Here is a 121896-nt window from a genome sequence, read left to right on the forward strand (position 1 = left end):
ATTATAGCAGATTAAGACACAATAAGCTAAAGAAAATATTTTTCTTGCCTCTTCGAAATATAAAGTCCATTTTAAATCTGCATTGTTCTGATTTAGAGTTTGACTCCATGTTATTTAAATGAAATTGAAAAAAAAACAGAAACCCTAGGCTATTTCTTTTCAATGTTTCCCCCTCGTCTTAAAAAAATATCCCATTTCATGTTCCTTTTCCATAGTGTTAAATACGCCATCTCATTTTTATCTCAAGTGAAAGTAAATCTTTGAACGCCATAGCCTTCGAAACGTATTACAATCGTCTTGATGCTGTGAGCCGCTAACATTCTCAAGATACAGCATTTAGTTTTGTTACAATGTTACCATGTTATAATGGAATTTTATTGAAGAAATATTGCTTAAAAGTGAAACATGAAATGGGATTTTATGTTCATTTTAGTATATTCTTTGAACAATTTATTACGAAAATGTTAAGAAGTGCATATATATATATATATTAGTTTATAAATTATATAGCCCCAATAGATATTTACTTGATAATTCAATAGCGATGAAATTTATAAATATATATTTTAATAAGACTATCTCTCTTCCACTTATATTCACCAAGCATACTAAAAAAAACAAAAAAACTTACTCTTTCCATAGAATGACTATAGTCCAAATTTCTTTTCTCATAAATAATTTCAGTATTGTCAAACTAATGATACTATTATTATTGATTTTACACCTTTTACTTACATTTCTGAAGGTAATGGGTTTCCCCCCCAAAGTCCCGATTTCATATCAAGAAAAAATTAACGAATCACAATACCTATTGCCCAAGTGAACTGGATTCTCCCAAAACCAGCAAACAAGTTAAGTAATTGGGTTTTCCCCATGTTACATAATACTTCAGTGGTGACCCCATACTGAAGGCATATTTTCCCCCAAGGTCTTCCCTTGTTGCGAAACTAATCAGGCTTTCCCAAAACTGTTCAAAAACATGTTATATAACTAGGGTATTTCCCAAGGTCTTTGTTGACAAAATTATTTCTGGGTTTTCTCACATGACCTGGAGATTGGGACTCAGGGACTACGTACTCCCAATCAATGGCATATAGCACCACGTATTATGGTGCCTAATATACTACTGGTGGTCATTTTATCTTTTTGGTCACTTAAAACGAGACTAGAACTTTTAATTTCCGTTCAAATGAGTCCTCTCCCGATGTTCTAGGACCATTGGTTTGGTAGAATCAACCATAGGGAAAAAACAAAACAAAGAAAAACAGATAAATACGCATTCTTCTGACAAAAATACAAAATTCTACATTTTTGAAGAGAGGAGCTTGAAACCTCTACAGTAGGGTTCCCTCATACGCCAAATCTGATATGGCGATTTTTATTAAGATTATTTGGATTTTAGGGGGCGTTCCCCCTTTTTTCCTAAAATCAGGCAAATTTTCTAAGGCTCATAACTTATTATAGATAACACTAAACTTAATGAATCTTATATATTTGGAATCAGCATAATAAGTCGATTCTTTTTTTACGTTTATTGATATAAAAAAAGTTCTGTTTTTCAGATTTTCGGTTACTATGGAGCCGTTCACTCCTTACTTACAGTTCGTTACTATGAATTGTTTGATATATAAAATCGAATGCGTGTGTAAAGGAACTTTAAGAAGTTGTTGAATACACCCTTGCGAAGGTTTTACGTATAAATCACTCCTTGCAAGGCCCTTTTAATAGCTTTCGTGCTGACCGAAATTAAAGACCGTTCGACACAAATAATTGACCGTCCTTTGCGGTCAAATCATTCACATTTTCTGAATATTCAATTAACTGGTTAGTTAATTATGACTTCTGTCTTCTACCACACTTCCAGAATTGTAAAATTTCTTTTTCAATACATTCTCTGAAATTTGGTGTTCAAGAGTTTCATTAATTAGGGCATTTATCCTAATAATTTTCAAATTTAGAAAGAATATTGTTATTTTACATGTGGGCAAATTTTTCTAGGGGAAAATCGTCGGGCAAGATTTTTCGAACGGCTTATTCCGTGGGAGAGGAGATTTTCCATATTAAAATTAATTTGATTTTCATATTTTTTCAAACTCTTTGCACATGTAATCAAAATGAATTAATTAGGTAGTTTATATAAATGTAGGGTAAAAGACAACATTATTCAGTATGGGATTAACTCTATTGTCAAAAGCCTGAGTTAAAAAAAGTCGACGTTCATCTTTCCAGTGCATTATAACTTTTTTGAATTTATGAACTGGATTTTCTAATAAAAAAGAATTTTACGTGGGGGGGGGGTAGAGATTTGCCGTAAATATTTTCCTTGAATTTCTTTTGTTTTGTGATCACAGCAACGCGGGGAACTTCTCAAGTACTTTTAAGTCTAAAAACACAGTCGTTAGTAGAAAGGGGGGTGCTACTCCCAGCGGGAGTCCATATAAGGGTATAGAGTCCCTAGGGAGAACACCTGTGCTGTCAGTCCCACGCCCACACCAATTATGGGCATGGAATCCCCAGGGAGAATGATTGCATAATCGAAGTGTGTCAATGACCTCAATTCCTCTTTCGTGAATCAATAATTCCCCTTACAAACAACAAATTAATTCCCCTTTCTTGACAAATCAATCAACCATGACATCATCTGTCAGACATTAAAAAACTTCGCCCAGAAACAATTCTCCTGGATGAAAACCAAAGACATTAATAAACTTCACCCCGGAAACAATTCTCCTGGTCGAACTCCAAAGATACTAATAAACTTCACCCCGGAAATAAATCTCCAAGAAACTCGGACTAATGTTTTGATCTTAGAGATGAAGAGATTAACGCGGGAAAATGTTTCCCAGTAATTTCAAATGTGACAGCGTAGGGATGCCAAAAACAAAAGGAACACGCAGAAATTACTTTTAGGGGTTATTTGGGTGAAAGAGTTTTAGACATTTTAGGGAATTATTTCGGCGAAACAGTTAGAGACATTTTAAAAGATGATTTTAGAAGATGTTTTAGAAGAGGATTTGAGGGTGAAACTCTGTGGTCGTTATAATACAGAAGCTCCATTTGAACAGTGTCGTAAGGTCCCCTACCCAAACCCCAAAGGGCTCCGATCCCCCTACCCCAACCCTGAAGGAAACCCACGGTCCCCAAAGGTCCCCCGGGCTCCCAAAGGACCACCCGGCCCCAGAGGGCTCCCCAAACCCCCAAAGGCCCCCCCCGGGCCCCCAAAGAGTCCCCTCCCCATTTTTAATACTTTTTTAAGGCTTTATTAAATCTTTTCAGAACAAGTTCCTTTCTTAATGTCCCTCCTAAACCCATTTTCCAACTTGAAGTACCCATCCTTTTCACCCACAACATTACTATACTGCTTTTTTGAATGCTCCAACACCAAGAAATACTTTTCAAAAGACATTTCAGAACAAGTTCCTTTCTTAATGTCCATCCTAAACCCATTTTACAAGTTGAAGTTCCCATCCTTTCACCACAACTTTACTATAAGGCTTTTCGAATACCCCAACATCAAGCAATAGTTTTCAAAAGACATTTCAGAGCAACTTCTTTTCTTAATGTTCCCTTTTAAACCCATTTTCCAACTTGAAGTACCTGTCCTTTTCACCCACAACTTTACTTTAGAGCTTTTTAGATACATCAACACCAAGAAATACTCTTCAAAGAGCATTTCAGAGCAATTTACTTTGTTAATGTCCCTTGTAAGCCAATTTTACAAGTTGAAGTATCCATTCTTTTCACCCACAACTATACTTTACAGCTTTTTTGGATGCCTCAACATCAAGAAATACTTTTCAAAAGACATTTCAGAGCAAGTTCCTTTCTTAATGTCCCTTCTAAACCCATTTTCCAACTTGAAGTACCCATCCTTTTCACCAACAACTTTACTTTACAGCTTTTTGGATACCTCAACACCAAGAAATACTTTTCAAAAGACATTTCAGAGCAAGTTCCTTTCTTAATGGCTCTTCTAAACCCATTTTCCAACTTGAAGTACCCATCCTTTTCACCCACAACTTTACTTTACAGCTTTTTGGATACCTCAACACCAAGAAATACCTTTCAAAAGGCATTTCAGAGCAACTTCTTTTCTTAATGTCCCTTCTAAGCCCATTTAACAACTTGAAGTACCCATCCTTTTCACCCACAACTTTACTATAACGCTTTTTGGATACCTCAACACCATGAAATACTTTTCAAAAGACATTTCAGAGCAAGTTCCTTTCATAATGTCCCTTCTAAACCTATTTTCAAACTTGAAGTACCCATCCTTTTCACCCACAACTTTACTATAAGGCTTTTTGGATACCTCAACACCATGAAATACTTTTCAAAAGACATTTCAGAGCAAGTTCCTTTCTTAATGTCCCTTCTAAACCCATTTTCCAACTTGAAGTACCCATCCGTATCACCCACAACATTACTTTACAGTTTTTGGATACCTCAACACCAAGCAATACTTTTCAAAGGCATTTCAGAACAAGTTCTTTTCTTAATGTCCTTCCTAAGCCCATTTTACAACTTGAAGTACTCATCTTTTCCCCCACAACTTAACTATACTGCCTTTTTGGATACCTCAACACCAAGCAATACTTTTCAAAAGGCATTTCAGAGCAAGTTCTTTTCATAATGTCCATCCTAAACCCATTTTACAAGTTGAAGCATCCATCCTTTTCACCCACAACTTTACAGCTTTTTGAATGCCTCAACACCATGAAATACCTTTCAAAAGGCATTTCAGAGCAACTTTTTTTGCTTAATGTCCCTTCTAAACCCATTTTCCAACTTGAAGTACCCATCCATTTCACCCACAACTTTACTATACTGCCTTTTTAGATACCTCAAAACCAAGAAATACTTTTCAAAAGACATTTCAGAGCAAGTTCCTTTCTTAATGTCCATCCTAAACCCATTTTACAAGTTGAAGCATCCATCCTTTTCACCCTTAACTTTACTTTTCAGCTTTTTGGATACCTCAACACCAAGAAATACTTTTCAAAAGACATTTCAGAGCAAGTTCCTTTCTTAATGTCGCTTCTAAACCCATTTTCCAAGTTGAAGTACCCATCCTTTTCACCCACAACTTTACTTTACAGCTTTTTGGATACCTCAACACCAAGAAATACTTTTCAAAAGGAATTTCAGAGCAAGTTCCTTTCTTAATGTCCCTTCTAAACCCATTTTACAAGTTGAAGTATCCATCCTTTTCACCCACAACTTTACTTTACAGCTTTTCGGATGCCTCAACACCAAGAAATACTTTTCAAAGACCATTTCAGAACAAGTTCTTGTCATAATGTCCGTTCTAAACCCATTCTAGAACTTGAAGCATCCATCCTTTTCACCCACAACTTTACTTTACAGCTTTTCAGATACCTCAACACCAAGAAATACTTTTCAAAAGGCGTTTCAGAGCAATTTTTTCTTAATGTCCCTTCTAAACCCATTTTCCAACTTGAAGCATTCATCCTTTTCACCCACAACTTTACATTACAGCTTTTTGGATACCTCAACACCAAGCAATACTTTTCAAAAGACATTTCAGAGCAAGTTCCTTTCTTAATGTCCCTTCTAAAACCATTTTACAGGTTGAAGCATCCATCCTTTTCAACCACAACTATACTTTTCAGCTTTTTGGATACCTCAACACCAAGAAATACTTTTCAAAAGGCATTTCAGAGCAAGTTCCTTTCTTAATGTCCATCCCAAACCCATTTTCAAACTTGAAGTTCACGTCCTTTTCACCCACAACTTTACTTTATAGTTTTTTGGATACCTCAACACAAAGAAATACCTTTCAAAAGACATTTCAGAGCAATTTCCTTTCTAAATGTCCCTTCTAAACCCATTTTACAAGTTGAAGCATCCATCCTTTTCAGATACCTCAACACCAAGAAATACTTTTCAAAAGACATTTCAGAGCCACTTTTTTTCTTAATGTCCCTACTAAACCCATTTTACAACTTGAAGTACCCATCCTTTTCACCCCCAACTTTACTTTACAGCTTTTCGGATACCTCAACACCAAGAAATACTTTTCAAAGACCATTTCAGAACAAGTTCTTTTCATAATGTCCATCCTAAACCCATTTTACAAGTTGAAGAATCCATCCTTTTCACCCACAACTTTACAGCTTTTCGGATGCCTCAACACCATGAAATACCTTTCAAAAGGCATTTCAGAGCAAATTCTTTTCTTAATGTCCATTTTAAACCCATTTTACAAGTTAAAGCATCCATCCTTTTCACCCACAACTTTACTTTACAGCTTTTGGATACCTCAACACCATGAAATACTTTTCATAAGACATTTCAGAGCAATTTCCTTTCTTAATTTCCCTCATAAATCCATTTTCCAAGTTGAAGTACCCATTCTTTTCACCCACAACTTTACTTTACAGCTTTTTGGATACCTCAACACCAAGAAATACCTTTCAAAAGGCATTTCAGAGCAATTTCCTTTCTTAATGTCCCTTGTAAACCCATTTTACAAGTTGAAGCATCCATCCTTTTCATATACCTCAACACCAAGAAATACTTTTCAAAAGACATTTCAGAGCAACTTTTTTTCATAATGTCACTTCTAAAACCCATTTTACAACTTGAAGCATCCATCCTTTTCACCCACAACTTTACAGCTTTTCGGATACCTCAACACCAAGAAATACTTTTCAAAGACCATTTCAGAACAAGTTCTTTTCATAATGTCCGTTCTAAACCCATTTTACAACTTGAAGAATCCATCCTTTTCACCCACAACTTTACAGCTTTTCGGATGCCTCAACACCATGAAATACCTTTCAAAAGACATTTCAGAGCAACTTTTTTTCTTAATGTCCCTTCTAAACCCATTTTCCAACTTGAAGCATCCATCTTTTTCACCCACAACTTTACATTACAGCTTTTTGGATACCTCAACACCAAGAAATACTTTTCAAAAGACATTTCAGAGCAAGTTCCTTTCTTAATGTCCCTTCTAAACCCATTTTACAAGTTGAAGCATCCATCCTTTTCACCCACAACTATACTTTACAGCTTTTTGGTTACCTCAACACCAAGAAATACTTTTCAAAAGGCATTTCAGAGCAAGTTCTTTTCTTAATGTCCTTCATAAACCCATTTTCCAACTTGAAGTACCCGTTCTTTTCACCCACAACTTTACTTTATAGCTTTTTGGATACCTCAACACCAAGAAATACCTTTCAAAAGGCATTTCAGAGCAATTTCCTTTGTTAATGTCCCTTATAAACCCATTTTACAAGTTGAAGCATCCATCCTTTTCAGATACCTCAACACCAAGAAATACTTTTCAAAAGACATTTCAGAGCAACTTTTTTTCTTAATGTCCCTTCTAAACCCATTTTCCAACTTGAAGTACCCATCCGTTTCACCCACAACTTTACTTTACAGCTTTTTGGATACCTCAACACCAAGCAATACTTTTCAAAGGCATTTCAGAACAAGTTCTTTTCTTAATGCCCTTCCTAAACCAATTTTACAAGTTGAAGTACTTATCTTTTTCACCACAACTTTACTTTACAGCTTTTTGGATACCTCAACACCAAGAAATACCTTTCAAAAGGCATTTCAGAGCAAGTTCCTTTCTTAATGTCCCTCATAAACCCATTTTCCAACTTGAAGTACCCATCCGTTTCACCCACAACTTTACTTTACAGCTTTTTGGATACCTCAACTCCAAGCAATACTTTTCAAAGACATTTCAGAACAAGTTCTTTTCTTAATGTCATTCCTAAACCAATTTTACAAGTTGTAGTACTTATCTTTTTCACCACAAATTTACTTTACGACTTTTTGCATACCCCAACATCAAGCAATACTTTTCAAAAGGCTTTATTATGCCTTTTCAGAGCAAGTTCTTTACGTAATGTCCTTCCTAAACCAATTTTACAAGTTGAAGTACTCATCTTTTCCCCCACAACTTTACTATATGGCTTTTCGAATACCCCAACATCAAGCAATACTTTTCAAAAGGCTTTATTATATCTTTTCAGAACAAGTTCTTCACGTAGTTATCTTCCTAAACCCATTTTACAAGTTGAAGTACTTATCTTTTTCCCCACAACTTTACTTTACGACTTTTTTGCACACCCAATTTTATTTAATCTATTAAAGGCCCTAACAATTTAGGTTCTTGTAAATCCTTTTACAGAAGTTATTTAGTGAAATCACAAGACATGATGCAAGAAAAAAGTACACAAGAAATTGTCAGGTGTGGGGTTCGAACCCACGACCCCGTATGGGGACCAGATCCTAAGTCTAGCGCCTTAACCACTCGGCCAACCTGACTTGTAAACAATTCTCCCAAAAATAAAAGTTAACCCTAAAAGATTAAAGAATTTCTCTGAAATTACACTTTCAGATCCAGCATGTCAGGGAACAGAATTTCAGGTTCATCATGTAGGAGAACCCTAAATGCTCATCCCAAGTTAGCCCTAAATGGTTAAAGAATTTCTCTGAAATCACACTTTCAGATTTGGCCTGTCAGGGATCACACTTTCGGGTTCGACATGTAGGACTTTCAGGTTCTGCATGTTTGAATTTAGGTTCTGCATAAATCCTTTTACAGAAGTTATTTAGTGAAATCACAAGACATGATGCAAGAAAAAAAGTACATAAAAAATTGTCAGGTGTGGGGTTCGAACCCACGACCCCGTATGAGGACCAGATATTGAGTCTAGCGCCTTAACCACTCGGCCAACCTGACTTGTATACACACAAAAACTTATACACACACAAAAACTTACACACACACAAAAAAACTTACACACACAAAAAAAAATTACACACAAACAAAAACTTACACACACACAAAATCTTACACACACACACACACAAACTAACAGAAAAACAAAAAACTTACACACACACAAAAACTTACACACACACAAAAACTTATACACACACACACATAAACTTACGCACACAAAAAAAAACTCACACACACACACACAAAAACTTACAAACACACACAAAAACTTACACACACATAAAAACTTACACACACACACACACACAAACTTACACACACAGACACAAAATCTTACACACACACAAAAACTTACACACACACACAGAAACTTACACACACATAAAAACTTACACACACACACAAAAACTTACACACACACACAAAAACTTACACACACACACAAAAAAACTCACACACACAAATAAAAACTGAAACAAAAAAAAACACTAACACACACAAAAAAACTTACACACACACACACAAAAACTTAAACATACACACAAAAACTAACACACACACAAAAACTTACACACACACAAAAACTTACAAACACACAAAAACTTACACAAAAAAAAACTAACACACACACACAAAAACTTACACACACAAAAAAAACTTACATACACACAAAAAAACTAACACACACACACAAAAAATTACACACACACACAAAAAAACTTACACACACACAAAAAAAATTACACACACACAAAAACTAACACACACAAAAAAATTACACACACACACATAAACAAAAATAAACACACACAAACAAAATTACACACAAAAAAAAATACCTACACACACAAAAACTAACACACACACAAAAACTCACACACACACACAAAAAATTACAAACACAAAAAACAACTTACACACAAACACAAAAACTTACACACACACAAAAACTTACACACACACACACAAAAAATTACACACACAAACAAAAACTTACACAAACACAAAAACTAACACACACAAAAAAACTAACACAGATACAAACACAAAAAATAAAACATACACACAAAAATCTGACACACACACAAAAACTTACACACACATAAACTTACACACACGCACAAAAGCTTACACACAAAAACTTACACACACACACAAAAACTTACACACACAAAAAAAAACTTACACACAAACACAAAAACTTAAACACACGCAAAAAAACTTACACACACACACACAAAAACTTACACAAACACACAAAAACTTACACACACACAAAAACTTACGCACACAAAAAAATTACACACACACACAAACTAAAACAAACACAAAAACTAACACACACACACACACACACAAAATAACACACACACAAAAACTTACACACACAAAAAAACTTACACACACACACACACACAAAAACTTACACACACAAAAAAACTCACACACACACAAAAACTTACACACACACAAAAACTTACACACACAAAAAAACTTACACACACACAAACAAATTTACACACACAAAAACTTACACACACACAAAAATACTTACACACACAAAAAAAAACTTACACACACACACAAAAACTTACACACACGCACAAAAACTTACACACACACACACAAAAACTTACAAACACACACAAAAACTTACACACACACAAAAACTTACACACACACAAAAACTTACACACACACACACACAAAAACTTACACATACACACAAAAACTTACACACACACAAAAACTTACACACACACAAAAACTTACACACACAAAAACTTACACACACACACAAAAACTTACACACAAATAAACTAACACACACACAAAAAAACATACACACACACACAAAAACATACACACACAAAAAAAAACTTACACACACACACAAAAACTTACATACACACACAAACACTTACACACAAACACACACAAAAACTTACACACACACACAAAAACTTACACACACAAAAAAACTCACACACACAAAAAAACTTACACACACACACACACAAAATCTTACACATACACACAAAAAAACTTACACACACACAAAAACTTACACACACAAAAACTTACACACACACACACACAAACTTAAACAGACACACACCAAAACTTACACACACACACAAAAACTTACACACACAAAAAAAAACTTACACACACACACAAAAACTTACACACACACACAAAAACTTACACACACACACACAAAAACTTACACACACAAAAAAAACAAAAAAAAAACTTACACACACACAAAAACTTACACACAAACAAAATTACACACACACACAAAAACTTACACACACAAAAACATACACACACACACAAAAACACACACACACACACACACACACAAAAACTTACACAGACACAAAAACTTACACACACAAAAAAATTACACACACACACACACACACACTTACACACACACAAAAACTTACACACACACACACACACAAACACTTACACACACACACACAAAAAATTACACACACATAAAAGCTACACACACACACAAAAACTTACACACACACACACACACAAAAACTTATAAAAACAAACAAAATATAACACACAAACAAAAACTCACACAAACAAAAAAAATTACACACACACACACACAAAAACTTACACATAAACACAAAAACATAAAAGCACAAAAACACTTAAACACGCAAAAACATACACACACACAAAAACTTAAACACACACAAACATACACACAAAAAAAAAAACATACGCACACAAAAAAAAAGTTACACACACACACAAAAACTTACACACACGCACAAAAACTTACACACACAAAAACAAAAACTTAAACACACAAAAAAACAAAAAAAAAACTTACACACACAAAAAAAATTAAACACACACAAACTTACACACACACACAAAAACTTACACACACAAAAACTTACACACACACACAAAAACACACACACACACACACAAACACAAAAAATTACACACAAACAAAAACTTACACAGACAAAAAAATATTACACACACACACACACAAAAAATTACACACACACAAAAACTAACACACACACACACACACAAAAACTTACACACACACACACAAAAAAATAACACACACATAAAAACTAACACACACACACACAAAACTTACACACACACACACACACAAAAACTTACACACACACACAAAAATACTTACACACACAAAAAAAACTTACACACACAAAAAAACTTACCCACACACACAAAAACTTACACACACACAAAAACTCACACACAAACAAAACTTACACACACACACACACACAAAAACTTACACACACACACAAAAAATTACACACAGACAAAAACTTACGCACACACAAAAACCTACACACACACAAAAACTTACACACACACGCAAAAACTTACACACACACAAAAACTTACACACACACACAAAAATTTAAACACGCACAAAAACTTACACACACACAACTTTACATCCAATTCACTTTAATTCTAAATTTTCGTAAATTCAGTTCCGACTTTTCTCAAAGAGATGAAAAAATTTAAAGTTCTGTTCCAAATATTTTCCCGGAAGAAGAAAAGTTCAACTTGGATTCTGAATTTTCTCAGTGAAAATGAAATAAGTTATTGATCAATTCTATTTTACCAAAATAATATAAAACTTTTCCGCTTCAGTTCAGATTTTTCTCAAAGATATGAAGAAATTTAAAATACTATTCCAAATTTTTCATAGAAGATAGAAAATTTCAAGTTCTCTTCTGCATTTTACCAAAGAACACAATTCAATTCTAATTTCTCCAGAGAAAATAAAAAGCCTCAACTTCAATTTTAAGTTCACCAAGACATAAAAAATTTAAAGTTCAGTTCTAAATTTTTCGTAGAAGATAGGAAAAGTTTTACTATGATTGTGATTATTTTCCATTAAGATAAAAAGTTTCACTTTACTTCTAAATTTTCTTAAATTCAGTTCCGACTTTTCACATAGAGATGAAAAAAATTTAAATTTCTGTTCCAAATTTTTTATAGAAGATTGGAAAAGTTATACTTTGATCGTGAATATTCAAGTTCTCTTCTGAATTTTACCAAAGAACACAATTCAATTCTAATTTCTCCGGAGAAAATAAAAAGTTTCCACTTCAGTTTTAAGTTCACCAAGACATAAGCAATTTAAAGTTCAGTTCTAAATTTTTCAATAGAAGATAGGAAAAGGTATACTATGATTGTGATTATTTTCCATGAAGATAAAAAGTTTCACTTTCATTCTAAATTTTCTTAAATTCAGTTCCGACTTTTCTCAAAGAGATGAAAAAATTTTAAGTTCTGTTCCAAATTGTTCATAGAAGATAGGGAAAGTTATACTTTGATTGTGAATATTCTTCATGAAGATATGGAGCTCCACTTTAATTCTGAGTTTTTTCGAAGAAGTGCAAAATTTAAAAGTTCTCTTCTGAATTTTCTTAGAGAAGAGCAAAAAAGTTAGCTCAATTCTGAAATTTACCAATGAAAAGGAAAAAGCTTCCATCTCAGTTCCTAATTTCTCAAAGACATAAAAAATTTAAAGTTCAAATCTAAATTTTTCCATAGAAGATAGGAATGGTTATACTATGATTGTGATTATTTTCCATGAAGATAAATTTTCAGTTTATTTCGAATTTTTCTTAAATTCAGTTCATTCATCTAACCACCAAAAACAATAGGTTAGGTTAGGTATAAATAAATATTAATAAATAATTAGAAACATTTCGACATGTTTAAGTTAGGTTAGGCTAGTTTAACTTATCATGAGCGCTCATGATAAGCTAACCTAACTTAAACATGGTAAAAAGTTAGGTTAGGTTAGGCTAGATTAAGTTAGGTTAGGTTAAGTTAGGTTAGGTTAGGTTAGCCTACGTACGTGCGCGTATGTAGGCTAACCTAACCTAACCTAACTTAATCTAACCTAATCTAGCCTAACATAACCTAATCTTTTACCATGTTTAAGTTAGGTTAGCTTATCATGAGTGCTCATGATAAGTTAAACTAGCCTAACCTAACTTAAACATGTAGAAATGTTTCTAATTATTTATTAATATTTATTTATACCTAACCTAACCTATTGTTTTTGGTGGTTAGATGAAAGAACTGAATTTAAGAAAAATTCGAAATAAAGTGAAACTTTTTATCTTCATGGAAAATAATCACAATCATAGTATAACCATTCCTATCTTCTATGGAAAAATTTAGATTTGAACTTTAAATTTTTTATGTCTTTGAGAAACTAGGAACTGAAATGGAAGCTTTAGCCTTTTCATTGGTAAATTTCAGAATTGAGCTAACTTTTTTTCTCTTCTCTAAGAAAATTCAGAAGAGAACTTGTACATTTTGCACTTCTTCGAGATAACTCAGAATTAAAGTGGAGCTCCATATCTTCATGAAGAATATTCACAATCAAAGTATAACTTTTCCTATCTTCTATGAAAAATTTGGAACAGAACTTTAAATTTTTTCATCTCTTTGAGAAAAGTCGGAACTGAATTTAAGAAAATTTAGAATGAAAGTGAAACTTTTTGTCTTCATGGAAAATAATCATAATCATACTATACCTTTTTCTATCTTCTATTGAAAAATTTAGAACTGAACTTTAAATTGCTTATGTCTTGGTGAACTTAAAACTCAAGTGGAAACTTTTTATTTTCTCTGGAGAAATTAGAATTGAATTGTGTTCTTTGGTAAAATTCAGAAGAGAACTTGACTATTCACGATCAAAGTATAGCTTTTCCAATCTTCTATAAAAAATTTGGAACAGAAATTTAAATTTTTTTCATCTCTTTGAGAAAAGTCGGAACTGAATTTAAGAAAATTTAGAATGAAAGTGAAACTTTTTATCTTCATGGAAAATAATCACAATCATAGTATACCTTTTTCTATCTTCTATTGAAAAATTTAGAACTGAACTTTAAATTGCTTATGTCTTGGTGAACTTAAAACTAAAGTGGAAACTTTTTATTTTCTCTGTAGAAATTAGAATTGAATTATGTTCTTTGGTAAAATTCAGAAGAGAACTTGAATATTCACGATCAAAGTATAACTTTTCCAATCTTCTATAAGAAATTTGGAACAGAAATTTAAATTTTTTTCATCTTGATGTGAAAAGTCGGAACTGAATTTAAGGAAATTTAGAAGTAAAGTGAAACTTTTTATCTTAATGGAAAATAATCACAATCATAGTAAAACTTTTCCTATCTTCTACGGAAAAATTTAGAACTGAACTTTAAATTTTCAATGTCTTGGTGAACTTAAAACTGAAGTGGAAGCTTTTTATTTTCTCTGGAGAAATTAGAATTGAATTGTGTTCTTTGGTAAAATTCAGAAGAGAACTTGAACTTTTCTATCTTCTATGAAAAATTTGGAATAGTATTTTAAATTTCTTCCTATCTTTGAGAAAAATCCTAACTTAAGCGGAAAATTTTTATATTATTTTGGGAAAATAGAATTGATCAATAGCTTATTTCATTTTCACTGAGAAAATTCAGAATCGAAGTTGAACTTTTCTTCTTCCGGGAAAATATTTGGAACAGAACTCTAAATTTTTTCATCTCTTTGAGAAAAGTCGGAACTAAATTTAAGAAAATTTAGAATTAAAGTGAATTGGATGTAAAGTTGTGTGTGTGTAAGTTTTTGTGCGTGTGTAAATTTTTGTGTGTGTGTGTAAGTTTTTGTGTGTGTGTTAGTTTTTGTGTGTGTGTGTAAGTTTTTGTGTGTGTGTGTAAGTTTTTGTGTGTGTGTAAGTTTGTTTGTGTGTGTAAGTTTTTGTGTGTGTGTGTAAGTATTTGTGTGAGTGTAAGTTTTTGTGTCTGAGTAAGTTTTTTTTTGTGTGTAATTTTTTGTGGGTGTGCGTAAGTTTTTTTTTATTTGTAAGTTTTTGCGTGTTTGTGTTTGTTTTTTTTTGTGTGTTTTAGTTTTTGTGTTTGTGTCCGTTTGTGTGTGTGTTCAATTTTTTGTGTGTGTGTGTGTAAGTCTTTGTGTGAGTGTTAGTTTTTGTGTGTGTGTAAGTTTTTGTGTGGGTATGTTTTTGTGTGTGCGTTAGATTTTGTGTGTTTCTAAGTTTTTGTGTGTGTGTGTAAGTTTTTGTGTGTGTGTAAGTTTTTGTGTGTGTGTAAGTTTTTGTGTGTGTGTGTAAGTTTTTGTGTGTGTGTGTGTGTGTGTAATTTTTTGTGTGTGTGTCTAAGTTTTTGTGTGTGTGTAAGTTCTTTTGTGTGTGTGTTAGTTTTTGTGTGTGTGTGTGTGTTAGTTTTTGTGTGTGTGTGTGTGTGTAAGTTTTTGTGTTCGGGTGTAAGTATTTGTGTGTGTGTGTGTGTGTAAGTTTTTGTTTGTGTTTAAGTTTTTGTGTGTGTTTAATTTTTTGTGTGTGTGTGTAAGTTTTTGTGTGTGTGTAAGTTTTTTGTGTGTGTGTGGAAGTTTTTGTGTGTGTGTGTGTGTGTGTGTAAGTTTTGTGTGTGTGTGTAATTGTGTTTTTGTTTGTGTTAGTTTGTGTGTGTGTTTATTTTTTTGTGTGTGTGTAAGTTTTTGTGTGTGTGTAAGTTTTTATGTGTGTGAGAGTTTTAGAGTGCGTGTATGTGTTTGTGTGTGTGTGTAAGTTTTTATGTGTGTGTGTGTGTGTGTAAGTTTTTGTGCGTGTGTGTAAGTTTTTGTGTGTGTGTAAGTTTTTTTGTGTGTGTGTGAGTTTTTGTGTGTGTGACAGTAAGTTTTTGTGTGTGTAAGTTTTTGTGTGTGTGTATGTTTTTGTTTGTATGTGTTAGTTTGTGTGTGTGTGTGTGTGTGTGTGTAAGTTTGTGTGTGTGTGTGTGTGTAAGTTTTTGTGTGTGCGTGAGTTTTTGTGCGTGTGTAAGTTTTTATGTGTGTTCGTGAGTTTTTGTGTGTGTGTGTAGTTTTGTGTGTGTGTGTGTAAGTTTTTGTGTGTGTGTGTAAGTTTTTATGTGTGTGTAAGTTTTTGTGTGTGTGTGTGTGTAATTTTTTGTGTGTGTGTAAGATTTTGTATGTGTGTGTAAGTTTTTGTGTGTGTGTAAGTTATTGTGTGTGTGTGTAAGTTTTTTTGTGTGTTTAAGTTTTTGTGTGTGTGTAAGTTTATTTGTGTGTGTTTAAGTTTTTTTTTGTGTGTGTAAGTTTTTTTGTGTGTGTAAGTTTTTATGTTTTTGTAAGTTTTTGTTTGTGTGTAATTTTTTGTGTGTGTGTGTAAGTTTTTTTTTGTGTGTAAGTTTATTTGTGCGTTTGTTTTAGTTTTTTTTGTGTGTAATTTTATATTTGTGTTTAGTTTTTTTCTGCGTTTTAGTTTTTTTTGTGTGTGTAAGATTTTTTTTATGTGTTTAAAATTTTTTTTTTGTGTAAGTTTTTGTGTGTATACAAGTCAGGTTGGCCGAGTGGTTAAGGCGCTTCTGAAAAGTATTTCTTGGTGTTGAGGTATCCAAAATGCTATAATGTAAAATTGTGGGTGAAAAAGATAAATGCTTCAAGTTGGAAAATGGGTTTAGAAGGGACATTAAGAAAAAAAGTTGCTCTGAAATGCCTTTTGAAAGGTATTTCATGGTGTTGAGGCATCCGAAAAGCTGTAAAGTAAAGTTGTGGGTGAAAAGGATGGGTTCTTCAAGTTCAAGAATGGGTTTAGAACGGACATTATGAAAAGAACTTGTTCTGAAATGGTCTTTGAAAAGTATTTCTTGGTGTTGAGGTATCCGAAAAGCTGTAAAGTAAAGTTGTGGGTGAAAAGGATGGGTACTTCAAGTTGTAAAATGGGTTTAGAAGGGACATTAAGAAAGGAACTTGCTCTGAAATGCCTTTTGAAAGGTATTTTTTGGTGTTGAGGTATCCAAAAAGCTGTAAAGTATAGTTGTGGGTGAAAAGGATGGGTACTCCAAGTCGGAAAATGGGCTTAGAAGCGACATTAAGAAAGGAACTTGCTCTGAAATACCTTTTGAAAAGTATTTCCTGGTGTTGAGGTATCCAAAAAGCTGTAAAGTAAAGTTGTGGGTGAAAAGGATGGATGCTTCAACTTGTAAAATGGGTTTAGGATGGACATTAAGAAAGGAACTTGCTCTGGAATGCCTTTTGAAAAGTATTTCCTGGGTTTGAGGTATCTAAAAAGGCAGTATAGTAAAGTTGTGGGTGAAATGGATGGGTACTTCAAGTTGGAAAATGGGTTTAGAAGGGACATTAACAAAAAAAGTTGCTCTGAAATGCCTTTTGAAAGGTATTTCATGGTGTTGAGGTATTCAAAAAGCTGTAAAGTAAAGTTGTGGGTGAAAAGGATGAATGCTTCAACTTGTAAAATGGGTTTAGGATGGACATTATGCAAAGAACTTGCTCTGAAATGCCTTTTGAAAAGTATTGCTTGGTGTTGAGGTATCCAAAAAGGCAGTAAAGTAAAGTTGTGGGGGAAAGGATGAGTACTTCAAGTTGTAAAATGGGCTTAGGAAGGACATTAAGAAAGGAACTTGTTCTGAAATGCCTTTGAAAAGTATTGCTTGGTGTTGAGGTATCCAAAAAGCTGTAAAGTAATGTTGTGGGTGAAACGGATGTGTACTTCAAGTTGGAAAATGGGTTTAGAAGGGACATTTAGAAAGGAACTTGCTCTGAAATGTCTTTTGAAAAGTATTTCATGGTGTTGAGGTATCCAAAAAGTCTTATAGTAAAGTTGTGGGTGAAAAGGATGGGTACTTCAAGTTGGAAAATGGGTTTAGAAGGGACATTATGAAAGGAACTTGCTCTGAAATGCCTTTTGAAAAGTATTTCTTGGTGTTGAGGTATCCAATCAGCTGTAAAGTAAAGTTGTGGGTGAAATGGATGGGTACTTCAAGTTGTCAAATGGGCTTAGAAGGGACATTAAGAAAAGAAGTTGCTCTGAAATGCCTTTTGAAAGGTATTTCTTGGTGTTGAGGTATCCAAAAAGCTGTAAAGTAAAGTTGTGGGTGAAAAGGATGGGTACTTCAAGTTGGAAAATGGGTTTAGAAGAGCCATTAAGAAAGGAACTTGCTCTGAAATTTCTTTTGAAAAGTATTTCTTTGTGTTTAGGTACCCAAAAAGCTGTAAAGTAAAGTTGTGGGTGAGAAGGATGGGTACTTCAAGTTGTAAAATGGGTTTAGAAGGGACATTAACAAAGGAACTTGCTCTGAAATGTCTTTTGAAAAGTATTTCTTGATGTTGAGGTATCCAAAAAAGCTGTGAGGTAAAGTTGTGGGTGAAAAGGAAGGATGCTTCAAGTTGTAAAATGAGCTTAGGAGGGACATTGAGAAAGTAACTTGCTCTGAAATGCCTTTTGAAAGGTATTTCTTGGTGTTGAGGTATTCAAAAAGCTGTAAAGTATAGTTGTGGGTGAAAACGATGGTTACTTCAACTTGTAAAATAGGTTTAGGAGGGACATTAAGAAAGTAACTTCCTCTGAAATGCTCTTTGAAAAGTATTTCTTTGTGTTGATGTATCTAAAAATCTGTAATGTAAAGTTGTGGGAGAAAAGGACAGGAACTTCAAGTTGGAAAATGGGTTTAGAAGGGACATTAAGAAAAGAAGTTGCTCTGAAATGTGTTTTGAAAACTATTGCTGGGTGTTGGGGTATTCGAAAAGCCTTATAGTAAAGTTGTGGTGAAAGGATGGGAACTTCAACTTGTAAAATGGGTTTAGGATGGACGTTAAGAAAGGAACTTGTTCTGAAATGTCTTTTGAAAAGTATTTCTTGGTGTTGGAGCATTCAAAAAAGCAGTATAGTAATGTTGTGGGTGAAAAGGATGGGTACTTCAAGTTGGAAAATGGGTTTAGGAGGGACATTAAGAAATGAACTTGTTCTGAAAAGATTTAATAAAGCCTTAAAAAAGTATTTAAAAATGGGGAGGGGACTCTTTGGGTGCCCGGGGAGGGCCTTTGGGTGTCTGGGGGGCCCTTGGGGGCCGGGTGGTCCTTTGGGCGCCCGGGGGACCTTGGGGGGCCGGGGGCTTCCTTCGGGGTTGGGGTAAGGGGATCGGAGCCCTTTGGGTTTGGGGTAGGGGACCTCACGACACTGTTCAAATGGAACTTGTGTATTATAACGACCACAGAGTTTCACCCTTAAATCCTCTTCTAAAATATCTTCTAAAATCATCTTTTAAAATTTCTCTAACTGTTTCGCCGAAATAATTCCCTAAAATGTCTAAAACTCTTTCACTCAAATAACCCCTAAACGTAATTTCTGCGTGTTCCTTTTGTTTTTGGCATCCCTACGCTGTCACATTTGAAATTATGGGAAACCCTTTCCCGCGTTAATCTCTTCATCTCTAAGATCAAAACATTCGCCGGAGTTTCTTGGAGATTTGTTTCTGGGGTAAAGTTTATTAATATCTTTGGAGTTCGACCAGGAGAATTGTTTCCGTGGCAAAGTTTATTAATGTCTTTGGTTTTCATCCAGGAGAATTGTTTCTGGGCGAAGTTTTTTAATGTCTGACAGATGATGTCATGGTTGATTGATTTGTCAAGAAAGGGAATTAATTTGTTGTTTTTAAGGGGGATTATTGATTCACGAAAGGGGAATTGAGGTCATTGACCCACTTCGATTATGCAATCATTCTCCCTGGGGATTCCATGCCCATAATTGGTGTGGGCGTGGGACTGACATCACAGGTGTTCTCCCTAGGGACTCTATGCCCTTATATGGACTCCCGCTGGGAGTAGCATCCCCCCTTTCTACTGTCGTTATTAATGCGTGGGGAAACATTCCTTGAATCTCCTTTCTTTTGAGATCACAGCAACAAGGGAAACTTTCCAAGTACTTTTATATTTAAAAACACAATCGTTATTAATGCGTGGAGAAAATTTTCCATGAATTTTCTAAATTTTGAGATCACAGCAAGGCGGGGAACTTTTCAAGTGCCTTTAAATCTAAAAATACAATCGTTTTTAATATGTGGGGAAATTTTCCTTGAATTTCCTTTCTTTTGAGATCACAGCAACGCGGGAAAATTTTCAAGTGCTTTTAAAATCTAAAAACACAGTCGTTATTAATACGTGGGGAAAATTTTCCTTGAATGCCCATTCTTTTGAGATCACAGCAAGGCGGGGAACTTTTCAAGTACCTTTAAATCTAAAAATACAATCGTTATTAATACGTAGGGAAAATTTTCTTTGAATTTCCTTGCTTTTGAGATCAAAGCAACACGGGGAACTTTTCAAGTACTGATAAATTTAAATCACAATCGTATTAATACGCGGAGAAAATTTTCATTGAATTTCCTTTGTTTTGAGATCACAGCAACGCGGGGAACTTTTCAAGTACTTTTAAATCTAAAAATACAATCATTAGTGATTCACGGGGACAATTTTTCTTGAACTTTCTCTCTTTTGAGATCAGAACAACGGGTAACGGGGAAGCTAGTTGGAAATAAAATAATGATCTGAGATTTCTGGTTCCGAAAAAAGTTACCTTCTGGAATTTCACTGGAACTTTTGAAGTTTATTTTATGTTTGCACACTTTAAACTTAAACGTATCATATTTGGGTTTTTATATGCCAGCACCTCCCCTCCCCCGGCCTAAAAAACATATTAATTTGTTGCCAGATCTTGGGTTTGTTTTGTGGATTCCTTGTTTGGTTTGAAACGGCTGGGTGAGTTACCTGTTATTGGATTCACAGTGATAACTTTTAGTGAAACTTTTAGAGATCGTTCCCTGGGCCAAGGGGATCATGCAATTGTTGTTGGAAGGAGATGGTAGGAGGACAAACTTACAAGATTAGGTCTCTGGGTCAAGGAGGCTATAATATATAAAACAAACTAGTTTGGGAACAAGGGCTCTCAAAAATTGGTCCCTGTAGATTTTTCTGGCATTTGAAGAATTTCGAAAAATAACCTTTTTTCGGTTTTTCCACTAAAAAATACCTTTAGGGGCAGTTTATTGATAAAATTTGAAACAGCAACAAAATGTGCTCCTTCCAAATATTTGAAAAAATACGCTTTGCACCTCCCCCTCCATATTTTCGTGACATTGATATCCTTGAGCATAAGCAATAACAGTAATCCTTCCCTAGGGGGATGGGTAGGACAACAAACGGATTGTATAATATATAAAATATAAGATGCTTGATCTTGTAGTCTTCTAAAGAAATATCGCCCTTCCCAGGAAAAAACATCATTCGCTACTCGTCTGTTAAACGGAACGCACTCAACAATTACGCTGTGTAACATTGACAGAAACCGGTTTCCCTTCCTGGATCTGTTATGATCTGGATCTGGATCTGGTCCACCCGTGTCCTGGTGGTTACGGGTTAGGCATTTAATGCCATACGTTCTGCGCAGCCTGCTTTCTTCAATTCTTTATCGTAGTTTCCATAGTTTTGTTTCTAAAGTGTTATATTATCATCATGTTTTGGCATTTTTCATTAAGATTAACCTAACATGGGCGCCCATAATAATGGGAAAGGGGGGGAGGGCGCCAGCCCCCCCCCTTGGCTGAATGACGGTGTCATATATGTGTCTTAATTAAAAAAAAATCCACAGAATAAGTTTTCAAAGAAAAGTAGAGCTCTATTAAGTCAAAAATGGGTAGAAATAAAGTCAAATGATCTTCCAAGCCTAAAACTACCACAAATCACCATAAATAATTAAGTGAAACCCAAAACGAACAGAAATCATAATAAATAATCGAGTCAAACTCAAAACAAGTAAAAATTAACATTACTAGGGCCAGGGCAGACCCGGGATTTTTTTAGGGGGGGGGGGGCAAAATAGGTTGATCCGATTTGTTTTAGGGGGGGGGCAAAATAAGTTGATCCGATAAACTTATGTTAGGAGCAAGTTTAATTAACGCAAACTTGAGTTAATTAAGTAAATTACACTACTTTAGACTACGCTAGGGGGGACGCCCCCCTCTGGATCTGCCACTGACTAGGGATGACAACCCCCCTTACCTTCTCAAGACCAGAACATATCTTAGGCTTTAATGAAAAAAAAATGACTGTGGATTGTCAGTTTGATATACCTATAAACTCAAAACGAAGTGCCGATTAGACCAGGTACGCTCCCCCCCCCCACTCCTAAAATTCAGCCTATGGGCACCCATGTAACCTAACTTCACTTATTGAGTGCGTTCCGTTTAACAGACAAGTACTTTTCATTATTTTACGTTTAGTTATCACCTGGTTAAATTTTGTGTTCACATATGAGCCCCCCCCCCCATACCGGTGTAAAAAAAAGTGCACTATAAGTGTGTTTTCTTCAGCATGTTTTATGCACTCATTTGATTACATTTGTGGTGACATTTTGTGGTAGTATTTACTGACTAGCGTCAGCAGGTATGGTGAATTTGCATTGTAGCTTCAGGAATGCTAAATCGGAACAGGAAAGATCTGTTTTATGTTTTAGTTGGCTTGAAGATGTTGGATAAGCGACTCTTATGTACAATCGTGACTATTTGTTTGGCTTCATCTACTGTTAGATCGCAAAATAATGACGGACTGCAATTCAGTGATGGGTATGTTTTCGATACTAGGAAGAAAAACTTTCGGCGGTCAATATATACCAAATCATATTATTGAGTTTCAAATAAAGTGAATACAAAATTCGATGCCTTTTTTTTTGCTTAGTATGAATGAATTACTTTCTAAGAGCATAATGTATTTTCAGCCCCCCCCCCCTATAGATGTTCTACCTAACCTAAGCCTGATGGAGGCGGGAGAGGGGGGGGGCTGAAATTCATTAGTGTCATAAATAAGTATTATATTCATAATCAGCATAAAAAAGGCATCGAATGGTGTATTCACTTTAGTCCTAACTCAATAATATGATTTGATACAGGGGGCCTCCCAGACTTCAGTTTGCCCCCCCCCCCCACCAGATAAAATTTAGTGTCTCCAAAAATTATGGTATTTGCCAAGAGAACTAACTGGAGAGAAGGAAACATGTGTACGCCGATATTAAACGCACTCTTTTATATACTTCAATGGAAACCAGTGACGAAAACAGGTTTAATTCAAGACACCGCTATAGGTGTTGTTTTTTGGGATTTGGGAAGGGGGGAGGTACCTAGGTTAGGTTAGGTAATAATATATGCTATGTTTTACCCCCACCCCCCGAATATGCAAATATATAGCCCAAATTTGTTTCTAAAATATTATATATTCATCCTATGTTATTTCATTAGCATTAATCTAGCTAGCACTATATAAAAGAGTGCGTTTAACATAGGAGTACCGAAGGAAACATGTTAAGAAAACAATTCTTCCTTCATAATATGCAGAATAATCACAGTTAACACATCTTGCATGCAGTTCCGTTATACTTCACCCCCTCTCCCCTGATGTGCAACTATACAGCCCAAATTATGTATATTCCCTATGTGTTTTCCCATTGGTTTCAACCTGTGTAGGTGTAAATTGAATGAACTGTGGCGAAACAAAAACTGGAGAAACAAGTTATGGGTGACAGAATGCATTGAAAATATTTAGTTTTATGGTGTTAAGTTTTAATGGTACTGGTGCATTATATGGGCATTTCTAAAAAGTCAAGTTTGGTTAATGCTAATGAAATAAAATAAAATAGGATGGGTTTATAATAGTTTATAAACAAATTTGTGCTATATATTTGCACATTAGGGGGCTTGGGGTAAAGCATAGCATATATTAAATACTTAACCTAATCTAGGTCCCTTCCCCCCCCCCTAAACCCCAAAAAGCAACAGTTTAAATATCGTAAACGGAATGAAAACCACGCTTTGCATTGCGTTACTCTATAGCGGTCTATTGTATTAACCCGTCTGGCGGGTTTTTCGTGACAGGTTTCCTTGTTAAGGCCCATATAACGCACTAGTACAGTTTATGAAAATGAAACTTTCAGGGATGGGTCTACAGGCTAAAGTATGTCCCGGGAAGGTATTTTGAAGTACCTACCTCCACTCCTTCTCCCTCTAGTGGGTCCTGAAATTTGACAGGTCTATACCTATTGAAATTGAAATGAAACACAGGGTACATCTTACAGGCTACGTGCATACTTAAAACGAACAAAAATTATTACGTATATGAGGGGGTTTCTCTTTCCTCAAAGCCTCACTCTTCAGGCTAAACTTTTTCGGCACTTTTAAAAAGTTACTTATTGTTCTTACACGACTCTTGTGTTTCAGGAGTCTTTTTAAAAGAATTGGGACAAGATTTAAACTTCAATGTATAGAGCAAGGCGTTGAGGAGGGGGAAAACCCCCTCATATACGTAATAATTTCTATTCGTTGTAAATTTTAATGTTGCTCCTTATTTTGAGCTGAAAAACTTGTTTTTTTTTTTATTTTATTTCTGGTCGTTTTTTAAATAACGCCAGGAAATCTGGCAGAAAAATCCCCCTCCCTATTGAAACATCCTCTGGAAAATTCAATCCTTGTGAAAATTAACACCGGACAATTACCCTTAGCATGTCCACGCGTAAAATTAAGTCGGTAAAAAGAAAGCAAGACATAGCCTATAAAGAAATTTCGTATAAGAATTCTGGCGAATTCCCCCGTATAAAATTTCCCTTGAAAAGTTCACCCCCTGGAAACACATCTTTTTGTAAATTCACCCCGTGCAAAATCCCCCCGGCAGAAAATTCGTCCTCTCCTACCCACCTGAAAAATGTATGCATACTTCCTAATAACAAATACTATGCGTAAACAATAGGCAAATTTTATAAATTAGATATTTCCTCAGGGGCTGTGGGGGGGGTCATGTTTTCTCAAAAGACATAGTTATTGGGCCTTTCAACTATGCTGAACAAAACAGCGATCTCAAAATTTTGATCGGATGATTTTGGGAAAAAGTGGCGTGGGAGGGGGTCTTGTTGCCCTTCAATTTTTTGATCCCTTAAAAAGGGCACTAGAAATTTTAATTTCCGTTAGAATGAGCCATCTCCAGATGTTTTAGGCCCACTGGGTCGATATAATCACCCCTGGAAAAAAAAAAATAAACACACATCCGTGATCTTTCTTCTGGCAAAAAAATACAAAATTCCACATTTTTGCAGATAGGATCCTGAAACCTTTACCATAAGGTTCTCTGATGCGCTGAATCTGATGGTGTGATTTCCATTCAGATTTTATGACTTATATCGGGTGTTCGCCCCTTTTTTTGAAAATCAGGCAAATTTTCTCAGACTCGTAACCTTTGATGGGTAAGACAAAACTTAATGAGACTTATATTTGAAATCAGCATAAAAATCCAATTCTTTGGATATAACTATTGGTATTAAAATTCTGTATTTTATAGTTTTGGTTACTATTGAGTCGTGTCGCTCCTTACAGTTCGTTACCACAAACTGTTTGCGTTTAACATAGGAGTACCGAAGGAAACATGTTAAGAAAACAATTCTTCCTTCATAATATGCAGAATAATCACAGTTAACACATCTTGCATGCAGTTCCGTTATACTTCACCCCCTCTCCCCTGATGTGCAACTATACAGCCCAAATTATGTATATTCCCTATGTGTTTTCCCATTGGTTTCAACCTGTGTAGGTGTAAATTGAATGAACTGTGGCGAAACAAAAACTGGAGAAAAAAGTTATGGGTGACAGAATGCATTGAAAATATTTAGTTTATTTAGTTAATGCAGAATGCATTAGAGCCATCTCCAGATGATTTAGGCCCACTGGGTCGATATAATCACCCCTGGAAAAAAATAATAAATAAACACACATCCGTGATCTTTCTTCTGGAAAAAAATTCAAAATTCCACATTTTTGCAGATAGGATCCTGAAACCTTTACCATAAGGTTCTCTGATGCGCTGAATCTGATGGTGTGATTTCCATTCAGATTTTATGACTTATATGGGGTGTTCGCCCCTTTTTTTGAAAATCAGGCAAATTTTCTCAGACTCGTAACCTTTGATGGGTAAGACAAAACTTAATGAGACTTATATTTGAAATCAGCATAAAAATCCAATTCTTTGGATATAACTATTGGTATTAAAATTCTGCATTTTATAGTTTTGGTTACTATTGAGTCGGGTCGCTCCTTACAGTTCGTTACCACAAACTGTTTGATATATTCACCTTTTTGGTTACTATATGGCTCATTTTTAGAGTTCACTGTCGTCTTCACTCTATTTGGGAAAAGTGACTCTAACTTTTGCCTCTGCTCTTTGACGAAATTACGCCGAAATTACGATTTTGACGAAATTACCCCGCTGATTAAAAGCGAATGGTAAATTGTACAGAATAAATCACTGTTTGAATGAAGCACTATAATAACAAAAGAGTAGTGCCACTCAACTCATTCAACATTCTTTCCATAAACAATCTTCCTTACCGTGATAATTGTCCTCCTCCCTTCCCTAATGGGGTTTGATGTGTCGTTAGTCAATATACAAAAGCAGGCTGTTGTATATAGACTAAGGCTACGTTTGGTCTCGTAAGCAGGGGAAGGGGGCGGGGATGGTATTGACTATTACGTTTGGAAAGATATCGAATCGGGAATCAAATGATATAGATATAGCCTAGTTCTTGTTTTTGTATGTTGATGAACGATGAACGATGAACGATTGGATGGTAAAATTCTAGATAAGCTACTTTTTGCTATCATGGAAAGTAGTTGGGTTAGGAAAATAAAACTTTCAGTAATGAATCCAAGGCAAAAGCATACTCAGCGAAGCTGTATGTTGTGTCTTAGAAATTTGCCTACTTGACAAGTCTATACCTATGGGAATTTTGACAAAACAACATTGAGGCCTGAATTTACCAACAGGCCTACTGGGCCTATGGGGCAATAAATTATCACAGGAGTGATTTTTTCTTAACAATTGGGAGATAGGAGCGTAAAAACAAATTTGCAAAATTTCAAATTTCCCTACTTGACAAGTCTGTACCTATGGGAATTTTGACAAATTTTGTAAAAACCAAATCTTATTCATATGCTGATGCCTGCCTGTCAAACAGTTCGTGGTAACGAACTGTAAGTAAGGAGCGACCCGGCTCAATGGTAACCGAAACTCTAGAAAACGGTATTTTGATACAAATAGATATACCAAAAGAATCAGATTTTAATGCTGATTTCAAATATATAAGTCTCATCAAGTTCTACCAAGTTCTACCATCAATTTAGTCCTAACCATCAAAAGTTACGCGCCTGAGAAAATTTGGCTGATTTTCGGAAAAAGGGGGAAAGACCCCCTAAAAGTTATAGAACCTTAATGAAAATCACACCATCATATTCCGCGTATCAGAGAACCCTACTGTAGAGGTTTCAAGCTCCTATCTACAAAAATGTGGAATTTTGCATTTTTTGCCAGAAGAAAGATCACGGGTGCGTGTTTATTTGTTTGTTGTTTTTTTTTCCCAGGGCTGATCGTATCGACCCAGTGGTCCTAGAATATCGTGGGACGGCTCATTGGAATGAGAATTAAAAGTTCTAGTGCAATTTTTAAGTGACCAAAAAAATAGAGGGCAACTAAGCCCCCTCTCATGCTCACTTTTTTCCCAAAGTCACCCGATCAAAATTTTTAGATAGCCATTTTGTTCAACATGTTCGAAAATATGATAAGCATGTCTCTTAGGATGACTTATTCCCCCGAGGTTCCCGGAGGGAGGGCTGAAAATTATGAACTTTACTCAATGTTAACATATAGGATTGGTTATTGGGAAGTATACAGACGTTTTCAGGGGAGATTTTTTCTGGTAGTGGGGGGTGGGTGGGTTGGGGGTTGTGTGGGAGGATCTTTCCATGAAGGAAGTTTTCATGGGGGAAGGGACATTGCTATGAAGAGGACACCGAACTTCCCAGCATTATTTAAAAAAAGATCAGAAATTAAATATTAAAAAACAAGTTTTTCAACTGCAAAAGCAGCAACATCAAAACTTTAAATGAACAGAAAATATTATATATATGATTGGGTTCACCCCTTAGTCAATATCTCGCTCTTTAAGCCAAAGATTTCTTAGTACTTTCATAAGAGCTATTTATACTAATTAACGGCCTTTGTGATTAAGTGGTCAATTGTTAAAGAATTGGGAAACAATACTAAATTTTGCGTAAAGAGCTAGGTATTAACTAGGGTGGCGAACCTCCCTAATATACATAATAAAAATATACGAATATAGAAGTTCGTTACGTAAGTTAATTCGTAAGTTACTTATATTTATTACTAATAAAAACGTTCGTGAATAAAATTAAACAACTTTCGAGAGAGCCATTTAACCAAATAAAAGTAAATTAATATGCAAATTTTGTTTTAATTATTCATGTACGGTGAGCCAAGATCAAAACCTGCATTTTTTCAAAAACGTTCAAAAATTAAATAAAGAAAAACAAGTTTTTTTTAACTGAAAGTAAGGAGCGACACTAAAACTTAAAACGAACAGAAATTATTCCGTATATGAAAGAGGCTGTCCCCTCCTCAACGCCTCGCTCTTTACGCTTAAGTTTGACTTTCTCACAACTCTATTTTTTTTAAACAAGGAAAAACTTTAGCGTAAAGAGCGAAAGTACGGAATAATTTCTGTTCGTTTTAAGTTTTAATGTCGCTCCTTACTGTCAGTTAAAAGAAACTTGTTTTTCTTTATTTATACATAATAAGGAGAGGTGGCAAAGAGTCACTGAAGAAGTAGAAAACCCGGGATCTGAAAACCATTTTGTCACTTCAGACTTTCTCCTCTACATTCCATTAGGGACGACTACATAAAAAATTAATATGAAAACAGAGGAAAGGCTCATTCAAACACAAATTTTAAATTCTGGAGCTCTTTTTAAGTAACAAAAAGACTGTTTGAATAAACCACTGTCTTCCTTTATTCTGTATTCCAGAAGAGAATTTTGGCCCAAGATCGGTGAAAATATCGGAAGATAAAAAATTATGAGATAGCCATTCTATTCGAAGTATCGAAAAGCTTTGAAAATATAGCCTACTAGTTTCCGAGGGCACTCCCACGCAGTCGGACATTTTATCCAATTTATCTGAATTGTGCAGTCTAATTTATTTAGACTGTTATGAATGAATTAAAAATGGACAGAAATGAAGAAAACAAAGCATTTCTCTCACAAGAAAGTAACATGAGACGCTATATTTACAACGAGCTGTAAATACTCCGAAAATAAGAATTTAAAGGAAGTTGGATTTTACTGAAAGGGAGTAAGAAAGAATGTCTGAATAATTTGGGTGGAAGGAGGAATGTGCAAGGTTGCTTGTTTTGGCAATAGATTGCTAATAGTAGCATCACAATTCAGTGATACATTCTTTGATTTTCTAGAGGGTGAAAACCAATTCTTCTGTGACTAGCCATGCGTAATCCTCCTTGTAAAATTAAATAGAGAAAGCTGTCCATTGGGCTAGAAAAGTAGCTAGGCTTAAGTTCGCATTATTCACTATTTTCCGTCATCAGGCGTATTTTTTCTACATACTTACATTTATTATAACCTATTACAAAATCTTGATTGTGACTGCCAATTCATGTTAAAATTTCCATATCCTCACACTGGCGGCAGGATGTTAAGTTGAATATGAATTGCTTATAAGCCAGGATGCCATGACCTATTTTCTAGGCACAGATGAGATATATTTCGCTTTAATTTTTTGCTTGATTTTGGTAAACCTATCGTAGCCTGATTTTGTCTAAAGAACAAATTTAAAAGGCGCGAACAGTGAGGATTGGAAAATCGTTACATCATAAAAAAGTCGGAGAATCCTGAAATTTGATTTTGGTTGAAATTTAAGATTCCATGTTCAGAGTCGTTAAAAAAAAGTCAAGCATCCATCCATGAGAGCTCGGGGCTTGATCACACCGGTGGCCGGCGTTTACCCCCGGAAAATACCCATCGTGGAAAATACTCCTCCCCCCCGTGGAAAATAAAGCTTTCCAAATTGGAGTGTTTATTTAAGTTTTATTTTTTTTAATTTTCGTAGGGGGAAGGGGTTTTGGTACTTTGTATTATGCGCCACTCACTCAAGTTTACGCCGCTTAAAACTCGAGAATAAACCGGTTTCTTCGTTAGCTTTTTTCAGCTTAGCGCGAGACAAGACAAAGCTAGTGACAGAATATATGGGAAATATATAATTTGGGCCATATATTTGCACATAAGGGAGGGGGGGGGTATTTGGACAGTTTGAAGTCAGTAAACAATTCTTTCTAGATTTATGGCCAAAACCCCTATGCCTTCCCAAAGCCAGAACATAATTTGCACTTTACTGAAAAAATATAAATATTTTTACTTTTATAACTTTAATAAATCAAATAATATTAGCATTTTGATTACTAAATATCAGTATATGTATATTAAACTAACAATGCACACTCATTTGTGTTTTTCAGTAAAGTGCAAATTTTGTTCTGACTTTGGGAAGGCATAGGGGTTTTGCGCACAACTTATGTTAATTTCTTTTCGTTTTGAGTTTGACTCGGTTAATTTTTGTAATTTCTGTCAGTTTTGGGTTTCATTTATTTATCGATGCTGATTTGTGGTAGTTTCACGCTTGGTAGATTATTTGATTTTTTTTGCTCATTTTTTGTTTAATGTAGTTCTTTACTTTACTTTGAAAAACTTATTTGGTGGAAAAAGTTTTTTTTAATTAATTTCTGTTCGTTTTATATTGACATAGTCTTTTCAGGGAAAAAGAAAAAAACACTTTAAATCTTTTCGTTTTTTAAGACTTTATAGTTCGGCCTGCTATTTGTGTGCTGAAGCAAAAGTTTCATCAAATTTTGACAACATACACCATTTTAAAATCTGGACACAAACACTAGTGTTTAATTTAGTTTCATACCTCCTCTAGCTGACCTGAAACGGAAAACTTGATACCATTCGCCAAAAAATCTGTTTATTTTCTCAGATAGCTTGGATACATTTACGCTAATTTGGTTTGGTTAAATTTTAAGAGCAGAAATCGGAGGGTTGGCGTGAGGGTGGGAGTGGAAGGGGGATTAGTTGCCCTCAAATCACTTTTGATTATTAAAAAGGACATCAGCCCTTTCTATTTTCAATCGAATGAGCCCTTTCCACGTTCCTTTCAAAGTTCCCACCCTTTCGGAGTTCCCACTATAACTCCTTTGATACGAAGTGTCCTGGTCTAAAAAACAACAACAAAAAATAATACATTATACCCACATCGATCTTTACTGTAAAAATGTTAAGCCTTCCAATCACTATCGACTATTAAAAAGGGCACTAGGCCTTTCGATCTCCAATGGAATGAACCCTTTTGGAAACGACCCATAGGGCATAAATCACAACCCTTACCCTAAGGGCAGTTAGGGTGGTTGTCATCCTCTAAGACCGAATTTCCAGAATTTTCAACTACGTTAAACAACATGACAATCTCAAAATTATGACTGAATGTGTTCGGGGAAGTGGCGAACGTAAAAAGGGGGTTAGTTACCTACTAATCACTTTTGACTATGGGCGTGCAAGGGGCACCAGCCGCTCCAAATTACAGCTGAATGAGCGCTTTTTGAAGTTTCTACGACAACTTCTTCGATACGAAGTGCCCTGCTCCAAAGGAAAAAATTAATAAATAATATATTGTGCCAACATCGATCTTATATGCCCCCAGGGCATAACTTAAAACCCTTACACTGAGGGTTGAGGGGGAGTGTCCTCCTCTTTACTTAGTCCCCGTTTCTTGTCTCGTTCTCGAGTGTCCCCGTCCTTTACTTAGGCAGCGCGATCCTGCTGCCTATGATTTGTACAACAATTTTCTATATAAACCTTATATGCCCCCAGGGCATATCTTACAACCCTTGCTCTGAGGGCTCTGAGGGGTTTATGATCCAAAACGACCTAATTTCCAGATATTTCAGACTACGTTGAACAAAATGGATATCTCAAAATTTGATTGGATGTGTTTTGGGAAATGGTGGGCGTGAGAGGGGCGTTAGTCGCTATCCAATCACTTTCAGCTATTAAAAAATGCACTAGCCCGTTCAATTTCCAATTGAATGAGCCCTTTTGAAGTTTCTACGACAACGCTTTCAATAAAAACTTTATATGCCCCAGGGCATAACTTACAACCCTTGCCCTGAGGGCTGTGGGAGGAGGGATTGTTATCCTTAAAGACCTAATTTCCAAAACTTTTAACTAGGTTAAATAAAATGGCTGTCTAAAAATTTTGATTGGATTTGTTTGGGGAAAAGGTGGGCGTGAGACGCTTAGTTGCCCTTCACTGCCTTTCGCCTATAAAAAAGGGCACTTTCCCTTTCAATTTCAAATCAAATGAGCTCTTTTTCATGTTCTTCCGACAAAGATTTCTATAAAAACCTTATAAGCCTCCAGGGCATAACTTATAATCCTTGCCCTGAGGGTTGTGGGGGAGTGACCTCCTCAAAAATTTATTTTCGATCTGAAAATCAACTACGCTGAACAAAATGGCTATCTCAAAATTTTGTTTTGGATGTGTGTTGGGGGAATGATGGGCGTGGGGGGGGGGCACTAGCCCTTTGAATTTCCAATCGAATGAGCTTTTTTTCAAGTTTCTACGACAACGCCTTCTTCAAAAACCTTATATGCCCCCAGGGCATAACTTAAAACCCTTGCCCTGAGGGCTGTGAGCGAGGGTCCTCCTCAAAAATATATTTTCTATCTGGAAATAAACTACGCTGAACAAACTGGCTATCTCAAAATTTTGATTGGATGTGTTTGGGGAAATGATGGGCGTGGGGGGGCTAGGTGCCCTCCAATCACTTTCGACTATTAAAAAGGGCACTAGCCCTTTGAATTTCCAATTGAATGAGCCTGTTTTGAAGTTTCTACGACAACGCGTTCTATAAAAACCTTATATGCCCCCAGGACATAACTTAAAACCCTTGCCCTGAGGGTTGTGGGGGAGTCTCCTCCTCAAAACATATTTTCTATCTGGAAATCAACTACACTGAACAAAATGACTATCTCAAAATTCTGTTTGGATGTGTTTGGGGAAATGATGGGCGTGGGGGGGCTAGTTGTCCTCCAATCACTTTCGACTATTAAAAAGGGCACTAGCCCTTTGAATTTCCAATCGAATGAGCCTTTTTTGAAGTTTCTACGACAACGCCTTCTTCCTTTGAACTGATAAGCATTCAGCTATTAATATCATTATAAATCAAATATTCAGTTTAATTTATTAGCTCTTTTTAAAGTTGTTAAAGACGAATATAGTTTCTCGGATTATATTACAAATATTTTCTTTTCCAGTTCTTACAGCATTGAAAATAAAAATACAATTACAGAGAAATAAATTCTTGAACGGATGGATCTTTTAAATACTGATATCATCATATATCAAATATTCAATTTTATTTTATTAATACTTTTCAAGACTACCGAAGACATATATAGTTTTCAGTGAATCGCCAATGATGCAGTAGGTTTTAGGCTTTTACAGTCAGAGAAGGAGGTCATACCCAAATTCTTTTTTGTGGTGATGTTAGTTCGTTTCAAGCTTGATTTCCATATTCACTTTAAGTTTCACTTGTTTTAAGATTTATTTATTAATTTACATTAATATTTATTGTATATTTGTTTGCATTGATTGTTAGTTAATTTCTGTTCGTTTTAAGTTTCATTTATGCTTCAATAGGAAAATATTTTTTCTTTCGTTCTAAGCTTGATATTCATATTCAATCTAACCATTATTCGCTTTAAGATCTATTTATTCATTTATATTATTACTTGTTGTATGTTTTTGCTCTGATTGTTCAATTAATTTCTGGTCGTTTTGAGTTTGAATTTTAAAACATATTTGTATCTGCTGAACCTAAGTTTAAAATGGCCTTTACTTTTCTTTGAAAAACTTATACTTCGGAAAGTTTTTTTTAATTAATTTTTGTTCGTTTTTGATTGCAAAAGATTTCAAGTTTTTAAAAATTTCTTATTTCAAAATCAAACTTTAAAGAAAAAAAAATCAAATATTCATCAAAGTAACAAAACTAATATCAAAGTAACATGGGCGCCCATAAGCTGAATTCCAGGGGGGGGGGGCAAACCTCGTCTAATTGGCACTTTAATGCTACATAATAGGAATCTCAGAACAAAAAAAAAATAGCATCATTCAGCCAGGGGGGGGGAGCCCCCACATATGGGCGCCCATGCAAAGTAACAATATCAAAGTGAAAAAATGGGTTTGTGTCAATCTCGGAGTTTTTCTTGTCTGATATTTGAACTATTTTTAACGAAATTGCTTTCTCAAAATGTTTATCGGATGGGTTTGGGGAAAAAGGGCGTAGGGGGACTAGATTAAGCTTCGGTCTCTTTTGAATCTTTAAAAGTGAACTAGAACTTTCTATTTTCAATCAAATGAGCCCTCTCTGAAGTTTATACGAGTATCACTTCTATAAGAACCATATATATCCCCAGAGTATAACTTACAACGCCTATCCCTGGGCCCGTGGGGGTTGAGTCAACCCTGGAGTTTTAATATCTGATGGTTGAACTATTTTTAACAAAATGGTCACCTGAAATTTTTATCTGATGGGTTTATCCATCCGATGGGTTTATCCCCCCCCCCCCCGGCCCTGGGGGGGGGGTGTCGACACAGGAATTTTTCTTGTCTGACCTTTGAACTATTTTTAATGAAATGGCTATTACACAAATTTTATCGGATGGGCTTGGGGAAAAAAGGGTGTGGGAGGTCTAGTTGCCCTTGGATATCTTTCGACTCTTAAAAATTGAACTAGAACTTTCAATTCCCAATCAAATGAGCCTCCTCTGAAGTTTATACGAGCGTCACTTTCATAAGAACCATATACGCCCCCAGGACAACACTTACAACGCCTATCCCCCGGGCTCTGGGGGGGGGGGTTGTTATCAAATTTTTTAGCAATTTACGACAAACTGGCTATCAAAAAGTTTGTACCGGACGGGTTAGGGGAAAACACAGAGCGGGGGGGGGCTAGTTTAACTGTTAAAAAGGTAACAAGAATTTTCATCTCTCAGTCCACTGAGCGCTCTATGAAATTAAGACGAGCATCTCTTACACAGTGACCAAACAGGCCTTCAGAGTATTGACTTAACCGTCATCCTCAGGGCCCTGGGGGGTTGTACTGATAACGGATTTTGTACTAATCTACCCGGTACACAATTTTTTTTTTAACAAGATGTCTATCTCAAAATTTTCATCACATGGGTTTTGAAAAAGAAGGCGTGTGGGGGATAGCTTCCCTCGGATCTCTTTTGACTATTAAAAAGTGAGTTCGAACTTTCAATATCCAATCAAATGAGCCGTTTCTGAAGTTTATACGAGAATCCCTTTCATAAGAACAATATATGCCCCAGGACATAACTTACAACGCCTGTCCCCGGGCCCTGGGGGGGTTGTGACGACACCTGAGTTTTTGTTATCTGACTTTTGAGAAATTTTTAACTTCATGGCTATCTCATATTTTTTATTGGATGTATTTGGGGAAAAGTGGCCTTGGGGGGGGGCTAGGTGCCCTCAAATCACTTTTGACTCTGAAAAACTGAACTGGAACTTTTAATTTCCAATCAAATGAGCCATCTATGAATTTCTTACGAGCATCCCTTCAATAAGACCCATATATTCCCCCAGGGCATAACTTACAACACCTGCCCTCGGGCCCTGGGGGGCTGTGTTGACACCTGAGTTTTCGTTATATGGTCTTTGAACTATTAAAAAAAAAAAAAAACTATTTCAACGTTCTTATCGGATTGGTTTGAGCAAAAAAGGGCGTGGAGGGGGGGCTTGGTGCCCTCCAATCTCTTTTGACTCTTAAAAAGTGAACTAGAACTTTCAATTTCTAATCAAATGATCCCTCTTTGAAGTTATACGAGCATCCCTTCCCTAAGACCTTTAAATGCCCCCAGGGGATAACTTACAACGCCTGCCCCCGGGCCCTGGTGGGTTGTGTCGACACCGGAAATTTTGTTATATGATCTTTGAACTATTTTTAACAAAATAGCTATCTTAAAATTTTTATTGGATGCATTTGGGGGAAGGGGGGTTGGGGGGAAGCTGGTTACCCTCCAATATCTTTTGACGCTTAAAATATGAACTAGAACTTTCAATTTCCAATCAAATGAGCCCTCTAAAGTTTATACGAGCATTCCTTCCATAAGAACCATATATGCCCCCAGGGCATAACTTGTAACCCTTGCCCCTGAAGACATTGGGGGGAATGTAATGCTCAAACATGTAATTTCCAGAAATTTCAACTACGTTGAACCAAATGGCTAGCCTACATCAAAATTTTGATTGGCTGTGTTTGGAGAACTATGGAGCATGATAGGGGTGTCTATTGCCTTTATGACACTTTCGGCTCTTAAAAAGGGATCTTGACACTTACATGCATAGCCGCATAGGTCCTTTTTTAAGTTTCAATAACAGAACCGTCCATACAAAATAGTACATGCCTCCAGGGCATCGCTATCAACCATCGCCTTAAGAATTCTGAGAGACCTGTTATACTCAAAGATCTAATGTCCATAACCAAAAACTACGTTTAATAAAATGACTGTCTGAATATTTTGATCGGATGTGTTTGGGGAAAAGGTGGGCGTGAGAGGGGGGTTAGTTGCCCTCAAATCACTTTCGACTATTAAGAAGGGCACTAGCCCTTTGAATTTCCAATCAAATGAGTCTTTATTGAAGTTTCTACGACAAAGCCTTCTATAAAAACCTTATATGCCCCCAGGGTATAACATAAAACCCTTACCTTCAGGGTTTTGGGGAAGTGTCCTCCTTAAATACATATTTTATATCTGGAAATCAACTACGCTGAACAAAATGGCTATCTCATAATTTTGATTGGATGTGTTTGGAGGAATGATGTGCGTGAGGGGGGGGGCTAGTTGCCCTCCAATCACTTTGGACTATTATACAGGGCATTAGTCCTTTGAATTTCCAATCGAATGAGCCTTTTTTGAAGTTTCCACGACAAAGCCTTCTATAAAAACCTTATATGCCCCCAGGCAATAACATAAAACCCTTGCCCTGAGGGTTGTTCGGGAGTGTCCTCCTCAAAAACATATTTGCTAGCTGGAAATCAACTACGCTGAACAAAATGGCTGGGTCAAATTTTTATTGGATGTGTTTGGGGAAATGATGGGTGTGGGGGGGGTTAGTTGCCCTCCAATCACTTTTGACTATTAAAAAGGGCACTAGCCCTTTGAATTTCCAATCGAATGATCCTGTTTTGAAGTTTCTACGACAACACCTTCTGTACAAACCTTATATGCCCCCAGGGCATAACTTAAAACACTTGTCCTGAGGGTCGTGGGGGAATGTCCTGCTCAAAAACATATTTTCTATCCGGAAATCGATCACGCTGAACAAAATGGCTATCTCAAAATTTTGATTGGATGTGTTTGGGGGAATGATGGGCGTAGGGGGGCTATCTGCCCTCTAATCATTTTCGACTGTTAAAAAGGGCACTAGAACTCTCGATTTCCAATCGAATGAGCCCCCTATGAAGTTTCTACGACGACCCCTTCCATATGAAGTGCCTCTGGGAAAAAAAATAATAAATAATAAAACATTGGAGCCGTATGGCCTATATTAAAGGCAACGCTAGAACGTTGCCTCTGATATCCGGAGTGGATAGATGGCTTTATGTGTTGATGATAGCAGTAAAATTTAATTACGAAAACGCAGCATCAGTGGGGCACTGTAACATCGTAAGGGTGTGGAAATGAAAATTCATAGCAATTATGGTTTTACTTCCAGCAATTATGGTTTTATGGAATTGTTAACTTTTTATTTGAGATATAACTCGATATATTTATACACAAGACATACTACATACTAGGCATAAGATACTAGATATATACGCAAGATAAACTGTCTCGTGATATTTTCCAGTATCGGTAGCATTCTTAAAACTAGCGCTTTGCAAAAACTGAGCTGGCTTGAGTTTTTTTTAGAAAGTTATAGTTGTACACTAAAAGCTACCTATATCACGGTCGACAAAAGAATATTGAGAGCCACATAAGTTAATACTTATTTTCTGCAGTGTATACAGGGTTTGTCCGGAAATTAAAGGACTAATTTTCTTTCGCCACGACTGTACATCGGAGCGTGCGCGCTCCGACTGGATTCGCTAGAGGATCAGTGCTTCTACTTTTCGATTTCAATTTTCCCTATTTTTATATCAATTTTCCCCTAAATTCCCTATGTTTATATTTAGGTTGATTTTTCTCCCTAGAAAGAAGTGATATTTTGCTTTACATTTCCACACAATCTACATGATTGAATGATTTGATGCTGCACAGCGCAGCATCAAATTGTTATTTTTATTTCAGATATTGATATGTATATATATATATATATATATATATATATATATATATATATATATATATATATATATATATATATATATATATATAACATCTTTTTCACTATCTAGAACACGTTTGAAAGTATAAGAAAGTTTGATTAAGTGTCATCTCCAGCACTTCATCGCACTTGGCGTTTGTCTTCGTCTTGAAGTCAGTGACAGCTTTCGGTATGCTGACAGTTGATAAAGTCTTATCTTTGTTTTTCAACCAGTAATTGACTCGAACAAGTGAGACTATTGTGATATTCTCGAGACTATTTCGGATGTCTGTTTTGATTAATTTCAGGGGACTAAACAAACACTCAGTTGGTACATGGCTAAAAGGTAAAGAGAAGATCAGTCATATGCGCTTCCGCAATTCCAGATACTTGATTTCGCCGCTGCGAGTCTCAAGATTAAATATCTTTATCTAGTACTGCTCAACTGACAGGTCTTCAACTTAAGCATCTCCCAAATGAAGCTCAGTGACATCAGTCATCTGGTTTAAAGGCAGGTACTCACTTGAAAGGTAAGGATCCAGTTCGGTAAACAAAGCAACACTGCGATAAAGTCCAGTTTCATAAAGTTAGACGCAACATCATTCACAAGTTTGCTGACACTTGCCTTTAGGGAGTGAAGAAGTGGAAGCTCAGATTGCAAAAAAAAAATTGTTGAATTCGTTGGAGAGGCCAAGAGAGTAGTCCATGAATTCAAAGTATGGTTTTGTCTACTTAATTTGTAATGTTGACAAGATAAGGTCATTGGTTGCAGTTGGGTCGTCAAACGTGGTTTCTATGAAATACTGAGTAATAGCAACCCGATGTTCAATAAGCCTCTTTATGCAGACCTGAAGGAACAGCCAACGGGTTTATCCTGGTGCAAGAAATGAGAGTGCTTTGGATTGAAAGAACTCCTGAAATTCAGCATACTTATCTCGTATGGAAGCGCTTCTGGAAAAGTGGACATAGAGATTTCGCGCCAAGTCTTCTAGTGTCCTGGGAAGTTACAAACATGCATAGGATGAACATAAGTGAATAAGATGGCATGAGCATTTCTCATTAAATATATGGGACACCATGGCTTTCATTAGCTTTGAAGCCGATCTATTGGCTCCAAACCTGACGTTAGTAATATTTGTACAAAATCCGACAATATTTTGGTAGGGAGTCGAGTTTTTTTTTTCAATGACCTGTTTGATGCAGTTAGTAAGACCCTCAGCCAATCCAAAACTAAATTGCATTTTAGTGATGGTATAGTTCAGGGGGTAAAGTTCATTTCCGACGCAAATACATGCTAAATTTTCATTCAGGATGCAATTCTGACTATAGAGGTAAGTTTATTTCTTAGCTACCTGAATAATCAGTTAATATAAACATTGCCCGCAATTGCTGCATAGCCTAATCAATACTCCCTTATGTCGGTAGTTTACACCAATCAAAGCCATTGCATAAAAAATATAAAAAAATACTAGGCTACCTAAATAATATTCAAGGGTTCAGCTTTTTGAAACTTCGGCAATTACAGCACCATAAACCAGTGTTGCCACGTAAGTTTTTTTTAAAAGCCGAGCATACGGAATCTTGGAGAATTTTTCAGCCTTTTATTTGAAAAAATTAAATTTTCCCTTAAGATACTTACTTTACCCCAAATCCACTTCTCCTTAGAAGTGAAAACCCTGTAGAGGGCTTTCCTAGCTAACAAACGAGCTGCTGGTCAGTTGTCAGTTGTCTCCGAGCACCTGGAGAGTCAGGACAGGCATTTTTGCGTGACGTGTTTTCTGTGAGTGGTGCAAGCCGAAAATGCAGCGTTCGTTGGAGCAGAGATACGCGATTAAATTCTGTGTGAAACTCGGTAAATCTGCGATAGAGACGTTTGATATGATCAAGAAGGCTTACCCAGATGTTGCTTTAGCAAGAAATGGTGTGTTTCGGTGGCACCAGTCCTTTTTGGAGAGTCGGGAAGAGGTTACCGATGAAGACCGTGCTGGAAGACCTTCGACAAAAACCGACAATGTGACTCTTGTGCCCAAAGTTTTGAACTCACTACTTAGTATTCGTTTAATTGCCCAAATGTTAATTTACCAAAATCTGTCGTTCATGACATTGTGACGGTACATTTGAACATGCGCAAGGTGTGCGCGAAGGTGGTCCCAAAAGTGCTCACTGACGACCAGAAATTGCGGCGAGTGGAAGTGTGAAAAGAAAATTTGAACATGTGTGAAAGTGACCCCCCAATTTTTGCATAACGTAATCAGAAGTGACGAGTCCTGGGTATTTGAGTACGATCCCGAAACAAGGAGGCAATGTTCTAAGCGGCATATGTTGATGTCTCCTCGCCCAAAAAAGGCAAGAATGAGCAAATCCAAAGTGAAAACGATGCTCATTGTCTTTTTCGGCATCAAAAGCATCGTCCACCATGAGTTTGTTCCTCCTGGACAAACCGTCAACGCCAACTTTTATGTGTAAGTCCTCAAGAGACTCAAACGAAGGGTCAATCGGGTCCGAAAAGACATCACAGCCGACTGGAAGTTGCACCACGACAACACCCCGGCTCACACCGCCTTTCTCGTGAACAGCTACCTGACCAAGGCTGGCATCTCAATGCATCCGCAGCCATTCTACAGCCCAGATGCGTCCCCTCCCCCAGACTTTTTTGTTTCTTCGACTGAAAAGGCCGATGAAGGGCAAGTATTTTGTGGCGACAGAGGGGATCCAAGCAGCATGCACCGCGACTCTCAAGGCTATTCCGCAGAATCCATACCGTGACGCATTCAATGCTTGGAAATCGCGCTTGCAGCGCTGCATTGACGCAGAAGGAGCCACTTGAAAGTTTTTGAAGAATTGTAACAATTGGATCAATAAATGTTTTTAAATCAACTCAGTCCTATTACTTTCCGGACAAACCCTGTATATGGAATTTTCTGCTCCTAAGAGAGTATCTATATTTTTTTGAAGTTGGTTGTGTGCTTCCCAGTAAAGTGCTAGTTTTTAGAATCATGCACACATTGGTAAATGTATACATGTATTTGTATGTAGAATATTTTTTTAATATGGTATTAGAAATATGGTATAGATCGCCAGCTATGAACCATGTTTATAAAATTTTTAGCTTTAACATTGTTCAACCTTCAAGAGTGAAAGTTATGGTTGACTAAAAACAAATTAGTGTAGAAGTCCATTTCCAACTATTGTCATTTTAATGTTCTGTTTCTGCAGTTCAAGTGAACAGCATTGCTAACGCTTTGAAATAAACTGTACTGGTTTTCCGCCTAAAATTGTAGTGCTAAAGATTAATTTATACCATCTGAACAACAGGTTAAAAATTTGTCATAGAAAGAAGAAATCATTTGATAGACTTAAAACGTGAACAGATATCTGAGTCTAGAAAAAGCAAGTAAAACCAAAATATACCAAAAAATTTTGTATTGCACCAAAAATTTCCAGGTGTACCGCATTGTAAAACAATCTCTAAGTTGTCCTAAAAATGGTACAATTGCACCGTGTTGACAGCGCTCCAAGAATGACGGTAAAACTAATAAAAAAACATATCATTTATGAGGTTTTAATCGACAGGTGCAACTATCATGTGGCTTTGGCGTTAGTTTGTAAATGTTCATAAAAGACCCTTAATATATGCAATAATTTCTGTTCTTTTTAAGTTTTAATGTTGCTCCTTACTTTCAGTTGAAAAAACTTGTTTTTTTATTTAGTTTCTTATTTTTCTTTAAATAATGCCAGGAAATCTGGCTGCTCCTCCACGGTGAAATACCCCTTCCTACGTAATTATCCTCTAGGCAATTCAATCCCGGTGGAAATTTACCCCGGACAGTTACCCTTAACATATCCACTCGTAAAGTTGAAATGGAAAAGAGAAAGCAAGACATCAAAACGATTTTGTATAAGAATTATGGCAAATTCCCCCACTGTAAAACTTCCCTTGAAAAGTTCACCCCTCGGAAACATCCATCCCCGTGGAAAATTTCCCCGTGAAAAAAAAACCCCAGCAGAAAATTCGTCCCCACCCGAAAATGTATGCATACTTCCCAATAACAAATGCTGTGTGCAAACAATGAGCGAATTTTATAAGTTAAGGACGTTTCCCCAGGAACTGTGTGTGGGGGGGGTCATTTTATATCCAAAGTTATAGTTATTTGGCCTTTCAACTATGATAAACAAAATGACTATCTGAAAATTTTGATAGGACGATTTTTGGGAAAAGGGGCGGGGCGGCCTAGTTGCCCTCGAATCTTTTTGATCACTTAAAAGAGTACTAGAACTTTTAATTTCCATTCGAATGAGCCTGCTCCCAATATTATAGGATCCCTGGGTCGATACGATCACCCCAGGAAAAAAAAAAACAAATAAACACGCATCCATGATCTTTCTTCTGGTAAAAAATAGAAAACTTAACATTTTTGCAGATAGGAAGTTGAAACCTTTCCAATAAGGTTCTCTGATACGCTGAATCTGACGGTATGATTTTCATTCAGATTATTCTATTTTTAGGGGTTGTATCCCTTCTTTTTCGAAAATAAGGCAAATTTTCTCAGGTTTCGTAGCCTTTGATGGGTTACACAAAACTGAACAAAACATATATCCTTGGAATCAGCATAATAGTACAATTCTTTTGATACATATATTGGTATCAAAATTGTCTTTTTTAGAGTTTCGGTTGCTATTGAGCCGCGTCGCTCCTTACTTACAGTTCGTTACCACGAACAGTTTGAAAATGTCCATTAACTGCTCTCTTTAGTATCGTAATTTCGCTAAAGTCCTGGGGAGTGGCAAAGTTGGAGCCAAATTTCCCAAATCAAGTGAAAATGACATTGAAAAATGAGCCAAATACTACCATAAAGGTAAAGTTATACTGAAGAAAACTGACCCGTTTCTTTGGATGGTTGAATTATGCAAGCTTATCTTAGCTTTGGCAAGATTTTTGAAGAAAATAAATTTCAGCTGGGGAGAGGGGCGAAATTGGGGTCGGGGGGGGGGGGCAAACTGAGGTCAGGAAGGGGATGCTGCCATCCTCTTGCCCCATAGTAAATCACGACTCTGGCTTTTTATCAGAAATTTTTGGCAAATAAAACACAAAACAAAGGGATGGACAATATATTGATTCTACCCACAAGTAGAAATTTAATTGGACCCAGGCTTTTCGTTACCCGTGCTTAGGGGCCGTATCCAGGATTTTCGTTTGAGGGGGTGGGATTTATAAAAAAATAATCGGTACTTGTCGGTTATTGGAAACACACCCGAGAAGTGAAGTTAGGTTAATCCTAATGAAAAATAACAAAACATGATGATAAAATAATATTGTAAAAGCAAAATATGGAAACCTAACCTAACCCCCACCTCCGCCTCTAATGGGCAAATTAATAGCCCAAATTATAAAAGTCCAATGCATTCTGTCTTAACCCAATGCATTGTATATTTGTATTATCTGTGTCATCACTTGTTTTTGTAGCTGTGAAACCGGTTTTATGATACGTAATTCTTGAATGTTTCCAATAACCAACAAGTACCAAAAAAACTTAAGACCCATCAAAAATGTGACTATGCATTTTATTATGCCTTTACGAGTCAGACAAACATCTTGGGGGAGAGCCTCAAACTCTCTAACCTCTTCCCTGAATACGGTTTTGCCTGTGTGATGATGTTTGTTGCTATTTTTTGGTTAAAACATAATGAAAACATTACGCCCAGTATATCAACCCTGGTCGTCGGGTTTTTGCTTATTTTCGAACCAATCTTACAACTAAACATTATGCTTCAACTATTTCTTTACCTTAATTTACCTTTGCCCAACGGCCACGCACCTGCAGCTATTACGCAAACAGTGTTCCAAAAAACATTCCTTTCAATCTTTCTTAGCCCCTTATTGAGGAAGACGCCTTTTTCGATGTGGCTTTGGGTTAAAATCTGATTACTAAGTATGGATTCGTTTCTTCTTTCAGAACCCAACGTGATGAGTTTGGCACAGAGGAAGAAAGGGCGCGGGAATTTTTGGAAATTTATGAAACTCTCGCCTCAAATGAATGCAACAGGGCGGCCAAAGTTGAGTGGAATTATGCCACCGACATAACAAAACAAAATGAAGAGCTTAAGGTTTGTCTATCTTGTTTGTTTATATTGGTCTTATCTTATGTAAGGCATCATATACTAAATTTATTTAAGGAATTTTTCACGACAATACCTCACGTGAACTTACTTTCACGTGAACTTTTGTTTTGTCCTCGAAAAAATTAATGAATTGTATTAATTAATTAATTAATTGAAAAATTAATGAGTTAAGGTGCTGGCTATGGAGTCGTAGTCGTGGAGTTAATTTTTAATTATTTATGAAACAAAAATTGAACACTTTTATAGTTGGGTTTTGAATTCCGCCAGCCAGTATTGTTGAAAGAGTTTTTGTAAATTTCTACTGAGAAGAATCGGAGTTAGTTGGTATATTGAAAATGTCTAGAGTCGGAATTGGCTATAACTTATAACCGACTTCACAGCCTTGATGCTGGCCCAGCATCATAATTAGCCTAGCATTAGTCAGGCTGCTTGTTCAGGAGAACTTCCTGTGCGCAACAGTGTTAGGCCACCATTTCTAGTGTTTCTACTTAATGTTCCTAAGCTATTGGCTAGGACCACTTATAATTAATTATCAATGGTTAAAAAATATAAATATTGATATGACTATTTTTCCTTTAATACATTCTAAGACCACACTGGCTACACAAGACGTATGAAACAAAGAAGAGATAAGAGATGATAAATGAAAAATAAGATCAAATAGGTGAGAAAAAACGAGGATTTTGTTCAGCCAGTAGCAAAATATGAAAAGGAAAATAAGCAAATATTTCAACAAGGACCTCCACCAAGACGTCTTCAATGCTCAGAAAAAAAAAACAAAAAAAACCCACCAAAATCTAACCATTTGAAGTGAACTCTACAAGAAGAGAAAATACACAGCTATACATGAGAGTTCAGTTCTATTGTAGAGTTCACTTCAAAAGGTTGGATTTTTTCTGAGCAGTGAAGATGACTTGGCGGAGGTCCTTGTCAAAATATTTGCTTGTTTTCGTTTTCATATTTTGCTACTGCCTGACAAAATCCTCGTTTCCTATTTGATTTTATTTTATTTCCTGTCTGATTTTATATATTATATCTTTTCTTATCTTTGTTTCATACGTCTATTTTTCCTTATCTGTATTGATAAATTTAAGCAATAATTGCCCTTTTCAAGATCTTCTTGCGTCTCTCAAATGGACGGTTTAGTGAATCTTACTTTACATCACCAGTAAGTGTCCGTAACGCCTAGTCAATTACGTGAAGATATACAAAGGGTAGGAGAAGGACCTATGCCTGTCGTTCGATTGGGTCTTTGGCTTGATAGGTAATCAATTCTAATCTGTATTGTGATGATTGTCAGTAGTGGTGTTAGGTAGAGTTGTAAATGGTAAATTTGGTCACGTTAAAATTCGGTATTTTGCATATTTACCGTAATTTTACGGACGCCTGTAAAATTGGTATTTCACCTATTTTGTGTATTTTACCGTATTTTACCGATATTCGACATTTTTTACTGACATATTTTACGGCACCTGGTTGTTAACTACCCAAAGGCTGGGAGAAACATGTTTGGATGTGATATTATTATTTTTATTTTTACTGGATATACAGCGGGGCGAAAGAAAGCAATATAATTATTAATTGCACTCATTAATTTCAATGAACAGTTTATATAATCTTTCCACTAAAAAATTTCAGAAAGCAATATTACTTGGATTTCTTCTCTTCAGCATGAAATGTCGAAATGTTGGAATATTACCTGAAATACTATCTTTATAAACGAGCAATAGTTGTGCATGTATGTATTGATGTATTTATGTATTTTTTCTCGAAAACGGCTCCATATTTTTTCGGGAAAATTGGTATACTGGTATATTGTGGCCTAAAAAAACGATTTAGATAGATCAGAAGTTTGAGAAAATTCGTTAAGAGCCTTAATTTTGGAAAAAAAATATTTATGTGAGTGATGCCATTTTTATATATATCAGTATTGCAATTACGTCACACTTATGTGGAAAAATTGAAGATTTTCATGTACGGAGAAGTTTATATTAAATTGCTTAAAGATCGAACAAGTGGTAATTGCAAAAATATTTGTATATATTTTGACAAGGGATTGCAACAATTCAAAGTTCAGTTCACAATCGCTAAAGTTATTATATAAACTGCAAAAATAATTACGGTGCCTGAGCAATAAATTTTAATGTTTTACTTCAGACGAGAGAAATACCTGAAATTTTTTTTAATTTAGTTTTTTTTTGTTGGATAAATCCACTCGCTACGTGATTAAGCTTAGAGGCTTGAACGCAACCAGTTATACACTGTAAGTAGGAAAGCCCAAAAAGCAAAACTTTGCAATTATTACAAATGATGATTCTCTATTTTGACAAGCAATTACAACAATTCAAAAACCATAAAAAAGAAAACCAAAAGTTTCAAGCTTAGTGCATATCGTTGTTAGAAATCAGACTAGCTTCAATAATCAAACATCTTTAAAAAGACACAGTATGAAAAGACATTAAATTGCGTATCAAGGGATTACAGCAATTTAAAAATCTTAAAAAAGATAACCTTTTGAACGCAACCAGTTATATAATATCAGTAGGAAGGCCCAAAAAACAAAAATTTGCAATTATTACAAATGATGATTCTCTATTTCGAAAAGGGATTACAAAAATTCAAAAACTTTAAAAAAGAAAACCAATAGTTTGAAACTTAGTACATATCGTTGTCAGAGATCGGACTAGCTTCAATAATCAAATATCTTTGAGCAGTTGGAGTAGGAAAAGACATTAAATTGCGTAGAGAGCAAAAAACTGGTAATTGCAAAAATATTTGTATATGTTTTTAACAAGGGATTACAACAATTCAAAAACCTTAAAAAAGAAACCCAAAAATTTTAAGTTCATTAAAAATCGTTGTTGGAAATTGGACTTACTTAAATAATCAAATATCTTTGAAAAGAGACAGCATGAAAAGACATTAATTTTTGTAAAGAGCAAAAAACTGATAATTGCAAAAAAATTGTATATATTTTAACAAGGGATTACAAAAATTTTTAAATCTTAATAAATAAAACCAAAAGTTTGAAGCTTAAGTAGATATCGTTGTTGGAAATCGGACTTGCTTTTATAATCAAATGTCTTGAAAAGACTACAGTATGAAAAGACAACAAATTGTCAGCGGTTAGTAGACAAGCGACAACGAGAATCCGCCGAGTGCCGGGGCCCGGCGGCTGATAATTACAAAAATATTTGTATATCCGGGTTGCAGCGGTAGCTAGCAACCTAGTAAGAGACGATCAAGTCCAATGTTAAGAAATATAATAACCCATAACTCCTAAAAATAGACTCAGATCAAAACAAAAAGCACACCATTAGAACCGCTTTATTCGAAACCCTTATATAGGAAACTTACTTTCCCTTGGCTTGAACAACAAGGGAAATATACTGGCTTGAAAATCAAGAGAAGTGGCAGCTACTGCAGCATTCTGCCTAAACGGCATCTTTCTTTTCCATAGATATCTTGGCACTGGAACATCATAGAGAGTTGTTCAATGGCTCCTTTTAAAGGAAACCACTAGATCTAGTGCCATTTGTAATTAATTTTTTTATTTTAAATACAACAAATTTTCTACTAAAAACTGCATTTTTATGGCCAATCTTGATGAATGACGTCATAATCGTATGTAGTAACCATATATGAAGTAATAAGTAATACAATATTTATACGTGCTTTATTTTAACAAGAGATCACAACAATTAACAAACCTTAAAAAAGAAAACTAAAAGTTTGAAGCATAGTAGATATCGTTGTCAGGAATCGGACTTGCTTTAATAATCAAATATCTTTGAAAAGACTGCAGCATGAAAAGACAGCAAATTGTCTCACTGTCTGCGTTTAGAATACAAGCGACAGTGAGAACCCATACATAGAAGCCTGCCGAGTGCCGTTTGCCGGGGCTCCCAGTACTAAAATTATACGTGTGGCTAAAGACTGCATCTTTAACCGCACACCGATGCATTATTTCGGGTAATTTTCGAATATTTAAAGATTTTAACTATCTCTACTTCAACACTTTAGCGGCTACTGTAAAACAGTAATTCACCCTATATTTCCTGGGAAGTACCCTATTTTACATTATTTTACTAATTTTACCTTGTTTTACGAATTTTACCAATTTTACTGACCGGGTTTTATTTAAATTCAGAGAAGGGTTTTATTCAGAGCAGTTAATTGAACTGTTCGGGGGCAAACAGTTCAACCTTTCTCTTGGTTGTATTGCCACCGATTTGATTTTACAACAGTAGTCTTAGGCCTCATAACCTGGGGGGAGGGAAGTAAGGTATACCATGGGAATGTAAAAGTATAAAGTAAGAGGAGTTTACTGTCAAATGTCAGAAAAAATGGAGGGGGCTCTCCCCCCCCCCCAACCTAGAACGGCCACTGATCAATGTGTTACTGGTAAATAACCTGTTTGTTGCATGTTTTTGGGTTTTACGGTATTACGATACTGATTTACGAATAAACTTTGTTTAAAAAAACAATAGTTGGTATTACGGATTTGTAATAGTATACATATTTCCTGGTGACATCAAATTGAAAAAAAAAAAAAATACAACTCAACTAATAACATACAGCTTTCATGACTCTGATACATTCATTTTAAGTTGGATGTGTGGTGAGAAATAAAAAAAAAGTCTGATATGGGAATTACGACGATAAGGTTTTTAATTGTAGGGTAGGTTCGTTCAAAGCAGTTAATTGAATTGTTCGGGGGCAAACAGTTCAACCTTTCTTTTGGTTGTATTGCCAAACTAGTGACTTACTCTTCAATATTGATTTTTCAGCATTAATTGTAAAATTAAGAATAATTTGTCAATTTATTTTATTTACACATTAAATTTAACTATAAATTTCTGAGCATTAGTTTAAACAAGACAAATTTCTCATGTAAAAATTTAAAAGTAAATTCCCAGTATAGAACGACCAGACATTTTCGTTGATACGGTGTCAAACTTAAATGAGGAGAAATTATTATTTCTCCTTTTCCATCCTTACTGTTGGTCTTTTGGTTTAACAGATCAAGCAAAAAAAAACATTAATAATAACAACCATGTTAAGCATGTCAATATTCATCCTTAAAGAAATCCTTTGGAAAGCTGAGGTAGCAGATACAGTTACATATTTCGTTGCAGCTCTGGAATAAATATTAAAGTCTGTGTCTTTAGCTTTCATCACTGTACGGAATCGCTCTTTGTTAGAGCCTCGGGTTCTAAGTTGATTCAGCCGCTTTGTCGAAACATAAGTAGAGTTTCATCATGTGAGATCCACAAACTCACTAGAACCTGCTGAGGCTTCAAAGACTGTGCCTGTACTTATATCTGGTGTTCCAGATTGGTCGCATGATCAAAGACTTAGATGGAAGGGTAGCTTTTGAAGAAAGTCCGATTGTCAACCTTCAAACGGGCTCCTTCAAACAACCTTCATAACAGGCTCTTCTGACTCGTTTTGATCCGTTTTAACCAAGAAGCTGGGTAGTGTCACTGGTTTGGTTGTATTTTGGCTAGTCGAAATACATAAGAAAGTCAATTTTTTGGCATACCCCCGGTGGCAGACCCCCGCCGCACAAAATTATAGTCTGCCGCCGCCGAATAAAAATTTGGAGGGTTTCAGGGACTAATTTTGAGAGCAATGCTTTGTTTCTGTCGATGCTGCCGGTTTCAGTTCATCACAAGAAGCCAGAAGGTTACATCAAAAGAATCAGATTTTAATGCTGATTTCAAATATATAAGTTTCATCAAGTTTAGTCTTACGCGCCTGAGAAAATTTGGCAGATTTTTGAAAAAAGGGGGAAAGACCCCCTAAAAGTTATAGAACCTTAATGAAAATCACACCATCATATTCAGCGTATAAGATAACCCTACTGTAGAGGTTTCAAGCCCCTATCTACAATAATGTGGAATTTTGCATTTTTTGCCAGAAGGAAGATCACGGATGCGTGTTTATTTTTATTTTTATTTTTTTTTTTTTTTCAGTGGTGATCGTAACGACCCAGTGGTCCGAGAATATCTTGGGATGGCTCATTGGAACGGAAATAAAAAGTTCTAGTGCCCTTTTAAGTGACAAAAAAATGGAGGGCAACTAGGCCCCCTCCCACGCTCATTTTTTCCCAAAGTCACCCGATCAAAATCTTGAGATAGCCATTTTGTTCAGCATGGTCGAATATGATAACTGTGTCTTTTAGGATGACTTAATCCTCCGAAGTCCCCGGGGGGAGGGCTGAAAGTTATCAACTTTACCCAACGTTAACTATTGGTTACTGGGTTATTGGGAAGTATACAGACGTTTTCAGGGGGGATTTTTTCTGGTAGGTGGAGGGGGGGGGGGTCGGGGGTTATATGAGAGGATCGTTTCATTAAGGAAGGTTTTCATGGGGGGAGGGAGATTGCTAGGAATGGGGTGCCGTAATTCCTATCATTATTAAAGAAAAAGATCAGAAATTAAATAAAAAAAAGTTTTTCAACTGAAAGTAAGGAGCAACATAAAAATTTAAAACAAACAGAAAATATTACGTATATGATTGGGTTCACCCCCTAGTCAATACCTCGCTCTTTAAGCCAAAGATTTTTTAGTACTTTCACATGAGCTATATATTCTAATTCACGGCCTTTGTGATTAAGGGGCCATTTCTAAATAATTGGAACAAAATTCGAACTTTAGCTTGAAGAGCAAGGTATTGAATAGGGGGCGAACCCCCTAATATACGTGTTAAAACTCTATGAATATAGAAGTTCGTTACGTAAGGTAATTCGAAAGTTATGTATATTTATTACTAATATAAACGGTCGTAAATAAAATAAACAAGTTTCAAGCAACCCATTTAACGAAATAGAAATAAAATTAATATACAAATTTTGTTTTAACTATTCGAGTACGGTGAACCAATACCGAAGTCTGCATTAGTTCGAAATTGTTGAAAACTCAAATAAAAAAAGGTTTTTAAACTGAAAGTAAGGAGCGACATTAACACTTAAAACGAACAGAAATTATTCCGTATATGGAAGGGGCTGTCTCCTCCTCAACCCCTCGCTCTTTACGCTAAAGTTTGACTTTCTCACAACTCTTTTTTTTTAACAAGAAAAAACTTTAGCGTAAAGAGCGAGGCGTTGAGGAGAGGACAGCCCCTTCCATATATGGAATAATTTCCGTTCGTTTTAAGTTTTAATGTCACTCCTTACTTTCAGTAAAAAAAAAACTTGTTTTTTTTTATTTAATCAAACAGTTCGTGGTAACGAACTGTAAGTAAGGAGCGACCCGGCTCAATGGTAACCGAAACTAGAAAACGGTATTTTGATACAAATAGATACATCAAAAGAATTAGATTTTAATGATGATTTCAAATATATAAGTTTCGTCAAGTTTAGTTCTACCCATCAAAAGTTACGCGCCTAAGAAAATTTGGCTGATTTTCGTAAAAAGGGGGAAAGAGCCCCTAAAAGTTATAGAACCTTAATGAAAATCACACCGTCATATTCAGCATATCAGAGAACCCTACTGTAGAGGTTTCAAGCTCTTATCTACAAAAATGTGGAATTTTGCATTTTTGCCTGAAGAAAGATCACGGGTGCGTGTTTATTTGTTTTTTTTTTTTTGTTTTTTTTTCTTTTTCCCATGGGTGATCGTATCGACCCAGTGGTCCTAGAATATCGTTGGAGGGCTCATTGGACGGAAATTAAAAATTCTATTGCCCTTTTTAAGTTAACAAAAAAAAATGGAGGGCAACTAGGCCCCCTCCAACGCTCATATTTTTCCCAAAGTCACCCGATCAAAATTTTGAGATAGCCATTTTGTTCAGCATGTTCGAAAATATTATAAGTATGTCTTTTCGGATGACTTAATACCCCGAAGTATCCGGGGGGAGGGCTGAAAGTTATGAACTTTACCCAATGTTAACATATAGTATTAGTTATTGGGAAGTATACAGACGTTTTCAGGGGAGATTTTTTCTGGTAGTGGGGGGGGTATGTGGGAAGATCTTTCCATGAAGGAAATTTTCGTGGGGGAACGGACATTGCTATGAAGGGGGCGCTGGACTTTCCAGCATTATTTAAAAAAAGATCAGAAATTAAATATAAAAACAAGTTTTTCTGCTGCAACAGCCGCAACATCAAAACTTTAAACGAACTGAAAATATTACATATATGATTGGGTTCACCTTCTAGTCAATACCTCGCTCTTTAAGCCAAAGATTTTTTAGTACTTTCATAAGAGCTATTTATTCTAATTAACGGCCTTTTTGATTAAGCGGTTATTTTTAAAGAATTGGAACAACATTCGAACTTTAGATTAAAGAGCAAGGTATTGACTATAGGGCGAACCCTCTAATATACGTATTAAAATTCTATGAATATAGAAGCTCGTTACGTAAGTTAATTCGTAAGTTACGTATATTTATTACTAATAAAAACGTTCGTAAATAAAATTAACCAAGTTTCGAGAAAGCCATTTAACCAAATAAAATTAAATTAATATGCAAATTCTGTTTTAATTATTCATGTACGGTGAGCCAAGATCAAAACCTGCATTTATTCAAAAACGTTCAAAAATTAAATAAAAAAAACAAGTTTTTTAAACTGAAAGTAAGGAGCGACATTAAAACTTAAAACGAACAGAAATTATTCCGTATATGGAAGGGGCTTTCCCCTCCTCAACGCCTCGCTCTTTACGCTAAAGTTTGACTCTGTCTCACAACTTTATTTTTTAAAACCATAAAAAACTTTGGCGTAAAGAGCGAGGCGTTGAGGAGGGGAAAGCCCCTTCCATATACGGAATAATTTCTGTTCGTTTTAAGTTTTAATGTCGCTCCTTACTTTCAGTTTAAAAAACTTGTTTTTCTTATTGAATAATTCTAAGAAACGAGCTTCTAAGACCTAGCATACATGTTTCCAGTTTAGATAAAGCATTATTTCCTAATAAGAACGCATATTGAGGGCTTTAATTGTCACAAAAGTAAAAATTTGACAGCTGTGTACTATAAAGGGTTGCTTTGCGCTGCTATTAGAAGGTCACTGCATAGAGGGATCTGGCATACTCTATGAAACTACACTTTAATTCACAGATTGCACACTATGGTTCAAGGCCAATCAAAAAACATTTCTTTTGATTTCAGATGTGAGTTATATGCCGCTTTCAAAATTCCCTTTTTAAATTTTTTTCCGTGACAGAAACTTTTCAAAGAAAAGTAAATAACTGCATTAAAGCAAAGACGAGCAGAAGCAAAGTCGAATAACAATGCAAGCTTGAAACGGGCAGAAATCACCATCAATAAACAAACAAGGTGCAATGCAAACAGAGATTAAAATCAATAGCAAACTCAAACTTAGAACGAACAGAAATTACCACAAACAGAAGAAGGGAAAACATCCGCTAATCCTTTTTGACAAAATAACTGCATAAGGTGTCTTTTGATCAAGTTCAGCATTACCCTCAACAAGTTTCAAGTAGATAACCTTAGCTGTTCCTGGTATATTGCAGACGTGCCCTTTGACCTATTGGATGCCTAAAGTGTATTTTGGTATATTTCAGCATCTCCTTTCCCAACATTGGCTGGAAATCCCAATTTGATACACTTACCCGTTCCTGGGACTTTGAAGCCATTTCGACAACCTGGATATACAAAATGTCACTTTATCTAGTTCAACATTGCCCAAGAATTGCCTGGAAGCTACGGCGCAATGTCTTTAGTCGTTCCTGAGCACATACGACTTTTTGACAGCCTGGATGTACGCAGTGTCTTTTGATTTAAATTAATATGCCCTATACAGTCCCTGAAAGTTTCAACTTGATATCCTTAGCGGTTTGTCAAACGTTGCACATAGCCCTTTTGAGAACCTTGGTGGCTGTAGTATCTTCTGTTGCAGTTCAGAATTCCCCCTAGATGTCGCTATGAGTTTCAAGTTAGCCCTTACCTGTTTCTGAGATATTATGCCCTTGACCACCTGAATGCACATAATATATTTTGATTTGGCACCCTCCACGACATTTTCTTAAAGTTTCAACTAAATATCCTTCTCCGTTCCTTATTTATTGCAGACAAGTCCTCTTGAAAGCCTGGATGCACGTGGTGTCATTCGATTTTGTTGAATCTCTCACCATGCCCTGAAAGTTTCAGCTTTTACCGTCAGCCATTCCCGAGATGTTGCACATAACCCTTTTGACAGCCTGTATACGCATAGTGTCTTTTGATTTAGTCCATCACTCATTGAAAGTTTCAACTTAATAACGTCAGTTGTTCGTGAAATATTGCATTTACACACTTTTGGTAACGTAGCTGCAAATACTGTCCATTGATTTAGCTCAATATTGTCTGAAAGTTTCATTCTCTTAATAGACTTTTTTCTTAGTGTCTGGATCAACCATACTCTCCTTTCCCAACAATAAAACATATATGCAAACAACGAGCAACTTCCAGGGGTTACAAGGGTCATGGCATCCCCGGAAGGCATAGTTACTGGACCTTTCTTCTATTTTGAACAAAATGTCCATCTGCGGATTTTTATGTCTTTGAGGGTTAAGGCAGGATGCTAAAAAGGGAATAGGAGGGTACCTAGTTGCCCTGCAATCATTCTTGACTATTTAAAAGGGCTCTTAAAAAGGGTATGAAGCTTTCAATTTCCAATCTTAGTGATTTAGTGCCAACCATATGAAATGGCCTGGTAAAAAAAAGTAACAGACAGATCATTAATTGACGTCATATCGCGTTTTACTTAGACAGCGCTATTACGCTGCCTGTGATATAGTGTCGTATTTATAATCCCTACCCGAGACTAAATCTTTCCGTAAACACCCCAAAGGGCACCGTAAACACCAAAAAGGGCACTAGAACTTTTCATTTCCGTTCTAATGAGCCCTCCCACGATATTATAGGACCACTGGGTCGATACGATCACCCCTTGGAAAAAAAAACAAAAAAACAAATAAACACGCATCCGTGATCTTCGTTCTTGTAAAAAATACGAAATTCCATGTTTTTGTAGATAGGTACGTGAAACTTATACAGTAGGGTTATTTTATACGCTGAATATGATGATTTGATTCTTATTAAGGTTCTATAACTTTTAGGGGGTCTTTCCCCCTTTTTTCGAAAATATGCCAAATTTTCTCAGGCGCGTAAGACTAAACTTGATTAAACCTATATATTTGAAATCAGCATTAAAATCTGATTCTTTGGATGTATCTATTGGTATCAAAATGCCGTTTTTTAGAGTTTCGGTTATTATTGAGCCGGGTCGCTCCTTGCTTACAGTTCGTTACCACGAACTGCTTGATTGCTTTAAAACTCCGCGTAAACAAATCTTCAAACGTTCAACTCAGTTGTCAAATATGACGTATAGCCTGTCGTACGGCTAGATCCTGTCATACCAACAGGAAAAAAGGACATGACGAAATTAATGCAAATGTCATTTCCAAGATCGGCATGACCAAGTTGAAATTGTGAAGAAAATTTGATCACTTCTGAACCCTAGGGAACCTTCGTGGTGAACTATTGCCTAATCTGAATACACTCCTATTTGATATACTTTTTATAAATATAAATTTGACTAAGTTTTTATATGATATACTTTTTACCCATATAATAGGCAATAATAAAAAAAAGGCTTAATTTCCTCCAGATCCATTGGTGGCGCATAGGGTGTCGAATCCACGTTTCAGTTCCTGGATCTTTGTACAGGGACAAGTAGTAAACTTGTGGCCCATCCTTGCTGCGATGGGAAGCGAACCCTGGACTCCATACTGCCAAGCAGAGCACCAATCCACTGTGCTTCATTGAAGTGCTATCACGATGTGGTTTGTTAAAATTACGTATATATAACTCTTGAGCAGGTCTCCACCAAGCCGCCTGGAGCCATTCAGCTACACACGCTCCTCCTTTATACCAATCTATTTAAAGCCTTTCTCTTTACATTCTTCGAGTTTTGAAGATAGAGTTCTGAAAACCCATTATTTAGGCTTCTCAGCCATAATTATTACAATGGTATACTGTTATTTCGTGACCGTTTTTGAGGGTTTCCAATAGTTTTTTTTTTATTTCCGTTTTCATCATTAATATTAATCTTAAAGTTAAATATGGATACTAGCTATTGTTCCTGAATCAGTGCTAAGGGACAATTTCACATTAGAAAGCTTATTTAAAAATTTATTTCTTAATTTTCAGCTATCACAGAGTGAGGTTTGCGCTTTATTAGATTGCAGCTACTGCTGCAACCATGATAGGACTTCCTATTCCGTTGGTATCAGTAATTTAGAACAGGCTGAGATATTTACTGTTTCTTAGTTAAAATTAATCCTACTCAACCTCTCTGAAAACTTTAAAATTAGTGAAAATCGGTCGCCCTTTAACAGACATAAGCTGGCCTTCTTGATAAGGTAGCTCAAACACCTTGAACTACTGCTCCAAAACTGAGTTTCTTGACAAGTCACTAATAAGTCTTCACCTGTATTTATGACATGTCTTACTGTTGGTTGTACTTTGTTGATTTTTTTGTTGTTGTAAAGTGTGTAAGCATGACCTATAACTATGTTACGATAAAGCTAAAAATAGCATAAAATTGTCCTCGAAACAAAATTGAATACCACATTAGTTTGAGAGCCTAAAGTGTATTTTTGATTTTAGCAAAGTTAGTTTCACTTCTTGTTTAAGGGTACGTGTGATCAGTATTATATCTAAAATCGTATCAAATTCAGATAGTCATGCCTAACGATTCGAAAACAGGTTCAAATTTAGACAAGTTGAAGCAAGAGATTAACACGGACTTTCATAAGATCAGTATTGAAGAAGTCTACAAGAGATTTAACAGTCATCCCGAAAATGGTCTAACAGACGAGCAAAGTAGTGCAAATCTTAAGCGTGATGGTCCCAATGCTTTAACCCCACCTGATGTCACACCTGAATGGAAGAAATTTTGTAAAAATCTGTTTGGAGGGTTTTCATTGCTGCTTTGGGTAGGGGCAGCTCTATGTCTTGCAGCTTTCTTTATCGAATTTTCAACTAAGGATGAATGGGGACTTGATAATTTATATTTGGCTATTGTTTTAGCTAGTGTTGTCATTATAACTGGAGTATTTACATATATCCAAGAACGTAAATCATGTCGACTAATGGAAAGTTTTAAGAAGATGGTGCCTCAGTATGCGACAGTTATTCGCGGAAAACAAGAGTTAAAAATTGAAGCTAAACATCTGACGGTTGGTGATATTGTTCTTGTCAAATCTGGGGACAGAATACCAGCTGACATTCGTGTTATTGAAGCTACAGGATTTAAAGTAGATAACTCTTCACTCACTGGTGAGTCAGAGCCACAGTCTCGCTCTCCAGAATTTACAAATGAAAGCCCCACGGAAACTAAAAATTTGGTTTTCTCCATGACTAACGCTGTTGAAGGCGCAATGAAGGGTATTGTGATCGAAATCGGTGACCATACACACATAGGTCGTATCGCAACTCTTACTACTAGACTGGGCTCAAACAAGACCCCCATAGCCAAGGAAATATCTCATTTCATTCATATAGTTACTTTTTGTGCGATATTCTTAGGAGTAACTTTCTTTACAGTAGCAATGGTTATGGGTTATTATTGGCTAGAGTCTGTTATTTTTTTAATTGGTATTATTGTCGCCAATGTCCCTGAAGGTCTCCTAGCCACTGTCACCGTATCTTTGAATCTAACTGCCAAAAAAATGTACAAGCAGCAATGTCTCGTAAAAAACCTTGAAGCCGTTGAAACACTTGGATCGACTTCAATAATTTGTACCGATAAGACCGGCACCCTTACTCAAAACCGTATGACTGTAGCCCATATGTGGTTTGATGGGAAATTTTTTGGGGACTTTTCATGTTATGAGAAAGAGTCTGAATACTCTGAAAGTCAGTTTGAAGAGTCAAAAATGGGATGGGAAGCTCTGAAAAAGATTGCTGTCCTTTGTAGTCGTGCTTGTTTCAAGCCAAACCAAAGCTCTGGGGATATTAGGGAAAAACAAGTAGAAGGAGATGCTTCTGAAGCTGCTATCTTGAAATGTATGGAACTATTTACCTCTGGAAAAGTTGGTACAATGAGACAAAATAACAAAAAAGTATTTGAAATTCCCTTCAATTCCACCAACAAATTTCAGGTTTCAATACATGAAAACCAGAGTGACAATCGCTATTTCTTGGTTATGAAAGGAGCGCCAGAGAAGATACTGGAACTTTGTTCAACTTTTCTCATGAATAGACAAGAGATCCTGATGAACGATGGATTTAGAAAAAGATTTAACGAGGCTTATGTAAGGCTTGGAAGTGTCGGCGAACGAGTACTTGGTTTTTGTGACTATGTGCTTCCTCTTGACAAATATCCGAAAGGATACACTTTTAGTGATGATGAAAACTTCCCCCTCACGGGGCTTCGCTTTGTTGGATTAATATCCATGATGGATCCCCCTCGCCCCAGTGTTCCAGAGGCTGTTGCTAAGTGCCGTTCAGCGGGTATCAAAGTTATTATGGTTACCGGTGATCATCCTATTACAGCGAAAGCTATTGCTCAGGCTGTTGGTATTATGTCAGAGAAAAGTGAAACAGAAGAAGATATTGCCTCTCGCTTAAAAATAGCAACGTCTGATGTAAACCCAGATTGGGTCACTGCAACAGTCATTCATGGAAATGACCTTCGTAATTTTACCTCTGAAAAATTAGATGATATTCTTCGCAACCGTAAGGAAATAGTATTTGCTCGCACTTCTCCTCAGCAAAAATTAGTTATTGTTGAAGGATGTCAACGTCAAGGTGCCATTGTCGCAGTTACTGGAGATGGTGTCAATGATTCACCCGCTTTAAAAAAGGCTGATATTGGTATTGCAATGGGCATCACAGGATCTGATGTATCCAAAGAGGCGGCGGATATGATTCTGATGGATGACAATTTCTCGAATATAGTTATCGGAATTGAAGAGGGCCGAATAATATTTGATAATTTAAAAAAGTCAATTGCTTACACATTATCATCTAATATCCCTGAAATCACTCCGTTTCTTGCTTTTATTGTGTTTGGCATTCCACTGCCCCTTGGCACTATCGCTATTTTATGTATCGACCTTGGAACGGATATGCTTCCAGCTATTTCTTTAGCTTATGAGAAAGCTGAATCTGATATAATGAAAAGAAAACCCAGAAACCCTGTCAAGGACAAGCTTGTAAATGAAAGACTTATATCTTTGGCATACGGACAACTTGGTATGATCCAAGCCTGTGCTGGATTCTTTGTTTATTTCATTGTTATGGCCGAACATGGCTTTCGACCTTCCATTCTGCTTAATCTTAGAGGTCAATGGGACATGCAAAGCGTAAATGATCTTGCTGATTCTTATGGACAGGAGTGGACTTACACTGCCCGCAAAAATCTAGAATATACCTGTCACACAGCTTTCTTTGTGGCTATCGTTGTTGTACAGTGGACCGACTTGATTGTCTCAAAGACCAGAAAAAACTCAATTGTGAAACAAGGGATGACTAATTTGGTCCTTAATGGTAGCCTGTTATTTGAGACGTTATTAGCCGCTTTTCTCTCTTATACTCCTGGGTTGAATACAGTGTTTAGAATGAGACCATTAAACATCACCTGGTGGCTTGCAGCTTTACCCTTTTCAGTTTTAATTTTACTCTATGATGAGATGCGGAAATATCTGATGCGTCGCTACCCTGGTGGTTGGGTTGAACAAGAAACATATTATTAGTATATGCAATAGAAGCTACCAGAACAATCTTCCGGATGCCGTTGTTAGGGGCCGTTCAACTGAGACTAATATTGTAACCAACGATAATCCAATTACAGTCAAAATTTAATTTTTTTTTTTAATGCTTCAAATTTATTACTTCAGTTAAAACATTGTAATTTGCTCGATATATTTTCTATTATAAGTTCATAAAATTTTCTTAGGAAAAGATTTAAAAGAACTTCTTGAGGTAACTTATTAAAGATAGAATGCTGATTTCAGTTCAATGTAAACACAATTGTTATGCCAATGTAAATTACCTTGGCTGCTGTAGCTGCAACCTAGTAAACACAGTAACAATAAAAATCCCTAAACAAAAAGTTAATCATTGGACTCTTCATGGCTGAAAGTCCTGTACATGAAACTTAAAGCCCCTTGGCTAGATCAATAAAGACATTCCCTTGGCTTCAACAACAAGGAAAATCCCTTTTTTCGCATGGGAATCACTAATGTGTTCTCTTTTTTTTCTCCGCTGGTAGCGGGGCGCTGGAACATCACAGATAGCTTTTAATAGATCATTTTAAAGGAAATTGCTACATCTACTCGCTTTTCTAAATACCAAAACACTATTCAATATTTAAGATATTTTTAACTTGCTTCCTCTGTCTATCTGTCTGAAGCCAAAATATGATATGCCTATTTCAACCCCTTCCTCTCATCCGATTTTGTTCAAAATTTGTATACAGCTTAACTTTTGTGAACTCTCCTGTAGAAAATTTCAAAAAATTTAAACGTGGTGCGTATCTTAAACAGGTCCACTTAATATGGCGGTCAGAGAATGGGTTTCGGCCGCTTGCAGGCTAGACTGCTTTTACAGTTCTTCCAATTCTACCTATGGCACCGGTTCCATACAATTCAATCTTAGCATTTTTACTAGCTAGTAGTCAACATAGGATATAATTATCCTTTTTTTTATTGTTCGAGCGTTTTCCTTTACATCCGTAGTTCGGGCTATGCATCCTTTCATTTTATGGGTTTGAATAAAAGTTTGATTCTAGCTGGGCTGTTTACTGTTTCGTCGAGTCATATGCAGGATATTTATTTAGATATCAATAGGTAGTTGACTGGAAATGCGCATCATGTTTAATTTTATTGAACATTTTTACAAGTTTGAGTAAAAGAGTTCACAACATTCAAAATATTTAGGAAATTTTGAAGTGTGTATATCAAAAGTATTCTTTAGAACCAAAAAATTTATTTTCCCCTTTTTTGTCCATTTGTAAAGCGCGGTTTTTAAAAAGTTTTTTTTTTCTTATAAAGCATTTTCTTTTTACAAAAAAAAAATGTCTTCGTATGCAAGATAATGAATGAAGTATAATTCGAGTGAAGTAATATATGTCAATATATTAAATGGTGCTAGGTCACGTCGCCTTAACAGTTTAAGTTGTTAATTCGTGATGATGTCATTTACAGTAAAGGAAAAACTCTAGCCCATAGTAACTGAAATGTTGAAATAAAATGCAATTTTCAACAAAACCTAATCTTAGGTTTTGTCTAAGCTACTTTGTATTTATATAGGAAAGATACGCATTATTTATATGAAAAAAAAAGTGAAAATAAAAATCTTTCGAAAAAGATAAACATTATAGGATAAACATTTTATGTTGACATTTTTATACGTTTAAAAAGAGTAAGAGTAATTGTTTTGTCTTGAAAACTCTCATGATGAAGGTCTGTTTTGTTATATTTTTTGCAGATCATTTGGAGTTATTTAGTTTAGAATAAAGAGGCGACCCACCACAATGTTAAGCAATTTCAGGTCCTAGAGGTCGCAGAGAGACGGCGGTAATCGCATTTTGTAGCCCAAGCTCAAACTAAGAAACTTGCAAAATTTCATCCTCCTCCGACTTTATCTAGGGCCCGGGGTTTTTAATGTTTAAAAAAAATACAGTTGTGAGAAATTCAAACTTTAGCGTAAAGAGCGAGGCGTTGAGGAGGGGATAGCCCCTTTCGTATACGGAATAATTTCTGTTCGTTTTAAGTTTTAACGTTGTTCCTTACTTTCAGTTAAAAAAAACTTGTTTTTTTTATTTAATATAGATTAGACACGCTTTATTTGTTGATTAAGAAAAATTTAGCGTTTTTTTTTTCAGCTACCTTAGTTACTAAAGCTACCAAAGCTTAGATTCAGGGGCGGATCCAGGATTTTTCTAAGGGGGGGGGGCAAAATAGGTTGATCCGAAAAAAAAATTTAGGAGGGGGGGAAATAGGTCAATCCGATAAATGTGCGTTAGGATCAAGTTTAATTAGTGCAAGCTTGACTGAATTAAGTAAATTACGCTGCTTTAAACTATGTTAGGGGGGGCGCTCCCCCACGCCCCCCCCCTCTGGATCCGCCACTGCTTAGATTTGCAGCAAAAGGTCTTTCTTGAAGTTTCGTTGGTTGTTTTTCAATTAAACAGATTAGCTACAGTTTTTTTTTTTTTAAGTGCAAGAATAACATTTTTGTTCTAAAAAATTTAAAGGGTTAAGGTTTTGTATTTGATTTTGGAACTGCATAGAATGTTTGTTGAAAAAGAGAAAAGGCAACAATTTGCAAAGTTATAAAGATAGAAATAGTAGTTTTTTTTTTTACTTTTTTTTTGCATTTTTTGCACATAACAAAACGAGATTTGAAAGGGGTGTCTAGGCACTCGATATGTGTGGTGTTGTGTTTGGCTTAACATTTTTGAAGGTGTACAAAATATATTGAAACTCCAGACGTCGTAATCACCTTATCCTCCCATCTTTTGTTTATTTAAATAAGATTTATTGAGGCACATTATTATTTATTTGACCATTTGTTTTAACCGCCTTAATTTTTTTTTAGCTTGTATCGGCAATACAGAGCGCCAAGTTTGAAAAAGAGGCTTGGATCAATGCAACCTCTTTTAAATGGCAAAACTTCAAGGATGAAAAGATTAAACGTCAATTTAAAATGTTGTCAATACTCGGAACTGCCGCTCTTCCAGAAGACAAGCTGAAGATGGTAAGAAATAAATCAGTAATAACCAGTAAATATAGGACAACGTTATATAAGACACAACGCGTAAGTTTTGTCAAAAGTAGCATGAAAACTGTATGTATTCTGAACTCTGTGCTTTTATTTTTCAAATCATCGGTAGAAAAAAATAAGTATAATAGTCAAGGTGGCTCGAGAGAACTGATGGAAACACACCAAATGTTTATATATAATGATATTGATTCCTAGAAATCTCTGCAATTCAATAATTTATTTAATTGTAGTTTTTATTTTTTAATACTATAAGTAAAGAAAAAGCTTATAATATATTTTAATTTCAGTGCAAATTACGCTGTAGGCTTTAGAACTTTTACGGTTAAGGGAAGGATGTGGGGCAGTAGCCAAACTCCTTATTGTAGTAATGTTTGTTTGTTTTAAGTTCGACTTTAGCAATCAATTTAATTTTACTCCTTTTACAATTTATTTGTTCATCTATGTCAGTATCTTTTATCTTTACGTTTGATATGATTATCTGTTTTGATTTCTTTGTGCTTCATTTCTTCTTTGATAGCAGTTTTTTGTTGTTTTAAGTTTGGATTTTTATAGAACTTTATTTCTGCTCGCCTTAAGTTTATTATGGCTGTTTACTCTTCTATGAAAAACTTCTTTTCGGAAAGTTTTTTTTAATTGATTTCTGTTCGTTTTGCTTGCTAAGTTTTATTATTCTATTAATTTAAAAGTATTTCTCCATTTTTTCAAGTTTCCGTCTTAATAATTAAAATATCCGATTATAGTTTAAACTCTTATCCTAAGATTACATAAGGTGATTTAAGCGTTGGCTTTGGTTGTACTCAATATAATTGTTGCATTAATTTATTTCGTTTACTTTGAAATCAAGGTTTGGAATTATCCCCAAGGCCGTACCCAGGATTTTTATTCGGAGGGGGTTTTACCCAAAAAATTTGGGGGGGGGGGGTAAACAAAAAAAAAACTCAAAAAGCACATACAAAATTTGTTTATATCCATTTTTGTTGCGTTTTTACGAGTCAGAAAAACATTTCCGGGGGGGGGGGGTCAAACCCTCCTAACCCCCCTCTAAGTATGGCCTTGTCTACCCCTACAGTAAGATTTTGTTTTTAACATTAGAGTAAAGATAATATACTCCAAAGAATCCTCCTGGAAGAATGTTATAAGTATTACATACGAAGGAAAATGAATTAAGAGAAGAAATATATATCGGAGGCATCACTTAGGTCTCTATTTGTGACTCTTTTAACTCTTTTATTTGTGACTTTTATTCTAGCTAGTGACTGCTACTCTAACTACTCTGTGAGATTGGCAGAAGGTAAACTCATATTTAGTAAGATGAAAATTGTCAACAACAGATTAAAGTCAACTACGAGAGACAATGCACTTCGCCACCTAATGCTCTCGGTGTCAGAAAAAGACCTGGAAATAATTGATCTCAATCATCTTGTCGAAAACTGTTAAAAAGTTTAAAAGTGGGAACGATTTAGGGTTTCGCTGTTTTGTTATCTTATTCACTGTATTCGCTGTTTTTGTTATCTTACAACATGTGACTCGTTTTTTTTTGTTTTTTTTTTTCGTGCTGTCAGAACAGTATTGCATCTTATGAAACACAAAGTAAAAAACGTTGCTTGTCGTCAGGACCTGCCCAAATTTGTTGGGACACTCTGAAAGTCCCTCCTCCCCCTCCTAGAGATAAAAGGCTAATAGTGCCCCTTATTACGCTGTCTCATCTTTAGGTTGGAAGAGGAATTTAAGCTACATCCAGGTTGTCTAAGATAGATATATATACTACTGGTTGTTTCTGCAAGATATCAAACAGTAAGAATTAATTAAAAAAGTTTGTATTTTTGAATAAACATCATGTTGCCACCAAGCCATGGCTAATTGGAGAACAAGTCAAGAAAGATAGTCTGAGTGAGAGGCAAAGCTGGCATAAGCCTTTTTTCAGAATTGTATAAAAATGATGTCATTTCACAAACAGAATTTCGATTCAATAGACGCGTAAAAAAAAATTGGCTTGTTATGCTGATTCTGAATATACAAGATTCATCAAGTTTAGTGTTACTCATCAAAAGCAGCGAGCCTGAGAAAATTTGCCTGATTTTCAAAATAGGGGACAATATCCGCCTAAAAGTCAAGGAATCTTAATGAAAATTACACCATCAGATTCAGTATATCAGAGAAGCCTAATGTAGAAGTTTCAAGCTCCAATATACAAAAATGTGGAATTTTGCATTTTTTTTTTGTCAGAATAAAGATTACAGGTGCGTGTTTACTTTTTTGTTTGTTTGTTTTTCCCAGGGGTGATTGTACCGAACTAATGACCCCAAAACATCGGGAGATGGTGCATTCAGACGGAAAGTAAAAGTTATAGTGTTTTTTTTTTGTTTTTTTAAGTGACCAAAAAATAGGAGCGCAACTAGCCCCCCTCCCACGCTTCTTTTTCCTCAAGGTCTTCTGATCAAACTTTGAGATAGTCATTTTGTTCAGCATAGTTGAAAGATCCAATAACTATGCCTTTAGGGGTGACATGAACCCCTACAGCCCGCGGGGAAAGGCCTGTAAGTTATGAAATCAGGCTATTGTTGCGTATAGTATTTGCTATTGGGAAGTTGCAGGGTTTTTTTTTGGGGGGGGGGGCTTCAATGTGGAGAACGTTCCATAGGGAGAGAAAGTTTCGGGGTAACTTTCCAGTAGAAATTTTACACTGGGGGGATTTGACAGAATAAATATACGAAATTCTTCTTATTTGTCTTTCATCTTATTTGCCAGTTCAATTTTGCATGAGGAGATGTTTCGAGGAAAATTTTCAGCGGGTTTGAATTTTCGGGAAGAAAATCCGCGGATGGAATTTTTTCCGCGAAAAAATTCGCGGAAATTCGCGGAAAAAATTCTCAGGATTTCCGGAGCGATTGGAAAAACTACTAGAAATTAAAGTCTTTTTCAAAGTATGCTAAGAATAATTTTGCAGGTTGAATCGTCCGCAAGAAATTTCACGGGGGGGGGGGATTTTCAGCGAGAAGGGAATTTTCATGGGGCAATCTTAAGGGGAGGTATTTTATGTGGGAGGAACTTTCCACTGAGGATTTTCCCGATAGGGGTGGGGATTTTTCATGGAGGGTGTGCCACATTTACCGGCATTATTTGAAAAACGGTAAGAAATAAAAAAAACAAGTTTTTATCTGAAATGAAAGTAAGGAAAAACGTTAAAACTCAAAACGAAAAAAATTGTTCTGTACTGAAGAGGTTTGTCCCATTTTTTTTTAGAACGGCTCCTAAAACACAAGGGCCGTTTAATTAGAATGAGAAGCTTTTTTCAAAGTGCCAAAAGCTTTCAGGTGAAGAGCAAGGTGTTGAGGAGGACGGCAACCCCTTCATATGCGGGATAATACCTGGTAGTTTGGAGTTTTAATGTTGCTCCTTGCTTTCATTTGAAAAAAACTCATCTTTTTTATTTAATATCACACTAGACCGAATTTCTTTTTGGCAATTCATCCAAGCCTTTGATAGTTTGTGTTTTATCATGAAAGGAGTTGAATATGCGTTGGGAGGTTTTTTTAGGGGGGGGGGTCAAAGATTAGAACAAGAATTTTTAAAATGGGCTAATTATCTGAGAACTGCAAGAAATTCTAGAGGAAATTTCTGAAAATTTCAAGAATTCTTGAGGAGAAGATGGGGCTCTGGTCCTGCTTGTATTTTATCATGAAAGGAGTTGACATGTGCGTTGATAGTTATTTTGAGGGGGGGGGGCAAAGATTAGGAAAAGAGATTATAAAATAGATGATTTATCTGAGAGCTATAAATAATTATTGGGGGAACTTTTGAAAGTTTCAAAAATTCTTGGGGAGGAAAGAGTTTCTAGTCCCAAAATTAGGAAATGAAAAATTTAATACTGTTTTGATAATTACATGCCAGGTCCCCCCCCCCCCAAGGGAAGGGGCGGGAAACTATAAATATGTAGGAGTTTTATTGCAATGATAACCTGTTTTTATATCTCACCCTTCTTGTAAAAGTTTTCACTGGTCCTTCTTCTCTTTGAAAATATTTCTGGGGGCGCCCTTGTTATGGGCTATCGGGATCATACATTAAAGGCGTAGATGCACAAGGTCAGGATTGGAGGCTGAGTGTAGAACCATAAACATGGTCGGATAACCAGCATGGAGGGTCAGAGATCCTGTGGCCTAAATTTTATACTATTTTTATAGTTTCTTATATTCTTCATGTACTTTGACATTTTTCTGATTTGGGGCTTATTTTTGCAGTATAACGAAATTGGTACCAAGATGGAAACTATTTACAGTTCAGCCAAAATTTGTCGCTTCAACTCAACGGAGTGTGGACTTAGTCTAGAGCCCGGTAAGATCTTTCATCTATTTATCTAGTTATGTAAAATGATCCTAATTTAGTTGTTATTGCTACCCTGTCCTTCTAAGTCTAGAAGGTATGTTAGACCACAGAGTTGCTTCGTGGTTATAGTTCATGGAAATGAACTTACCAGAGTGAGATCTTACTGAAGAATTAGGCAGGGGCGGATCCAGGATTTTTTAGGGGGGGGAAATAGGTTGATCCGACAAAATTGCGTTAGGAGCAAATTTAATTAACGCAATCTTGCGTTGATTAAGTAAATTACAATACTTTAGACTACGTTAGGGGGGGCACCCCCTCCCCCTGGATCCGCCACTGGAATAAGGTGATATTTCTTAAAGTCAGAACTTGAGGAACCATTGTTATGTAATGAGGAACCATTGTTTTGCTGAAGCTCTTCAAACCAGAAGGTCACAACCCAGTTTCTAATGATAAATTGTATATTCAAGTAAGGGGTTCAGATGATGGACCAGTAGCTTTATCAATTTCTGTATCACTGAAATATGAATCAGTGTAGGGTAAAGTAATTGAAGTGCCGCAAAAACAGGTAAAAACATTCAATTAAATTTACGAGCTTTTTCTAAATCATCCTCAACATTTTGATGTCTTTTTAAAAATCAAACTACTGTTCGTTACAGCGTTGCCAACGCTCTGAAATAAACTCTACTAGTTTCCTGACTTAAATTGTACGGCAAGAATTTAATTTATATTACAACCTGAACAGCAGGTTAAAAATCTGCCGCAACCAGAAGAAAATTTTTGATAAACTAAAGCTTGAACAGATATCCGAGTTAGATAGGAGCAAGTAACACAAAAATATACCGGACAATTTGATTATACCAAAAATTTCCAAATGTACTATATTGTGCCCGTATCTTTAAATCATACCAAAAAGATACAATTGCACCACGTTTGCAACGCTGATTGGGTGTCAATTTTCTTCAACTTAGGCTACTCATAATATTCGATGACGAAATAATAATTTTCATAAATTTATAAAATCTGCTTTAGTATTCTAATATTGAAGGGTATCAGCAACTTCCTATTACATAACTTACCCATAATACTCGTATTCAAACAAGATTTTCTTTTTCACGATCTGCTTCAGAATACTGATATCGATAGGCATCAACAACTTCAAGCTAGAATTTCAAGTTCTTAATAATTTCAATCACGGCGTGATCCCTTTTCCCTAAAGGAGGACTTATTTCAAATCCTGCCAAATCATCAGCAGGTTTTTTTATATAATAATATGTATAGTAGAAGGTAAAATATTATTTTTGGCTCTTTTTTATGTATATGTATGGTGTAATCATTTTTAATGAAAATACTAAAATAATCTTTTTCAAAATGTAAGGGGGGGGGGGTAATTTTCCCAATTGAGACCCCTGGTTGATACTAATAAGGATCTCTTGATATTAAAAGTCTTAAAAAGAATAATTGTATGTGAAAATTAATTTTTATTCTAATTCTCAAATAAAAAACATAATATATCGCAAATTTACATATAGAAAGTTAGAGGAGTACAAATTAAGTAATGTTAGTTAAAGACAACTCCAAAAATCGGAGCAATCTTGATGAAAATCATGCCATACATTTCTACCTGTTCGAGAACCCTAGGCTCTTATCTATTGAACAACGAAATTTTATATTTTTTAACAGTAAGACTTTCACAGTTCTGTGTTCATCCCCCCAAGGATTATCATATCGGGTCAGCGGTTATAGGTTTCGGGAGAGAGGTCATTATAACAGAAATTTGAGAGCTCAATGCCTTTTCTAAGCACGTAAAGAGCTTGCACTACAGCTCAGTGTTGGTCTTAAACATTTTGTGTTACAAAACACTAATTTTGGTTTTAGTAGGGTCAAAATGCTATCAAAGGACAATTCTGAGATAGCCAATCAATTTTCAATTATTATAAAACTAATTTTCTAATTTTTGCGCTGTGGCACATCTGCCCCAAAAATACATGCAGTCCACACAAAATGAACGGCTTTTATTTATACTGAAATTACAACGTCTATATCATATCAAATGGTTGTTTTTCAGTTATTTTGGGAGGTTTATACGATCATCTTATGGGGGAGGGGTACCTAAAGCCTCAAAGACTACTAACATTTAAGCCACCATCAAACCTACAATTACAAAAAATTAGAGCTAATTCTGCAGATATATATTATATAAACTGCGAGGCAATAATTTTTGTTACTCAGTTCATTTTAAGTTTCACCTTCACTCTTTACTTCCTTCAGAAAAACCTTTAATTTTGTAAATTGATTTTTGTTCTTTTTTTTTATGTATGGAACGACTTGTTAAAAGATCTTTTTCTAACTTTTTTTCTAACGTATCTAACGTTTTTTGTTCGTTTTTTTAATGCATGGAACGACTTGTTCAAAGATCTTTTTCTAACGTTTTTTCTAACGTTTCTAACGTTTTGTCTAACGTTTTTTGTTCGTTTTTTTTTTAATGTATCAAACGGATTGTTAAAAGATCTTTTTCTAACGTAGGCGATGAAATAAAAAAAAAAACTTAAGTTTTGTTCGGGTTTTAAGTATGGGTTCCTACCTCTCACAAACTTTCCCAATAAATATGTGTAATCTGTCACATTGATAACACTTTCAAAGGGTATATTACTACTTATACTTTCGAGAAGTTGTGGATTATTGTTATTGTTATTTTCATGGGCAGTCTCACAAAACTAAGCCGTGGCTCACGCCATAAAGGTCCATTACCTGCACTCCCACCCACCAAAAATATATAATACACCAGCAACAGATGGGTTATTGGTGCCCCCGAGGATGGGGTGTTTTGAGATCGCACTTGCATGTTGTCGAAGAACCTTTCTTGGTAGATTCAATGTGTCCCCTCTTGTTTTTTCTCACCTCGAGAGCCCTACGTGCCAGCTTTAGACCGACAGCGCTCGCCCTGTTGAAGAGATGAGAGAGTCAACCACACCTCGCCAGCCATCAGCCACAAACGGCACGTAGACAGCAGAGATGGCAATTTAGATAACCTCTTATCATTCAACGATAAATGTTCAAATTTATCAAGATTTAGCGACGAATCAGTAAAGGTTGCAGCAATAGCTGCAACCTAGTAAAGAGCGAACCGCAGCAAATAATAACTAAAGGTCTAAACATAGGTCTTTCAGTCAAAAGTATAGTGAGAAAAAATTGCCATTCTTAGCTTGTTCAGGAATGGTAACTATTATTTTGATTGATTTTAATAGTACAAGGAAATTAAAAAAAAAATTACAGGAATTTTAGAAAAGAGCCTGAAACCCCTCGAAAATGACGTGAAATTTCTGTTTCTGTTTGGTCTACGTTTTAGTTTGGCGCTTTACTCTCATTTGAAAGAGATGTCATTTTTCTATTTAATCAAAGCTGCTTAGATGATAACTTTGATTCAAATAGATTTTTGAAGATGGGTTTCAGAATGAGTAAAAAAGGTATGCTTCAGATGATACATCTAGTGTCTAATAAGACAAACTTAGAGACCATTTATGCAATACTTTTGTTTGCCTAATTTTCTCATTTCGTCTGAGCTTATGTTAGAAGCCTTTAATTTTGAATTTTTTTTAGAAATCACTGAGATTATGGCGAAGAGTCGCAACTATGATGAGCTTGAACACACTTGGAATCAGTGGCATGAAATGTCTGGGGCAAAGATCAGGAACCTGTATCCTCAATTTGTTGAGTTGTCAAACGAGGCCGCTAAGCTTAACAGTAAGTAGAGATTTTTTTTTTTTTTTTTTTTTTTTTTTTTGTAAACGATTCTTTTGGTCCTCTTTATAAGGGGTCAGATCATCAAAGATTAGTTCCACAACGACTAAATCTTCAAATAAAGTCATATATCCGTATACAGGAATGATGATATTCGTCGTATACAGGTGTTGCTAGTGCCAATAATTTTCTGAAATAAAGGTAGGTATGGTTTTGGCATGAAAATTAGAAGTTTAGGTTTAGTCTGCTTTGTATCAAATTGGCGATGGTACAAACCCCATGGCACTCGATTCTTATTTCTGACCTGAGTTGGGCTTTGGAGAATTTTATTGATGTAGCTAGTTGGATCGGCCTAGGTGGATCACCCCAAATGCCTGCATTGCCAGTGTACCGTCTGGAATTAAAGACAACTGTTTTGACAGGTTTTTCTCATTTATTATATATAGCATAACCAGATGATTTGCTTTTCGTTACCCGTTCTCAAGCGGGCCTGTCGTATCCTGACCTGTTAGTGACCTCATCTTTTCGAAATACAGTGTTTGTCGATTTAGATAAGTGTGAATGTTTTAGGTTCAATGGTCTTGTAGGATCTGACCCCTTGGGTTGCGATCTGTTCTATATTCCACAAGTAGATTCCTTTTATTGGCTAGGTGTCACTGTTTGTTGATTACTTGGCTTTTTCTGGTCTCAGGTTCTTAAGGATATTAAAATGAAATTTAAGCTAGGATATTCAAAAATTGTTGGAAACCAGAGTCATTATAGAAGACGAACTTTATCTAGACTATTCTCAAATTTTTATAACCATTCCGTGCTTTTCATGCCAGTGTTAGCAGTGTAATAAATTATAGTGATTTAGTATAAACCAAGGCCGGCTGTTACCAGTATCTTAAATTCCATGATAGTAAATTAATTACTTTATATTCAGCAACGGATATCATCTATATATCTCAAACATTAAGTTCTAAATTGTTAAATGATGCACCGTTATGTGTTGGTGCGTTCCATCGTCTTATTGTCGCAATTAGGTTCATTTTCTTGTGCTTTTGTTTATTTTGATGATTTTAGTGTTTGTGATTATTTCTATGTTTTTTGATGATTTGTCATTTCTATTTATTTACTCCGTGTTTGTAAGACATTGGGTTAAAAATAATTGATTATTATTGAGGACATAATAAAAAAACATTTACCATTATGGTTTTAAATATTTATCAAGGACTAAAAAGAGTAAATTAAAATCTTACAAGAATAGTTAAAATAAAAATACAACTATAATTGTTCTTGGTCCTATTGACTGGCAAAATGTTGAATATTTTTGGATGGAGTCCATAGCAAAAAAAATCTTTTATTTTCCATTCCTTTCTAAGAAATTGTTTCTTATGTTAAATCGACTCTATATCTAGATCAAGCTGAAAGCCCGGTCAAGAATGACAAATAATTCTTTTTCGTTACTTCTAAAATTTTGGAGATTATCAGCAGAAAATAGCCATTCATTTCAATGCCTCAGTTCATTTTTGCCATGATATGACATCTATAAATGAAGTCGCTTATTAAAATTAAATAAAAAAAACAAGTTTTTTAAACTAAAGTAAGGAGTGACATTAAAACTTACAACGAACAGAAATTATTCCGTATATAAAAGGGGCCGTCCCCTCCTCAACGCCTCGCTCTTTTCGCTAAAGTTTTTTATTGTTTAAAAAAATAAAGTTATGAGACAGAGTCAAACTTTAGCGTAAAGAGCGAGGCGTTGAGGAGGGGACGGCACCTTTCATATACGGAATAATTTCTGTTCGTTTTAATTTTTAACGTCGCTCCTTACTTTCAGTTTAAAAAACTTGCTTTTTTTTATTTAATTTCTGATCGTTTTTTAGTTAATGCAGCTTTTATTTTGGCTCACCTTCATTGAATAAGTAAACAAAATTTGCATAAAAATTTTACTTTTCTTTTGCTAAATGGCTGTCTCTAAATTTGGTTCTGATATGATTTACAAATTAACTTACGTAACTAACTTCTATATTCGTATATTTTTCTTCTGGCAAAAAATACAAAAGTTGCAGATTTTTGCAGATATGAGCTTGAAACCTATGTAATAGGGTTTTCTGATACGCTGAATCTGACGGTAAGATTTTCATTAAAATTCTCTCACTTGTAGGGGATGTTTCCCCCTATTTAGAAAATTAGGTAAATTGTCTCAGGCTCGTAGCCTTTGATGAGTAATACTAAACTTAATAAAATTTATATATTTAGAATGAGCATTATAAGCCCATTCTTTTGATACATTTATTGACATCAAAATTCCGCTTTTAAAAGTTTCGATTACTGTTGAACCGTATCGCTTGTTTTTTTTTATTGTTTTAATTTACTACGTTTATGTTATTACGTATATGAGGGGGTTCTCCCCTTAGTCAATACCACGCTCTTTACGTTAAAAGTTAAAACAAAATTTAATTCACAAACCCCTGAATCACAAAGGCCGTTTAATTAGAATAGAAGTAGTGTGATAATAATTACCGCGAATTGCACATACAATTACACATGAATTGCGCAAGAAAAACCCATGCCTTTGACACTGTATTTACACGTGAACATTTTGAAAAGCTGCCAAGGTTTCTGTTATTGTTGTCAAAAAACGAAATTTTGTTGTAAATAAGTAGTTCTTGTATCTTTTAAAAGAGCTTTATGGGGTTTGAGAGACTCGGTTGCCTGATTCCGTGTAGTTTTTCTTTACTTGGTCCCCCCCACCCTTTTTTCAACTTTTTTTTTTTACATGTCTTCGAATCAGATGAAACAAACTTAATTTACTATTCTAGTTTTTCTAAACCAGTATTGCCTATTTGGATACACAATGCAGAAACTTCATTTAAGAAGTTATGAAAAAATTGTAAGTAAAAAATTGTAACTCTTTCCTGAAGTCACCTCTTGGATAGAAAATGCAGAAACTTCATTTAAGAAACTATGAAAAAATTGTAAGTAAGTAAGTAACAAATTCTTTCTTGAATTCGCCTCTTGGATACACAATTACAGAAATTTCATTAAAGAAATTATGAAAAAATTGTAAGTAAGTAGCAAATTCTTTCTTGAATTCACCAGCTGGATAAACAAAAAGATACTTCGTTCAAGAAATTATGACAAAATTCTAAGTAAGTAACAAACTCTTTCTTGAATTTACCTCTGGGATACACAATGCAGAAATTTCATTTAAGAAATTATGAAAAAATTGTAAGCAAGTAACAAACTCTTTCCTGAAGTCACCTCTTAGATACACAATGCAGAAATTTCATTTAAGAAACTATGAAAAAATTGTAAGTAAGTAAGTAACAGATTCTTTCTTGAAGTCACCTCTTGGATACACAATACAGAAATTTCATTAAAGAAACTATGAAAAAATTGTAAGTAAGTAGCAAATTCTTTCTTGAATTCACCAGCTGGATAAACAAAAAGACATTTCGTTCAAGAAATTATGACAAAATTCTAAGTAAGTAACAAACTCTGAATTGTTTTCACGACTTAAATACACGATGTATAAATTTAGTTCAAGAAATTATGAATAAATTCTAAGTAAGTAAAAATTTCTTTCTTGCAGTCAACTCTTGGATACACAATATGGAAATTTCATTCAAGAAATTATGAAAATATTTGTAAGTAAGTCACAAGCTCTTTATTGATTTCACCTCTTGGATAGACACTACAGATACTTCATTCAAGAAATTATGAAAAAATCGCAAGTAAGTAACAAACTCTTTATTGTTTTCATCTCTTGGATATACAATATGGAAATTTCATTCAATAAATTATGAAAAAATTGTAAGCAAGTAACAAACTCTTTCCTGAAGTCACCTGCTGGATAAACAAAAAGACATTTCGTTCAAGAAATTATGACAAAATTCTAAGTAAGTAACAAACTCTTTCTTGAAGTTACCTCATGGATACACAATGCAGAAATTTCATTTAAGAAATTATAAAAAAATTGTAAGCAAGCAACAAACTCATTCGTGAAGTCACCTCTGGGATACACAATGCAGAAATTTCATTTAAGAAACTAAGAAAAAATTGTAAGTAAGTAAGTAACAAATTCTTTCTTGAAGTCACCTCTTGCATACACAATACAGAAATTTCATTAAAGAAATTATGAAAAAATTGTAAGTAAGTAGCAAATTCATTCTTGAATTCACCTGCTGGATAAACAAAAAGACATTTCGTTCAAGAAATTATGACAAAATTCTAAGTAAGTAACAAACTCTTTATGGTTTTCACGACTTAGATACATGATGTAGAAATTTAATTCTAGAAATTATGAAAAAATTCTCAGTAAGTAAAAATTTATTTCTTGAAGTCAACTGTTGGATACACAATACGGAAATTTCATTCAAGAAATTATTAAAATATTTGTAAGTAAGTAACAAGCTCTTTATTGATTTCACCTCTTGGATATACAGTACAGATACTTCATTCAAGAAATTATGAAAAAATCGCATGTAAGTAACCCTTTCTTGAATTCGCCATTGGGTTGCACAATACAGAAATTTAATTCACGAAACTATGAAAAACATTGCAAACAAACTTTTTCTTGAACTCGCTTCCTGGACAAACAATACAGCAATTTCACTCAAGAAATTATGAAAAAATTGTAAGTAAGTAGCAAACTGTTTCTTGAATTCTCCTCCTGGATGCACAATAGAGATATTTCATTCAAGAAATTATAAAAAAAATTTACATGCAAAGTCGACGTGGCTTTATTTCATTTTTTTATGGTTAATTTAGACAAGGTTACGTGCGCGCACGTAACCTCGTCTAAATTAACCATAAAAAAATGAAATAAAGCCATTTCGACTTTGCATGTCTCTCTCACTATGTATGCGCCGTCGCGATGTGTAACCAATCACCAATCAAGTTATCGTATATTGATCAACCTCCGCTGTCTCTGATTGACCCCTAAAAAAAAATGGGTGTTGTCTAAAAAAGCAGTCTGGTTGAAAACGTGGAGTTTTCGTACTGCTCACTTTTTGCAATGTGTAGGAACCAGTAAGGAATCCCCGCTCGTTTGGAAAGGTGCCAAGGAAAGGCAAGCAAATAGCATGTAGTTTCAAAACGTGTTTAATCACGTGTAGAGCTCCCATAGAATGAAATTTCTGTATTGTGCATGCAAACGGCGAAGTCAAGAATGAGTTTTTTACTTACTTAGAATTTTGTCATAATTTCTTGAATGAAATTTCTGTATTGTGTATCCAAGAGGTGAAGTCAATAAAGAGTTTGTTACTTACTTTCCATTTTTTTATAATTTCTTGAATAAAATATCCGTATTGTGTATCCAAGTGGGGACTTCAAGAAAGAGATTGTTACTTACCTGGAATTTTCTCATAATTTCTTGAATGAAATTTCCGTATCGTATTGCGTATCCAAGAGGGGACTTCAAGAAAGAGATTGGTATTCACTTAGAATTTTCTCATAATTTCTTGAATGAAATTTCCGTATTAGGTATCCAAGAGGTGTATTCAAGAAAGAGTTTGTTACTTACTTACAATTTTTTTATAATTTCTTGAATGAAATATCTCTATTGTGCATCCAGGAGGAGAATTCAAGAAACAGTTTGCTACTTACTTACAATTTTTTCATAATTTCTTGAGTGAAATTGCTGTATTGTTTGTCCAGGAAGCGAGCTCAAGAAAGAGTTGGTTTGCAATGTTTTTCATAGTTTCGTGAATTAAATTTCTGTATTGTGCAGCCCAATGGCGAATTCAAGAAAGGGTTTGTTACTTATTTAGAATTTTGTCATAATTTCTTGAATGAAATGACTTTTTTGTTTATCCAGGAGGCGAATTCAAGAAAGAATTTGTTACTTACTTACTTACAATTTTTTCATAGTTTCTTAAATGAAGTTTCTGCATTGTGTATCCAAGAGGTGACTTCAGGAAAGAGTTTGTTACTTGCTTACAATTTTTTCATAATTTATTGAATGAGATTTCCGTATTGTATATCCAAGAGGTGAAAACAATAAAGAGTTTGTTACTTACTTGCGATTTTTTCATACTTTCTTGAATGAAGTGTCTGTATTGTATATCCAAGAGGTGAAATCAATAAAGAGTTTGTTACTTACTTACAAATATTTTCATAATTTCTTGAATGAAATTTCCGTATTGTGTATCCAAGAGTTGACTTCAAGAAAGAAATTGTTACTTACTGAGAATTTTTTCATAGTTTCTTGAACGAAATTTCTTCATCGTATATCTAAGTCGTGAAAACAGTAAAGAGTTTGTTATTTACCTAGAATTTTGTCATAATTTCTTGAACGAAATGTCTTTGTTTATCCAGCAGGTGAATTCAAGAAAAAATTTGCTCCTTACTTAAAATTTTCCCATAATTTCTTTAATGAAATTTCTGTATTTTGTATCCAAGAGGTGACTTCAAGAAAGAATTTGTTACTTACTTACTTACAATTTTTTCATAGTTTCTTAAATGAAGTTTCTGCATTGTGTATCCAAGAGGTGACTTCAGAAAAGAGTTTGTTACTTGCTTACAATTTTTTCATAATTTCTTAAATGAAATTTCTGCATTGTGTATCCAAGAGGTAACCTCAAGAAAGAGTCTGTTACTTACTTAGAATTTTGTCATAATTTCTTGAACGAAATGTCTTTTTGTTTATCCAGCAGGTGAATTCAAGAAAGAATTTGCTACTTACTTACAATTTTTTCATAATTTCTTTAATGAAATTTCTGTATTGTGTATCCAAGAGGTGACTTCAAGAAAGAATTTGTTACTTGCTTACAATTTTTTCATGGTTTCTTAAATGAAGTTTCTGCATTGTGTATCCAAGAGGTGACTTCAGGAAAGAGTTTGTTACTTGCTTACGATTTTTTTCATAATTCCTTGAATGAAATTTCCGTATTGTATATCCAAGAGGTGAAAACATTAAAGAGTTTGTTACTTACATGCAATTTTATCATAATTTCTTGAATTAAGTATCTGTACTGTATATACAAGAGATGAAATCAATAGAGAGCTTGTTACTTACTTACAAATATTTTCATAATTTCTTGAATGAAATTTCCGTATTGTGTATCCGAGAGTTGACTTCAAGAAAGAAATTGTTACTTACTGAGAATTTTTTCATAATTTCTTGAATTAAATTTCTACATCGTGTATCTAAGTCGTGAAAACAATAAAGAGTTTGTTACTTACTTAGAATTTTGTTATAATTTCTTGAACGAAATGTCTTTTTGTTTATCCAGCAGGTGAATTCACGAATGAATTTGCTACTTACTTACAATTTTTTCATAATTTCTTTAATGAAATTTCTGTATTGTGTATCCAAGAGGTGACTTCAAGAAATAATTTGTTACTTACTTACAATTTTTTCATAGTTCTTAAATGAAATTTCTGCATTGTGTATCCCAGAGGTGACTTCAGGAATGAGTTTGTTACTTGCTTACAATTTTTTCATAATTTCTTAAATGAAATTTCTGCATTGTGTATCCATGAGGTAACTTCAAGAAAGAGTTTGTTACTTACTTAGAATTTTGTCATAATTTCTTGAACGAAATGTCTTTTTGTTTATCCAGCAGGTGACTTCAGGAAAGAGTTTGTTACTTACTTACAATTTTTTCATAATTTATTGAATGAAATTTCCGCATTGTATATCCAAGAGGTGAAAACAATAAAGAGTTTGTTACGTACTTGCGATTTTTCATAATTTCTTGAATGAAGTATCTGTACTGTATATCCAAGAGGTGAAATCAATAAAGAGCTTGTTACTTACTTACAAATATTTTCATAATTTCTTGAATGAAATTTCCGTATTGTGTATCCAAGAGTTGACTTCAAGAAAGAAATTGTTACTTACTGATAATATTTTCATAATTTCTTGAATTAAATTTATACATCGTGTATCTAAGTCGTGAAAACAATAAAGAGTTTGTTACTTACTTAGAATTTTGTCATAATTTCTTGAACGAAATGTCTTTTAGTTTATCCAGCAGGTGAATTCAAGAAAGAATTTGCTACTTACTTACAATTTTTTCATAATGTCTGTAATGAAATTTCTGTATTGTGTATCCAAGAGATGACTTCAAGAAAGAATTTGTTACTTACTTACTTACACTTTTTACATAGTTTCTTTAATAAAATTTCTGCATTGTGTATCTCAGAGGTAACTTCAGGAAAGAGTTTGTTACTTGCTTACAATTTTTTCATAATTTCTTAAATGAAATTTCTGCATTGTGTATCCAAGAGGTAACTTCAAGAAAGAGTTTGTTACTTACTTAGAATTTTGTCATAATTTCTTGAACGAAGTGCCTTTTTGTTTATCCAGCAGATGAATTCAAGAAAGAATTTGCTACTTACTTACAATTTTTTCATAATTTTCTTTAATGAAATTTCTGTATTGTGTATCCAAGAGGTGACTTCAAGGAAGAATTTGTTATTTACTTACAATTTTTTCATGGTTTCTTAAATAAAGTTTCTGCATTGTGTGTCCAAGAGGTGACTTCAGGAAAGAGTTTGTTACTTGCTTACAATTTTTTTCATAATTTCTTTAATGAAATTTCCGTATTGTATATCCAAGAGGTGAAAACAATAAAGAGTTTGTTACTTACATGCGATTTTTTCATAATTTCTTGGATTAAGTATCTTTACTGTATATACAAGAAGTGAAAGCAATAAAGAGCTTCTTACTTACTTACAAATATTTTCATAATTTCTTGAATGAAATTTCCGTATTGTGTATCCGAGAGTTGACTTCAAGAAAGAAATTGTTGATTACTGAGAATTTTTTCATAATTTCTTGAATTAAATTTCTACATCGTGCATCTAAGTTGTGAAAACAAAAAAGAGTTTGTTACTTTCTTAGAATTTTGTTATAATTTCTTGAACGAAATGTCTTTTTGTTTATCCAGCAGGTGAATTCACGAATGAATTTGCTACTTACTTACAATTTTTTCATAATTTCTTTAATGAAATTTCTGTATTGTGTATCCAAGAGGTGACTTCAAGAAATAATTTGTTACTTACTTACAATTTTTTCATAGTTCTTAAATGAAATTTCTGCATTGTGTATCCAAGAGGTGACTTCAGGAATGAGTTTGTTACTTGCTTACAATTTTTTCATAATTTCTTAAATGAAATTTCTGCATTGTGTATCCATGAGGTAACTTCAAGAAAGAGTTTGTTACTTACTTAGAATTTTGTCATAATTTCTTGAACGAAATGTCTTTTTGTTTATCCAGCAGGTGACTTCAGCAAAAAGTTTGTTACTTGCTTACAATTTTTCATAATTTATTGAATGAAATTTCCGTATTGTATATCCAAGAGATGAAAACAATAAAGAGTTTGTTACTTACTTGCGAGTTTTCATAATTTCTTGAATGAAGTATCTGTACTGTATATCCAAGAGGTGAAATCAATAAAGAGCTTGTTACTTACTTACAATTATTTTCATAATTTCTTGAATGAAATTTCCGTATTGTGTATCCAAGAGTTGACTTCAAGAGAGAAATTTTTACTTACTGAGAATTTTTTCATAATTTCTTGAATTAAATTTCTACATCGTGTATCTAAGTCGTGAAAACAATTAAGAGTTTGTTACTTAATTATAATTTTGTAATAATTTCTTTAACGAAATGTCCTTTAGTTTATCCAGCAGGTGAATTCAAGAAAGAATTTTCTACTTATTTACAATTTTTTCATAATTTCTTTAATGAAATTTCTGTATTGTGTATCCAAAAGGTGACTTCAAGAAAGAATTTGTTACTTACTTACTTACAATATTTACATAGTTTCTTAAATAAAATTTCTGCATCGTGTATCCCAGAGGTAACATCATGAAAGAGTTTGTTACTTGCTTACAATTTTTTCATAATTTCTTAAATGAAATTTCTGCATTGTGTATCCAAGAGGTAACTTCAAGAAACTTACTTCTTACTTACTTAGAATTTTGTCATAATTTCTTGAACGAAGTGCCTTTTTGTTTATCAAGCAGATGAATTCAATAAAGAATTTGCTACTTACTTACAACTTTTTCATAATTTCTTTAATTATATTTCTGTATTGTGTATCCAAGAGGTGACTTAAAGAAAGAATTTGTTACTTACTTACTTACAATTTTTTAAATGTTTATTAAATTAAGCTTCTGCATTGTGTATCCAAGAAGCTAATTCAGGAAAGAGTTTGTTACTTGCTTACAATTTTTTCATAACTTCTTAAATGAAATTTTTGCATTGTGTATCCAAATAGGCAATGCTGGTTTAGAAAAACTAGAATAGTAATTTAAGTTTGTTTCATCTGATTTAAGGACATGTAAAAAAAAAGTTGAAAAAAAGGGGGGGACAAATTAAAGAAAAACCACACGGAATCAGGCAATCGAGTCTCTCAAACCCCATAAAGCTCTTTTAAGAGATACACGAACTACTTATTTACAACAAAAATTTCGTTTTTTGACAACAATAACAGAAACCTTGGCAGCTTTTCAAAATGTTTACGTGTAAATACAGTGTCAAAGGCATGGGTTTTTCTTGCGCAATTCATGTGTAATTGTATGTGCAATTCGCGGTAATTATTATCACACTACTAATAGATAGCTCTTTTGAAAGCACTAAAAAAAAACTGTAGCGTAAAGAGCGAGGTATTGACTTGGGGGAGAACCCCCTCACATACGTAATAATTTCTGTTCGTTTTAAGTTCTAATGTTGCTTCTTACTTTCAGTTGAAAAAACTTGTTTTTTTTCTAATTTAATTTCTGATCGTTTTTTAGATAATGCTTGGAAATCCGGCGCCCCCTTCATAGAAATGTCCCTTACCCCAAAGAAACATCCTCCACGGAAAGATTCTCCACGGTAACCCCCTCCTCCAGCCCCCCCCCCACCACCAGAAAAAAAGCCTTCTTGAAAATGCCGGTAGGCTTATACTTCCTAGGTGCCACAGCACTCTCTAAACACTGGGCAAAGGCGATTACCAGCAACCCCTGTCCAGAAGACCGGTGGTTAGTAAAACATTGTAAAAGATATATATTTTAGATCGATGACTATGTTAGGCAAAATGGCTATATCCAAATTTTGACTTGGTGACTTCGGGAAAAAAATGAGCGTGAGAGGGGGCCAAGTTGCCCTTTATTTTTTGTCACTTCAAAGGGCACTGGAACCTTTAATTTCCGTTCCAATAAGCCCTCCTACGATATTCTAAAACCACTGGCTCAATACGATTACCCCTGGGGAAAATAAAAAAAAAATAAAAAATAAATAAAAACGCATCCGTGATCTTTCTTCTGGCAAAAATTGGAAAATTCCACATTTTTGTAGATAGGAGCTTGAAACCTCTACAGTAGGGTTCTATGATGCGCTGAATATCATGGTGTGATTTTCATTAAGGTTGTATAACTTTCAGGGGGTCTTTCCCCCTTTTCTCGAAAATCAGCCAAATTTTCTCAGGCGCGTAACTTTTGATGGGTAAAACTAAACTTGATGAAACTTATATATTTGAAATCAGAATTAAAATTTGATTCTTTTGATGTATCTATTGGTATCAAAATTCCATTTTTTAGAGTTTCGGTTACCATTGAGTCGGGTCGCCCCTTACAGTTCGTTACCACGAACTGTTTGATACGTGAAGCCACCTGCATTGAATGGAGCCACATGCATAAAGCCATGTTTTGTGTGTGAAGCCATTTATTTTCTAGAGGACACTTGACAAATATGTTGCTGATGTGATGTGAGCTGATGTGACTAGGCGATGTGGTATGATGCGACTAATGACAAATCGATGTGATCAATAGTATTAACAGTCATGTGGTTTATATATAGGAGGCAAAATAAAAAACAAAACCGAAGAAGTATTTAAAAAGCTTTGCTTAAAAATTAGCTATTCCTTTTAAATTAGTATTTGGGTGCTGGCCCAAGTTCTCTTGTTAAATACAGATTAAAAGTCAACTTTTCCCGAAAGTTCTTTCAAATAGCCCATTTAATCACTTGCCCACTGGTTGTGCGTATTTGAGCTTACTGGTTGATTGAGATTTGATTGTACTGGATGAACAGGTATGAAATAAAGGTAACATTACTCTCCATTTGTTTTATTGAATTTTTTTTTAATACAGCAACATGATGTGGACATATTGGTGAGGTCACGATTAAATTATGTAACAAACATATTTAAGTTGCTTTTATAACTTAACTAGTGGCGAGCACGAGGTGGTTCAACCTGGCTTTTATTCAGAATCCTAGACAATATAGTTAACCATGCTGAGTAATTTGTTGCTGGCTAATCTATAGAAAAGGCCACTGGGTTTTCCATCAGTAATTGCCTATGGCCGCCAATAGTTTCAAGGTTTTATTTGGCCAGGCTCCGTCGTTTTTTCTTCTTCCATGAGCAAAGTGTCTAAGCTAAGAATCCTTTGAAGTCCTGTTTTTTTTTTTTTTTTTTTTTTTTTGTAGAATGAAGACCTTGGCCTTTCAAACATCACTTGCTGATGTAAAGAGCAACGTCTCTTTCAATTATCCATCTTTAAAGTGTTCTTGCGTTTGTAAGCCAAATAGGCTTCAAAGAAAACTCTTCAAATATCTTTAAGGATATATCATTTTTTGTTTGATCGGTTACGTTTAACATCCATATAGGAACACTGTAGAACTGTAGCGTCTTCTTTCTCCAAACATAAAACACATTTGATACCGCGTCTAAAGACTCTGAGCCGTGTCGTCACAGCCCAGTTCAGTTGCTACTCGGCATTCATGGTTTAGCCTAATCTGTACATCAGAATCGCACATGCGCGAAGGCGGAGTATGAATCTTGTGTGGTTTTAAATGTGTTTCACTTTTTTTTAACGGAGAGTATAGCCTTTGTCGATACTGTATATTCTCTACTGTGATATAGGAAGGACTTCTGAGTAAATTAGAAATGTTGCCAGTTCTTTTTTATAGCTTTACCTTTAAATATTCTAAAAATTATCTGAAAAAAAAAATATTCTAAATTATTTTAGATTACTCTGACACAGCTGCGATGTGGATGGTTCCATATGAATCAGAAAATTTCCGTCAAGATATTGAAGAGCTATGGCAAAGTTTGAGGCCCCTCTACCTCCAGCTTCATACATACATGCGATTTAAGCTTTCCCAACTTTATGGACAAGATAAAGTGAAACCTGACGAACCAATACCAGTGCATCTCCTAGGTAAGGACCTCCAGAACACTTGAGTAGGTTATATTAATTCGAGGTATGGGAATGTAGAAAAGAAAAAAGTGAATTTAGTAACCTTTTTAAAAGATATGGAAAGTAACAAATTTAATCTAAATGGTTTGATAATGGCTAGAACTACTCTGCACTTTCATAATCTAGAGCAGAAGACAAAATTTTTTAATTTGGCATTTTTTATAAGGATTCTTAATAAAACCAAATTTGAGAACTGGTGGTTTACCCTTGAATTTCATGCCTTGAGTCTCGTACCTTATAGTGCAGAAAAAGGTGTAAGGCTCTACGTATTCTATTTCTCATTTGATATTTTGCTTCAGAATACCCAGTGAAAAGGTCTAGGGATTCGCTGCTCTGCGGTGTAACCATATTGGAAGTTATGGTATTGAGTATAGTAAATAACAATGTGTATCCCTTGTATTTTTCTCGGCTTCATCATATAGAGTGGATGATTTTAGAAAGCCAGGGATGAGTTCAGTTGATCGAAAATAACAGTTATAGTACCATTTTTAAGAGCTGTATAATATCAGAAGACACCCAACCGCTTCTCCAATGCCATTTCTGCCTCGGGCACCACTATGACACCGTTTGATATCGAATCAAAATTTCAAAATACCCAGTTTAATGAAAATGGTAAAATTTGTCGAAAAAGATTCTTTTGGTTGGCATAATGTGTCCTGTCTCAGGGACAAGTGCCTCAAATAATGTTAATAACCCATTCAAACAGAGGCCTCAGTTACACGTTTTGCCTTGAAGAAACCATGATCGTGTAGAGTTTTTTTTTATAGCCTCTGGAATCATTAAGTTAAAAATATAGCACTTAATTTGTAATATGATTGTTTTAAAACAAAACACAATATGTAGCTTAAAAGTTTTGCATGGGCTTCCAATCAGTGGAGTATCCTGTATTTTTGAATGTCTTATTCGAACAAATGAAGGATTCCTTGGTTTGCTTAACTGTTTATTATCTGCTTTCTTGTTGGTCTTAATAATTGCGCCCCACGTATTTTGGAACGTCATCGTGCAGGGAATATTAGAGACTATAATTATAGGACCCAAAGCAGGACAATGACGTCAGAGTGGAACTAACCAGAACAGTGACTGCAAACGGTACCGCAGATTGACCTTGAGGGGTGACGCCCCTCGACAAAATTATAGCCTCGACACAGCATTTACACTGTATTTACAGATAAAATTTTCAGAATGGTTTCGAATCAATGGTGTATCCATGATTTTGGAAAGGGGATGGGACAGCTGGTTTTAATTTCGATTACTTTTTTCAACTCGCAAGATTTTTATGGTGAAACTTCTTCTTTTTTTCCTTGTTTGCTGGAAAGATATTTCATTTGACTGCACCCTGTTTAAGTGAGGACATGATGAAAATATTTGTTACAGGGAACATGTGGGCACAGCAGTGGAACAACCTTCTTGAGGACACTATTCCTTTCCCTGGTCTACCCTCAATGGACGTAACTGATACAATGATGAAAAAGGTATGAACTTGATTGAAGGTGAATATTAGGATACGTAACTAAAATTATATATAATTAAAACTTAGGATAAGAAGCAATAAAAAAAATACTTAAGTAGCTTTGATTGTCTGAGAAGGAAAGAACTGTTCCCTATGCATGTTACTGACATGCATATTTACAAAGTCGATGTCAAGGTCAGCTTATAAAAACATTATCTATAGTGGAAAACAGAGAAAAAAATTAGCACAAAGAAGAACAAGTTAATTGTAATTGTATAGTTTTTTTTTCGTTTTTTACATTGAGACAGACACTTTTATCTAATGGCATATTATTCGTGTTCCTGTGGTGAGAAAGGTAGTTTTAAGCAATAGTAGAAGAAAAAGAGATAGGTAGAGAAATGTTGGAACAAAAATAAGACGGCCTGTTTCATTGATGAAGTGGCTGATAAAATGAATTAAATGTCACTTCGGTTTTTATACAAAAAAATTTAAACAGAGAAAGTGATTCGTAATAAATTCAAATGATTTAAAAATGATCAATGTTGTAAAAGAATGATTAGGGTAATTAACCTACTAAATGATGTCTTTTCTTATTTCAATAAAAAGGAAACAATAATTTTTACCACAAAACATTTACTGAAGTATTAATTTCTGACTGAAAAAAACAAAACAAAAAAACTTGCAGTGAGTTGGTATAGAGTTTCAAGTCTGCGTTGGTATTGTGTTATTAGTTGAAAATTTCAAGTATTTCCATTTCAGTCTGTATCTAAAATTTTCGAGGAAGAAATCTAAATTAAAGAATGTCTTGGAATCCTGAATGTAAGTGTAAGTTACTAATTGACCTTTGACGGATGTCTGACTTCTGGACTGAAGATTTATTGATATGTTCCGAATCAAAAACCATAAAAAAGCATTGCTTATATGAATAGTAACCACTCCGTTTGTGAGAATTGGGGGAGGGGATTTACTACCGCTAGATCCCCCCAAATTTTAAAATACATTTTTCAGATATCTTTGTTGAAAAAAAAACATATTTCCCACCTACTAGATTTTGAAAACTACTTTTTGTCCCCCTCCTAGCACTTTTGCGAATTAGTGCCACTGAAGCAAATACTTCGAGAATATTTTAATACTTCTATACTTCTCATACTTCTCATAATTGAATACTTCTCATAAATACTTCTCATAATACATCATACTTCTCATAAATACTTCTCATAATTGAAGCAATTGATGTACTATGTTGTAAATCGAGCTAAAAGAAACTGGTGGCTGGGTGGAGGGTGTTTTTTCTATAAAGGTAGTAAAAGCAGTACCCAGGATTTTTTTTTCAGAGGGGGTTTTACTAAAAAAAAAATTTCGGGGGGGTTTACACAAAAAAAAACTCAAAAAACGCATACAAAATTTGTTTATATTCCTTTTTGTTACGTTTTTACATGTCAGACAAAGATTTCGGGGGGCGGGGGGTTCAAACGCCCCTAACCCCTCTCTGGGTACGTCCTTGGGTAGTACTGATGCGTATGGTTAGCCAAACCTTTTACTGTTGTCTTTTCTTTTCGCTGGGACCTTTTTCTTTAATTAGAGAAAGGTCAATTGCACTCAAACTTTCAAAGTATAAAATTTAGCTTAAAACTAGACAAATGACTAGTTTTCTTTAAAAGAATTTACTTTTTTGTGAAATCCAGAGACAATTTTAGTATAAAAATCACGCAATTACGAAAAGGAGACATCTCTTTTTCTAAATGCCAAAAACGTGCGAGTATCTCGATTACAATATGAGACACAGCGAAAAAAAAACAAAAAAAAAACAGGGATCTCAGTTTAGAACTGGAAGGTCCTCAGTTTAGAACTGTCCGTTTAGTCAGTTTAGAACTGTCCTCAGTTTAGAACTGGAAGGGGCTAGTTTGTTTCGTAAAATATTACTTGTATTTTAGGGTTACACTCCAAAGAAAATGTTTGAAGTTTCAGAAGAATTCTTCACTTCCCTTGGCTTGAGACCAATGACGTATGAATTTTGGCAAAACTCTGTCATTGAAAAGCCAAATGATGGAAGAAATATGGTCTGCCATGCATCAGCTTGGGATTTTTGTGACGGGATGGATTTCAGGTAAGGGTCTTCGGCGTCAATTTATAAAAATTGGGGGGGGGGGGGTACATTTTTTCAATATGCCGAGACCGAGTCCGCTGATTTTTGAATTGAGATCAAGCTGCCATCAAGCCATGGTTAATTGAAGAAAAAGCCAAGACAGATTGTCAGAGTTTGAGGCAGTTTTATTGTTTTTTGTTTGTTTTTTTTCAATTTGTCGATGAAAATACCACACAAAAGGTGTATTCAATGAAATCACCGAAAAAACACTTCTCAAAACATAAAGAAGGCAAAAACACGCTGGTGGGAAATCAAAAGTTCTAGCGCCCTTTCTAAGATTCAAAACTGATTAGACGGCAATCCGCCTCCATCTTACACCCTTTTCTCCAGATGCATATGATCAAAATTTTGAGATGAAGATAGATAGTCGAAAAGTATAATTATACATCGGAGGATTACATAGCCCCTCACAGCCCCTGGGGCAAGTGTTGTAAGTTGTATAAGTTGCACATTGTTCTTATATAAAGTTGGTTATTGGGAAAAAGGGGTACGGTACGTTTGATCGTAAATCTTCAAAAAGGCTAAGGGTATCAAGGTAAAACTTTTAGAAAATGTTGAGGGGGTGTCAAACAAAATCATATACACTATATGTAGGAGGGTTGTCAAAAGGACAATTTACTTAAATTGGAATACATTATAAATATTTTCTTTATATCTATAACATTGAAAAATAAACATAAAATACAGCAAAAATGAATCTAGAATTGCTGAGATTTCCAGGAGCTAGCATCATTATATATTAAATGCTCAGTCTATTTTCATTTGCCGTCGATGTTTTGAAAAACTAAACCACACTGTTCAAAATACATACAGTTTTCAATGAAACGCAAATGTCGCAATTTGCTTTAGAGCTTTTTTGGTTAGGGGAAGGGGAAGGGGGAAGTATTCAAAGTCCTGTTTGTAGTATTTTTTGTTGATTTAAAGTTTGACTTGAATATTCAATTTAATTTTTAGCCGTTTTAAGATGTATATGTTATCTTTATGTTTGCTGTGATCATTTATTTAAATTTTTGTTCGTTTTGGGTTTTATTTATTTAGTCGTTTCTGGCCATTTTGAGTTATATAATCAGAGGACTTTACTTCAGCTGGTCTTGAGTTTAATATGGCCCCTCTTTTTTGGCATTTTTTTCAATTAATCTAAAAAAAAAAGAGGTAAAGAATTCAATTTACAGTTAAGTCTTGCCTGGGCAAAATAAATTTTTTGAAGGCAATATGTTATGACATATATCGAAATCATAAGTTTATCCAAGGTCCTAGCCAGAGGGCACTTTTAGTCCCTCCCCGAACATTTTGTCCGGCTTGTAAAAATGTAACTAAAAGGCATAAATTTTTTTTTCATGTAAACCCCCCCCCTCCCACCCCTGAACAAACGCCCTTGAGTTTGACGGTTAGTATGAAAATAATGATAATTACCCTCAATTAAAATATTCATATTATAAAACAAGTTATCATTGTTTGGTATGGATCTGTGCCAAAGACAATATTGTAGAGAGAGAGAAGTTCATATTTGATCTCTTCTGTTTAATTAAATAAAAAAAGAAGTTTTTTTCGGCTGAAAGTTAGGAGCGAAATTAAAACTAAAAACAAACAGAAAGTTTTACATATCTGAGGGGGTTGTCTCCTCCTCAATAACTCGCTCTTTATGGTAAAGTTTTTTAGCAATTTTAAAAAAGCTTCTTATTGTTTCACTTAAACGACCTTGTGTTTAAGATTTGATCTTAAAGAATTGGGGCGAAATTCCAACTTTAGTATAACGAGTGAGGTATTAAGGAGAGGGCAACTCCCCCCAGATACGTAATAATTTCTGTTCGCCTTAAGTTTTAATGTTGCTCCTTACTTTCAGCTGAAAAAAACATTTTTTTTTTTAATTTAATTTCTGGTGTTTGGCGGTAAATCCGGCTGTGCCTCTACGGAAAAGTCCCCCTCTCAAGGAAAGATTCTCTAGACAATTCAATCTTGGTGAAAATTTAACCCGAACAATTAAAATTTAACCCGAACAATTACCCTTAACATCTCCACACTTAAAATTGAGTCGGCAAAGAAAAAGTAAAACGAATAAAAATAATTTCTTATAGAAATTTCGGCAATTTCTCCCAGTGTGAAATTTCCCCTAAAAAGGTCACCACCCGAAAACTTCCCTTCACATGGAAAATTTCCTCGTGGAAAATCCCCCAGCAGAAAATTCCCCCCGTCCCACCCCAAAAATGTATTCATACTTTCCAATAACAAATACAATGCGTAAACAACGAACAAATTTTAGAGCTGAAAGATTTTTCCTCAGGGTCTGGGGGGGTCATGTTATCTCCAAAGGCACAGCTATTGGACCTTTCAACTATGCTGAACAAAAGGGCTATTTCAGAATTTTGATCGGACAATTTTTGGGGAAACAGGGACGTGGAAGGGGGTTAGTTGTCATCTAATCTTTTTGCTCACTTAAAAAGGGCAGTATAACTTTTAATTTCCATTCTAATGAGCCCTCTCCAGATATTCTAGGATACTAGTTCAATAAGATCACCCCTGGAGAAAAAGAATAAATAAACACGCATCCGTTATCTTTCTTCTAGAAAAAAAATCCACATTTTTGCAGATAGGAGCTTAAAATCTCTGCTGTAGGGTTCTCTGATACGCTGAATCTGATGGTGTGATTTTCATCAAGATTTTCTTGACTCTTAATTCTCTCGTTTCTCTCCTTTTTCGAAAATCAGGCAAATTTTTTCATGTTTGTAGCCTTTGACGGGTAACACTAAACTTAATGAATCTTACATATTTGAAATCAGCATAATAAGCCGATTATTTTTACATATCGATCCATATCAAAATTTATTTTTTAGAGTGTCGGCTACTATTGAGCCGCGTCACTCCTTACTTACAGTTCGTTACCACTAACTGTTTGAAAATATTCTCTTTGTAAAAGAGAATGTGAAATCAAGCTGCCCTGTCGTAATTACTGAAAAATTTTGATCTGGAAGATCTGATGTCAAATTACGCGGAATTATGCGGCAGTTGTCACAGGCTATAATCTTAAACTGTACCGCCACATGGAGCACATGTGGACCTATTTTTTAGGAATTTCTGTATGAAATTCTTCAAATTAGCACATTTTCAAAATGTATGTTTTAGGAAAGTTCTGTTTTCTCCATAGTTTTGCTCGAAAAGTGTGGCCACATCTAAGACGGAAGAGGCAAATTGAAAGGATGCGAGATGTGCGGTACATTTCTTTTGATGGCTGCTTATAATCATAGAGATCTAGCAGCTGGGTATAAGAAGAATGGAGCAAAGTCTCTTCTTCCTCCAAAACTTTTGACCTGATTGAAGACATGAGTTCAGGACCAGTAATAGGAGTTTGAGTGATCAGACCCAGCTGGAAGTTTTATTTTGTAGCCTGGTCTGCTAATTCATTTCCTATTATACCACAGTGTGCTGGAACACATATAAATAGAACTGATATACTCTTTCTTGCAAGTTGTGTAACCAAATTTCCAATCTCAATGGCAACATTTCTTGCTTGGTGTGAAAGGTAATCCAGAGCTGACAGTGAATCAGTGCAGACAATATACCTCTGATGTTTTATCTCTGTTTGGCTTGATATAACTTGAAGAGAAAACTTAATTGCCATAAGCTCTGCAGAGAAAATTGTTAGGCTAGGGGGTAAAAGGTAAGAAAGAGACAGGTTCTGGGAGGGTATAACTACTGCACAACTACATTTTTTTCTTTCTTTGAGCCATCTGTGTAAACTTGGGTGTAGCCATGAAATTCTGCCAAGTTTCCCAGGAATATAATTTTCATCAGTACTTGGGGAAGGCCCTCGTTTTTTGCAATGCTGATCTTAGGAATAATCAATTCCCCAATTCCTTATGAGGCTCTAGGAGAATCATCATCAGAATTAACAGTCAGCCTGCTATTCTCCATGAATTCTTCCTTGTCAGGAAGGCAAAAGAATCTCTCGAAAGAGGGTATCTCTGTTGGTTTAAATCGGAAATCAGTGTTGTGGTGGTTAATAATTCCTTTGTAGATAGTGTGGTTCTTGAGTCTTAGCTTCTTTGCAAAATATCTTGCAAGGAGATATTTTCTTCTTGAGTGAAGAGACTGGATGCCCACTTCACAGTACATAGCTGCAATACGAGTTGATTTTAGGCAACAAGGGCTCTTCGTAAGATTGCATCGAGGGCAGTGTCAAGTTTCTTCAGGAGACATTTCTTTGCAGATCCATATATAAGTGATCAATAGTCGATCTTGGATATCACCCCTGACTTGACAATAGTTGAATCAAAGCTATGGGGGCTCCTCTTCTTCCAAGGCAGAGAGCATTAATGAAGTTTTGTCTTTGTTTGAGACTGCCAATCAGCTCATCCAGATGGGGTTTTCATGTCATTTTTTGGTCAAAATAACTCCCATATAGCGTGTATGTTCTGCAACTACAATACGAGTTGATTTTAGGCAACAAGGGCTCTTCGTAAGATTGCATGGAGGGTAGTGTCAAGTTTCTTCAGGAGACATTTCTTAGCAGATCCATGTATAAATGATCAATAGTCGATCTTGGATATCACCCCTGACTTGACAATAATTGAATCAAAGCTATGGGGGCTCCTCTTCTTCCAAGGCAGAGAGCATTAATGAAGTTTTGTCTTTGTTTGAGATTGCCAATCAGCTCATCCAGATGGGGTTTTCATGTCATTTTTTGGTCAAAATAACTCCCATATAGCGTGTATGTTCTGCAACTACAATACGAGTTGATTTTAGGCAACCAAGGGCTCTTCGTAAGATTGCATGGAGGGTAGTGTCAAGTTTCTTAGCAGATCCATGTATAAATGATCAATAGTCGATCTTGGATATCACCCCTGACTTGACAATAGTTGAATCAAAGCTATGGGGGCTCCTCTTCTTCCAAGGCAGAGAGCATTAATGATGTTTTGTCTTTGTTTGAGACTGCCAATCAGCTCATCCAGATGGGGTTTTCATGTCATTTTTTGTTCAAAATAACTCCCATATAGCGTGTATGTTCTGCAACTACAATACGAGTTTATTTTAGGCAACCAAGGGCTCTTCGTAAGATTGCATGGAGGGTAGTGTCAAGTTTCTTCAGGAGACATTTCTTAGCAGATCCATGTATAAATGATCAATAGTCGATCTTGGATATCACCCCTGACTTGACAATAGTTGAATCAAAGCTATGGGGGCTCCTCTTCGTCCAAGGCAGAGAGCATTAATGAAGTTTTGTCTTTGTTTGAGATTGCCAATCAGCTCATCCAGATGGGGTTTTCATGTCATTTTTTGTTCAAAATAACTCCCATATAGCGTGTATGTTCTGCAACTACAATACGAGTTGATTTTAGGCAACCAAGGGCTCTTCGTAAGATTGCATGGAGGGTAGTGTCAAGTTTCTTCAGGAGACATTTCTTAGCAGATCCATGTATAAATGATCAATAGTCGATCTTGGATATCACCCCTGACTTGACAATAGTTGAATCAAAGCTACGGGGGCTCCTCTCCTTCCAAGGCAGAGAGCATTAATGAAGTTTTGTCTTTGTTTGAGATTGCCAATCAGCTCATCCAGATGGGGTTTTCATGTCATTTTTTGTTCAAAATAACTCCCATATAGCGTGTATGTTCTGCAACAACAATACGAGTTGATTTTAGGCAACCAAGGGCTCTTCGTAAGATTGCATGGAGGGTAGTGTCAAGTTTCTTCAGGAGACATTTCTTAGCATATCCATCTATGAATGACCAATAGTCGATCCTGGATATAACCCCTGACTTGACAATAGTTGAATCAAAGCTATGGGGGCTCCTCTTCTTCCAAGGCAGAGAGCATTAATGAAGTTTTGTCTTTGTTTGAGATTGCCAATCAGCTCATCCAGATGGGGTTTTCATGTCATTTTTTGGTCAAAATAACTCCCATATAGCGTGTATGTTCTGCAACTACAATACGAGTTGATTTTAGGCAACCAAGGGCTCTTAGTAAGATTGCATGGAGGGTAGTGTCAAGTTTCTTCAGGAGACATTTCTTAGCAGATCCATGTATAAATGACCAATAGTCGATCTTGGATATCACCCCTGACTTGACAATAGTTGAATCAAAGCTATGGGGGCTCCTCTCCTTCCAAGGCAGAGAGCATTAATGAAGTTTTGTCTTTGTTTGAGACTGCCAATCAGCTCATCCAGATGGGGTTTTCATGTCATTTTTTGGTCAAAATAACTCCCATATAGCGTGTATGTTCTGCAACAACAATACGAGTTGATTTTAGGCAACCAAGGGCTCTTCGTAAGATTGCATGGAGGGTAGTGTCAAGTTTCTTCAGGAGACATTTCTTAGCAGATCCATGTATAAATGATCAATAGTCGATCTTGGATATCACCACTGACTTGACAATAGTTGAATCAAAGCTATGGGGGCTCCTCTTCTTCCAAGGCAGAGAGCATTACTGAAGTTTTGTCTTTGTTTGAGATTACCAATCAGCTCATCCAGATGGGGTTTTCATGTCATTTTTTGGTCAAAATAACTCCCATAGAGCGTGTATGTTCTGCAACTACAATACGTGTTGATTTTAGGCAACCAAGTGCTCTTCGTAAGATTGCATGGAGGGTAGTGTCAAGTTTCTTCAGGAGACATTTCTTAGCAGATCCATGTATAAATGATCAATAGTCGATCTTGTATATCACCACTGACTTGACAATAGTTGAATCAAAGCTATGGGGGCTCCTCTTCTTCCAAGGCAGAGAGCATTAATGAAGTTTTGTCTTTGTTTGAGATTACCAATCAGCTCATCCAGACGGGGTTTTCATGTCATTTTTTGGTCAAAATAACTCCCATATAGCGTGTATGTTCTGCAACTACAATACGAGTTGATTTTAGGCAACCAAGGGCTCTTAGTAAGATTGCATGGAGGGTAGTGTCAAGTTTCTTCAGGAGACATTTCTTAGCATATCCATCTATAAATGACCAATAGTCGATCTTGGATATCACCACTGACTTGACAATAGTTGAATCAAAGCTATGGGGGCTCCTCTTCTTCCAAGGCAGAGAGCATTAATGAAGTTTTGTCTTTGTTTGAGACTGCCAATCAGCTCATCCAGATGGGTTTTCATGTCATTTTTTGTTCAAAATAACTCCCATATAGCGTGTATGTTCTGCAACTACAATACGAGTTGATTTTAGTCAACCAAGGGCTCTTAGTAAGATTGCATGGAGGGTAGTGTCAAGTTTCTTCAGGAGACATTTCTTAGCAGATCCATGTATAAATGATCAATAGTCGATCTTGGATATCACCCCTGACTTGACAATAGTTGAATCAAAGCTATGGGGGCTCCTCTTCTTCCAAGGCAGAGAGCATTAATGAAGTTTTGTCTTTGTTTGAGATTACCAATCAGCTCATCCAGATGGGGTTTATGTCATTTTTTGGTCAAAATAACTCCCATATAGCGTGTATGTTCTGCAACTACAATACGAGTTGATTTTAGGCAACCAAGGGCTCTTCGTAAGATTGCATGGAGGGTAGTGTCAAGTTTCTTCAGGAGACATTTCATAGCAGATCCATGTATGAATGATCAATAGTCGATCTTGGATATCACCCCTGACTTGACAATAATTGAATCAAAGCTATGGGGGCTCCTCTCCTTCCAAGGCAGAGAGCATTAATGAAGTTTTGTCTTTGTTTGAGACTGCCAATCAGCTCATCCAGATGGGGTTTATGTCATTTTTTGTTCAAAATAACTCCCATATAGCGTGTATGTTCTGCAACTACAATACGAGTTTATTTTAGGCAACCAAGGGCTCTTCGTAAGATTGCATGGAGGGTAGTGTCAAGTTTCTTCAGGAGACATTTCTTAGCAGATCCATGTATAAATGATCAATAGTCGATCTTGGATATCACCCCTGACTTGACAATAATTGAATCAAAGCTACGGGGGCTCCTCTTCTTCCAAGGCAGAGAGCATTAATGAAGTTTTGTCTTTGTTTGAGACTGCCAATCAGCTCATCCAGATGGGGTTTTCATGTCATTTTTTGTTCAAAATAACTCCCATATAGCGTGTATGTTCTGCAACTACAATACGAGTTGATTTTAGGCAACCAAGGGCTCTTCGTAAGATTGCATGGAGGGTAGTGTCAAGTTTCTTCAGGAGACATTTCTTAGCAGATCCATGTATAAATGATCAATAGTCGATCCTGGATATCACCCCTGACTTGACAATAGTTGAATCAAAGCTATGGGGGCTCCTCTTCTTCCAAGGCAGAGAGCATTAATGAAGTTTTGTCTTTGTTTGAGATTGCCAATCAGCTCATCCAGACGGGTTTTCATGTCATTTTTTGGTCAAATACAACTCCCAGAAAGCGTGTATGTTCTGCAGCTGCAATCCTTTGTCCATTCAGTTTCACCAGCGGTTTGAAAGCAGCAGGTTATGCATTTTGTGGAATTACAAACTTAATAGAATTATGGCTTAAGAAAACCATATTATTACTATTTGCTCTAATTGATAGCATGTCTAAAGCTTTTGGGGAGGGTGCCTATAAGCATAAAGGGTCTCTTCCCATATGAAAGGGTCTCACCACAATTGATTTTTGCACTGAACTCATAAGATTTCTCATAAAATATATTATTTCTTATAATGTAGCTTGGTCTTTCATAAAAACTTAATATATATATAACACATACGATTCTTTTTTGTGACAAATGCAAAACTGCACAAACACAATTATGATTTCAACTTTCATAACATTACTGGAAGTTTGCCAAAAACCACCCGCTATGGGTAAGATTTTAACCGAAACTAATTATGAATTAGTGAAGTTCCGGTGGTATAAGTATTACACAAGGCAGTAAACTCTCTTAAAAAAAAGATGCAAATGAACCTCCCTTCCACCCTAGGGCTCACATTCCACAAGAAAGATGTATTTTACGTACCTTTTCATACAGTTACTTCATTGGGGACGAGGCAGTGGTGCGTGTTCCTCCTACGATCTAGAATGCATAAAACAAACTCAAAAGCACAATTTTTTCGCCAAAATACAATTAATACAATACTCTTAATTCTTCTCCTTTAGAAAATTCTTATGTTTATAAGCCATCCCATCCCCCCGCCCCAAAAAAAGAAGAAGAAGAAAACGACATACCTTCTTAAGTGACACTAGTGGCATGTACACCACAGACTACACACGGATGCTTTAATACAATAATCATGCTCAGTGCTTAATAATATTTTTGAATATGCTTGAATATAAATAAATATTCATTCCTAGGATAAAGCAATGTACAACCGTGACAATGCAAGACTTGATAACTGTTCATCACGAAATGGGGCATATTCAATATGACCAGCAGTATAAGAATCAGCCTAAGCTCTTCCGTGGTGGGGCAAACCCAGGGTTCCATGAAGCAATTGGAGACACTCTGGCACTTTCAGTTGCAACCCCAAAACATTTGAATATTATCCAGTTGCTCGAATCAAGCAGTAATAGTATGGAAGCAGATATTAACGCCCTGTATTCCTTTGCAGTCGAAAAGGTAAGTTTATCGTTGGCAGGGCAATAGCACTGCCTAATTAAAGAGCAACGCGGGCACAATATATTATTTATTTTGTATTATCTTTTTTTATTATCAGGGCACTTTGTATCGAAGGAGCTGTCGTAGAAACTTCGAAAAGGGCTCATTTAAGTTGAAATTTAAAGGGGCACTGCCCTTTTTCATAGTCGAAAGAGGGCCCACCATTTCCCCACAAATATCCAATTAAAATTTTTAGATAGCCATTTTGTCCAGCGTAGTTAAAAGGTCCGGAAATTATGTCATTGTGGATGACAACTCCCTCACAGCTCTCAAGGCAAGGGTTGTAAGTTAGGCCCTGGAGACATGTAAGGTTTTTATAGAAAGAGTGATTGTATAAACTCCGGCAGGGGCTTATTGGATTAGTAATCATAAGTACTAGTGCCCTTTTTAAGTTTCCAAATGATCGGAGGGCAGATACCCCCCCCCCCCACACACACACCTCGTATTTGCCCGAAATGCATCTGATAAAATTTCGAGATGGCCATTTGTTGTCGTAGGAACTTCGAAAAAGGCTCATTCGATTTGGAATTGAAAGGGCTAGTGCCGTTTTTAATAGTCAAAAGTGATTATAGGGAAAACAAGCCCCCCTCCCCACGCCTATCAATTCCCAAAACATTACAAATCCAAATTTTGAGATAGTCATTTTGTTCAGCGTAGTTAAAAGGTCTGAAAATTGTATCTTTGAGGATGAGCCCCCTCCCCCCCCCCCACAGCCCTCAGCGCAAGGGTTATAAGTTATGCCCCAAGGGTGAATAAGGTTTTTATGTAAAGGGTGGTTGTATAAACTCCAAAGGGGGCTGATTGGATTGGAAATCAGATGTTCTAATGCCCTTTTTAAGCTAAATGTTGAACTAACCAAAAGAAAATATTTCCATCCTAATGCTACTGTTTCTACTCATACTACTACTAATGCTAATAATATTACTACTTCAATTGCTGCTACCGCCACTAAGGCTTGGTTACTACTAATTATTCTACTGCTACTACTACTACTGCTATTAAAACAAAAGGATATTAAGGCGAAAAATTTGGGATACATAGAAACTATATGGAACTAAATTGAAACATTCTATGCCCACTCAGGTTGTTTAGCGGAAGCATCAGAGATGCTTCAGGAACGGTTGGTGGTGTTAAGCTGAAGGGTTCAGCGCGTGTTGAAGGGGATGTTGAAGAAACCGAAGGTGCAAAGTGTACACTGCTACAACTATTGCTACTGCGCAAGCTAAAGGTATTAAGGTGAAGCTTTTAAGGAATATTTAGGTGGATGTTGAACCAAGTCAAACCAAACTAAGAGCATGAAGACTTTCAAGAAGGTGCCCAAACAATATCTGAAGAACAACTTTTATTATTAAGTTAGACCTTTAAGGGTAAGTTGTGGGTGATTTTGAACTAGCCAAAAGGCTCTATGTGTATGCTTTTATTGCTACCGCTGCAATTACTATAACTAATGACGCTAAGGGTATTAAGGTGAAACTTAAGGAACGTTTAGGAGGAGTTTCAATATAAAACTTGGTCAATAAGACCGACCTACCCCCCCCCCCCCATCAATTTTTTGATTAGTGTTGGTAGTAACAAAATAGGCTAGTTGACTTCATCTTAAGAATAGCCATTTAAGTAAATTTGTATTTATATGTGAAGTAGATACCAGCCATTGGTCAACCATTGACCTTCTTAAAAAGAAATCTAATATTATTTGTCAAATTTTCAAAGTGATTTTGTTTAAATTGCTGCACTATTTTGATAGGTCCAAACAATAAACATAGAATATTAGGAGTTGTCATTAGTTTAAGTACCTGAACTTTTAAGTTAGAATTGCAAGTCATTAATCAACCATTTCTTAAATTACAGGATAAAATCGTTCAGTTGAAAAGTAAAATAATTTTCCAAATAAAAGGGACTAAAAAGAAACATACATTATTTCCTTTTGCTTTGTCTCGGAGGAATAGGCCTTTGCTGTTACCAAAGGAGTTTCCACTAGCTCCTTTTACTTCCTTTTTACTCCTTTTTACTTCTGACGGTCCATTAACCGTCAGAAGTCTTCCGTAGAAAATCCGTAGATGGCGTATCGGATTCAGTAGAATTTTCACAAGCCACTAGATGCAAAAAAAATTGATGGTCCCAGTACAAAACCTCAAAAACGCGGTAGCCTTTTCCGTCTTGATTGTTTATAGTTACAAGATTGCAATTTTGCCAGCTGATTTGGGATAAAATTATAAGGAAAGAATGAACATGACATTTTCAATAGGACTCCAGTTTTTCTAAAGGTATTCCCTAGATTCTGCAACTACATTCTTTTGTCCAAGGACAGACATCAGCTTTTCTAGATCTACGGAAAATCCGTAGAAAGGGTCTTCCTGGTGGGTATGTCTTAGCACAAAATTATGTGAATGTTCCACAATTTAAATTCTTATTCCCTTAAGCTTATTCCCTAAAATCATTGAAAATAATGGCTTCCGGGGAGTGGAATGTGTTAGAAAAATGATTTCATATTGGACAATACTTTGTTTACTATTTAATCGAAGTCTACTTATTTTAAAGTGATAAAAGAAAATGTATGTACATAGCCCTCAGTAAAAATCCTTTAGTATCCATTTTAAAGGCAGAGTCCTCACCTCCAACAGTTCTTAAAAATTAATCACTTTAACTTCCCAATACTTGACAAATAAATTATTGGCTACCCTAAACTAAATGTACTTTTGCTTCGATACGATACCGCAAATAGAGCAGTATTATATCGACAGATTGATATTCATGAGAAGTGTCGATATTTTCGATACCAAAATATTACCCTTTGTGTAATGCTGTACTCCAGAACTCGGTTATTGTTAGTGAACATAATTTATTTGCTGTTATCTTTAGTCCAAAATGACAGATAACAACAAATTAAGCCCTAGAATACTTATAATACATGTAGTCTGTTCTTTATTTATAGTAATAAAGATACCCATAATTTTTTACTTAAAAAAATATTTTTTGCCTATTGTCTATTGTCCGATTTGGTCTTAGAACCAAAATATCTTAATGTTTCACTGTCCGAATGATCGTTTTCTGAGTTCATAATTGTGACATACAGACATAAAAGCATGGGCTGGGCTACCCTAATTTTGTTAAATCTAAAGGCCTGTTTTATTAAGAAAGAGTTGTTTCAATTCATTCCTTGTCATCTACATTTTATTAAGGAATGATATTAACTTCAGGTAACTCAAAATGGCTGTGCAATCTTTTTGTGTTTTATTAAGGAATGATTTTTCCCCTGTCCAGACAAGTTAAGGAATGATAAGAATCATCCTTAGCAGAACATAGAAAGTTTGCCTATTCCTTTTGGTTAAATAAATTTGATATTATTCCTTAATAGAACATAGAAAATGAAGAATGAACTACAATGATGCTTTTTTAACAAGACAGACCTTTAGATTCATAAGGGGCTGGTAACCATATAGTAGACTTGACAAATAGTGGACTTGAATTTGCGATCCCTTGTGTTGAAACTGCATTCTGAAATGCTTTTCTATTGACAGATTGCCTTTTTACCGTTTGCTTACTTGATGGATAAATGGAGATGGGATGTATTTGAAGGAAAAGTTAAGCCATATCAATATAATTGCCATTGGTGGAAACTAAGGTACAATTGTTAGTCCTCTCTCTCTCTCTCTCCTCTCGTTCTCTTTTCTCTTTTGTTTACTTCTTTACGCCTGATTGTCAATCACATATATATATATATATATATATATATATATATATATATATATATATATATATATATATATATATATATATATATATATATATATATATATATATATATATATATATATATATATATATATATATATATATATATATATATATAATATATATATATATATATATATATATATATATATATATATATATATATATATATATACATATATATATATATATATATATATATATATATATAATATATATATATATATATATATATATATACACTACATAAATCATATAGTATGCTAAAAATATACGATTTTTATTTGACTTATTAGTTTTTATTAGTTAATTTGCATTTTAAGGCAGTAAGTTTGTTTATCTCAGTTTTCTAGTAAATGAATACTAAAGAAAATATAAATCCTAAAAAAAGGGTAAAAAATGCACCACTGAAGAAAATTACTTTAATATTGCAACATCTTTTGGTTGTTGGGGTCTTTTTCTTAAATTTTCGCTATACTTTTTTTTTATTATTGTAGCAAAGATATCTTTCATAAATTTATTTCAAGTTTCTTGTAATTTTTTTTTCGTGTTATATTGGTTTCTTAAAAAAAAAAAAAATACTATTAGACCTTTTTATCGACATCTCAGTTTTTCAGTATTGCTTTTATAATTTTAATGTGCAGAAGTAAGTTATTCCGCATCAAACAACTCGTGGTTATGAATTGTTAGTAAAGAGTGACTTTCGCCGATACTATGTGTATATACATGATAAATACAAGAAGCCCCATAGGGCGATGGCCATAAAAAACAAAAGGAAAAAATAGAACAATGTACAAAAAAAGTTAAAAGTATCAATGGAACAGTTAAGAAAAACATTTAAAAAAAGCATAACAACGCACAAAGAGAATTAAAAAAAAGATAGTAAGCACTAACATAAACAAAACTATCATAGAATATCCTCCGGGTGGGTCATGCCCACACGGTTAAACCACCCCAACCTTTTAGTACCTGTAAAATACTAATTTGTTAACAATGTTACATCCCAGAATTCTCCCCTCCCCCCATCCACTCCAAAAGCTTGATTTCTAAAATCCCTTAACCCTTCACACATCCTCAGAAAATTGAGCAAATCTTCCTATATTCTCCGCACATCGGACAAATTTATTAATCACTTTTCACTCTAATCCTTCCCAAATATCTTCTTTTTTCCCCAATCAGTATATAATTACTTTAAAAGGAAACAGCCATTTAACATCATCCCTAGACAGCGCAGCTCAATAATATGTCTCCTCTCTCTATGTTTCTGGTTCCCCTAGAGTACAAACCAAGAGAGTCAGACGGCTGGATCTAAAACATCCACTTCTAAATGTGCTGATCAATCAAATCTAAAGGTACCTATTTCGAATCGTCCTTTACTGCCCTGCCCCTATCAAACCACCATTCCGTTCACCCGATATTCCACACGAATCCAAAGTTGACTTAATCTACCCAATTAAGGAACATCTTCTTCCGTCCACATCAATGCTTCCCTCACTATCCTGTATTTCTCCATCCTTATCCCTCTTTCTCAATACTTATCCAATACTCTCATTTCCAAACGCAAAACTTCTGCTCCATACTCCATTACTGACTTAATCTTAAACTCCAACACCTTCTTCTGTAAATTAATACCTCCTAGACCTGAAAAAACTACTAAGCACCTTTCCTATTACCCTACTCCTCTTATTTTCAACTATTTCTATATGCTTGCCCCACTAGATTTTTTTCTAGATTTTTATTGAGAAGTTGCCGAAAATCCGAAATATTAACGGAATAGAAAGCTTTCCTAAGTTGATCCACTTACAGCTCTTCAAATGCTTTTTCCTTTTAATCAATCAATTCAATCTCTTCCCGTTTCTTTAAAATCACAATGTAGCTTATCATTCTCTCCCTGACAGCAAACTTTAAGGATTTCTGCTGCAAGAAGTGCACTCCTCGTCGAAAATACCCTTTTTTCTTCTGTCCATCTTTTTACTATTTTCTGGTCTCCAACATACATAATTTTAGCTATCTTCTCGACTAATTCTTCTATTATTCCTTCCTTTGCTACTGTTACTACTTGTTCCAATTCCTGCTGGAATTTATCTACTGAAATAGCTTCATGTTCTTACCACGACGCTTTGTTTGCCATCTTCCTCCGTATCATGGGTCAACAATCCTTTTTTGCGTATTTTCTTGTCCCTCATCCTGATTCCTGCTAAATAACCTTAATGAAGTCAAAATGGACATACGATCAGACCCGGCCACCGACCGAACTTCAAACAAAAACTTATGTTTTTGTGATATATCTGCTAAAATATAGATTTCAGAGATTTATTCCTTAATAAATACATTTTGGAATCACACTGCTCTTATTCCCCCTCGAAAGGCTCCATGACCAGGCATAAAGGGGGAATGCTTTTAAATCTCCATAGAAAACTCGTAACCTACCCCCTCCTCAAACTCATCCTTACTCATCCCCTTCTTCCCCATTCTACTTACCACAAAACTCTAGTAAATGCCTGTCTCTTTTATTTAGTTTTCACTAAGACGGTGCATACTTGTGAGCTCTCCAGAGGTGACCAGTATGTGAGCTTGGTGCTCCAGAGAGGGACCGGTATGGGCGTTGAAGCCTCTTAAAAATGAAAATAAATGGGCAGGAAAGAAAACTCGCATTTATCTTCTTCGGAGAATGAGGTTCTTTTCGAAGTGATATATAACGAGAAAAAATTAACGTGAAATTGTGACGTTTTTACTCCAAGCCAAACTAAGTTAACAGATGTACTGTTAAAACTTTGAAAATATTGCTCCTCCCTTATTGCTAGCTTCAAAAGTGAGATACATACATCCATTACCTATTTTTTACCTAGTTCTGTGTTTACCAAACTGATAATATTCATCGTTATTGAGAAAAGGGGGTAAAGAACCCCCTAAATTGAGTACAACCTTGATGAAAACTGTAAAGCTATGCTTAGCTTGTCCAAGTAACGGAAAGGGTCGTGCGAAGAAAAGTACTTAATTCTACCATTTTGTTCCGCAGGTCAAGACAAGGCTAAAATTCCATCGAGAGAAAATAACCATTTATTCAGCAATCATAATGATAGAATTAGTAGAACTATAAATATGCAGCAGAATCTATTTCAAAAAGTTTGGAAGGAATTCGGCAAAACTCGCCTCCGCCTGTTTAACAAAGGCATCGTCTCCTAATTTTGGGTGGTCGGGCCTGTCCCCTGATGAATTAAAGGGCCGCGGTATACTGACCATGCGAAGGTAGCATAATCATTAGCCATTCATTAGCATTATCATCCGGGTTGCAGCGGTAGCTAGCAACCTAGTAAGAGATAATTACGTCCAATTTTAAGAAATATAATAGCCCATGAGTCCTAGAAATAGATTCGTATACAACAAAAAGTGCATAATTAGAACCGCGTGTCCAAAATTGCTGTGTAAAAGAAATTTTACTCCTTGGCTTGTACAGCAAGAGAAATATATTGGCTTGAAAATTGAGAAAAGTGGCAGCTACTACAGCATTCTGCCTAAACGGCATCTTTTTTTTTCTTTTCTACAAATAGCTTGGCAATGGAACATCGCAGAGAGTTGCTCAATGGCTCATTTTAAAGTAAATTAATGGGGTTAAAAACGTTTTGTAATTAAACATTTTTTTTTTTAATATAATCAATTTTTTACCGAAAAACTGCATATTTCTTGTTAAAGATTGATCAATGACGTCATAATCGTAGGTTTTAGCCAGGTCGTCTCTTAGTATTCCAATTAAGAAAAAGCCATAGGCTTTTTCCTGTTTGTGATTTCACATCAAACAAAGAGCATCTATATTAGAGAACAACCAGCTTAAGTTCATCACATGTTTTGTCTTTCTGTTAATTAATAAGAGATAACTTTGGAATACAATGCATTTTCTGACAAAAACCTGCATCTTCATTTACAAGGTGGTAACACACATATCTTTTGACAAGGGAATCACATCACATAACATGAATATAATATCACATAACATGAATGTAATATCACATAACATGATATTATAAAGATAATATAAGACATACATCCTTTGAAAATTACTCTGCTTGACAACATGGGGCCGGGTTTCAATTCCCACCGCAGCAATGTTGGGTGACAAGCTTGCTACTTGTCCCTGCAAAAAAGACCCAGCAACTGAAACGTCGGTTCTATGCCCTATCCGCCAGTATGGCTCAAGAGGCCCTATGGCTCAAGAGGGTCTTTATACTTTTGTCCTTTGAAAATATGCTTCTCTGGGATATGATGACATATTTGAGTGGCTTTGGTGCCTGATTTCCTGGGATATGTCCTTTGCTAGATCCAATTAAGAAAAATCCAACGGATTTTTCCTGGGCTTGAAATATTTTTATATATTGGAATAAGAAGTCTTTTAAAGTACTATAAAACTTGGTTGTTGAACGGCAATTAAACTGGAATAACAAGTATTTCAAAAGCACTATAAAATTTATCGCAAAGAGTGGGGATTGAGAAGGGGTCAGCCCCTCTCATAAAAAAAAAACTTCTGTTTGTTTTAAGTTTGTTTTAATGTGGTTCTTTTCAGATAAGAAGTTTTTTTTTCTTTAATTTATTACATGCATAGGTCTAACTGAACAGATATGGAAAAGGCAAGGTGGGGCATCACTAGCCTTTGCAGAAATATCTATTGAGTGGGTATGGGGGGGAGCAACTTCTACCGGGAGCTTTCGTTTCAGTGACTTTGAATGTTTATATTTCCCTTTTCCTATTCATATATAATATTTCAAACATTTAACGTATACAATGTAATTAAGCATCAAAGAGTAGAGGTCAGCTTAGAGGTTGCTTATTGTAGAGGTTGCGATGGCCTTGATAGCATAGAAGATCGAAAGTCACACAGAATTTCGTCCATTTGAACGATAACGTCTATTTTCATCCACCCTAAACTCTATACTAAAGATACCCTTAAGAACTTATTCAACAAAACTACTATTCATTGACACTGTAAAGTCTATAGCTTAAAATTTGGAAATATACATAGAGAACAACCCCAAAAAATTACCCCTACGAACGGAGGTTAATCATAATAGCAGACAGTTTGACGTCATACCCGTTGCTCAATTTTCGATTCTTATAAACCTGTCATCATTACGTCACATTTCAGGATTTTTCGGTATTTATAGCTGTGATTTACTTATGAAATAAAAAAAAAATCGGAAAACACAGGCGATTCTATATTTTGTTTTGTCACTATCTTAAAATTCAGTCAAAAGTCCAACACTGAGCAAGTTTTAATTTAATTTTTTTGTTTTGTTGTGGGCTGGACCAAGGTGGATCAAGACTTGAGCCTCAAATATAAGGAGAAAGGTTACGAGATAAAACAACCATGGTTATTTAATATCACAGGCTTTTAACCTAGGTTTTGAAAAAAAAATTGTTTCTTATTTTCTTATTGTTCTATTTCCTTGCGACAGGCGGGATTGAACCAGAGTTCATTTGATCAAGAGCCACTGGCATCATCCACTGCACCGCCACAAGGTATTTGATAATCTGATTCTTCCAAGATGTTGTTCACATACTTTTGGTCGAAAAAGTATAATGGCTAATTTAATCTAAATTTGAGTAATATATTTCTTGAATTTATTTGGTCATAGATAATCATTAGAAGCATAATCATCAGAAGCATAGAGTCATCATAGCATAATCATCAGAAGCATAGAGTCATCATAGCATAATCATTAGAAGGTAGAATAGTATAAAATCAGTCGTTTTTATACTTATTGACAGGCTGTGTGAATACCCTACTATTTTCAGATCTTGTCATAGCGCATTGCTAATTTCTACCCTTCAGTGCTTTAAGATAGAAATTTTAACCCGATTAGAGCCAAAAGGTATGGAGAGAAAAGCCACCCATTTCCCGATTTTTTTTTTTTTTTGACTATTTGAAAGACGCGTCAGATATTTTTTTTTTAGATGAGTGAATAACGAATTTATATTTTGTTTCAGGGAGGAATATCAAGGAGTCAAAGCGCCATCAGTAAGATCTTCTGATCATTTTGATCCTGGTGCTAAGTACCATATAGCAGCTAATGTTGAATACCTTCGTTACTTCGTTTCTTTCATCCTTCAATTTCAGTTCCACAAGTCACTTTGCATAGAAGCCGGTCAATATGATCCACAAAACCCGTCAGCTAATCCATTGCATAACTGTGATATTTATAAAAGTGAAGCTGCTGGGACAAAGTTGGCGTAAGTGCTAGTTTTTCATCAAAAATGTTTTTCACAACGAAACAAAAATTGTCAGGGAGGATTTTTAAAGAAATGGCGTTTAGTAGCTTTTCTCTTGGGCCTCAAAAATACAACTCACAAACTACAGGAAAATAAAACTTGAATTTCTTATCACAATTTCCAGCTTACGACACGCTAGAAGTGCCCTATATGCTGTAAGTCCTTTACTAAGTCCCATCCCTATCCAATATATATGGGATGAGATTAAATCATTCTACATCAGATGGGAGATTGTTTGGGCCTTCAGCCATCACAAATACCCTTGCTTTAAAGTGTCTGCTAGGATATTCAGTGCTGCTATTTTCTTTTTATCCCTCATCCCCCCTCTCTGTCTCTCTCTCTTTCTCTCTCTCTCTCTCTCTCTCTCTCTCCCTCTCTCTCTCTCTCTGACTGTCTCTCTCTCTCTCTCTCTCTCTCTCTCTCTCTCTCTCTCTATCTCTCTCTCTCTCTCTCTCTCTCTCTCTCTCTCTCTCTCTCTCTCTCTCTCTCTCTCTCTCCTGTTACCTATTTTATAATAAGTGCTATTGTCAATTTTTGCAGTACAGCTCTTTTCCCTTGACAACTGGATAACTGGATTGTCAAATAGGCATCGCGGAAAATCAGTTTTGCTTGGAATCCAAACTCTCGTTTGGATTTTAAGAAAATGTCTAGTTTTTTTAATTTTCTTCTTTATGTGACTGAAAAACATGAGAAAATATTTAGTATTAGTTCGCATCATAACTCTCGTATAAAATGTGTTAGATTGTGTTAGATCTTCTGTGTTAGAAAATGTGTTAGATCTTCTTCCTTTTCTTTTGCCAAAATATTTTTTTTTTGACAGTCTGGCCTTAGAAAGTTTAGTTGTAAACAACAGTCCAGATTGTAATCATGATCTTTTCTTTTCATGACCCAATAGTTTAAATTGAGGATCAAGATCAGTCAAAAAGGGGTCAAATATTTGTGAATTAAAGCTGTAGAATCACTGCGGAAAGTCAAATACGGTGTCTAGAACTAGAATTGACTAAATAACAAAAAAAAGTCTTTTCAACTGAAAGTAAGGAGTAACATTAAAATTAACATAAATTATTCCGTATATGAAGGGGTTGTGCCCCTCCTCAATACCTTGCTCTTCATGCTAAAGTTTTTAGCAGTTTATAAAAGCTTCCTATTCTAATTAAACGGCCCTTGTGTTTCAGGAGTCGTTCTTAGAAAATTGGGACTAAGAGTCAAACTTTACTGTAAAAAGCAAGTTATTGAGGGGGGGGGGGTGGCTTCATATACGAAATAATTTCTGTTCGTGTTGTCGTTACTAAAGTTACTGTTACTGTTGTTAATAATTTCTGTTGTTACTTTTAGTTGAAAAAACTTGTTTTTTTTATTTCTGATTGTTTTTCAAACAAAGCCGGTATATCTGGCTCAACTTCCATGAAAAATTCCCTCCCCTAACGGGAAACTCCTCCGTGGAAAGTTCCTCCCACGTAAAATAGACCCCCCCCCGTAAAACTCCCTCCGGACAATTCCATCCTCGTTGAAAATCCCCCCCCCCCTTCGTAAAATTTCTTAAGGACAAATCTTATGCAAAATTGAGTTGGAAAAGAGAATGTAAGACAAATAAAAAAATTCGTATAGAATTTCTGTCAAATCCCCCCCTCCCTGTGTAAATTTCCCCAGGAAAGTTCATCCCCGTATAAATACTATACGCAAACAGTGGGCAAATTTTATAACTTACAGTTCTTTCTTCGTGTGCTGTGGGTGATCTTGTTACCCTTAAAGGCATAGATATTGGATCTTTCAACTATGCTGAATAAAACGGCCATCTCGGAATTCTGATAGGATGGCTTTGGGAAAAAGAGGCATAGGAGAGGAGTTTGAAACTTTTACAGTATGGTTCTCCGATACGCTGAATCTGATGGTGCAATTTTCGTTAACATTCCTTGCCTTTCAGGGGGTGTTCTCTCCCTTTTCCATAATCAGGCAAATTTTCTCAGGCTCATAACTTTAGATGGGTAACGTTAAACTTGATTAATCTTATATATTTGAAATCAACATAATAAGCCAATTCATTTGATGTATCTAATGATATCAAAATTCTGTCTTTTAGAGATTCGGTTACTATTGAGCCGAGTTGTTCCCTACTCAGTTCATCACCACGAACTGTCTGATGAAATTATCATAATATAGCTCTGTTTTCGAACATTATAATTTCATGTCATATTCACTTAATCATTATAATAGCCAAGCAAAAAAATGATTTTTATAAATTTGGGCTAAAAATTGTGGTAATGCTTAAACCTGACTACTGTTAACCCTTAAAAGGCATCTAGCATACATATACTAGCATAAGGTGCCCACTATCAAAGCACTCTGGGCAGCTACCCATCGAGCTTGTGCATTAAGACGAATTCTGTAGAGGATGACAAAGCATTCTGAAAATGTAAGTCTTAGGTCGTAGCTTAGTTTTTTTTTTCTAATTTAATTCAATACAATGAAAATTTCAAGTAAAATTTGAATACTCATGCAAAATATGTGATGAATGGTAGATTTGTGTAGAATTTTTTTAATAGACTGTTCATAAAAAAATTCAAGGCGGATGGGGAAGAAGATTTTCAGTCTTACGGATTTCAAATCTTTCCATGGTTTTGTGTTTTTATCGAGACAAGACCATCATGACCCCCAAGCAATGGACATCCACGATTATGGGCGTATCCCATTGCTGTTTTTATATTAAAAGATGCTCTCATATTCTGTTTTGTTCTAGATGTTAATGTGTTTAATTAAATGCAAGTCTGTATCTTCTTTTCCTTTATTTCTTTTTTAATAGTTAAGCTTTTTTTTATAGTTTAATTTAGTTTTAGTACCATCGTTCAACCACTGCGAGTTTAACAGTATGTCAAGAATCATAGTAACATTTCCCAACTTTAAAATAAAAACCGGGATACTAAATAATAATTATAGATATAGTGTTTGGGGATAATGTGTATAGTAATAAGTTTTTCCAAGATTCAAGGCTCAGGACTGAAACCCAAAGGAGTGACAACACTGCCACAGTTTAGTTGTCGTACAATAACCGAATTTATTTTTATCAGTGCAATGTTGTCACTTGGAGCCTCTGTACCTTGGCCTGTCATAGTGAAATTTCCCAACGTTAAAAAAAACGGGATACTAAACAATAATTACATATGTACGTAATTTACTTTTTTAGGGTAATATGCAAAGTAATAAGTTTTTCCAATATACAATGATCGGGACTGAGACCCTAAGGAGTGACAACAGTGCCACCGTTTAGTTTTAGTACAATAACCAAATTTATTTTTTATCAGTGCAATGTTGTCACTTGGAGCCTCTGTACCTTGGCCTGAAGCACTGGAAGTTGGAACTGGAGTACGGAAGATGGACAGTAGTGCCTTCAGAGAATATTTTGAGCCCTTAGAAAAATGGCTTGAAAATGAGAATAAAAAAAACAACCTTCAAACTGGTTGGAAAACAGGTAACGCAGTCTCATGTTAATTTTATTAATTAATTTTAGTTATTTAGAAATAAAATATGTGACATGCTATTGACTTCATTTTCATTTACTTGAGAAATCTTTAGTCAAATTTTTCTGTCGTATATGCACTTTTTTTTACATTATTTTTCCTTTTATGGTTTCAGCCTCTGTGTTGGTTGAGATCCATTTGACAAATAGTGAAGTCCTCTTTTTAACAAAGGCCCATTCACAATGGGATTTTACTAATGCCGAGACTTAGCTAGTGCTTATTTTAGTCAATCAGAACTTTTCGACCAATCAGGAAATTCTGTGAAAAATTTGATTGGTTCTAATTAGCATTATCTAGATCTCGGTGTTGGAAAAATCTCTTTACAAATGAGTCGTATGTCATGTTGTCAAATTCTCATTATTAAAAACATTGCTAATTTTTAAACAATAAACAAAGAGCGGGATTTTTAATTAATACAAAAAGGTTTTGTCAAAAAGCTATATGTTTTAATTTCCTCTCTAATGGAAAATATTAATTAACTTTTAAAATCTACTTTCAAATCATCTTTCTTTGAATATTTAGTCTCATTGTTTTATTTCTTGAAATGTATGCCGTAGCTCACTTTCCCTACTTATTGCTTATAAATTAGAACTTTTTTTGCCCTTATCATTAAATTACTGAAGTTAACGCTCTCTTAGAGTTGGTATACTAAAGACTTTCAGAATCCAAAAACGTGAGTTAGTCTCATAGAAAAACATCATTTTCCTGCAAGATCTTAAAGCACCAACGGAAACTCATTTATTTTAAGATCCATCTATAGCCTTATTATTTATCAAACTTTTATATTCTGTCTCCCCCAGGTAATTGATTTTTGCTTTACTTTAAATTTTCACAAACTATTATCATTTTTAATGCCATCTCTTACAACCTTATCATGGTTTAAAGCTATTTCAAAAAGGTTCTTCAGACCTCTTGTTAATACTTCTATTTATCACTAGAATCCCGCTCCCATCTTTAACTGAAATTTGTCTGGACTGACTGTTCTTTTTGGACATGTCTGAACGATAAGTTACTGCTTGGCGTTCCAGTTACATCTTCTTGATACTATGCAATTTCATCTATAACCTTCTCTTCACATCTTCTTGATGCCACTTCTGCTTCCCTTACTTTCTTCTTATTAGATCTTACTTTCTTATTCTAATATGATCTATCATCCACGTTTTCTTATACAATACCCACAATCTCTTCTACGAAACTTCAATTTTTCTCTAATATATCTAGTGCTCTTCTAAATTTGCTTTCTAGAACAAAATGAAGGAAATAATCAACAGAAAATACGCTGGATTTACTTACTTGACCTAAGTTTGTCCAAAATAGGACCAGGGCCTAACTCAGACTAGGACATGGATCAAGATATGTGCCTAGGGAGTCAAGTGAGGTTAAATTAGCCACCACCAAAATTTTCTGTAATTGACGTTACGATATCTTGAGGACGTTTTTAACGTGGTCACACATAAATATCATATATTATGAATCGGAAATTATTGAAGGAGATTTCCTTGTTACCTGCCAAACTATCGTTGTTTAATAAAACTCTGTGCTCAGGTATTGTCTTAAAAATTTTCTATAGTGTCTTCTTTTCCTCAAGTGGTCTCTCAAGAAAGTTTTTTGGTGAAGTGCTGTTTGATCCACGAGAGAAACGGAGACAGTTGTAAATATTTATTCAATACTCCATCTAAATAAATAGAAGAAAGACTTATTAAATGCTGAATAAAATTAGGAAAATCTTTCTAATGGCCAGGGGTGATTCTGCTTTTTTTTGTTTTTTTTTGGTAACTAACCATATAGGGTAACCATATAGCCTTTGCTCTATTAATGGTACTAATACCGAGATTTTGGCTGATGACATGTTGGTATTTTATTTTATTTTTTAATTAATTTTATCTTACTGATATTATTTACTTGATTCTAAAAAAATGGGGTGGTCTTATTTGATTCAAGTAATGTATTAGTAAAAATAGAATATTACAAGGTGTCAGTGTCTCCTCTCAACTTTAAATGCTAGATTGAAATAATCTGCCGAGTATTAATGTTCCTATTGTTTATGTTCAAAATAATAAAAGAGCCGACTTGTACAAAACAAAATTTGTTGGTATCTTTAGCCTGAAAATCCACTAACATAATTTTTCCACAAGCTTCCAAATTTGACCTACGTCCATTTTCAATTTCAAGTGATTCTTTTTTTTCAAAAAACTTGTTCATGCTAAGCCTTTCTTAACTTCGTTCCAGTAAACTCATCCCCAAATTCAATGCCGTATCCAGGGGGATACAGGTTTTAAACCCCCCCCCTCCCGAAATATTTGTCCGACTCGTAAAAAGTTTTTTTGTAAGCCGTCCCCCTCCCTCGAAAAAGATCCTGAATATGGGACCTCCAGCAAACTTTGGAGAATCAAAGACGCCCTTTCGCTTTAGGTATGTTGATATGTACGTAACGAAAAATTCAGAAAGAAAAAGTGACGATCCTCAATAGGGGAGTTCAGAAGATCAGTCCCCTTATTTCTTCATTGTCATTGGGAACTGCACAATGCTTTTAATAAAATATTATAATTTCCGGCAAATAGTGAGAATAAAATGAGTTTTCCCCAAATTCAAGAATATTATATAATTTAAATAAAATTGTAACTACTTATAGTGATAAGGAAGCAAGGGATATGAACCTCCTCTTGACCTAAGTGTCGACAAACACTTCCTTCTTTCTTCTATTGGAATAAAATTACCTCTTACCAAAATAATCCTTATGTTCTCCCCAGGAAGCCCCAACTTAAGGTAATATTCCTCTCCCCATGCCTGTTTGACCTCAACGTAAACACTGAGAGACGCTGGTCTTGTCCTGCCCACCTGCCATTGCTGTGTCTCCATTCCTGCAATATTACCAGTAGTTGAGGTGCTTACAGTTATTAGTCGAATTCCTCCGTCTCTAAACATCGATGGGGAGCCGAAGTTGTGCACCTCAAAATGGTAGGACTTTTTGACGAGCCACACGCCAAATCTAGTCGAATGCCAACGCACACAGGGTGCCATGAATCTGGAGAGCTTACGGTTAAGTAGATTCCCATGTATCATCTGGCCGGCCATCATGTGAGACCCTCATTTAGAAGCTTGTTTTCTGATGCTGCGTGAGGCAGAAACACCTGGTCCTGCTATAAGAGAAGAAGGCAATCTCCATAGCCAACCAACCTTCACATTTGTCCCTACTCCCTGAAAGGGGCGAATCTCCAGCAATTTTATTGAGGGGGCAAGAGGGGTCCATATCTGGATAGTCAAAGGGCATGGGATGTATAATATTTTTTTCTCTACATTATTGAGGGGGGGGGCAACTGCTCCAAACAACGCCCCTGCTCCCTGACTCCCTGTCCCTACTCCCTGATAGTTTTTTGCTCCTCGCAAAAACTAGTACTAATATTTGTTTAGGCCAAAAATCTTTCGTATTATCATTTATTGTTTATGTAAATACTTCTGATATATCCTTATGCTACGATGTAATCTTCTCCCAAAACTTATTCTTCTCACTCATTCTTCTCAGTACTGAACTAGTTTTCAGGGTGTCAACAATAAATTGATTGACGGATCACTAGTCTTTCCTTCCTTGGAGCATGTAGGCCTAAATCTACTGTCATTGCTAGAATATTTAATCTATCATTTAAGCATAAGAATTTTTTTTAATATTTAAGCTGAATCGTTTCTATCCCCAGTGCTTTCTCACTCTCTCACGCTTGTGAACCATAATGTGCTGCCAAAATCAACCTTCAGTATTCACAATGATTATTCCTTAAAATAAGGATTAAAAGCGACGAAAAGAGAAAACGCTGTTTGCCATTGAATATTGAATAATTTTGTCTATTTAGAGGCTCTAATATCAAAAGTTCCCCCTCAAACGTCAGAAATTCAAATTAAAATACTCAAACATAATATGAATAAATGTTTTCGTCATATGATTTGTGTTTTAAAAGAAAACCAGCTATGTTTCTTCCCTTTAAGTTTTATCCGATTTTTCTTTCATTAATTTGTTCAAATTGATCTCTGATTGATTTAAATAAAGACAATGTAATGATAGGTACATAACAGCGGCATTGTTTATTTTTTTCAACTTCCCCGTGCTGCTCAATATTTTGCACTTAGTCACCCATCCCTACGTATTGTATTATGATCCTGCAGTGTTAAACGGTGTCCACAGACCAGGATTTACCAATAGGCCCACTAGGCCAGGGCCTAGGAGCACAATAAATTATCACTGAGTGATTTTTTTCTTAACAAAACTGGGCTGCTGTGATTTATTGTCAAAATGCCAGGTGCACTCCGCCGCCGTGCAGCCTTTTCACAAAAAGGTGATTTTACAACAAAGCATAAATTCCGTACTAGCTGATAGATTTTCTAGTTTGTCCTAAGATCTGTAGTTAATAGTTCGATAAAACCTCTCTCTTTCACTGATATTCACTTGTCAGTTGCGCCTTTCTCAATGCTTCCAATATCCGCAAATTTTTGATGACTCTCTCAGAAATACCACAAAAACGGAGCGGCAAAAACGCTTGGGCCTAGAAGCGTCAAAGCTTTAAAGCCGGCCCTGGGTGTCTATAGACCTCCTGTCCATTCTATGGTCACGGCCAAATAATCGCTGAAATTTTTTCGACAAAACTTGAAGGGTCTCCGTAATTCTATTGTTACTGTGATTTAAGTTCAAAAGGAAAGTGTCAGAGGATAGGATCCCCCTCAGTTTTGTTTTAGTCATTCTACCCTATTAAGAGGAAAGGATGTATTGTATTTAGTCATAGAGTGAATTTTGTCCATTTCAAATTTAATGGCATCACTGATTTCAGAGTAATCAACTGAATGGAACTTTATATGCACGAGAGTGCTAAGGCCATTATTACCAAAAATGGTACACGGGTAAAGCACGCGTGTTATCCTGCCAAAGACGAAAGAGTGTTTCTTGAATTTTTTTTTTCAAAATTGAGTTAAAAATTTACACGAATTTACTGGGGACATCATCAAGCGCAGGTGGGCGAGAAAAGCTGTCTTGTGAGGGTAGGAGATCTGAATACCACCCGAGTGAAGTGGCAAAATGTTTTCTAGTATAGTTTAAAACTCCTAATAAAATGATAGAATGTTATGAAATCAAGTTAGCCATTTCCAAATAAAATTGAGAATGGGCGGTTAAGGAATTACCCTATTAAGTGGCTTGATTCCCCTCTCCGGCCAGGAACAATTTCAACATAAATGAAACATACACCAATTTGGACATATCTGCTACATTGCTTAAAATAGTCGTATATCCGTTGACTGAATATTGCAAGAACTAATTAATTGATGGCTTTATTTTTGGTTTTCTTATCTTTGTCGCAAGTTTAGTTTTACCTTTGTACTACTTTTTTTTGTGAGCACGGCATTTGGACATACAGCCGAAAAAGTCACTCAGTTTTCATCTACAATTCACTGTCTTTAAAACATCTTCACTGTGCTACCCGCTTTATTGTTTGTAAAATGGAAAAGCAGTGTGGATCAGGATTGTCAATACTTTGAAGCAAACTGTACCAGTTTTCCGACTAAAATTGTACCGCGAGAGGTTAAATTGTTCCATCTGAACAGCAAGTTAAAAATTTGCCGTAACAAGAAGAAAATTTTTGATAAACCAAAACTTGAACTGATACCCGAGTCAGAAAGGAGCAAGTAGAATCAAAATGCACCCGTAATTTTGTATTGTACTAAAAAATTTCAATTGTACCGCGTTGGCAACGCTGGTGTGTTCTTGATCGTTTTTTACACAAAATGAGATAGTAATGATTAAAATAAAGCCTTTTGAATTATTCAGCTACACACTATGATTTCACAGATTCTCATTGCTAAATTCTTGAATAAAAAACTAATACGCAGAAGACTAAAATTCTTATTTTGTCTCTTCGGTGATATTATGAAAACATGAGGTACACTCTCCTTTTGGGCTTGACGAATGATAAATGTATGTTTTAATTCAAAGGAAAAATTAAGCAGAATGAAAGCGAAAAAAGAAGTCTTATGGAGAAGGCTGTGTTTCATTAAAAAATCGATTTAGCTTTCATTTTTGGGTGCTGTGATGGCTATCTAATTAAACGAATTCGAATCGTAATACCCTAATTTCTTAGTTTCGAAAAGAAAACAATCAATGCCATCTATTGTTTGTGATTTTGTTTCTGTTTTTAGCTTCTAAACTTCTATAAACTGGTCTTTTCAACCCTGGCGTCGTTTGGGGTGGGGGGGAATAATTTGGAAAAAAAAAATTATCATATAGCCCATGCCCCTTGACTCTCCGGCTGTAGACCCCTCTTGCCCCCCCCCCCCCCAATAAAAATGCTAGAGCTGCGCCCCAGCTTTTCCAGTATACTAAAATGCTTGAGAGGGAAAGGACACAGGAATCTATCGCCAATAGGCCTACTTTACAAACATTGTGAGTGTCCATTTCAGCCAATAACTTCTAAATTGAAAAAAATTCTTATTTTCTTACGAAGTTTAACAATTCTTTGTCTTTCCATAAAGCTGGTAGCTGCAAGGAAAAGGTGCCTGAAATACAGCCGGAACCTGAGCCAGAGCCGATTCCTGAGCCTAAGCCTCCGGTGACTGAAAAGACAACCATACAACATCATCTCAACAAAACAAAGGAAACTGTTAAAGATTTTTTTGGGAAAGTGTCAAATAAAACAAATGAGCTGAAAAAAGATCTTCAGGAAAGGCTGTCAAAATCAAGTGCTAGTCAGACTTATCCTGCCATGTGTTTACTGGTGCTCGCTTTCTGGCGTTGTATTACTTGAATATTTATTTATATTAGAGGTTGAAATAATTGTTTAGCTATTAGTAAAGAGGAAGATTTTAGTATTTCCTCTTGTTTTCATAGTTGCTGGACATGAAATTTTGAGATTGAAACAATTTAGGTGCCTTCAGGTGATTTCAGTGAAAAATGGCCAGACAGAAAAAGAATTTTTTTCAGTCAATAGCTCAGTAAAATCAGTGAAGCAATACGTAGTACAAATGAAGAATCCTGCTATTTCTGTCTATCATTGCCCTGAGGTTCTCCTTTTTGTAATCTCCATATTTTAGTTTCCTGATTTAAAAAAAAATGTTGTGTTTTATTGTCAGACACTAGTCGTGGTCACTACACTTTTGTCACCTCATCCAAAGAGTATGGGTAATTTATACGAATGGATACTGGCGATAGTGTCAACAAAAACAAACTATCAGCGCCATGTAGGGTCTGGGAACACGTGACATTTTTTAAAGTTTTGTAATCGTTTTTCTACTAGGACCAATGATCAGACACTTATTACTAACAGGAGCATATAAACTTCCAAATTGAACGATGCGTTGAAATTTCCTGTTTACAATATATATAACATATATATATATATATATATATATATATATATATATATATATATATATATATATATATATATATATATATATATTAATATAGATTTACTCTACCTTTAAAACTACTTAAATAATGAATTAATCATAAACCATGCAACAAAGAGTTTTGAATTGTTTATGAGGCTAAAATTTGACAAAAATAGTTCACTCGTATAGTTCTCTCTTTGTTTATTACATCTTACCATCCTACTGATTCTTGACTGTAGAAGAAGTAGACGGACGGAAACAAAGATAATAAAATTAAAATACAGTAGATGTACATGCTTATAAATTATAAATTCTAGCAAGAATTCTATTATAATAAATTATAACAATTTAGACAAAGAACATGACAAAAGTTTCCTTAGCTTTCTAGCAATTACAGCCAAATTGACTAAATTATCAAATGCCTCGAAGGATATATCGTTGGCAAATTTTTAATTTATAAGGCGGTGCAAAACAAAATCAATGCTATTTTTGTTGTTTTATTTTTAAAGCAATAATAAGTTGCTACATTGAAGCTTAAAGTAAGGAAAATAATTTGACAATCTAGGAAATGATACAACAGCAAAAACTGCAATACCAATGCTTGAGAATGAATATTAACTACTGAAAATGAATTGACAACTTATTTGTCAAGTCGCTTTATTGTAAATTTTAAGGCATTTATTTGACTGAAAATATAATTCTAGATAAGTTTTGTGTTAATGTTTACATCCCCTCAGCAAGTTGTGTATGTTATTTTATGCGGTTCTCCATACTTAATATTTCAAAATAAGGCGCCAATTTTGCTATCGTTCGATAGTTGAGATCCAGCTACATTCATCAACCGAATTTCATTTCTGAAATTCACTTTGTATCTTTTTTAGATTGAAAAATACGTTGAAAATATGGAAAAATAGATAAATTTTTCTATTCTTTAAGCAAGTTACCATCATTCAAAATATAAGTATGTTGTATGTTGTCTTGCCCTGTTGGTAGAAGCTATAGCTGTAGGCTTGTCGTGAAATTACATATTTTGCGGGGTACATAAACATTAACGGATAGAAAAAGGAAAGTGAATAAATAGGTAAAAAATACTGAGGCACTTACGATGGTTTTTAGTGCTTAATATACACACTTTTGGATCAGTTCTTGTGTGATTTCAATGTGCAGTAATTTGTAAATAGCTTAGAATGTAGTGTTTTGTATAAAATATATCAGTATTAAATTAGTACTAATAAATAAAAGAGTGTACTTAAATTCTCTTACTGCAGGAAATGATATTTCTTCTTTTTTTTTCTTTTTTTTGCTCACTATCAAACAAGAGCTACTTACCGAAGGGTATTAACAAGAAATAGTGATCTGGTTACAGAAGAGTGATCAAGTTACTAAGAGTGGTCGGTTACCGAAGAGTGATCAAGTGTATGACAGACACAAATTTTGGTAAAAACTGAGTCAAGTTGATTAATTGTCTAAAATTGTCTAAGTCATTATTGCCACCCATTTCAATCTCACAGTCATCATATTACGGACATAGACTGAATTTCATCTCGATTTGAATCCTACTAATTTTTGAAGATACGGAGAGATTAAACTAAACGATGGTGTTGATGTATTATAATTTCTTTTTATTCTTATGGGTAATTTATACTGCCCTGCTTAAACAAGAGTTGGGTTACATTGCCAGCATACTCTGTCCTCATTGACTGTTTCCTGACTCTGGGAATGAGAGTTCTTGCATTTCACCCTGCCCCCTCTACAGGCTTTACTTTTATGTCACGTGGTCCGTATTGCAATTACTGATTAGCTGCGACTCATACGTCAGCATAAACATCATTATCAATAACGTAAAGAACTTAAATTATTAAAATTGACACCTGTATTGAAGGTTGTACTAAGAACAAGTAGGAAGGGTTCTGCAAGATGTTCCTAATGATTTCAACTCAAACTCTTTACCTTTTTTATGGACATCTATAATTCCAAAACTATTAGACCTTAAAACCTCACATCTCGACTTTTTATAGTTACGAAACGTTTGCAGGCTCTCCTGAATTGTTTTGAAAATACATATATGAGGTTTCCACCGTCAAGTTATACATTAGTGATTTAAAAATTTTTTTTAATCATCTACTAGAAAAAAAAATCTAGGATCTTGTTTGCAGGGTTGCCGCTCAGGAAAAATTTTTATTTTTGATTTTAGACATCATAATTCCAAAGCTATTAGACCCTTGAAACCTCACATCTAGACTGTTTACAGTTACGAAACGTTTGCCAGCTCTCCTGAATTTTTTTGAAAATACATATATGAGGTTTCCACCGTCAGGTTATACATTAGTGATTTGAAAATTTTTTTTAATCATCTACAAAAAAAAAAAAATCTAGGATCTTGTTTGCAGGGTTGCCGCTCAGGAAAAATCTTTATTTTTGATTTTGGACATCATAATTCCAAAGCTATTAGACCCTTGAAACCTCACATCTAGACTGTTTACAGTTACGAAACGTTTGCCAGCTCTCCTGAATTTTTTTGAAAATACATATATGAGGTTTCCACCGTCAGGTTATACATTAGTGATTTGAAATTTTTTTTTAATCATCTACAAAAAAAAAATAATCTAGGATCTTGTTTGCAGGGTTGCCGCTCAGGAAAAATTTTTATTTTTGATTTTAGACATCATAATTCCAAAGCTATTAGACCCTTGAAACCTCACATCTAGACTGTTTACAGTTACGAAACGTTTGCCAGCTCTCCTGAATTTTTTTGAAAATACATATATGAGGTTTCCACCGTCAGGTTATACATTAGTGATTTGAAATTTTTTTTTAATCATCTACAAAAAAAAATAATCTAGGATCTTGTTTGCAGGG

General features: G+C 35.2%; 1 protein-coding gene and 1 pseudogene across 1 annotated transcript; both read left to right on the forward strand.

Annotated features, from left to right (window-relative positions):
* The first annotated feature begins 23077 nt into the window (after positions 1-23077).
* On the forward strand, positions 23078-120291 carry LOC148948795 (angiotensin-converting enzyme-like). The gene is made up of 13 exons (XM_089094708.1): positions 23078-23202; positions 44878-45028; positions 63600-63758; positions 68024-68117; positions 71706-71849; positions 84799-84990; positions 86404-86501; positions 88414-88586; positions 97861-98125; positions 101683-101786; positions 107876-108118; positions 111457-111623; positions 118180-120291. The coding sequence occupies exons 1-13, from the start codon at positions 23105-23107 to the stop codon at positions 118449-118451; spliced, it is 2160 nt and encodes a 719-aa protein (XP_088950834.1). The 5' UTR covers positions 23078-23104; the 3' UTR covers positions 118452-120291.
* Positions 55958-60751, forward strand: LOC148948796 (sodium/potassium-transporting ATPase subunit alpha-B pseudogene; annotated as a pseudogene).
* Positions 120292-121896: the final 1605 nt, after the last annotated feature.

The sequence above is a fragment of the Artemia sp. Qi Xiang Cuo genome, chromosome 9 (genome assembly GCF_049724085.1).
Source record: "Artemia sp. Qi Xiang Cuo chromosome 9, ASM4972408v1, whole genome shotgun sequence".
Classification (NCBI taxonomy): domain Eukaryota; kingdom Metazoa; phylum Arthropoda; class Branchiopoda; order Anostraca; family Artemiidae; genus Artemia; species Artemia sp. Qi Xiang Cuo.

Coding starts and splice junctions, on each gene's coding strand:
- LOC148948795 (XM_089094708.1), top strand. CDS start 23,105: ATGTTGGATAAGCGACTCTTATGTACAATCGTGACTATTTGTTTGGCT. Junction 23,203..44,877: donor GGACTGCAATTCAGTGATGG/GTATGTTTTCGA, acceptor TTCTTCTTTCAG/AACCCAACGTGATGAGTTTG. Junction 68,118..71,705: donor TGGACTTAGTCTAGAGCCCG/GTAAGATCTTTC, acceptor AATTTTTTTTAG/AAATCACTGAGATTATGGCG.